The sequence below is a fragment of the Lepisosteus platostomus genome, chromosome 13 (genome assembly GCF_059453375.1).
Source record: "Lepisosteus platostomus isolate fLepPlt1 chromosome 13, fLepPlt1.hap1, whole genome shotgun sequence".
Taxonomy (NCBI): domain Eukaryota; kingdom Metazoa; phylum Chordata; class Actinopteri; order Semionotiformes; family Lepisosteidae; genus Lepisosteus; species Lepisosteus platostomus.
The window spans coordinates 7,667,747-7,798,467 of NC_142623.1; the positions used below are offsets into that span (position 1 = coordinate 7,667,747).

The window sequence follows — 130,721 nt, forward strand, 5'->3', positions numbered from 1 at the left end:
TCTGTACCATTATCTGAGTTTCAGTGCTGCCTCATTGAGATGAATTGCCTGAAACGCAACCAACTGGCCGTCTGCAGAAGGACAAAGAGCTCATTGTCAGCAGTGTCTTTACCACTTGCATCTGTTTACTATCAGAGGATCAGCTAGTCAGAATTAATAGCAAGCAAGTTGAGGACAGGCTGTGTAAAGTTGTGTGTACAGTTTATTGGAAACGGTACCCTTGAAGCTGGATAGTTCTGACACACAGGACGGACCAAAGAAACAATTAAACGTCTAAAGATGCAAGCAGATCAAATAAGTATTACATTAGCAGTGGAAATTTGAAACAAACAGTATTCCTCTAGGAACAGGCTGGACTGGGAATCACTAAGAAAGAGACACAGTGTTCCTCCAGGACCAGGGCTGGGAATCACTGGGATGGAGACACAGTGTTCCTCCAGGACCAGGGCTGGGAATCACTGGGATGGAGACACAGTGATCCTCCAGGACCAGGGCTGGGACTCACAGGGATAGAGACACAGTGTGTCACAAGTGGTATTGCCAGCTCAGGTACATCCTGTGCTGAAGCAGGCTCCAGTACTGGCCAGGATGAGTGAAGACGAGCACAAGCTCTTTCTAGGTCAGGGCACATCTCCTTGGCAGGAACATCTCACTACAGAGCCCGATGCTCTTCGGCCGCTCTTCAGGGGATGATTGAAACAATAGGTCATTGATGAAAAAAAAAAAGCAGTACCTAGAAGCCACTTAGTTATATACCTGGCAGTTAAATGGTGTTAATAAAATCAAATAGTGTGTCCTTATGTATCTGGATGGAGGAAACATTGTAAAAAGAGCTGCCCATTGGGTTTCTAGTAGCTTTATTGATCAGAGGCTATCATCCAGCTATTTCTTGAAATTTACTAGCGCATTCGTTACCCACTGACCCAGACAGTCATGACCATTGGATTAAATGAAGAGCTTCCCATCCTTATTCCCAAATTCCCCCTTCCTCCTAATTTCCATCTTGCACAGAGAGGAAGCAGTGTTGTGTTACCGTGTCATCATTGTTGGGAAAGCTGGAATGTCTCTTGATGAGTCATGGACTGAGCACGCTCGAGCCAGGCTTGACGGTGGTGATGTCATACGGAGGGGCTGCGTGGTCAGTTCACCGCTGAGCCCATCTGCTTCACACGGGTTATTGCCCCCGTGTTCAGTGGGCAGTCGTGTGAAGCGTTCTTTATTGGGCCAGGTAAGTTAAGCTGTACTTGCGCCGTGATGTGAGTAACAGATGTTTACGAGCTATGGCCAGTGGTTTCACCTGCATCCCCCTATGCCCTAGGGGACAGCTCTAGCCAGCCTCTCCTGCTGAAGTCATTTTTCAGTGCTGTAATTGATAGGCTTCTCAAACACTCCCAAGTCTGCAGCGCTTCCTAAACTGTTTTCTTTTCAAGAAAGAGCTCGACGAGACTTGCTTTTCACGAGTTAGTCATCCTAAACCCAGTGGGCGATTCTGGGGGCAATGCACATCTTCCATTTGTCTGGTCTCGCCATATGATGACATTCAGACAGGCACAAAACGAAATACTGCCTTGTGACACGGTGGACTGAGACTTTGCATTGATGAAAGTGAGTGCTTTTCTATCAGTGCCTAAGGGCGGGAAAGAGTTTTTCATCTGGATATAAGAACAATATGTCTGCCACGAGAAAGGCCCATGTACACAAACTGCACATGAGCATGAATGTATGGTGATGCTGTATGAAGTGAATGTCTGTATTGATGCTTGATAACAAATCATTCACTCCATGGTTTTATACATTTGATGAGCTCTCTCAAAAAAGTGACAGGTAATGTTACAGGATTCAAGCTGTCAAAAGTCAATTTTCCCGTCACTGATAACTGGCGCTGAAAATTGTCCTCTTGCAACTCCATTACTCCAGATCCTGTTGCCATGCGCACCCAAGTCAAACTCCAGCTCAAAGTTTTGGCCCTGTATCCCCTCTCTTTCTCTTTCTCTTCTGCGGGATCCCCTTTCTGTTTTCCTTCTCCCAGGGTCCGGTCATTCTCCATCCTTGTCCCTCAGTGATTGAGTGAATTTACCACAGAAATCAGAGCTGCTCAATCCTTGACTGCTTTTTGGCACCAGCTCAAGATTAATCTGTCAAGACAGCACCTGTCATGTCTCAGCTCATACCCTACATCTGTCAATGACTCCTACACTATATTGCACTAGAGTTTCTAAATCTCTAACTGGTAATAGAACTTGCTATTGGCACTTACTCACTGCTAATGTGGAATACTTACCTACAGGGTGTTTGCATTACTTGTCTGGTCCACATAATTTGTATTGCTCAGCAGATAATTAATAGTACCAATAACGAGTCTGTCACGGGAGCCGGTTTTGACTCCCATGAAGTGCGTTGTTAAAGACCCTATGCAGGACGGTAGTATCCGGGAGTGACTGGAGGAGGACATCAGGGAAGATACGGCGAGGAATGGACGGAATAACGGACAGGGGGGCGGTGAAGACTGTGATCATGGAGGGGGAGCACAGGCGAACGAGTCCAAAAGGAAGTCCAATGGGGGAAATCAGGGCGCAGTCCAGGGTTCAGGTGCCATGAGATCCATCAGAGACGAAGACGATTAAAAACAGGAACAGGGAACGGGGACCAGGAACACGAAGGGTTTAACCCAAAACGGGACAAGGTGGTCCGAGCCCTGGACTCAGTAGGTCAGGGCGTCTGGGGAAAAGGCCTTGCCCTTGGACTACTCCTGAGTCCGGTGGATAGGCGGGCCTTCAGACATCCGTCTTCCAAAGCTAAGCCCTGAACTACGGAGACGCCGGGCTTAAATAGGGAAACAGGAATAGGTGGGATAAATAAGGCTGGGGAACACAATGAAAAAGGAGCGCCCTCTAGAGGAGGGATGACACTCGCGACAGAGTCTCATTAGAATTAGGTGTTGACCAAATTACTTTGAGTCAGCATTTTCTTAGATCTGTGGTCTCCAAAAGAAGATGTGCTACTGGCCCATTGTTGGAGGTTACATCTCCTGAAGCCAAAAAGCACTGAAACCAACAGGGCACTCTGTCCAAGAGAGAACGCCTTGGAGCACAAACGAGAGACATGGGGGGAAGCCAACCACATATGTGCTGATGGGGCATCTTGTGACGTCTGCCTCCCAAGTCATTTCCAAAGGCAGGGGCTGACAGGGCAAGCTGTCAAACCTCAAGAGACACCACCCACGGGTGGCACAGCCTGGACACCTATTGAACAGCGTGACAACAGAGGGCAGCTCTGGCGGGAGAGCAGCATACCAGTGCAAATCTTCCTGCTGCCCTTGCGGACCAGCAGAGGGCAGCATTGCTGATGATGAAGGTTTCATTTTAAATTAATCACACCCTCACAGATGACTTTCATTTAGACCCATGTGAAGATGTTGCCTGGTGTGGTTTTGTCTGGGTTGTGTATCACTCCCTTAAATTGTCCTGTTAAGGAGGTTAAGGTTACCTTTCATGTCTTTTAGCTTGTAACACTGTCCTGTAGATGTGATCTGCATAGTTCCTTGTTGATCCTTCCTACGTTCGGTGCTATGACACGCTCACTGGAGGTTCAAGAAAGCACTGCTTGTGGAAGAACTGAAGTTGTGTGGAAGCATGTAGGAAGCTCCCAACACTTGGCAGCCATTAACAAATTGTGCACTGCGGACACACACTCTGACCCTTTCTTTTATCTCACTGGGCTCCACAAAGCTGTCGTTTCCCAGAACTGTCGGTGATCACATCAAATAAAAATGCTAACACTCGTGGAAACTATTCCTTATTGTCTGCTGTTGCACTTGTAAAAATATTTAACTTAGTGGATTCTGAGATTTGTGAAATAAAGCCCTCTACTAGTCTCTGTATATCTAACAATACATCTGGCAAAAGGGTTTTAAACAAGCTGGTGTTTCTCCAGCAGACTGGGCTGGAATTGTCCCCATATTTACTGGAAATTGTGGTCTGGGAAACAGAGTAAAGAAAATGGATGTTTTTTTGTGTGTTTTTTTAAAGCTGGATTGTTTGAAAGTTGAGAGGTGTTTTGTGGGTCACCCCATGGTTAAATATAGACAAGTGTTTATATGAAGGTCAGAGGGCCAGCACGGGCCATGGGTTTTGGTTGGGAACCTTCGATAAAAAACATTTTGAAGGCAGGGGTTTCCACTCAGTACAGAGCCTCTTTCTTTGGGCCACCTGGTGGGAGGGAAGCTGTTTCACAGGTGTGGAAGCTGAAAGAATGGAGAGGTGGGGGGGGGGGGAGTCGACCACCATTGTGAGAAACATCTGGACAGCAGATCACAGGCTTCACAGACCCCCCCGTCTGTCTGTCTGTCTGGGGGCAGTGACAGCATCCTCCAGGGAGCAGGCCCATGTCCCTGGTGGAGCAGACTCCATGCAGGCAGTCTATTTCCTCTCATAAAGGTGGATGTGGAGAGGTGCCCCTCTGTATTGGGCTAATAGACCGTTTTAATGGACTTCACACAGCTCCCAGTACGAACTCCGCGGGTCGCCACCAGAAAAATAATTGATGGCACTCCAAATATGAAACAGAAGCTGGCCTAATTAGGCCACAGCATTGCTACTCGCGTCTTTTTCTGTGCTCTTCTGTTTCACTGAGCATAAAAACCCAAAGACGTTACAGAGACTTTGCTTGCTGGACCAGAAATGTAAAGATTTTTATATCCATAATGCACAGAATATAAAAAAGGAACCTAAAGTATTTCAAATATAGAAGTATGACGCAAATAATATAAAAAATATTATAGCCTTATTCCTTATTTCTTGCCATTTCACCTTTCTAGGTCTAGTACCATTCTGTAGGGGAGGCTTGAAATGGATTTCTATTTATGAATAATTTATCCATTTTCTATCTGCTTTATTCAATTTGCAGTTACAGGGGAGCCTCAGCCTATCCCAGCAAGCAATGGGCGCTAAGCAGGGTACACCCTGGATGGGATGCCAGTCCATCCCAGGGCACACACACACACAGACACACACACTCACACCAGAGACAATTTTTCCAGAAGCCAATTAACCTGCCAGCATGTCTTTGGACTGTGGCAGGAAACCGGAGCACCCGGAGGAAACCCACACAAACACAGGGAGAACATGCAAGCTCCACACAGAGAGTACCTACGATTTGAACACAAGGCCCCAGCACTGTGAGGCAGCAGTGCTAACCACAATGCCACCCTGCCACCCATTTTAAAAAAATATACTCTTTAAGAAAAAACAAAAAAGAAATCCAAAATTGAGTTGTTCACTGTCTAGGGTACGGCTAAGATGTCTGGAAGTGAAGCTCACTGATGCCAAATGCTCCAGGTCAAGACCAGAGTCAGCCTGCTTGATTTTCAAGGGGAATAAGCAGACCTCATCGCAGCTGCCCAAGCGTGGTGAAGAATGTGCCCTTTAACCCGAGCACAACCTGGGGAACACAGAGACAGAATAAACTGACCAGGAGTCGGACTCTATTTTTAGCTCTGCTTTTCACCTCATTAAAAGGATGTTTCTGCAGCCACAGCAGGCTGTCAGCAGGCAATCAACCAGTGCCAGAAAAACACAGACGAAGGAAAAAATGTCTTTAAAACCCATCTTCATTCCAGCACAGTGGTTTTCCAGCCTATTATACAAATTATGTAATAAAGCCTGAATTTTTGCTCTCAACAGTAAGTGCCTTCTTTTTTTACAGTCAGGAATTTCACTGGTGCACTTTGAGCATCTTCCTGGGCAGTCAGCATCAAACAGTTTATAGATTTTACAGTTAACATAGCTCACATAGCTACATAGCAGGCATTTTATGTGCCTATGCCGTCTTTGAGTAAGTGCTCAGGGCAAGACCAACAACAAAGTAAAGGAAAAATACAAGTATGCACAAACAGGATTTTGAGTGTTGGAACATATTTTGACTTTATTGCATCCTCCCTTTTATATTAGTCAGGAGCCTGTTAAGTTGTCTACTGTCTAATTCCAAAATTCATTCAAATATTAAGCAGTTACACATTACATATTAGTATAGCTGTATTTTTTCTAGGGGTTTTCTTGTTGTGGCTACCTAAGATTGAATCAGATTCATCGTTAGTTGAGGATGAATAGAATAATATCTCAAAAGTCACATACTAGAAGTTGGTAAATAGCTTTATTACTTGACTACTCCATCATAGCTGAGGAACGCATGCTGGTTCAGTTGTATGGACATTGATAGATATTTGAACTGACAATGTTGGATCCCTGTTATTTGTCTAAGAATAACACAGTGAGTGCTGTGATGTTTTTGTAAGCTGTGTACTGTATTTATTGTGTGCAAATGCCACTTGATTTATTTCCGAAACCATTGTTGGCTTCGACTTACATATGAAATATGTCACTGAAAATGTGCCTTACCATCATCTTTCTCATTGTCAAAGGCTTGAAGGTATTTTTGCTCCTCCATGAGATAAAACATGGAGTGATTCAGTGATATGTTTATTCAGCTCTGCACGTATCCTCCAGTTATTACTGAGCAAGTGGATCTGATGAGGAAAACCCCAGAAAATCCATCCCCAGAAATCAAACCTTCCAAAAAAATGGGAAGAACTTGATTTACAAAATGTATGAAGAACGTGTTGTTCTTGCTTTTGGCCCTTGACACTCTGGGGGCAGGTTCATAGTCAGGTACAGGTAGGTACATAGACACATAGTCAGGTACAGGTAGTTACATAGACACATAGACAGGTACAGGTAGGCACATACTGTACACAGGTGCAGTACATAGACACCTTCCTGAAACTCTATGAGAAGGGATGAAGGAGCTAAGGAAAGCTTGCATCAGGGATCAAAAACAGCCCCTGATCCTGGGTTGAATTCAACCTTCTGTCCCAGTGTGGGATAACGAGACAGGATCTGTGGCTTGGCACAGGTGTGGAGAATTAGAACTCCATCATTTATCTGGTTGTAATGGAATGTGCGTGTGCATGGCGGATTTTTATATAACTGAGATCTTGCTTGTACACTGAACATCGCAGAAGCACATACAGTACAGAGATCTTTTTGGCAACATTTTCTCAGACCTGCCTACAGTTAATCTGCCTTTTGTCGTCTTGGCTGGAGGAGGGGGAGGCAGGAGCAGGGGGGCTATGCAGTGTTTTTTAATACTGCATCCCATCATGAATGTACTGGCTACCTTGGCCCACAGCACTGGTAGCTGTGTTGAAAAGATTCTGTTTCGGTCTGGTATTAAACCATTTTCATGACCTTTTTTCATGTTAAACATAAAGTAATGTCAGGCCAGTACCCGTCTTGCTTGATGGCCAGAATACCATGTGGTGACATGCCAGTGGAGATCTGGTTACCTGTACGTCAGCATGAACTTAGACACTGCTCCAGTGAGGCATTTATTTTGAACTCTTCACATTGCCAGTGGTCTGCTATTAATGTGGATATTCCTTTTAAATGAGGCAAACCAATCTCTATAATCGAGTACATATGTGCTGAGAACTTAAAAGCAAACTTGCCATTAGACAGGATTTGATGAAATACTATTTGACACCACCTCTGGACGTTGGGCCTGAGAGGTGGAAAAGGTAGGGGAGATTTTCCACTGCTTGTTCTTGCTGGTGGCATGGGGGAGACAGCAGTTATTATTAATATTAACATATTGATAAGATCTTGGCAGGACGGAGGCACAGAGGTTAACATTACTGCCTTGCAGTGCTGGGGCTCTGGGTTCAATTCCAGACCTGGTGTCCTATCGGCGCACAGCTTGTATGTTCTACCCATGTTCGTGTGGGTCACCTCTGGGTGCTCTAGTTTCCTCCAACAGTCCAAAGACAGGGTGGGCTGCTGGGAAAGCTGGCTCTGATGTGTTTGTGTCTGTGTTTGCCCAGCGATGGACTGCTGTCCCATCCAGGGTGTACCCTGCCTTGTGCCTGTTGCTTGCTGGGATAGACTCCTGCTCCCCTATGACCCAGGAATTGGAAGAAGCACTTAGAAAATGGATGGATATTAATCAAACCCAAAGTGACTTGCATTTGCATCCTTTAATATGGAGGGGCATTTTGCATGAGTATGGCTGTGCCCCTTCCAGGATCTGAACCCGTGCAACCCTTCTAGTTTCAAGTCCTGAGCCCTGGTGGCTCCTCTGTGCTGAGATCTCACTTGGCTGGCAGGTTGTCAGACAGTCACAGAGTGCTTGCAAGACAAGGTGCTGGAACGCTGGCTTCCTGTTATGCAAGTCATGGCCCACCACAGGCATCTGCTGCAGATTCTCATGGTGACGCAGGGAACATCGGAATGGCAGCACACTGGAGGAGCGCGAGCTTGGTGTGGTTTCTTGTTCAAACAAACCGCAGCAGGCCGAGCTCCTGGGAGAACAGTACGCAGTGGAGTGTCCTTTCACAGCTCCAAGCGGGCTCGACTCCAGACTCCTCTCAGCCTCAACGGGCCATATTTCAAAACATCGGGAGGGTAAAGGCAGGTGGGTACACAGCGTCTCAGTGTGCTTTGCCTTGCAAGATTTTCCATGCTCCCCCTTGACAAGAAGTGTCAGCTCCCATTATGGTTCATTATGCTGCCTGTACTGTGTAGCTCTGCATTGCATTAAAATGTTTTGAAGATTTTTTCCCGACCCTCACTATGCAATGCCTGCAAGAACTAGCCTCTTTAGATGGGCAGATGGTCAGGCAGGCAGACAGATAGTTGGCCAGGTAGAAACAAATGAATGTTTAATAATGTCAACCTTGTCTACAGACGGAAAACCAGTTTTTTTCTTCATCTGACAGATGGAAAGGTAGCAGGTTCCTCTTAACAAAATGATGTCATCACACGCCTGCATCTAAGAAACAAGTTTAGAAGACAACCACGAAGAACGTGCTGTCTAGTCCATTTTTTTAAGACAGCATCCATATACTGCCATAAATGATGAAATATGCAAACTCGCGTAACATGATCTGGGCCTCAGAAACAGAGAAAAGTCTACACCTCATACCCTCTGTACTTTTTTATTGTTTTTGGCGAATCAGCATTTAACTTTGAAACAGTCCACAAAGACAGCACGAAGGTGGCGACTCCCCTAGACCTTTGATGTGCCAGCGTGTTGGGTCAACAGTGCAGTAATGTGAGAAGGACCAGGAGTCTGAGGGAAAGGAACTGCGTGAGAACAGGGACTTATTCACAAGGCAGAGAAGAGGGCCTTGCCCAGCCGGAAAGCCTTCACAATAATAAATATGGGGATAGACGGTGAGATTAACGTGTAAAACAATGTCTGGAAAGAGAGAGGACAGGTTTGCCTGTCTATCAGGTCACTGGAACTCAAACCCCCTTCGGAGATTTGGCTTTCTTTTTCTGTAGTTGTCTGTGAGGACCTGAATCTGCTGCCTGTACACTTCATAGACACTTACCCCAGTATTGACAAGAACCTGGAGTGCTGCTCCAGAGACCTGCGCGGGACCCAAAGCTGACTGTTCACACCCCTGGAATCTGGCTCTTCCCCCCGCCAGCGACAGGAGTGGGCCACAAGCGGCAGGCGTAGTTTGTTTGGCTCATGTTCCCCAGGGGGAGGCGGTTCTGCAGGGTAAGGTGAGAAAGGATGGCTAGATTTGCTTGGTAATGATGAAGTGAAGAAGAAGAAGAACGAAAGCTTAGACTTGGTGTGTATACAGTACGTAGAGGGTTCAACGAAATTAGTGCTATCAATCAGGCCTGTACAGTATATCAGCCATGTTGTATCACCTTGATTTTCAGTCTTTTGCTGCCATTCGCCTCAGGTTTATGAGACTGGGGATCAGCTCCATCACCCAGCCCAGAGCTGACTGTCACTGCCACTCTGAAGTCTCAGAGCTGACTCCAGCAGTAGACTCCTAACGCAGCTACATCTTCATCAGCACTGTTCGACGTTCACATCATTGTTTTAGCAGCGGCATTGAAGCCTGACTTCGGTGTTAGTCTGTGAACTCTGAACTTTCAGCAGTTGTACTTGTAAATTTATTACATGGAACTTTTTTATGATGCTTTGAGACATTTGTATCTGCCTACAAATTAAACAGGGCTCAGTTAAGCACGAGGGCCAATGCTTTGTGATTGTGGTCCTGTGTTTGCACTGTTGTACGAAGGAGCTGAAACTGCAGAAAGACCTTCCGTCTTCCTGTCTCTTCCCCAACCGCGCTGGGAGAGCTCAGAACCACTGGACTGCTGAGCACCGTGGGAATCCACAGTCCAGTCCGGTCCCAAAGTCTGGGGGGCTACTTCAGTCTGGAAGGAAGGGCGAAGATAAAAGAGCGCTCTCAGCTGACACAAGGTATAAAACCTGCTGATCTAATCTCTCGCCAGTCCCCTCAGCCTCTCCTCCCCAGCACTTTCAACAAAAAAGAAATTCCGCCAGCAAATTTCCCCAGCCGTTTGCGTCAATATTTGTTCAGTATTTTAATTTGCTTCTTTTTTTGTTCTTTGTTTGTTCGGCTGGGCCTCACAAAGACCCAAATCCTGAAAAGAAAAGAATTCGGCCCTGTCTAATGCGATTAAGAAACGGCCTACCTAGCTACCCACGCTGCCGTGCGCTCCCAGTGAAAACACTGACTCATGGTCAGTTAGCTGGTGCCAGGTGTCCAGGTGCTGACCTTGCAAAGCAAATGGACTGGAATTACCCACCCCCCCAACATCTCCAGTTAACAATTAGCATCTTACCTAATTATCCACCATAGCAACTGCAGCGCAGGGCAAGGAATGATACATTTCAGCCTGAGGGTTCAAAGGAGTGATAGGTGGAAAGCTAATGAACAGTCATTGCTTCTCATTCAGAGACCTTACCAGTGCAAATACTTGGTACTGAAGTGAAAATCAGGAGCATTTCTTTGTAGCAAGTGCAGGATTTGTTTTCTGTCACTTTGCCTGCTAGTTCTTTTCCTGTTGATGTTGTTCTTCGTTGGAGGAGCTGTCTGTAGCAGACAGGGAATATAACAGTGAGGTTCACAGGGAGCTCTCAGTTGTGTCTTTTAATTGTGCCACAGTGCCTATTGAATGTAAGAAGATGTCCTATGCATGCTAACAAGGACCTACAGGTTCATTACTGCAATGTGTACATCATATTCTTTATCTTTAGTCTTTTCTCCAAAGCCATTCAAGGCCTAAATGTTTTGGAGGTGAGCATGAAATGTGAATTAGCTCAAATGCAGAGTGTGCAGGTAGCAGAGCTCAAGACACCTATATAAAGTCAGGTTTCTCTGCCCAGTCTAGTCTTGTGCTGGAAGGCTTGGCATTCCTCTCTAACCTGCTGTGCAATAAATCCTGCAATTCTAACAAGTCATTCTGAGAAACACTGTACCATTGCCAGGACATATTGGTCAAGACAAATCTTCCCACAGAAGATTGTTGCCGATTTCCACTCTTAGATCAATTTAAGATTCACAGAGATGAAAGACAGACAGAGCGGAGTAATTAGAGTCCTTTTGAAGAGACTCTGAAATGAACTGTTGTTCGGTACTGTAATTCCAGAACCTCTAAAATGTGAGTTGTCATATATTAATCATCCCTTTACTGTATGTCTTACTGTCTGTTTCTTTTACCTATAGGCCTAGCAGTGGTGAAAAAGAACGTGTGTGTTATATATAACCTAACAATGAAAACATAAGGGCAGTTATACAACAGCCTTTGACGTTGATGGCAGAGGTTTATGGGCAGGACAGACCAGAGGAGCTGTGGGAAGGAGTCTGGGAGGGACACTGACCCTTGTGGACACTGTTCACCTTCCCCACCCTCTGCTGTTTAGCTAATCTGCACCTATGGGAAACAGGTCATGGGACATGCAGTGTGGAGCGCCCCTGTGTTTATCCCCACCCCTTCCTCCACGGCTGCAGGTCCCGCTGCCCTCTCTGCGCTCCAGGATACACACGTCTCCCTGCTGTCGGCGCCTGCACCTCCGCCACAGCGGAGCCTCGGCAGCCTGCCGGCTCGGACCCTGTCTCCGCGCGAGCACAGTCCCGAGCTGAGCGCCAAGAGGAGGCTGGGCGTGCAGCAGCCCCGTCCAGCGCCCAGTGTGGGCATCCCCAGAGGGCAGAGGGGGTTTCTCCCACAAGCAGGAGGGTCTCCACCCCCCCGCCATCTCTGCCAAAGTGTGTGCTTTCCAGGATGGGGGACGCCAGGGAATTCAGGTGTGTACTGTATGTGGGTTCTGTACTGTGCATGGCACGGCTCCTATTCCACTGCTGTCTGTTACAGTATCGTGTGTTCAACATCCCTCATCAGGTGATCTGTCACACACTCTTCTCTGGGGCAGTTGCACCCTCTCTCCCCAGCCCCTGCAGACACTAACCCCTTAACCCTGTGCTGGGAGATGTCAGGTTATCAGTGGCAAATGTTCCCCCCTCTGTCAGCTTTGGAATAATCTCCATGCTGGGAGCAGTGCAAGGCACAGGGGCCACCTGTTTGTAAAGCCCTAAACAACCATACAATGAGACTGAAAGAGATAGGATGTTTTTCTGGCCTTTCGTTTTCATTGTTGACATCTCTCTCACAACAGCCATCCACCCACTCATTCTCTAACCACCTCTTCCAGATCAGGGTCCCAGGGAGCTGGAGCCTATCCATCAGACAGGACCCCAATCTAGCACGGCACATGCAGACACAGACACACACACACTCACACTAGGACCACTTTTCCCAGAAGCCAAGTAACCTACCAGTCTGCCCCGGAGCTGCAAGACTTCAATGCTTACCGCTGTGCCACCCTCTTCCACAACACGCAGAATGCAGAGATTGTTGAGGCCGGTGGAATGGAACATCATCCCATCCTAATGTTCTGTTACAATAGGAAAGGAGGAACAGTGGTCAGTGTTCTGGACCAGCAGCTGGAAGACTGGATGGACTGTCTTCCAGAAGTAATTGAAGGCTGAGGAAGAGGTGTCATTCATTTGTAAATCACTTTATAAGTAAAACTGAGAAAAACAAGCAGCTCTCTGTCCTGCTGGGGATTTTGAAGAAAAGTAGTGCAGGCAGACAGGAATTACTGTTAGACCTCTGGTGGCATAATTTGGTACTGCAGTCTGCGGAAAACTGGATCTGGCAAGTACTTTACAATACTGTGTCCATGATACTAACGAGCCATATAACTCCACCACAGAGGAAATGAGTATTAGGGATAATTATTCTTTGAATGAAGAGCAATGTATGTATCAGAGTGGGATTGAGTATTTAAATATAACAGTTCTACAACTCAATGTGATTCTGATACTACAAACGTCAGAAGAGAAGCAATTATCCTACACACGGGCAAGGCGCAAAAAGTAAAGGATTTGATTGGTTCTTGAACCCATTATGATGATGTATTTCCCAAGCAGTATTCCCCTGTGACAGGTGGCACAGCCTTTTAGCATAGGGGAATTCAACCCCCCCTGATGAAGCGCTATGTGGCTCAGGGGCTGGGAGGTGACTGAAAGACACGTGTCAGCAGGGATGAGTGACGCAGGCATGCCGTGATCTGAGTCTGCACCTGCACCTGAGACCCGTACAGCTCACTTATCCAGCGCAGGTGTTGCTGAGCATGTAAAGTGCCTAATCCTCACGAGCACGCCACCACATGTGTCATATAGAGGGGTCAGCCGGCCATGACAGTGACACATTCATTAAAGCAGTTAGAGAAGCATATGAAAAAACACTGAAATGCTACATCTTGCTGTTTTTTGCAAAGATGACCCAGAGATAAGGCAGATACGGTCTCACAGCTGGCAGTCTTGAGTTTGAAAGGAATAGGGAATGTGTACTGCACCAGGCACTCACAGGACAAATCAGATTGGTCTTGGTGTTGACTTTTCAATAGACACTTCCCCACCTGTGGGGGTGTGGTGGAAGAGATTAGCAGGCACTGAAAAGGGCTTCTATCACAGATAACCAGCAATTCTTGAGGCATTTTGTGTCTATTGTTTTTGGGAGGGGGGGCTTTTTTGGTAGCAATTTCTGAAAGGAGGATATGTAGCTCAGAAACTGATACAAAACTGTCGTTTCATTGCTTTTGCCACATTTGCACAAGAAATGACAAAACATTTTCTCCATTCTACTAAAACAGAGCCGCAACTCTGATAGGCTGCTGGCTGCTCTTGCTCCACTGTGTGCTTTGCAGTTAAGACTTATTTGCGTTGAAGCTGTGCCCCTTTAGATGTAACACCTTGGTTTCACAAGGATCTCTGTATTCATTATGCTGTATTCATGAGCCCTGGCCAGCACGCGTTTCAAAGGTGTCTGGAACAGGGAGAACGTGCAAACTCCACACAAACGGTGCTCCAGTCTGGTAACGGATGTAGGACCCAGGAGCTGTGGCACAGATGCGTTAATACCCACCCTACCTGTGCTCTAGCTGTCTCATACCGCATTTAAAAACATGATGCGATGTTATATCGAGTGGCAGACAAGGAGAACTGATTTCCAACCACACGATTTCCCCCAAAACGAGAAAAGTTTAACCGTGACTGAAACGTATCTGAAATCGGCATTACGTCATATAATTACACTACATGTATTCACATGGAATGACATACATTTCTAGAAAACTATACCTTAGAGAAACACTGAACCCCCCTGTACTCGAATCTGATTATTTCACTACTACACTTTTTTCCGTTTTCCACGTTTGAACACGAGGACGTTTGAATCTCAGTGCTGTTTCATTCGAAACGAAAAACAAATATCACAGTCTAGCGAAAAAATAGACACATAGCACATCCGTTTTTCCTGTCGTTTTCTCTTTAGTGGTTGCGCTGAAGCCACCGGTGAGTCGCAGCGCAAACATTTGAACAGTAAGCTGGTGATCAGAGAAATATTTGAGATTCTTTCGCTTCCCATCCAGTCTGGACATTTACAGAAATACAACCCCCCTCAAAAAAAGAAGGGAAAGAAAACAAGCCGGCGGTCGGGGGTTCTGTTTCTAAAAGGAGGACTTGAACCAGTTCCAGATTGGACACGCAGCTTCGACAAACCGCTCGCCTCTCGGGAATTGGAAAAGCCGTCTGGAATTTGAATATTTTCGCCCCTTTAGGTCACTTGGCATGCCACTGATTTCCTGGGCAACACCCCTTCGCAGCGTATTTAAACGGAGGGAACTTTCTCTGTTTCCAATCCAAGCTCCAGTCCTAACGACAAATCAGGAGTGACCACGAAAGAGCGCAGCGAACCGAACCGAACCGAACCGAACCGCACCGCTACTGCAACAGCAACAACAACAGCAAACAGCAGCTCCTAGCTCCAGCTCCAGCCCGCTGACTGAGTAAATCTCTTGGAATCGTCAACTCGCAGACACTGTGAAGATGTTTGGGAAAGCTACTGCGAAGGGGTTTCTTCTTCTGCTGGTTGTCTACACGGTAAGGTGCCTCAGAGCTCAGGAAAGGGCTCTGCTTGATCTCCTTGGTTATCTGCTGTTATCTGCTTGGTTAAGGTGTTTGGTACTCACCCACAACCTCGAGTCCTGCAAATGTGGCACACTTGTTTTAAAATGCTGTTTAATTTACGTCAAGTAGACACTCTGGTCTCCTGTATCAAAAGACGACTAGTCTTGCGTGTATGTTGTGTAGGACTGAAGCTTTCACGGCAACCAAGTTATTGTGTGTGTGGTCAGCGATTAATTCGTTTTCTCCGGAGCGTCGCTGAACATCTCCAGCAGGTTTTTGAAGTTCGCTGTTTCCAGTAAATCCGTACAATTGTTTTCTGCACAGTAGCTGGAGTTGCGGTGTAGCTTTATAGCATAGCCGTGTAACCAAACTCATCGCATTACAAGTAGAATGAATCTGGTCAACAACTCGCGCTTTGAGAATGAGAAAATAATCCTGTTTTTTGAGGTTTCGCGTTCACGTTCACTTAAAGTAAAAATAAAAAAAACGTATTTGGGTCTTGCAAAGGTCCCAGTTACGTTTCTTGCAGCAGTAGACAATTTAACTTATACTGTACGTACAGTCTACATAACCTGTACCAATGAACAACAGGGATGTTTATCATAATGCATGTTTTTTTTTAAAAAAAAACGTATTATGCAAAAGGGAGAACTCTTATGACGAGAATTGCAGGTAATATGAAGTTAACGCTGGAGTGCCTTAACTCCAGGTGTTTGTTAAACACGTCCTGTGTTCCTGTAAATAACGTATCCAGGGAAACCGGCCACTATCTGTCACTCTTAACCTCTCACCTACTGAACCTTTGGAAACAAAGTTGAAGTCCGTGTTTTATCGTTTCCTAATCGTAAGAGTATTGCTAAGTAACGAAACTGAAAGATGCATGGGTGTACCCCCTGTTGCTATCCCTTAGGTATTTCTTGAGCTGGAATCATCAGCCTTCCTAGGTGTTCAAATGGTTGCTTGTGAAACGCGGTGCTTCCACCTGGCGGGTGTAAATTGACACTACAACCGACAAGGGAAGTTGTACTGCATTCGTTGCATCTAAGATAATGTGATAAACGACTACTGTTAGACGATAATATCCTTTGTGAAACTGAAACTTTTCATTGCTAAAAAAAAAAGTATTGCAACGTAGGCTCAGACTTCGAAGTCTTGTATTTTTTTAATGTTTGTCTACTGGTAGTATTTGCATGTGTTTTGTCTGGAACCTAAGCTGTCGCTTGAGAAATAGCGTTGACCGGTAAAGACCCTCTTTAGCGCCGCCTTCTACAACCCAGACTACATGATCCGTAGAAATAAAAGCTTGTAGCAATAGTTCTTCAGGAAAGCGCAGCGGTCATGATTGTGGCTGTTTCACGGTGTCCGCGCCTCTCGTCCCCCTGCAGACCCGAGGACAGGAGTGCTCCTCGCCCTGCGCCTGCCCGCCAGATCCCGCTCCTTGCCCGATCGGCACCAGTCTGGTTCTGGACGGCTGCGCGTGCTGTAAGGTGTGCGCCCGGCAGGCCGGCGAGCCCTGCTCGCTCCTGGAGCCCTGTGACCACCACAAGGAGCTGTACTGCGACTACTCCATCCTGAGCGACACCGACACTGGCGTCTGCATCGGTGAGTCAGGCTTGGCGCTCACGACTGCTGGTGAACAGAAAGAGCCGATTGTTTTTTTTAAAGGAGCGAGCAATCACGAGCTTAAAAAAATACGCACCTTTGGATTTTTCTGGTTCACAATCGCAGAATTGTGGTTCGACTCCTGGTTTAAATGCAGTGCTTTAGAGTACGTCATCACTAATTTTGTATGAGTCAAGGCTGTACAGGGTGAGCTTTGTGCAATCCCTCTGTCCATGGCCTTAGAGTGTTTCATAGAGTTGATTTTGATGAGCTCTCATGTTCAATTATAACATTTCTGCCTGAGACGTTCAGTGCTCATTAACGATGAGAAAAGGCTGGTTTCTTCAGTAAAGCTGGTCTGGAGCCTGTTGGCTGACTGTTCCTAATGTGTAACCATGACACAATGTGAGACACTGAAGACTGAATTTTGGAGGTTGTGCTGTAAAATAATTAGTATTTACCCAGACATGCTTCAAACATGTGGGGGAAGACCTGGACCGTCTTTGAAGAATTATACTCCACTTGTTTTGTGCAAAAAAAAAAATGAATCCATGGACAGATGTAATGCAAAGAGCTTTCAATTAAATTTCCTGAGGGAAGACAGCAGCCAAATTATATTTCATCTCAGCTTCCCTAACGTGTGATCTTCCCTCCCATATTTTCAGGACAGCTAGAAATCCCCTGTTTAAGGCTCTGTTCCTCTAGATCCCCTGTGGCGTATTCACCCGTGTCTCTGTGCAGGAGACACTGACACAAGCTTGTAGAATATGGGGGATAGGCGTTCCTGGGTTTAGAAACCGCTTTCCCTGCCTCAACGCACAACATCTTCCTTCGCCCCATCTCCACCCCTGCATCTACCTTCGGGGGGACTCTGCACGTCGGGGGTCCTGGCCTAATTGACCTGGGGCAGGGGGTGGGGTGACCCTCAGCCAAGTGGGTAGAAGCCAAATTGTCTCCTGTCCCCCGTTCCTGGTCCTGTCCCCATTCTCCCATTCCCTGCAACACGTCCTGACCGCAGTGACCCCTTGGGGTGTTGCTCCTGCTTGAGACGTGTCCTCCTGACCGGCTGTTTCTCTCCCTCCCCAGCCCGCGAAGGCATGACCTGTGACCTCGGCGGGGTGATCTACCGCAGTGGGGAGAGCTTCCAGCCCAGCTGCGGGCACCAGTGCCTCTGTGTGAATGGCGAGATCGGCTGCGTGCCCACCTGCGCCAACGACGTGCGCCTGCCCTCGCCCGACTGCCCCTACCCGCGCCGGATCCAGATCCCTGGCCAGTGCTGCGAGGAGTGGGTGTGCGACCAGACCCCCCAGGACAGCCTCTTCCAGTCCGTCATGGCCGGTACGTATAATAATGTATAATGTTTCTTTATTAGCCCTATACAATTTCTTGCATTAGGAATTCGTCTTTTCGCATACCCCAGCTTTTCTCCAAGGAGACACAGACAGGGAGAGAAGCTTGGGGTCAGAGCGCAGTGTCAGCCATTGTACGGCACCCCTGGAGCAGTTAGGGTTAAGGGCCTTGCTCAGGGGCCCAACGGAGTAGGATTCCTCTGCCAGCCCCGGGATTTGAACCGGCAACCTTCCAATCACAGACGCAGATCTTTAGCCACAGAGCCACCGTCAGCAGCCAGGCGTCAGCAGACAGCACCCAGGCTGGGGCAGCACAGCTGGGGCAGGGCCCTGCAATGTCTTGTGGGCATCCAGAGCTCATAGATTTCCAGGGCTGCCAGTAGAAACCTTTCCTCAGGGACGCAAGAAAGACCACAGAGGGGAGCAGGCAGTTCGGGCCCATCTAGCCTGTTAGATAGCTCGTAGAGAACTGATCCAGGAGTATCGCCCAGCTGTGTCTTGAGAGAAGCCAGGGGAGGGGATCAGCTTCAGCAACATGGCTGGGCACCTTGTTCCGCACCCCCACCCACCCACTGTGTGAAGAAGGGCCTCCTGCTCTCCGTTTGAAACGCACTTCAAGCCGTGTCTGGCTGGTCATTCTGATGGCCTCCGCTGGGCTGACCTTGGCTGAGCAAGTCGTTGTGCAAGGCAGTGACAGCGTGAATCGCGTGCACGCAGTTGGATGTTGGGATTAACATTGCACTGTAGTTTGAAAGTCTCGGCCGTGGTTCCTGCTCTCAAACACTCTCTGTTGCCTCGCTCTGACCCTCAGTCCCTCCCCGTCTGTACCCCTCAGTGTACCGGGAGGTGCCCGCGTACGGCCCGGAGCCCGAGAGCCCGCGGGACAACTGCATCGTCCAGACCACGGAGTGGAGCGAGTGCTCCCAGACCTGCGGCATGGGCATCTCCACCCGCGTCACCAACGACAACGAGCAGTGCCAGCTGGAGAAGCAGAGCCGGGTGTGCATGATCCGGCCCTGCGACGTGGCCCAGGAGGAGGGCATCAAGGTGGGTGCCAGGGCAGACCGGTTTGGATGCTGGGCATTATGGGATGCTTGTGTGTAGTGAGAGGCCAGTGCGTCTGTCCAGCCACTCCCTTGTGTCCTGCAGGAAGCTGGTAAAGAGGAAAGCTGTAAGGGGTATAGCTACCTGACCTTTAATGGTGTTGATACTGGAAGTGCTGGAGGGATGACAACAGCCAAGTTCAATCAGATGCCACTGTCTGTAATTTGCAATCACCGCTGATGTCATTTCCTCTCCTAAAACTTTATAAATACTCTACTTGATCCCCTTCTCTCCCTCACATCCCTCTTGGTCACTCCTCACTGTGCATGGGGGTCCCAGCCAAGGGGGTTAAGCTATATTTTGACTTGAACTCTCCATAATCCTTTCAGTTTACCTAATTCCTGGGTGGTGTTATTCCTAGTGAAATACCATATGCTGTAGTTTGTGGGGAGGCACGGTGCCACAGTGGTTATAGCATCGCTGCCTCGTAGTGCTGGAGCCCTGGGTTTAACTTTTGTTGTGCTATCTGGGTTCAATTGCAGACCTGGGATGCTCACTGTGTGGAGTCTGCATGTTCTCCCTGTGTTTGTGTGGGTTTCCTCCCACAGTTTAAAGACATGGTGGTCAGTTAATTGGCTTCTGGGAAGACTGGCCCTGGTGTGAGTGTGTCTGTCCTGCGATGGAGTGGCATCCCACCCAGGGTGTATCCTGCCTTGTGCCTGTTGCTTGCTGGGATAGGCTCCGGCTCCTCTGTAACCCTGAATCGGATGAGGCGGTTAGAAAATGAATGGATGTTGTCGTTTGTGCTTGGGATGGGTCATATCACCTTTTAGAAGCATCAGAGGCTGTAACTGTAATTGGGATGCACAGAACCTCTGTGTTCGGCCGGCGGCGCCGTATCACAGTCTCGGGATTTGCGGCATGTTGCATCCCGCGCTGACGCGCCTCTCCCCTGCGTCTCCCATCACAGAAGGGGAAGAAGTGCATCCGGACGCCCAAGACCCCAAAGCCCATGCGCTTCGAGCTCTCCGGCTGCACCAGCACCCGGGCCTACAGGCCCAAGTTCTGCGGGGTGTGCACGGACGGGCGCTGCTGCACCCCACACACCACCACCACGGCCGAGGTGGAGTTCCGCTGCCCCGAGGGGGACAGCTTCCGCAAGAAGATGATGTTCGTCAAGACCTGCTCCTGCCACCACGACTGCCCGCGCGACAACGACATCTTCCTCAGCACGCACCGCCGCAGGATGATCGGGGACTACGACATCTGAGCCCCCCTTCCCCCCCCGTACACACACGCAGACACGCGCATGCAGAGACCCGGAGAGACGCCAGCCCCGCGGCATCTCTCTCTGCCGCCTAAAGAGGAGTGCACTGAACAGAGATACCCGTTTGCATGCTGTTTTGTTTTCTTTCTCTTTCACAGAGGAGTGATGGCCCCTCTTCCTCAGTCCCCCTTTACTTTACAATCACACAGTATTTGACATGAAGGAAAGTGGCCTTTTTCGGCTTTCGGCTCTCGGAGATGGTATGTTGTTGGAGTTTCTGTGGTTGGCCTTGTCGCAGATCTCGTGCTCCATTTGGACACCTTCCACTTAGGGGGGAAAACGCCTATCTTCTGTTCACCAGTACTGCGGGGTACAGGGCATGTCCTAGATGACAAGTCGTTTTTAGGTATTTAATGCCCCAGTGAAAAGCACTGTGTTTTCTCTGCTTCCACAGACTAGTCTTTCGATCAGTATGTTCAGTCCTGCCTCAGTGTGCAGCTAGTACAAGACTGGAATCTCTTATTTGCTATAGTGCTCTTTGGAACATTTTGCCACAGAGCGTTTGTCAGAAATATGCAGCCGGGATGTCTTCCTGCCATCCTGGGTCTGTCATCAGAGTTATCCGACTGAGGTAGCTGAGGTTTCCTGGATCTAGTAGTCCAGGATCTGATGTCACGGGCCATCAGGACATGTGTGCTTGGCGTCAGAATGCAGTGCTGGGATCCAGGCAGTGGGGAACATTTAAAAGGAGGGGAAAGGGTGTCTCAGTGACCCGGCAGTAATCAGTCCAATGCTGGAAGAGCACAACATATCCTGAATCCTTTGCTTGTGCCAAAAGTTTATCACCACGGTTGGTTGAATGACTGATCAGATTGTATCTGTGGGGGATGTCAGTCATCACAGTAAACTTTCAGGTCCACTAGAGCTAGTGGCCACTGCGAACACGACAGACCTACAGACCATAACACCAGCCCAATTAGATCCGTGCCACAGCCCCACCTCTCCATAGAACTTACTTGCAGTCACTCTGATGTAGCACTCTGATGAAGTGACTGCGAAATGCTGTATGTCTGAATAGACGAATGCCCTGAGAGCATTCCCCAGAGTCGGCTCCCTGTCCTGAGAAGAGGGGGGGGATTTGTCTCTTGGTGACGCAGTGAGGGACCTGACACGACCTCCTGAAATGCTTGTAGAGGGAGGAAAAAACCTATAAAAGAAAAAAAAAACAACACATTGAAAGTGTGGCTTTTTAAAAAGAATTACTGTTAATGACATTGCTTACTGTATATTTAAATAAGAAATGCGACTCTTGAGAAATGTGCCTTTGTGTAAATAATGTAAATAGACTGTGTACAGTTTTGTACTATAATTTATGTTATTAACTCCAGGCATAGATGTATTGTACTGTATCCTTTATGTTTCACTGCAACTGCTTGTGTTCTTCCAAGACACAAGTGAGTAAATATTTGTTGCACTTTAGTCGGTTTCCAATAAAAGTGTTATATTTTTTGTATATCCTGGTCTGTTTCATCCCTGAATGTGTTTTTTTTGTGTTGGGGGTGTGGGCAGAAGTTATTTCTATACACAGGAGTAAAAAAGTGAGGCTGGCTTGGTCGTTTTTTGGCTTTTTTCATTTCTCACAAGGGAGTTCTGTGCTTTCTGGAGGCAGATGGCCCTGAGAGTTGTTTCACTCGCCAGCTCAGGAAAAACCAGGCCTACAATTTTTCCTACCCCTGTCAGGATGCGATGCTTCCCTGGGCTTCCCGATAGATTTTGGAAACATCTTGGTATGCCTCTCGTTACGAAATGGAGGGGATTGGGAAAGAACGTGAAGTTGATGTTGAGGTGCCCTGGAGGTGGTTGTTTCCCTCTCAGGAATGTTAGTTTGGTGTTAGCTTTACGGGGGAAATGTGGTAAGGGCACCTAGCGAACTATGTCGGGGCGGACTGTGAGGTCTCAACTGAACAAGAGGCGGACTCCGCACCGAAAGAGAAAAACGCGGTTTAGCTGCGAAGCCTCTTCCGTGTGTGGGGAGAGCGGGAATGCGAGGAGTGGATCTGGGAGAACTGAAGAAAGAATTTGCGAGAAAAGTGTCAAGAGGTGGAAAACGTACTAAAAAATGGGCGAGGAATTCCCCCGGGAAGTCTGGAAGGTTGCAATCTGTAAGGGAACAGAGAGAAAAAATAGTCGATCTTGGGAGTGCGAATCCTGATTAACGTTAATTTTGGCTTCTGTAGTCTTTCTGGTGTGGGGGTCTTTGAATCTCTGTGAAAAGATGCAGATAGAAAGGGTGGTGTAAAAATACTGTTGATCTCCTTTCATTTTACTTCTTGGCACGGAATTAACCTCTTTGACTTCCCCTCCGTGACAAACAGGCAAGCGCTTTCCTGAAGCTTGTGTCTTGAATTGCTTTCTGCCAATCTCCCAACACGCGGATAAAACGAGGCGGGAGATAAAGCTCAGCGGAATGCACTCTTCTTCTGCTGTCCTACATAGATTATAGAGCCGTGAGCATCGTTGAGTGCCACATAGATCGAGCCACAGCCGTCGATTAGATGGACCTGTAGTGTGTGTTGTCAGCTGTGTGCAGAGATAAATCAGGCAGGCAGGAGGGTTGTTAGAGTGCCCTCTGCTGGCGAGAGTTGGTGATGCAGAAGTGCTCAATACTAGTTCATACAGAATTTAATGTGAGGATTGGGTATCCATGGGAAGCGGTTAAGTGCTTCAGGTGATTTTGCTTTCATAAATAACATCACTGTCTCCGTAGCCATTGCGCAGGATCCTGCAGAGAACAAGACTCAATGCACTATAACTAGCAGTGACTCTAAAATACTGTCCTGTTTTTTCCTTTCATGTCAACTTCATGAATAGCCACGCATCATGTAAAATGTAACTTCAAAAGATCTATGCAATCCATAGCAGTATGTTTAGATGAGGAGGAGTTAAAACCTGTAAAAAAATTACTTTTAGAAACACATTCCAGAATCTTAAAAATTAACGGGAGCTAGGGCATCACTTATTTAGTCTATTTAATCTTATTCCTGCATCGGGGAACAAAACAAGTTGCATGTGAGTTAAAAATTGAAAAGAAAAAACACATATTCTGTCTGCTGCTAAGCTGGGGGCTGGCTGGGTGCAGGCTGAGCGCTGTAATTTCTCTTATCTGCACTTGGCAGCTCAATGCAGCAGGCAGTTCTGGGAAGCTAATCTTCACTGGGTGTATCTCTCTGGTACAAGTGCTGGTCCAGCAGGCACAGGAACCTCGCCAGTTCTTGGGGAGTGCCTGTCAGTGTTGCACTCCGCACTGCAGTGCTGGCTCACAGCCTTTTCACACAGAAGACACAGGCCTGCGCCAGGAGAGCAGCTCAACATCTGTAAGGATCCAGGCTCTTTATTAGACATTTCAGACTGGGCTGTGCTGCAGAATGAATGATGTTTGTTCAACACAACTTGTTTTTGCTACAGGCCTCCCCACTCCCTCTAACAGCTGTACACACATCTCAATCCCCCAGCTGAAAGCCTGAAATCTCATTGATTTCGTACTGGGCTTTTCTCAACCAAACCTGTGCAATTCAGAACCACTGGACAAAATTCATACTGCCAGGGGTTTGGTCTGAGACCTGGCAGATTCCTTTCCTGTAGGGCCTGGTTTCTGTTGGTTATTGATGCAAGCCGAGTAATCAGTTCAACAATTAACCAGAGGCAAGAGAGCATGTACTATACTAGATGTTGCTTCACTTTGTTTCAGGTTTGTCCCAGCAGAAAAGAGACTCAACAGTGTGACTCGGCTACCGTAGTGAAAACCAGTTTCCAATAGAATATTCTTTGCTGTTGTGTGTCAACACTCTGGGGAACGGACAATGTGGCTGAGCCATAAAATACTGTAACGCAACAGGGGCTCAGGCGGGCGCCCTTACCGCATTAGGTCGGCCCCCCACCGTCGGGGGCTCGAACCCGGGACTCCCGCGTCTCTCTGCAGCGACCTAGCCCTGTGAGCTAAAGAGAGATCTCTCTACAGCCCAGTAGCTGTAGTCCTGCTATCACAGGGAAGGGCGGTGACATCACCTGCTCTGGTACGCCGGCTCTTACACAGTGCCCGTCGGCCGTAAGCGTTACAATACAGTGCTGTTCTTAAATCACTTCCATTCATCCCTTATCCAATACAGAGTCACAGGGGGGGCAGAGCCTATCCCAGCAAGCAATGGGTGCAAGGCAGGGTACACCCTGGATGGGACACCAGTCCATCACAGGGCACACACAGACAGGCACACGCTCACACCTACCAGTATGTCTTTGGACTGTGGGAGGAAACTTGAGGTCCCGTAGGAAGCGTGCGACATACAGAAGGCAGATCCAGAGCTGAACCCAGGCTCTTTGAGGCAGCGGTGATGATTTTTTTTTATTGTTAACGAGCATGTTGCTTGAGCAATCGCCTCCACAGAAAGCCATGCGAGCAGGCTGCGCCCTCCCTCTCGCGCCAAGCAGCACTGCAGGGGGTCCGTTCCGCTGCTCGGCTCCTGCCCCGCACCCGTCCTTGAAACCGTTCCCACAGGCACCCTGGGAAGGAGCAGCGCCCTCTGTGTCTGCAGGTCTTAAGACACAGAGCAATAACTCTGGCGCAGGCTCCCGTTAAGGCAGGTCCGAACTATCTCCACCGGCTGTCTGTAGACAGTGCGGCGTGTGTGGGTGTAAAACAGCAGTAAAAATAAACCTACCAGAAAAAAAAAACAGAAGAACATAGAGGCTGTTAAGAAAGCAGAGAGGCTGGTAATCTTTGGGATGGGGGGGATCTGTTTTGATTTTCTCTCCAGTGTAATACCATACCAACCCGGGGACTCTCTTCCAGCAGGCGGGGCGAGGTGTATGGGCATCGCGGGGGACAGACACTGGGACTGGCACACAGGCCTCCTCCTCTCTCTTTCCCAAGCGCCCCAGCAGCTTGGACGCCGGGTTCACTGACAGGCCAGCTCCTATGGCTGCTTCTCCTAAAAGCGGGAGGCAGATGTGAGCCTGTCCTCTCCCTCTCCTCGCGTCGGTCTCGCGTTCTGGGATGAGCTGCCGATCAGCTGGCGTGGGTGTGCGATCATCCGTCCGTAACGCGCAAGGGCACAGATGTGTGTACACATCCACGGCATGTGCTTTCATGCCTCCCTAAACACCGGGGGTAATATGCTGCCCTGCTGCTGCGATTGATTTTTAAATATGTGTTTGATTGTGCTTTATTTCCCCGTGGTTATTTACTGTTCATTTTGAACAGATGTCCACTGCTACAATCTTAGGTCACAGGTAAGCAGGCGCTGCAGAAGATGTAAATGTGAAAGAGTCTAATGTGTTCTTATCAAGAATTTCTAAATACTTTACTGAGGAGGAAAGTGCCGTTTGTTTGCCTTGAATTCTGGACAACGTCTCTTTTCCTTACTTCATCGGCATGATCATTGTAGTTTTAAGATTAAGAAGGTGAAGTTTCAGGAGGAAGCACATTTAGTTGTATTCTGGGTCCGACTTAATCTGGTTTGAGTTCTTTCGTAGGAGGCAACAGGAACACTCATTTTGCCGCAGGACTCCTATGACCTTTCCGTGGGTTGGGCATATAAAATATGATTAACATTATTACAGACGGCGTTTATAGAGCCAGAGCTATGGTTTTCGTTGGGTGACCCACTTGTGAGTTCGTGCGTTTCAGCGGGACAGACACACACCTGCAGATCAAAGACAGCCCTCATTTCTAACCTGCCGAAAGGACGCCGCGCTGTCTCTCAACCAACCTTGACACCTGACTCGCCACCCCACCTCTCCTACACCTGCGTTACAGAGCCTTCCTCCAATCTGCTCGGTATGTGGGCGGGGTTTATCGTTCTTCCCGGTGATAGGCCGAGAGCGACACCCCACCACCGCCCCCCCCCCTTCTTCCGTGACGTCATTCGAGAGAAGGAGGCAGTATCTGTGAGAGAGCCGCAGAAGTAAGGCCCCCCAACTCTTAAAGGGGTAAATAACATTAAAAATATTACCAAGCGGGAATTGGGGACTGCACTCTCACAGCTGTCAGGTAAACAAGTTTGTGCAGCGTCAACGTCCAGTTTTCGCCTTTGCTTTCGGTGTGCTTTAGCTTTTTGAGGACTGTCACTGATTTTTAATCTGCACGGGAATTTGTAACTATGCTGCAATGGCTATAAGGTTTAAACATTTGTGTTTCGGCTTTCGCTTAATTTGACATGTTGCCTTGTCTAGCAGCCGGAAAGCGGCTATCTTGTAAGTTAAGGTGTAGGTCTTTCTGTATTTTGGGGGGCTTTTTCTGGGATAGGTAGGTAGCGAATTCCTGGTTGGGGGCTTTTCCAGGTAAAACAACTTGTGTCCCGGGAGGTGTGTATTTAGGGGTGGGGGGTATTCCAGGTGATTGGCCGTGGTTAATGAGTCATTTCAGGGCTGTGGTGGCCGGAGCAGGCTGAACATTATGGGCATCTGCGATGACAGCGCGATATTGAATTTCCGGCTTTAATATCGATACAGTTGCCTTGCGTATCACCTGCAGCGGGCGCGGATCAAGCAGTCCCGGTCCAGAAAGATTTCAGTTAAGCCAGTGCTCGTGTAACTAGCTGCGTGCTTGATGTCCTCGGAGCATCCTTCCTTTTTTATTATCGGCCGAGTGTAATAGATGCCGTAGTGTAATATGCGCCTATTATATAATTCCTTGCGTAGCGCTGAGCGCACTGCCCGGTAACAGCTGCTGCAGCGGCTGTTGGTTCCGCGCTCAGAGGAAAACCCCTCCTCTCGCCTCTGTAGCTGTGCCTGTGCAGATCCTCGCCTCGGCTCCGGGGGAGAAGCAGCGCCGCAGTTCTGTGCCAGGGGCAGCACTGCGGATAGTAACTTCCCTTTTTACCGATCTCCTCGCCGTCTTACTTTCAAGTAGGCAGAGGATGTTGCGTGTGTGTATGGATGGTGGTGGGTGGAGGGGGTCCATGTTCATCCTCAATACCTGTTCAGAGCAAGGCTCTCTCTAGGTACTGTGGCCTGTTTCGGTCACCCCCCCCCCCCCCCAGTTTTCATTGCCTTCACGGCTGATGTGAAAGTTTGAAAGTTTTTTTTTTGACACCTCCTTCTCGCCGATACATCGAAAGCAGGCGGCGCCCGGCGTTGACGAATCGCCGAAGCGTCTTGTAACGCTACATCCCGGTGAAGCCAGCTTTCCTACTGCTCAAACAACAAGCTGCCTTTCCCAGGTTTTGTGAAACCAGATGTAAATCATTTATGACAGTTTCCGTGTTTTAGGAGTGAGCTGCTGTTTGGTTTCTTGTCAAATTGTTTATAACGTTTGATTTTTTTTTAAACCGACATTTCCCAATTTTACCTGCAAGCGGTTGAAGGCTGTGTATCTAGTAAGGAAAACCCCAGAAAAGTGAACATTTTACAGTGTTTGCTCGCCTGCTGAACACAGTAGTGTGGCAGTGGGGGACAGTACAAACACTGGGATGCAGAAATCAGCCTTCGAGAAGGAAGGTCTGGGAATTCAGTTATTTAAAGCTGAAGATGTCATTTAAACCGAGTTTAGGATGGAAGGGAGGTGAAGGACAGTCCTTCTCCACACCCATGTCCATATGAATATGGGAATACAAGCTCGTTTTCCCAAGATCCAGTGTCCTGAGGTGTTCATCCCTCACAAAACAGGTTAGTCCATAGCTGTGTATCGGGACGGTCCCTTGTTCGTACTGAGACAAGGCCGCAGTTCAGCAGAGTTCAGAAAGGGGGTGTTTTGCTTCCAAAAAGTGTTTTTTTTACTTCGCCGTGTTCTAGAGGTTGGAAGTCGGGGGTAGTGGTGGCGTGTGCTGGAGATGAGCACAGCCCAGAGAGCAGCTGAAGAGGACGCAGGGCTGAGGGGCTTGGGGCGCTGGCCGAGCCGAGGGCTGGCCAGGTGCCTCAGGAGTGGCGCTCACCTGAAAGGCAGGTAGGGCCCAAGATGCCACCATGCACCCATACCTGGGGTTACCTTGGCGGTGCCCGGCCACCTGTGCCAAGGTAGGCTTCAGCTGGTGGTGCAGGGGACCCTGGCGCTGGCCGGGCGCCTTTACCAGCCATGTTGTTGAGAAGCTTCACTCTTCCAGGTGGCGCTCACTCTCCCATAAGGCACCGCGGGAGCACCTTGAGAAGTCAGCAGGCTCAGGGGGTCGTGACCCGCGGTTGGAACGGAGCCACAGCTCACAATTCCAACCCAACAAAAAGAAAATCCAGGGACCGCACCCCCCCTCACTTGTATCTCCCCCCGTCCCGTTGGCACATCGAGGTCTGGGTCTCGATGTGCAGTGTAGGGCTCGTCTTCTGTTCCTCATGTCCGATTTGTGGCCGGGTGGCTGTATCGTGAGAGACGTGTTAGGGAAATGGAGTCACACACACACACGGGAATTAATTAAAAAATCTAAAAAAAGGCTAGAATACCTTCAACTGGCCTCCTAGATATCTCCTAGCAGCAATCTGTAGTTTCATTCTGCTGAAATTGAATAACTCCAGGTTGGGCTTTGAGTGGGTGTTGGTGGGGGAAGTATATTAGTGTTGCACAAACCATTGGCCTCTCCTAATGGTGCGATGCTAATGTGAGTCCCCTTTGTCAAGGAGGCATCCTCAGATGGTTTGCTCCAGAGCCATTTATATTGCTGGCTAATAAAACCAATAGGAATGTAATATTTAGAACATAATGCAAATCATGAGACCTGAAACCCTATAACAATGCAGACAAAATAATACCCTGCTGCATTAGATTTCTTTATGTAATCCTAAACCTCACTGTAGGCAAAGTCATTTTCTAATTCTTCTAGAGCCTATGGACAGATTGTAAGGATAGTCTTTTTCTGAGTGCATTTTAATGTGGAGAGCACAATTATTTCTTTGGGGATCCCAGGATGTTTCGGCAAACTTGCAGTTATGAGAAGGAGGGAAATTCAGTGCAGTCCCAGCCCTGTTTCATTTATTTGTGTTCGTGCCTGTTTTGTGTCCATGCTTGTTGGCAGCAGGATCGAATCTAAAATGATCAGTCCTTCGTTTATGACCTCACCAAGAGGTGAGAGCTCTTCCAGAATGAATGGAGCAATCCGAAATCGGGGAAACAAAACTGAATGGGCGTCTGCTGGGCGGGTCTGTGAGCGTGTGTCAGGGCTGCCACAGTTCTGTAGCACACTGCATCATGTTTTCTGTGGCCAGCTGGAAACAACCCCAATGTATCTGTGTGCTGTGAAGGCACTAGGTGAGCCTCTTGCAGTCCTCCTGGCCACTTTGATGTTAGCTGTCCAGATCTGGACGGAGATAAAGGGGGAGACAAGTGAAATGAGGCAGTGTGCTGGCATTGGGCACTAGGAAATAGACTTGGCTGCGCGTCAGGCCATCGCTTAGTTCCCGTGTTTGGAGTTGCCTTCTGAATAAAATATCAATTAGGAGTTCAATCCACAGGGGGGTTTAGAACAGCAAGGAGCTGCAATCCGCTTTCTTTCCCATGCCTGCCCTGCAGTCTCTTTTATACAGCTCACAACAGCCCTGACCACTCTCACTGCGTCTCCCTGGCTGTGGAGTCAGGATCTGAAGAGTCGGTAAATTCAGAAAGGATTTCAGTAGCTCTTTGGAGAGTTATTTAAAGTTGACAAACTGTTCTTTTCTCTTGTACGGTAATGTTTCAAAGGTCATCTCTGAAGGGTGATCATGCTTTTCCCCTGGAGTTTCCCCTCCTGTTGTACAGCAGGAGAAAAAACATCCTTTCTTTACAGGGACAGAGGCTCTCCTACAAGATGAATTTAAAATAATTAAATTGGGCTTGGAAATCCAAGTGATGCAGAAGAGGTGCATCATAGAGATTTGTGAAATCAATTTTTATTCATCGGAAATCTTGGTGATCCTGTAAGGAATCCAGATCGGAATGCTTATTAGCGTGAGATGGGCGAGTGGTGGCGCTCGTCGTAATTGTGCTCTTTTTCTTTGCTGGTCTTTGTGGGAAGCACCATGTATCCGATAACGCGGTCTGTGCTGTCTTGTGCTCCTGTGTTTCGCTGACCTCTCTGCCTGCTCTTCTCCCCCTGTGTCCTGGCCTGGCCTGCCCCCGGATGGTCCGGTGTCCGTGTCTGCCAATGGACTGGAATGGTGTTCCTCTCTCCTGGTGAGTGTCTACTATTTCACTCTTCGATATTCTCATACAAGAGCTGTTTACGGGGGGGAAGGCTCCGCAGAGTCTGCTGTCCTGGCGGCTGGGCTGCCATTAGGTTTGGGAGTGGTGCCCGCCATGCTCGGCTGTGAGAGACCTGATGCCCCCTTCCCTTCCGCTCTGCGGGATGTGCCGCTCGCTTATATCTGCCCTCTCCTCGGGTGGGGTGCAGTGTTTTGGGGCGCTTGTGATCAGACCCATCAGTTGAGGTGTGGGTGCTTAGGGAGCCCCTGTGAACGCAGGTGGGTGCTAGTGGCCCTGAGGACAGGTGCCCATCAAGTCTGTTACGGTGTGCTTTATGACTGCAAGGACCTGTCCGGTTCTGTAGGCATTGTACAGGTCATTGACTAGTGCCACAGTGTGCTTAAATTCCACCAGCTGGCATTTAAACTTGAACTGCCGGAAACTGCTTCATGCTTCTGTTACAAAAGCACAAATAATTGAATAGTTTCAGCCTTGACCTTTAGGATCAGAAAGTCTTTTCCTTTCTGTCTGTTCTCATCCTTGTTAAGATGATCCTTATGCCCAGAATGCAACCTGACTGCTCACGTATAGGGAAAAAAAAATCTGATTCAGCTCTGATTGGTGTGGGTGTTGCATGTTCTTGAAGAAACTGTGTCGTCTGAAATGTGAGCTGTCAATCACAACAACATAGCCTTGCAAACTATTGCTGGCTTCGATGTTGCTCAGATGAAATACTATATTTTGCTTGTATCGATACCCCTTTATTCCAAACTCTCATGCAGAGGTGTCCAGTCACATGGCAGGAGTCTGAGTTGCAAGGGTTGGGATTTTATTTTCCTCAGATTTACAACTATAGACCTAAACTAGTATAGATCCTTTTGTTGTGCATCTTTTTGTCTGTCCATTAGGCTTTTATAGTTCATTGGGCTTTACTGTGCATGCTTATAGTTTTCCCATTAACCTTTAAAACCTAGATTACCAGTAAGTGATGTACTTTTAAATGCGATTGTGTGACATTTCAGAAAGTACTTCTGATGGATTGTGGCATTTCTTGGCTAAATGTTAGAGCTGGGGAAAAAAAGACTGCATTCTGTGTCTCTTGAAAGCAAATGGACACTCCTGTTATTGATGATTAAAGCAGAAACAAAATCCGCAGTTCCAGAAATTACCCTCTGTTAGCATGGTGGAATACGCATTGTACACCCTAATCTTAATTTGAGTTGTAGCTGAGACTGGCAACATGCTCTACATTTGCTCATTCCATTGACTGTGTGGGTCTTTCTGCAAGTATGCACTTATACTGTACATAGTGGAAAAAGCTTCTGTTGCTTGTTTTATCAAGTGCTCCCAGGTGCATGTCTCTGAGCAAATTGCCGGGTCTCATGGAAATTGACTTCAGCAGCCATGCTGAGCAGCTCGTTTCAGTCCTCGACCACTCTTTGCGTAAAGAAGTGCTTCCTGGTGTCAATTGTAAAAGCACACCCTTTTAGTTGTGGCTGATATCACATGGTGCTGAAAGCAGGCTCTCAGGATACATGCATGACCTTTTGAAGTAATGTTGCATCAGTGACTGTAGCTCTTACTTGTACCCAAGTGTCTCTGAGCAGGCAGGACCCATTGGGTTGTTGTTGTCTTTGTCCCTCTTGTGCACCTCCTCGTTTAACGGCTACCAGCTGGCTTTTGCAACTGACTGATTTGCATGTGTAGCTGCCCTGCAGGAGCACCAAGGGCATACGGGGAAGGGCTTGTTCAAGTTTCTTGTGCACTGAAGACAGCTTTTAAAAAAGTAGTTTGAACTCCCTTTCTTTTAGGCTGCATTAACAAATTGATATGCCTCACCTGCTTCAGGCTTTTCTCTTATTGGTGGTGTTTGATTTCTGTTTGTGGATTTACTTTACGCATGAGTTATTTTCCGGTCCCCTCTTCTAATTGAGACCCATCTCTGCAGGACTGAGCATATTGCTTTTTGTGTGTTGTAAATGCCCAGTCTGTATTGTAAAATAAGGTGGAGGTTCTTCTGATTCCTAATGTATTCCTACTGATACGCTTAGACATGAAGAGATTCCACAGAGGGTTGTGCTATGTGGATAGTGGTATTTAAGTGCAGAAACGTGCATGTTCGTCTTTTCCTTCATCGCAAGGGGAAAATCACATTTGTAAAACTTATTTTTGTCTAGAGTACAGGATAAACCCAATACCTGCAGATAAAACACAAGAATTCCAGATGCTTTAGGGCTTTTTAAAATATCTAATGTAGTGATGCTGAAGAAAGACACCATATTTTAGTTTTTTTGATTCCCTGTTAATCAGAAGCTCACTGTAGCATCATCATTCTATTCATTATTAAGGTTTTAGCTTGATGCAGATAAAGTTTGCTGTTGGGTTAAGTTAGTCTCAAGCAGTATCAGAGTGAGCTGAGCCCTCACCACTGCACGCTTCCTGGTCTGTGTCCTAGTGGTTTTGAAACCAGGCTTTAAAGATTTTTGGGGGGAGGGGGAAAAGACTGCAGAGGAGCCTACCTTTTCCTTTTCCAGAAGGAAAGAGCAGGTTCGACAAATTTAAAACCCTCTTGCTTCGATTTGACTAGGGCTGCTTTATTTTACATTTGCCCCTTTTTCTGAAGTTGAATATTTTGGCGGAGCAGTTTGGGGTGAAGCGGCGTCTCACCTGGGGTTTAAACCCATGAACCCTAACCCGTGCCCCGAGTGGGGATGTGGTTTGGGTCGAGCATTTTCCTGTCACCAGGTGAAACCCTGCAACACCGCATCGGTAATCCACCTGGAGGGGTTGAACAGAGGATCTGGCAGTCAAACTGAGTTCTGCAGAAGGCTGGCTGAATGGTGGGACATTTTCTTTTGTCAAAGAAGCAAGCGATGAGGGGAGTGCTGAATGACGTTTTGGGATGGCTGTGGACCGCTGGCGTTGACCCAGGTGCCCAGATAGTCTGTTTGCCGGCCAGGTGCCTCCACATAGCTGTCAGGTACTCAGAGTTAGCACTTCCTCTGGCTTTTACACCCCAGTCTCGTCTGATGCGTCTGGGGACCGCCGGCGGACCTCGCTCTTGACCTGGGTGCGACTTTCCGATCGGCTGGCGAGGTGCTTCGTCTTGGGTTCAAAGCAAAACGCTGTTCCGGTCGGCGTGTGCAGCCCCGGAGCAAACCAGTCTGGGGAGTCCGTTTACAAGGACGGACCCCGGGAGCTTAAGGAATCAATGTCTGTTGCAAACAGAAAGGCAGGCAGGCGGCGCTGGTTTGGAACTGGCTGCCAAAGGAGACCGGCCCTGTCTGCCCCTCTGCTGTCCTGACATGATCTGGCCCGGGTGAGTGAGACCGAGTTACAAGACAGGACCCCCTCCCAGGAGGGCTACTTTGGGCCAGGGTGGCAGACCAGACTGGACACCTGCTCCTCCTGCCACTGTGCAGGGCCTCCTGGGGCTCAGTTCAGTTTCTTTGTCTTGTAGTTCTTTTGCTCTCGATAGAATGGGGGAGTTCAGGAACGGTTAGGCCTTTGAGCCTGTCTCAGGACCTGCAGTGCAATCTGTGATTGCCAACATATATCTGATTATTTGGGCAATAGTCCCAAATAATACCCAGCTCATAGGGAATTATCGGAGATTAGGAGGACCGTTTAAAACTGGGTCAGAGATGGGGCTGGGGGGGCGGTTTAGGAGTCTGAAATTTGACCTCGCAGCAGTCCTCTGTAATTGCACATTCCGAAGTGCCCCGCAGTGTACGAAACAGCTGTTTTTCTTTGAGTTTTAGAAACTCGCCGAATAAAAGAGGGCATCCTGGGTCTGTCGGTGTTTGTTTACTCAGACCTACTGTATATTAACTAGGCACACCCCTGGCATGCCGATAACTGCTTTTTCACGAGAGGGCCGTCCACACGCACGGTGCTGACGCGTGGAGAGAGGACGCACCGTGAGAGGTTTACAAACGGTATATTGGGCAGTTTGAAAAGCCCTCGTTTTTTTTTTTTTTTGGGGGGGGGGGGGGGGGGACCGCGCCCGTGCGGAGAACAACCGAGCCCTCTCCCCAGCTCCTCTGGCGTGGGACGAGCGGCGGTCAGGGCGGATTGAGGGGGGTGCGACGGGGCGGCCAGCCAGCCAGCCAGCGCGCCCTTATCTCCCCGCAGCACGCGGCTCCCGCGGCGCATCGCCGGGCTGCAGCAGGGCGGGTCCCGCGCGGCATCCAGTCCCCGAGCTCTGCTCTTCCCGGGCGCGCGTCTTTCCTCAGGTTCGGACCCGAACAGGGTTTTCAAACCAGGGCTTCAATGAGAAAGTTGCATGAAAATATCTTTACATCACAGCTACGCTGAACACTTACCTTACTTACCTTTAAAGTGTTCTTTTGCCAACAGACAGCAAGCTATGGTTTAGATTCTGTTACGGGTCAGAGGCAGAGAATTTGCGAGTCAGCCCTTCGTGTAGCGCCTGACCGGGATGAGTTGTGTTAGAAATAGGGAGGGAGGGAGAACTGAAGAAAATGTAAGGGAGAGTTAAGGTTCAAATTTATAGCAAACCTTTTCAAGCCTTTTGTTCTAATTCTTTTAATTCAAGACCCTGGGATTATGTGCTGACCAGTTTTAATCACACAGTCATTCATTTCTTGCGGTGTTGTTTCAGCACACAAAATATTTCTTCGTGGCAGCTGTGTGGGGGGCAAATAGACATTGTTTTGTATTCACAGCACCTGTAGTACAAGCTGCCTTGCGATAAGACTATGGAATTTTTTTTTTTAAAAGACAGAAATAAGTACAGTGTGTCCCATCAATGACAAGATGTTTGAGCTTAAACTCAATCCTTGGAGCATGTGAATTAATGGAAGCATTTCTACACACGTGTTCTGAAGTGCTCTGCAGTTTGTTCTTGTCGGTTAAAAGTTTATTTTCCAGTTTCTTTGAAGTTGAGGGCGGCAGGATAACAGTTCACAAATTCACAGCAAGTGGGCGTACAGCCATCCCCACCCGTGAACTTTCCCCAGACAGGTTTCATTACGGATTGATGAAGCACACGAAGACACGTTTTGGTTTAGGTGTGTTTGGAGCTGCCCTTCCCTTTTATAATCCAATCCAGGAAGGAAAAGTGCAGTGCAATAGGAGTGATGGCTGTCTGAGGTTCGGAGTGTCGGTTTTGTGTTTGCCCAACAGAGGGCAGCAGAGAGCCAGGAACAGCTAGCGAGGGAACAGGTGAAACGCGGGATTAATGAGAAGCACAAAGCACATGGACATCTGTAAAGAATGTGCTCTAAAAGATGATCTGTTTATAGCAACACCGCTCCCAATATAAAGAGAGAAAAAGTTTTTTTTCCCCCTCAACAAAAGTATTCTGAATTAATTTATAAAAATTTGGAAGTGTGATTTATATTGTTGAAATGGAAATTTAAGCAGCTACGTGTTGTCTGCAGATTATACATCTTTTAGGGACTATATATACATCTATAGGAGCGCAAAGCGAATATGAGAGTTGTTACTGATAGGTTTTTAAAAATATTTTAAGTTTTGGCCTTTTGAAATACAGTGCAGTGTAAAACAGAAGGAGTTGATGTGCAAATGAAAAAACAGAAGAGAGCTCAGTGTTAACTCAGGATTGCAAGGGTACAGTTGCATGTATTATCTGGTCATAGGAGTTATTCAGGACCACTGCTCTAAGGAATCAGTTAAGAAACCGTTGTCTTTCTCTGATTTTCCCCAGCCAAGTTCTTGATCAAAAGCTAATTTTCTTTTTGAGGATTTAAAAAAAAAGCTTCAAATCAGTTTCATACTGATTTGAAGCTTTTTTTTTTAAATCCTCAAAACCCTGTGCTGATTAAGAACTGCTCTCATTGAGGCGTGGGAGCTGAAATATAAAAGTGATAACCAAGCAGAGTAAAAACACTGGATCACTGTGGGATAGATGTGTCTGGTGCAGGGATTTAGAAATAAGGAAACAATTTCTTAATTTCCAAATTTAAGGAGAAACTATATAAAGTTGTGTATACTGCAAGTGAAATAGTGTCCTGTAGTATGTATTTTAAACCAAGGACTGAGTGCAGGAAGAGTCTAAAACTTTCTCCTAACTGATCACTGATCTCCTAAGCAAGGAGATCAGTTCTAGACACCAATTTCTGTAGCATTAAGTGCCCATTTGGAACAAAAACCGGCAAATCCAGGCATAGGATTGAGACCCACTGTCCTGAGTGATTTAAGTTGCAATTCATTCCACCGAGCAATGAATCGGAAAAACATTATAGCCGATCGGAACGTGCTTTGAAGAGTGATTAGGCAGATACTGCTCAGGAAAGATGAACATTTCAGGGTAACTGTGGCTGTTGAAGAAGAGGTTTGGGTTGATGTCGTTTGCCTGCAGAGCTTGTTTGGAGCAGAGTGCACTGTGACCTTTGTCCCTTGTAACTCTTGTAGGCTGACCTCCTTGATGAGCCTGTGATTTATGGTTCTTTGTCACAGACGCTTTTCAGAGCACGTCTGGCAGAGACACAGGGTGGCTTCTGGAGCTCTGATCCCGGAGCAGTTCTTGGAATGCGCAGGAAACCGGTCCGACCACAGTGTTCCGTTTGCATGATTTCACGGCATATTAGCCCCTGGATAAGGATCTGAAAGTTATTGTCACTGGTGCAAAAACCAGAAGACCCAGGAGATACCCAAGACCAGGACGGAGAACAACTGTAAGGCCTGTGTGCAGAAATAAATCCTAGACGAGCAGATCAATTACTCGCAGCAGTTAACACGGGTGATTAAGGGTCCAGCTTAAACAAAAGCCAGCAGACACCGGAGTCCCCCAGGACCAGGACTGATGTAAACTCACGCGTCGTAGCTAGAGGACCCCTCCGAGGTGATCCCGTGTTCCCGCGCCGGCTGGCGGGCTGCCTGTCGCCCACCAGATGGGCACAGGCTGGGCAGGGGCGATGCGGCAGTGATTTGTGGAAGGCCCCTCACCGACTGTGGATTATTAGAGTTGACGTCCCTGGCCTGGCGCCAGAGTGGCATCGCTGTGTCCGCATCTGAGCTCCCACAACGCCGCTGTCCGTTCCGCCACGGGGAGTTCGGAAAAGGTTTTTTTTTATTTTTAAAGACTTCAATGCTGCTGTGGTTCTGGCCGCACTAAGGATTCAACGGGGAAAAACAAATGAACGCGGCAGTAAGGAGGACCAATCCCACATCATCAATCTCTCCCTGTGTTTCTTATGCTTAGTCTCTGTGATCTGCTTGGTCTTTCTCCTCTCTCATCTTCATCCCTCTCTCCCTCTCTCTCTGAATTTCCCTCTCTGCGTCTGTCCCTCTCTCCCCTTTCTGGTGTTTTTCACGATCTCGATCTCACTCCCTGTCTGTTGTGCCACAGCAGTAAACCTGATTCATCACTGCAGGTCTAGCAGAACCACAGCTGCCTAAGAAGACGCCAAAGCACAGTGATCAGAGCCAGGGTTAAAGACATCTGCCGTCCCTCATGAATGTCTCATGCCATATATACCAACCAGTATACACGGATGGGCCTGTCGGTTTCCATATGTTGTCACATAATCAACCCTGTGATATGATAAATAAATAAAAAAATCGAATGCATATTCTTAGATCCAATTTAAAAAAAAACAAACAAACATGATGCTTAGAAATACTAAACTCATTAACAGGATAGTGCAGTGCGGATGATTCCATTTTTAAAGTGGAGAACAGCCCCAATCCCTGCAATCTCCAATCTCCTGGGTACGCAGCTCTGAGGTGTGGTGGACAAGAGCTCAAACTCTTCCTGCTGTCCCCTTACTTTCAAATAACCCGACTGTCAGGATGACTTACACATGAGTCTTTTGTCAAAGAAACAAACGCACGTGTCAGTGCCAGATTGCCACTTTTCTTGGCTTGAAAATATATATATATTTTTTAGCTGTGTCCACCTCCTAGAATCTTTTCAAAAAGCTGTGCTGCTATAAAGCAGCCAAGCAGAAGTGTGCGAGAATGCCACATAGTAAGATAAAATATTTACATTCTCAACAGTTTGTTTAATGAATAATAGACTTTCAACGAAACCCTGTTCTAGAGTATAGTACTTTAAATGATGAAATATTTAGTGTCGTACTGCATTTGTAAGGACTTCAGTTCTGTTATTGCAGTGTGTGACATATCCTTGAAGATGCTTCTTTCTTATGCCCACAGATGTACATTTGTCAAAGACGATTTTATATGTTGCTTTTTAAAAATATACCTGTGTTTTATTTGTTCCTTCTTTGATGTGATACTCGCTGTGTAGTTAGACTAATGTAGAACCTTTGAATCTATTTTTTTGTGACCAGGCTCTCGCTAGTAAAGAGTTTGAAGCCACGTTCCCTCCTGTTTCGTATCAAAGGTGTTTGCTTTCTGGTATTTAGACCTCTGTCCCTAATTCGTGCAGCAAGACCAGCAAAACTGAACACACTGCTGACCGCCTGTTTTTCAAACTACTCACAGCACAGTGAAAGTTGTGGCTGACTTTCGTTCTCAGAGTTTCACATCTCGGGGAACTGTAGATGGAGGAAAAAGCTAGAATTTGTAAAAATATCCTAATGTTGATCCTAAAATGAGTAATTGTTTTTGACTGAACTTAACTTAGAGTAAAAGAAATAAATAAACTTGGTAATTCCAATTCAATATCTTTTTTTTGTATCGGGAAGATTTTTTTTATCAGTCGGTTTTTATGTAATGTACTGAGGTGTTTAACTAAGGCAGAGGACAATACCTGCTTTTGTTCTCTGTGCAAGTAAATGAGAAGAGATGATGAATCACTCCTCAACCACTGATGGGTTATTAATTGAGCTTTTCCAATTAACCAGCTTCATCCACTGGTGGAACAATATTTTGACTGTGTGGAAACAGTGGAATCAAGTTGTTTGCAATTTCACCTTCTGCAAGATTAAAACATTCCCTTCCAGATAAACCTAAATACACCAGATTTAGGCAGAAGCAAAAGATCATAAACAACTATGATATTCACAGTGGCATCTATGTCATTATATTATTGTTGCTGTTCTACAAAAGCAAGGCTTCCTACATTTGGTGCTGTGTTTAGGATGATGGTACAAATAGCCTCATTATATAAACCACAGATGGGTTTTCAAAATTGGTTCATTGTAAAACAAAGGAAAAACAATGACTGCTCATTCTGACATCAAGGACGGCGATTATGTCATCTTTAACAGGCCGTGAGAGGTTAGAGGCGAGACGCGGAGGGGAGAAATGAACAGCCATGTGCTCAGCTGGCCTGCAGCCCCTCGCTGAAACACAGGGCAGGACGGAGACAAAGTGAGGGGGTGGGGCTCCGTGTACCCCCCCCGGCCCTCTCGGGACTGTGTGTCTGCGAGGTGCGGCCGATTCATTTCACTGGGGGTCTGGCTGAACACCTGCTCCTTGCATTAGCGAGAGCCTCTGCAAACTGCTCCGCACAGCAGCCTGCTGGCCTCCAGAAGCAGGGGCACCAGCCACCACTCAGGCCAGGGTGAGGCCCAGACAGGCGTGCGACTGGCTGGCCGTCTTTGTCTTTTTTTTTATTCCTCCGCACGGTCACAAACGGTTTCTAAATAATGGGAAACTATCTTGTTGAGAGATTGCAGTCTTATTTCTTGTTCCCTGACTCCGGGTGCCTCAGTCGTGTGTTTGCTTGCAGGAACAATGCAAGAGACGGCCCTCCTGTGGTCTTTGATGGGACATTTTTCATGTCTTGCCTGCGGACAGTCCATATGATTGGACATGTGGATGTTTTTTCCTCCTCTCCTTTACCGTCTAGGCTTAAACAATGATCAAGAACAGGGTTCGGCAGCATTTCACGTTTTGCCGTGTATATATTTTTGGACCCCCAGACAAAATCTGGGGGGCGTATGAACAGTGCTTTTGATTATGTGGAAAGCACATTTCTGAATCCTTTTCGCAGGCAAAGTGTGATCGATCTAGTACTCTGTTCTAGTCTTCCTGGCACAACGTTCTAGCAAATATCCATCTGCAACTCCGTTTTTTCAATGTTACTTTAAACAGAATGTAAACCTCACATTATTAAAGACAACCAGGATTATTTCAAAAGTGAAAAGTGCAAAATTGGATAATTGCAGTTATCAGGATTGTAAAGGAGACTACATGATGTATAAAATCACAGTATTATGAACTGTAATGCTTTTTTTCTTCTTAGGTATAATTCACTGTGACTATCAAAGCAAAGTTCATAGAATATCACTGTAGTTTCAGACACTGTATTCTGTGTGTGTGTTTATGCAGAAACGGCAGAGAACACAGTTCCAGAGAACATTGATTTATGTCTGTTCATGCTTGTATATAATGTGTGCACAAGGTGCAGTGAATTGATCACAGAAGAGAGACTTTCAGTTTCCTCTGCCTCCTGTAAGTTGTTCAGCTGTTCAGCCTGTCTACATAAAGTGATCAGTAAGTCCAAAGACAAGATGTAGAAACGTATTTTTTTTTAAAACCAGGTGTGGATTGCAATCTAAGATTTCAACTTGGAAAAATCCCTGGACCATTTTCACAGTTTTGTATGTACCCCTAAAAAGCTTTGATTTGCTAATTCTGCACTCTTTGGGTAACATTAGCTGGTTTGCACTTTTTGTGAAGGATGATGTACTCCTAACGTTTCCTCTAGGAGACATACACTGTAAATGTGTGAAGGGAGCTGTGCTACTGGGCAGCATGCGGTACTTGCTATCTGTGCCTATTTCGGGGAAGGGATTGGGATTAGAAAAACCGAATCATGACATTATACTTCCAAATAGCCTCTCTCGGGGGGGACTGGTTAAAAGTAGCTTCAATGTGCCAATTACTAGCAGGCTCTGCCCCCAGAGAGCTCTGCCTCTTGGCTTTGCGGTCTTCCCAGCATTTCGCTTTGTTTCTTGTCACAAGCAGTCGCTCCACAAATTATTGATGGGTACGTCTCGCCGGGACAGCACGGGAGGGGAAAAGCTTTGTTGTGTTTTTAATTGGCATGTATTTATTTTTTTAGAAACCCCCACCCCTCCCCCAGCCACACACGCTCCCTCCATTAACTTTAAAAATGATATTTCAGACGACGGCGACCGACTGTTCTTTGATTTAGAAGTTTGGTCCAGGCTGCCAGCGTGTCCCCTCGGTCCTGCAGGGAGGTATTTATTATTTATAAGAGTTTGCCGATGGGAGGGGGGTGGGGCAGGGCGCTCACACATGGGGGGGGGGTTCTGCTGGAATGTGTTTTACGGACAGATCCCGGAGGTGACGCGTTTGTGGGGGAGTGCCAAGCCATTGTCTGCTCAGTAAGACCCTTCCCTCCGTCCCCGCGAGGAGTGACTTTGAAAACATGTGCTTTTTTATTGTCTCTGTGAACCCCCCCCACCTCCTCCACCACACCCAGGCCCCTCTGAGCCAGCGCTGTTTGTGGGGTGATTTATTTTGAAGGCTCCTAGTTTTCTCTCCTAGCTCCTGCTTGATCAGATAACTTCCACCTCAGTGGTTCTCAAGCTACACATCTTGGTCGAGCCAGTCTGTCTCCTTCTGTTGTGTGTTTTCCTCATAGGCATTTTTTAATTACCTTTACATGTATTTCTACGTATATACTGTATTTAAATACTATCCATGCTTTATTTTATAGGGACCATTTTTTTTTTAAGTGGTCTGTTCCATTCCGGTAGGCAGGTTGAAGAACTACTACATTTTCTTTTAATTTGAATGAAGGCCTTGACGTGGAGGAGAGGTGAATAGTTGACAAAAGGCCAGTTCCAGCCCTTCATTGAATGTTTTATGGGCTCGGGTTGAAACAGGGCCTTGAGTGGGATCTTCCATTCATTTTTAGCAAGAAGGTAGATTTAGTAGATTCCTTGGTGATCTAAGGCTCGGGGATATTTCGCTTTCCTGAAATTACTTTCTGAAAGTTTCAAGCAGCTTTGTGTGTGACCTACAAGTATTCAACTTGACCCCCGCTGTACACAATGTTTGTAATCCCTAGCAAGATGGCCCTGCTGTGCTGGGACGTGAGGGAAAACCCACACAACCATATTAGGAATTCAACGTTTTAGGGTTAATGTTGCAGAGGATGCTACCTCTTAATTTTCTATGCGTCGTCAGCCTCAAGAAGTGAAATACACAAATCTTCCTATTGCTGTTTGTGTAGTAAGAAAGGAATCTGTGGGAAGAACTTAGCACTGACGCAAATGCATATAACTCACTGAGAATTTCCAGAAGATCCGGTGTTTGGGATCCATTCATTCAGCAAGCTTCATTCCGAAAGCTAACGCTAACCATGTGCGTTATCATTTCACGACTCGTTCAAATGCACAGGGGAAAGTGACGTTCTGTTGTAAATAATATATATATCTTCTTCATCTTTTTCACAGCCTTAGTCCCAGACTGTCCTGGGGTCAGCTATGTAAATAATATATATATAACTATGAATAAATCCCTATTTTGTGCCAGCGGTTTGTGAATGTATTATTGCTCAGGCCCGGAGTGCGACATGGGATCAGGTCGCCTCAGAAGACCAGGTGTACTATACGACGTTTGCGGTTTTGTACACGTTAGCTCTTGGGCTGTAGCAGGAATGTTTCATAATATATTATAAAATACTGTATATCCACCTGCTCCTGCAACTCTTTTCCCGAGACCGAACAAACGGCGTTTTCTGCAGTTCAGGAAATTCTACTAATTCAGCGGTCGGGCAGGAAACAGTATTTCAGCGGCTAGGGTCCCAAGTCCGTGCAGGCAGCGGCGCTATGAAGTCCTTTACAAAGTAGCAGGATAACAAGAAAGAGGCTGCGATCTGGGCACAGCACCCTGTTGAGCGCTGCAGCTTCTGCCTTGGCGCTTTCAATGGTCCAGCGAAGCCCCGCGCCGCGATTGGGGGGATGGCGCAGCCTGCAGCGACAGCATTGGCTGCTTCCCTGGACAAAGTTCGCTCTTTGCATATGGAGCCCCACCTTTTTTACGCGAATCTTGAAACACCAGTGAAAAAAAAAATAGAGAGGAGGGGGGGGCAAAAAGGGAGAAAAAAAAACACACACACATGGGTTTGTAAGACCGTACCGTGCCGTTCATGAATGGACTATCGTTGGCCATCTGACACGTTTCCAGCTCGGGATTTATTTTTTCCACCGGCGATACAAAGAAACGAGAAGGTAAGACCAACGCTAATCTTTCACCTTATCGGTGAACGGTATTACGAGTTGTGATGTGGTGAGTGTGTGTGTGTGGAAGGGAATTTTTTTATTCTTTTTTTTTTACACACACGGCGCCATTTTCATCCACGAATCATTTAAAATACCTGCCTCAACACCACTACTACCCACCCCCCCCCCTTCCAGGATAAACAACCTTGGGAAGAACAAATATGAAATAATAACTGCGTAAAACCCGATGATCTAAATATAGACGAGTAAACGGGTTAATCCTGAGAGAGGCGGTCTGCTTGGTATTAACAGGCAACGCTACAACGCGCCGAATCTATCGCTTCCGCCGCTGAAACCTGAACGTTTAAATGCTACACGCGTCGTAGTACGATAAATACAGTGAGGTTATCAAAAGCCTGGTACAACGGAAGTCGTTTGAAATGCGTTTTAATTTGCATTACCTAAAGGGTGAGGTAGTGCGTTTCAGACGCATCATTCAAAACATGATGGTGCCCACCGTTCAAACACGCGTCGGTAAAACTTGCAACACCTACAACCTCATTTTCATTTATCGCCCCCCCACTCAGTACTCCAGGTTGGCTTTTGCAGATATTGAACAGTCGGTATTGATAATCTTTTTGGGGGCGGTTCGCGGGAATTGCGTTGTTTTTTTTAAGAGCGATGAAGCGCAGGCTTGGTGTCGCAGCTCACTGGTGTGGTGAAGCACAAGTTTTCCATGCACGGGGTTTGTAACCTCTTAGTCCGGAGAGACATTTCGCTTCTGCGAGATAAAAGAGGCACGGACCCCCCCGAGGCCGACGGGGAAGGGGAGAAGACTTCTCCGCCTGCCCCAGGTTGTAAACCTCATCCTTCCCAGTCGCGTTTGCGGCGCAAACCTGTACAAGAAGCCTTTCCTTTTGTGTTTGGAGCTGGTGTAGGGCTCGGAAGCGTTATGTTTGTGGGGTGTTCCTTTGTGTAAAGAAAATAAAAGTATAGACTTTTCATTCGGTTTAGTTATTGGAGATCGAAACGGGGACGTTTTTATGTAGAAAAAGTGGGCATCGCTTCCACCAACGTGAGATTTATCTCCCTTAAAGTGCTGGGTGCGAGTGACCTCGGTTTTTTTAAAATTTCTCCTCGATGGGGAAAACGCGTTTGATATAAAGGCAACTGAATGCAAGCACAGAGTTTAGGGTCTCCTTTCACTCTGTCTTCTGTCACTTACACGGGTTATCATCTTTGTTGTTGTTGAAATATAAACTCCGCTCTTCGGGTACAAATCAAAAAAACAATCACAAACATTGCCGGCCCTTCACAGAGGTGCGAAATTGGGCACTCTTTTATCCAATTTGAAAGCCCTCCTAATCTCATTTGTTGGTATTCATTTGGGATTGTGACATTTTGCGCTTCTGGTATCCAAAGTCGGAAGCTTGAATCGATAAAGTAAGACACTTTGTTTAATGGAGTTGGTCTGAGAATAAAGATTATGACAAGGGAATACAAATCTTGCGAGTCTTGTGAAAGATCAGACATGTTCTGATTGATTGAAATATTAATGACGTAGAAATGTATAAAAATGGCTCGTTTTCTGCTGAAGGTTTTTAATTTTTTTTTTGTTGCGATGCAGTTTAATTGTAGCAGATAACTCCCAGGAGAAGTTACAGGGTGTTAAAAAGCACAGCTGTATGTCGTTAGTTGTTGGCAATACAGTTAGTAACGCATTCAGTGCCTTTTCTGAGCACGGCACTTTCTCGCTAGCAAAACACGGTTTGTTCTTCCTTTGGTTTACCAGAAGGATGGTGAGGATTTTTTCGTGTGGTATCATTGCTTTTTTTTTACACGCCCGCAAAGTAATTTCGACGTGCAAAATAAACATTTCCTCACGCAAAGATTCCGAAGTCTTGTGAGCTTGTGAGACGTAATTGCCCTTAATCGCAGGAGCTCGGCCCTGTCTTTTGAAAGCGAGGGTTAGAATTTGCCCCTAACTCCTGCTCTACTTAGACTTGGCTGCACATTAACTTTCCCCGCTGCGCAAGCGAAACTAGAAATAACGATAAATTATGTTTTTGTGTATGTGTGTGTGTGGGGAAAGGGCTGCCGACCTTTGTAACACGTAAGACCTCCTGCCTTCAATCCTTCAGCCCTCGTCAGGAGCGCTCCCAGTGTCCTGTCTCCTGCATTGTGATGAGGTTAGGAGCTGGGTGTGGAAAAGGCTGAGGAGTGCAGTACATGTGTCCTAAACTGCCTGGATTGACACATTCTCAGATGAAACTGACGTGCAGAAGACCTAGAAGCTTCTGTTGCAAGGTCTAAAAGCCTTTTATCTTTGCTCCAGTTCTGTGCCTGATGTTATTGTCAACATCATAGTTATGTTAGCTAGTTTTTTTTCCCATAATGGTATGATCCGCCGAAGACGGAGCTCAGCGCAGTGGACGTCGGGATATTCCCGAAAATGAAAATGTCCCTGATGTAGACGAGAACTCCTGGGCTGGAGGTCGTTTTCCTGAAGGATGGCCTCCAGCTCGGAGTCGCAGGGCTGGGATTGTGTACTTCAGGGACAGCCGGGGTCTGATCCCTCGGTCTGGGGGAGGAGCGAGGCCGGAGCACGTCGGCTCGATGATGCCGAACGGAGGGGCGGCTCCAGGCAAACAAAAGGTGGAGGGGTATCCCCAGAGCCCTTAATGTGCTGCCGCCACGCTTCACAGAGCATCGTCAAAGACCTCCCCCCTCCCCGCGCGCACACCTACTCCCTCTTGGAGAAAATATCTGACGCGCTGTAGTGCATCTGGGGGTACTCGCCTGTTTCCTATCACCCCCTGTAGTAAAACAGTGGTGCATTAGAGAAGCTCTGAGGGAAATCTTCCAGTTCTGCAAACATTTCTCTGGTCTATTTAGGTGTTTAAAGACCAGATCTCCTGAGAATATCCTCTATTTACAGTATAAGTGTGTGGCCCGTTCGAAAGAATAGTCATTGTCATTGTCATTTTGATTATCGTGTCATGCCTGGTTGAGTTTGTGATCATGCCGTTAACTCTGACTGACTTGAGACAGTAAAGGACAATGGGAGATGGAGGGTACTGTTAGAGGAGCCTGCAGGATCAGGACTAGGGGACACACTAGGAGGGAACAGGACGCTGTTCTTTAAGCGTTTGTTTGGTACTCAGAATCCGTGGAACATACAGAGTGGTCACTTTGCGTGGCGTGTGGTGGGATGATCCTGAGAAACCAGGCTTACAGGACAAGAGCCAGGCCACTATGGGCCTGTGGTCACCACAGTGTGACGTCATTTTAAAAAAGCAAACATGAGGTCAGCTGTCCATTGTGATGTCACGTGCCGGCTTCAGAAAGATTCCACCACTGTGGTCAGAGACTTCAGATGCATCACTCACTGAAGTATGGCTCTTCTGCTCTGGCACTGTGAAGCAGTCTGTAGGTAATCAGAACTATCACCCCATACTTGCTTGATTATTGCCCCTTGGACAGCATGCGAGCTGTGAGGCAGGGGCAGCCGTCGTGATGCAACTTGAGCAGTTGGTCATAATTAATCTCCATTGTGCTGGAGCGTATGAAAGGCTAAAAAACTGCTGGCACAGCACATTTGCAGGCGTCCAGTTCCAGACTGCGATAGAGCACTGAAATCTCTTTATCGGACCACTGAATGGCCGTTGAATTTCTAAGCAAGAAGAAAACCTGCATTTTCACACCGTCTGCTGTCTTCTTTCCAAAATTTTAGATTAACTGTGTAACGCTGCATTCTTTAATGCTATATGCCTGATAAGAACAGCAGACCACAGTAAGGTCTATAAAATAAGACAAGAGAACGTTGGAAAACTACATTGATGACTGGGATAAATGACTGTCACTTCAGCATTGGAGATGGGGTACCATGCAGGGCAGGGAGAGATGGTGAAGGAGGTTTTTAGATCCGAAAAGTGTTCCCAGCCTGTGACTGGGTACTGCCTGGTTGTGATGACTCTGGAGAGCTGTGCTAAGTGGCGAATGTAAACAAACGTTCGGGATGTGTTAACTACTGTTCTCTGGGGCATGTAGGGTCCTGGTATCTTGTTCAAGTTTGTTTATTTGTCATTTCAGCCATATACAAGTATACAGTGGAGCGAAATATTGTTCCTCCTGGTCCACGGTGCAAATACAGGCAGGACACTGACATAGACATTGTAGACAGGATACACATAGTGCAAAGTGCAGATAGGTCAAATACATAATACAATATACACAACGCACTGGGGGGGGGGATTTAAGCCCTGTTTCTGGAATTGGGGCGGGTGCAAGTAGGTTCCAGGGTGTTGAGGAGCCAGAGTCTGGTGGAGCTGGCCCGTATACTGGGATATCTTTCCAGATGGTAAGAAGGCAAAGAGTTTGTGGGAGGGGTCATCTACTATACTGGAGGCCCTGTGTAAGCAGCGTTTGTGATGGGTGACAGAAATGGAAGGCAGGGAGGCTCCAGTAATCTTTTCAGCTGTGTCCACAATTCATTGCAGGGTCTTGAGGTCTGAAGCATTGCAGTTCCCAAACCAAACAGTGACACAGCTGGTCAAGATGCTCTCAAAGTGCTAAGACTGGGCAGAGGAAGGTTTGCCCTCCTCAGTCGCCACAGGAAATGGAGACGCTGCTGTGCTTCCTTGGCTAGGGAGGTGGTGTTGAGGGACCAAGTGAGGTCATCTGTAATGTGTACACCAAGAAACTTGGTGCTTCTTACTGTCTCCACAGGGGAACCGTTAGATGTACAGTGGGGAGTGATCAGCGTGGGCCCTCCTGAAGTCAATGATTATCTCTTTTGTTTTGTTTACATTCAGAGATGGGTTGTTGTTTGTACACCAGTCCACTAGTTGCTCCACCTCCTCTCTGTATGGTGACTCATCGTTGTTGCTAATGAGGTCCACCACTATCGTCATCGGCAAACTTGATGATGCAGTTTGAACTGTGCTTGGCAGTACAGTCATGAGTCATCAGTGTGAACAGCAGTGGGCTGTTCCAGTGCTCATGGTGCTACATGGTGATCGGTGTGTTATTACCGATCCGGACTGTCGGAGGTCTCTTGGTCAGAAAGTCCAGAATCTAGTTACAAAGGGAGGTGTTAAAGCTCAATTTTTCTGTCAGCTTCTGGTGGATGATTGTATTAAATGCTGAACTGAAGTGAATGAACAGCATTCTTACATAAGAGTCTTTCTTATCCAGGTGGGACAGGGCCAGGTGAAGGGCAAGGGATACAGCATCATCAGTAGACTGGTTTGGGCGGTACAAGTGATATCCTTCTATTGTAAGATCTGCTGAATAGAAAGTCCAGTTAGCAGTGGACTTTAGAAGATTCCAGAATGGAGATTCCCATCATCAAAGTGTATCACTGGGTTGCATTAAATTCCCAACATCTAGATCTTTTCTAGATGGTTTCTAGATTTTTTTCAAGAGCCCCAGTGTTTGGTGTTATCAGTGGCATTTAGATGGATATATAAATTTCTATATAATATCTCAGTCCAGATACCTGCTGTAATATTATCAGTTAACAGTAGTCTGTCTTGGGAACAAGGTGGAAAAACAGTTTGCTGTGTTTTCCTATGTTTAATCAAGCCCTTGAAACAAAAAGGAAAAAAGAGCAAAGAAATGCACCATAATCAAAAAATTCAGTTGGCTTCTTTCTACAGTCTATTTTTAGGATCTGGCATATCTGAACGTGTATTCCTTTGAAAAACATCTTCAATTTCCTTTTTATAAACATAAATCGGGTTTGTCACCAAAACAGGAATCTGTTCTTGGCAGGGTGACTGCAGTGTTAAGTCTTGCTCCTCGCAAGGCAAGTGTGAGGAGAGACTGCTGATAGTTATCCAGCACCTTTCTTCAGTGCCCCTTAGCACAACATTGCCAGGATAAAGATATATCAGAAAAAAATAATTAGTACAGTGGATTAAGGATACTAAATAGTACAAATTAAACAATCTTAGTTTCTGTGAAGGTAAAAAAGAGCATCTATTTGAGAGTTATGTTCTTCCACTGAAACAAAATTCAAACAGAAACCGCGTTCTCTGTGACGTAGTGTAGTTGGATGACTGTGTTCAGCGAGGAGTCGGAGCTAGAGGAACTTTATAAACATGGGTCTAAAAATAATTTTCCCTGGCTCTGCTAGAGCTACATTCACGTTGTTTCACCTGATTCCCTTTGGTCAGGAAAAACAATCAGGGTGAAGAGGGAGAGGATTTAGGCCACAGAGTGTATACAGTCCAGGATGTGGAGTTCACTGTGAGGACAGGTGGAAACCACCGCTGTTTTCACACTGACAGTGCTGTCTGTTGCAGACAGTGAGAGTTTCTTGCTTTAATTTTATTGTTTGGCCAAATTTTTGCATTTCATTTCCATTGCTGTCGGTGTGGAAGGTCCCATCACGAACCGCAAGGACTCAAGATTCCAGCTGGGCTCCGTCAGGGAGAGACCGGTGGTGTATTGGGCTCTGCAGAGATGTTTGACCAGTTTTTTAGTACACAGGAGTTGCACTAAGCGATTCAGTCAGATGATTGGGTCAAGCTCACATGGAGGTTAAAAATGATTGATTGAGGATGGTGCGTGCATTGGTTTACCAGCGTTTGAGTTCTCGTGCTTTTCCAATCACATAATCATGTCGAAGTATCACACTTTTAATGTCTGACAGATGTGCGGCTGATTGGAAGCTGCGATACAGCCCCAATGGCGTGGTTTGAGAAGCAGTTTTTCATTTCTTCTCGCCCAGTGCTGCTTAATTAATGCGGATGCTTGCAGCTCTTCATCAGCTGTGTGTGTGGCTTTCTGCAGGCACTGTCCGTCTGAGCCCCCAGACAAAAAATAATCTGCAGGATTATTTTTTCCTTGCAGCTGCAAGAAGGTAGCGCAGACAGGAGTGCGATCTCGAGTGGGTTTTAAGTAGGATTCCACGGAGGATCCTGAGAGACGCAGTGGGCCCCAGTGTTTACAGAAAGGCAGAGACTTCATTTCCAGCTCTTCCACCTTACTAAGTGTCTCGGTGCAGCTGGGAGAAAGTTTTGCACTTTAACTTTGCGCACGGAGGTGCGGAAGAAAATTTTCCCAACTTTTTTCCCCGCCTTGCACATCCTCACAGGGTCGCGTCAGAGATCTGTGAACAGTTTATTGCCTGCCTCATTTTCACCTTTTTTCATCCCCTCCTTCCTTTCTCAGACCGAGTGTTGCTTATTTCCCAACTTGCAAATATCCTGCTAGAAAAGAAAGATTTGATTCCCCTAGATTTGAAAAAAAAATGAGGCTTTTCCAGCTTTTTATAGATTTCCGTTTTGATGAGTGTTGAGTGCTCTTGTGTTTTACACTTAGACTATTTTTAAGTTGCTCTGTTTGATGTTTCTGTACCGATGCGTCAGCATGGTCTACAGCCATGACAGAGTTTTTCATCTTTGCGGATGTGCAGGTCTGTGATAAACTCTGAAGTCTGACGCTTGTTTGTCTACAAACCCAAAGTGTTTTGTGGAGGTAGCGAAGGCCAGATGGCTCTCGGGTCCTTTTCCGCACGCCTGGGCGGCGAGCTTACTCTGAAAAACAGACTCTACAAACACACAGTTGAGGGACTTTTGCGAGGGGTTTCTAACATTTCTGGTTTTGATGCCGTGGCAATTGGAAAAATGCACAAAGAACATCGAGGCCCTTTTTGCAATCGTTTTGATCCACGAAAAGGTTTTACTCAGTTACACACATCTATTTTTGCCATTTTCTTTTCACTTTCTAATAGAAACCCATATTCGCTGAGCAGAGGCTTATTATACAGCCGTGATGTTACAACCTGCACAGAAAATACAGAATTTCCCACAGCCTCTGTGTAAGGTAACCAGCTCCCATAGCTTCCATGCAGGGTAACTGGTTCCATTTACATTGGTTACACTTTGTGCAGCAAAATGTTTATGGAAAGCAGGGTTCTTTTTTTTTTTCTGTCATGCAAAAATGTTAATTAAACACATCATGCAGGTTTCTTTTGTGTTAAACAAAATATGCCTGTTTTACTTTTGTGATGCATTTACCGGTTTATTTGGAGTCTAATTTCGTGGTTGTCGTCATGAGAGAGGGGCGAGGTCTGTGCTCCAGGTGAAAGGGGTGTACGGTGAAGTCAGCTAGACATTGATCGACAAAATGTCTGAGGCACAAAATCTGTGTCATTAATATCTAATTAAACTCATCTCATTGTGTACATGTGCTACTCTGGGAGTTTTCCCTTGTGACATAGAAATCCCCTTTCATGAAGAGTTAATAGTCAATATCTTTCCAACCTTTAAATATGACATTTCTAGCAGCAGAGGCTAGATGAAGGCTATTGATTTCCCTAAGGTATCGGTTGCTAGACCAAACGGATTCTTCAAGTATTACAGCCGATGTATGTTAAATGGATTGAAGGGCTTGTGCTGCATAGATCAGGGATGGCCATCCTTGGCTGCTGGATTTCAGGCCATCTCAAGCCCTTGCTCCAGCTAATCCTTAATTATCGAAGTGACCTGCAGCATGTGGGCTAATTAAGCAATTAAGGATCAATTCAGTGCTTCTCTTATTGGAAGGCTCACAGTCTCTCAGTGGCATAGAGGATAAGGGTGAAGGTTGGACTCCAGAGGCATAGCCTTTACCTAGACATTACAGCTTAAATTCGGCTTCACACTTACTAGCGGAAACAACTGTTGTTTTCATAGATTGGTTGGGTTTTCTGTGCTTGACTGCCATTAGTGTACAACACTAGACTTTCAATGGAACTTAACATTTCACATCTGGTCAGTGTTTTATCAGCATATTCCACCTCTTCTTCTGTGTCAGTTATTGGCCATTTGAAGTGAACAAGTTTTGCAGGGCCTGTTTGAAGAATGTGGAATAATTGCATTCAAATTAGTGTGGAGCAGTAGTATGCAAATCCTTCCACTTCATGGTCTTTCCATGTAACCAGTTTGAATATTTTCAGTGTTTTTTTTGGGGTGGATTAGGTGAAAAACCATGAAAGCAACAAGGGAAACAAGCGCAGTAAGTAACAACACAAGACAAGGGTAAGGCAATAAAGCAGAGCACAGAGGAGAGTTGTGTGCTAAACATTCTCCGCATGGTTAGGCATGAATGCAAAACTGAGGGGATGCTGAGTTTCAGATTCAGATTGGTTTCAATTTCCAGTTAGATTTCAGCAAAAACATCCAGTGGCAGCACTCAAGCTCTTGGGTGGGACTTATGTGTAGACAGGCAGATGCTAAAAATCGAAATCTTATAGCCAGAAGCTATATCACCCAGCAACTCACATCTGGCGACACACTGGAGCATGCGCCTGGCCAGTACCTGGATGGGAGACTCCTGTAAAAGCCGAGTCTGCTGCTGGAAGAGGTGTTAGTGGGGCCAGTAGGGGGTGCTCACCCTGCGGTCTATATTGTGGGGCATTACGACCCACAGTGACGGGGACACTATACTGAAAAAGGTGCTGTCCTTTGGATGAGACATAAAACCGAGGTCCTGACTCTTTGTGGTCGTAAAACAATCCCAGGGTGATTACCTGGCCAAATTTCCCATTGGTCCTTTCCAGTCATGGCCTCTTAATAATCCCCATCTATGACCTTCATCACTGTTCTCCTCCCCACTGAGAGCTGGTGAGTGGTGAGAGTACTGGCGCACTATGGCTGCCGTCACGTCCTCCAGGTGGGGGCTTAGAGGGGAGGGGAGTCTCCATTGCCTGTAAAGCGCTTTGAGTGGAGTGTCCAGAAAAGTGCTATGTACGCGCGATGAACCGTCGTTAATAATAGAGGAGTTTGCTGAAAGCAGGTGCGCCCGAGAGCAGCCCTCTGTAAAAGACCAGGTGCAGGGGGCTCGTGACCCCGGCCTGACCTTGTGACGCAGGCGAGTGGGACAGAGAGCCGATCTCCATTGTTTCCTCTGTGCGTGTGGGCACAGAGCGGCTGGCAGGAGTAATCCTGGGCCCCGCTGAGCACCCGCCCAGCTGCCTCGTCCCGCACATCAGTGCGGATCGCTCTAATCCCGCGCTGGGGCTGATTAACTTTAAAGCCCCCTCTAATTCCTTAAGCTCACTTTCAGCGCCCCAGCTCCGAGCCAGCGTTCGAGCGGCATGTGTTGTCCTTCCTGCTTGGATTGTGGTGCTGGAGCTGCAGGGCCCTGCTGGCTGGGGAAGACAAGTTGAGAGCGGCGAGGTGTAAGAAGGCTGTGAGGACACACGCCTTGTGCAATTCTCCCTCCTGCGTTGCAACACGAGTGCGGTCGTGCAGGCTCACGGGCACTCTGTGACACAGCCAGGTTTTGGAGTTCACATCGGTTGTGTGCAAAGGCTGTTTGAGAAACAGACACAGAATTGATTCGTTTTTCACAGTTCAGGACCGCCTTGCATATTTATAGTAGAGAATATCTAAATAAGAACAGATCTTTAAACCGCAGCGGGTATTCCTTGCACACTAGGATTTATTTGAATTTATCAGCCTGTGTTTTGCTGAATTGTATTTTTCCTCCTGTTGCTTGGGTGCCTTGAGCCAGTTATTTTACAGCCAGATCCGTGTCTCCTGATAGACTTGTGCACACTACTTCCGCAGTCCCTCTCGGAGCTGGGATTTGGCGCTGGATAGGAGCTTGTTTGCTCTGCTCCCCTGTTTCCCGAGCTGACATTTGAGCTGTGGCCCACATACTGGGCCCTCGTTGGGAGTCGGTTATCGCTCTTGACCCGAGATGAAGGCTGCTCTGTCGGCCATGAGAAGTGGAAATGAGCTCTGATGACAACGAGGGCCCAGAGATGCTCCCTCTCGATGTCACGTGCCGGCCTCCGCCCACAAGAGTTCTTCCAGGAGGCTTGTTGCCTGAAGGTGAAGCTGAAAGGAGAGAGTTTTCAGGGGCATTTGTAGGAACTGTGCAGTCCCGAAGCTTTTCGAGAGATGCAAGCTCTCTGTCTGATCATTCATATGATGTTCGGTTTCCTGTTGCAAGGATTCTGACAAGCACCTCCGGCCTGTTTTTTACCCCCTTATTCAAGGGGTATGGCACCCTGATCCTGAAGAGCACCCGCCCCTCCAGGTTTTGAGAGAAGCCTTAAAAAGTCGATGAGCAGACAAGTCCGGGAAACGTCAACTTTTACAACTGAAACGGCCAGCAGGTTTGTTTAAAGCCAGCTCCATCCTATCTGGGAAGCAGCGGGGAGACAGCATGGTTTTTCAGGAACCTCCTTGCTGATCCTTGTTTTTTTAGTTGGAAAAGGGACAAAAGCAAGCCACAGACCTGCTGTCCACACTGTGGGTAGACCACTACACCTCATCTCGCACAAGGCAGCCATCTTGTTCACCTGCACTGGACTTCCTCTCTGCTCCAGTTGCCCCTTCGCACAGGAAGTCTGTTCCACTTCCTGCCCCCTGACCTTGCTCAGCACTCCTGCTTGACATTAGCTATCGCAGTGCTGCAACAAACCATATATCAGTGCCGGCCTCAGTCACACCTGATGGCCAGCCTTGGTTTTAATTCTTTTATGCACATTCTTCCTCCCCCTCACCGACGGGAACTCAGAGTCCCGTCTCTTCTGGTGTCTGAAGTTTTCTTAAGAGAGTGCTCTTAACTCACTCGGGGAATGTGATCGTAAACCGCATCTCCGCTCCGTCTGCTGATGGTGTGATTGCTGCCACACGTGACCAGTCCAGTAGGCTTCCAGGAGAACTTTTATTTCTCCGTGTGAAAGAGCAAGTATATTTTCTATTTCTGAATTCTAGCTGTGATTTCTTGTCCATCCATTTTCTAACCACTTCTTCCCATTCAGAGTTGCAGGGGAGCCGGAACCTATCCCAGCATGCAACAGGTGCAAGGCAGGGTACTCCCTGGATGGGACATCTGTCCATCACAGGACAGGCACACTCACACCAGGGCTAGTCTTCCCAGAAGCCAGTTATCCTCCTAGTATGTCTTTGGACTGTGGGAAGAAACCCACACAAACACAAGGAGAAACACTAGGCAGAGAGCACCCCAGGTCCTGAATTGAACCCAGGGCCCCAGCGTTGTGAGGCAGCAGTGCTAGCCACTGCGCCAATTTCTTGTCCACGTTGTATTAAAAGAAACAAGAACTTATAGAAAGCTGTGCTGCAAGCACCAATTAATTTGTCTCATGCTGTTATTTTTCTAGCTGCTTTGAAATTGGAATTCACCTGTGATGATAACACAGTAATGTGTGACCTTTGGTTTCCCTCGGATCAGCCTCAACGGACAAGTTACATTTTCTAGGGATTATCCAGTTCAGCTTGGCCTGAGCCGCGCCAGGCTTTGACCGAAAACACTGCACAAGGCTCTATATGCTGTCTTTGCGTTTGGATATCGCAGTCAGCAGCGTCTCTTGACAGGAGAGTCTCCAGCCCTGTGCCCTTTACTTTCAGCCATTCTTTTTCTCATCAGAGCAGCAAGACCGCTTACTGCTGAGCAAACATCCCCGTTTCGTGAGCAGTCATGTTTCCGTTCGTTCCATGTGCTTTGAAAAGCTGCAAAACGAATGACCTGAGATAAATCGGTCCTCCAATATGTGATGCTGTGAAAGAGGCGTAAATATTTGGTGACTCATTGTAACTGGAGAACCGTTGCCAAAATTATGTTGCTGCAAGAAAAACCCTGTTTCACAGTACGGCTGAACTAGAGAAGGGATGGACTAGAGGTGAGGCTCTGTACAGGTGTAGAACAGAGGTGGGAAATCGCAGCCTCTTGCTTAAATTCCATGGGCGATGCCACTGAAATACATCGTGTCAGATGCAAGAACTGCAAGATATTCTAGTCGTCACTACATGAAAGGATTTCCAGGCCTTTGCCATAACTCTGATGGATGGGTAATTGAAACTAACAAAGTGCTTGAGTTCCCGATTTTAAAAACTAGTTTTACTGAATTGATTTGGAATCGATAATGAATATTAAACCAATAATTATAGATTAGGACATGTTTTATCTGAAGGGTGGACTGCTGTCTCGACCTGGTTGCAGTCCTGTCTTGCACCCTGTGTTGCCAGGTTGCCATGCCCTTGGTCAGGTAAACAGCTTTCACGTGATGGATTAGCTGGCCTGGAGGGTTCTGGGTTCAATTTCCAGGTCTGTCACAGGTTCTCCTCTGGCTCTGTCTCCTCAGGGATCAGTCTCGGTCTGGTCCCCAAGAGAAAGGGAGCTGGGCACCTCACTCACATTAGTGTGTCCAGCTCCACCCCGGTGCTTCTCCGTACCGTATACACACAGAATAGGGAGCAAGATTATCCAAAGCACTGCTGCTGAGTCACTTACTGCAGGACCTTGATTATCGTGTGTCAATGAGTCAGTCGCTCACTGTTACACTTGGTCAGTTTGCTGGCAGGCCTGGGGACTGAGCCAGTGAACACCTGATATGGCTTGTGCTGCCATTGCACAGCTAGTCAAATGACAGACCAGACAGGAGCAATGAATAAGAATCACTCAGGCCAGACCAGAGCTTGTCCTAGTTTCTGCAGAGGTAAGCAGACTTGAGAACATGCGAGTCCCCCCACTGGATGAGGCAACAGTCCATCACAGGGATCATCCCCTAGCAATACGGGTCCCCATTGCACAGCTGGGTGGGCTGAAGCAACTGGGATCAGCAGTGTGTGTAGATGGGACTGTCAGTTCTGTGTCCACACGCTTACCCACTGTCCCCGCACATCTGCTGGAATGCACAAAAGATATACAGTGACTGAGAGGGGACATGCTGCAGATGTGCATGTTTTTCAAAGGCTGAGCATGTGCTGAGGACTGCAGAGTCCAGCTGTGCACATCAGTACAGGTTTCCTCTCTGCTGGTGATGATTGTTTTAACCTGGGCAAGCTCGAGGGTTGGGAAGGAGTGATCACACTAAAAATATCCCCTCTGTGTTTATTTTGGATTTGCCCTCCTGCCCGAGAGATGGGACTCTAGCTCAGGGAGGAAGTGATACTCTGCAGTGTGTGATAAAGAGCGCATTTCCCCTCGCTGCTGTGGTTACGAAACCAGCGTGAAAGGAACGCCTTTGTTTGTTTATTTCAGTCTCAATCATATCTTGTGTACTATTTGTAACTGAACTGTCTGTTTTGAAATTGAGATTCCACAGCAATACATTTTGGCAAAAGGAGGAGGGCTTTCTCCAGCAGCCTTTTAAACCAGAAGAGATGTCCTTTGAGCTTGGAAACGAATGATTGAGAATGTGGCGTGTTTTGCAGCACGCCAGAGTAGTAAAAGAACTACTAGGTGGTGGGTGGTGTATTGTCTGTGCCACTGTGAGCATCAGGGCTGCTGAGTGGAACAGTAGCTTAGCCCCAGACCTGGTGTTGGGGCTCAGCAGCGCCAGGGACAGAGCGCCGTCTGTGCCAGCGCGTTTCCTTTGTGCCAGGGTGCGTTCTGGGACTGGCAGGTGCACCGGGCTGCTCTCGGAGGAGCCCTGTGTTGCGCCACTCCCGCCGCGTGCTCAGCGAAGACCAGCCACGCGCTGAGCGCAGGTGCTGGCAGGGTGGGGGTTTTGATTTGTGAAGCGTGCACGGGCACAGCCCTGATCAATGATCGTGATCGCCCCTGGGCGTGCTTCCCAGTTCCCCTACCACAGCTCTGCTGTGCGCTGCCGTCTTTTGGAGATCAGCATGCAGCTGTGCGTTGGGTGTCAAGCAGAGGGGATTTGCATGGTAACAGAATGTCATTCAATTCAGTTCAGTTTATTTTTGTATAGCGCCTTTCACAACAAGGTTGCCCCAAGGCATTTAACAAAGCTGTGTGACAGTACGTGACATTACAACACAGAAGGAGAAGAAGTCAGAAGACAAGTCATGTGACGCGAACAGAGGAGCTGTGGGTTTGGAAACCGTAACGGTCCAGTGTTTTTTATTTTGGGGGTTACCTGCTAAGAAGATGAAACTATCAAACCATTTGCCTAGTGTCTTTTTGTAAAACATGCCATTATGGAATACGGATTATGGAATTATGGAGATCCACAATGTTTTTTTTTTGTTAAAAATTAGATTTACTGTATCTCTGAGGTATTTTGATGTGGTTTGATTATAGCCTGCCAAAGGCGTACAACGGGATTTGTGAGTACTGTTTTGCATTTTTTATTTTAGGTGGAAGAATTCTGTCCTGGTAAAAAAGAAAAAAGTCGCTAATTATGGGCACTGTAGTGGATTGATGTCATGCAGCTGTGCTGAAAACAGTCCAAGTAAATTGTCTAAAAATGATCTGTTCTGAATCCTTAGAAATAAAAAAGGCAGATCTTGCCCGCTTCAGTTAAATCAAGAGCTATTGACACCCGTGATCTCACAGTGCTCTTGCACAGAAGAGAGTAGTCCCGTCGTGTGCTGGTACCCGGACAGACAGACGGGCTGTGCATCGGCGGAAGTGGGGCCAGAGCAGATCTGCCTCCTTCCCCTCTTGCACAGGCTTGCCAGGCCTCTCCCCCTGTTGTCCCACGCTACTCTGAGCTGGTGCTCCTGCCACAGCCTGGCACTCCATCACAGCGATGGCCCATCTGCCCCCGTGCGAAGCTGCGAATCCATGCACGCCGTTTCTGGTTCTCCCAAGCCGGCCCCCTGGTGAAATCGACTGCCTCAGACTGCAGGGGAGGACCTTTCCACCTGGGTCACCCGCTTCTTCAGAACACCAGGAGTGCGTAGAGTCTGGACCCAGCGTGTGTGTGGATGTGTCAAGGTGGCTTGAAGAACTCTTTTTGGACAAAGGGGTTCAGGTCTGTGTTTTCCACTTTGAGATCTGGACCTGCTTGGCACTTTTTCAGAGCCTGTTGGTTAAGGGCAGCTCAGCTCCTGGGGTTTTCAGCCCTGTTTTTAATAAGTTAATTGAGTTAAACCCGGTCGTCGCACCTGGGGTGCTATCCCCATCTCCACATCTTCATGTGGGTTCCCTCTTAAGGGCTCCCGTTTGCTCCCACAGCCCAAAGACACACTGGTAGGTCAGTTTGCTTAAGGGAGTGTGTTTGTGTCTCTGTTTATGTCTTTCTGTCTGCCCTGCGATGGACAGGTGTCCTGCCCAGGCTGTGTCCTGCCCCGTGCTCGTTGCTTGCCAGGGCAGGCTCCGGCTCTCCCGCCACCCTGAATTGGTAGAAGCAGCTGGAAGTTAGAAATGGATGGATGTAAACCCAGCTCTGCTGCCCGAAGCTGGAGGGTCTTAAAGAGCCATGTAATAAAAACATGACGGCGCTGCGGATGGCTCACATTGCCGGGATGGATTTGCTGGCGGAGATTAGGAGAGATCTCCTACCCCCTCCCCCTCCGTGGTGGATTGTACTCTTGGCTCGAGCTCACCACGGCAACAGAAACTGACGCAACACTGAGCGCCCTAAATAGATTGCACAAGTGGATCGAAATGACAAAAGCCCATAAACGACCTCCTTGCGTGTCAAACCGTTGCCATCAGATTGCGCTTCGAGGCACAGATGAAGCTGATAGTGACGATCTGTAGATGCGCGGAGTTGGCGCTGTGGCCGGTGGCTCACACAGGTTCCACTTTTTTTAAGGAGGCATCACCTCTTCCTTGGTTTTTAAGTGCTTCAGTGAGGGCTAACACATTATCTGACAGTAAGCTCTCTAGCCATACAGCAAGGGACCCTAGTTCAGATGGAGGGATACAGTAATGGAGGTTGTATTTCAGACAGCCTCTGTCTAGGTTTTTTGGTAGCTCTTTAGGAGGTGGCATTGCTGGGCAGCTGGACAGCTGACAGGCACGCCATCACCACGCCATCACCACAGCTTTCAGAGACAATAGATTTAGAAGGCGCGACTCAACCGAAGATGCACCCAAGGGCCTCCTCCCTCACCGTGCCGGTCACTCCTGTTCTGGTGTTTTTGTAAACGCAAGGATCCTCTTCCGTTTGTAGCAGTCAGCTGGGGGCGGTTGATTTTGGCGTTGATGTCAAAAGAGCTGAGTGTGGCGATTGTCAGCTAGGTGATTGGGGTTCTGATCACTGTGATCGATACTGGAGTTAGATGTTGAAGAGCTGAGTGTGCTGGTTGGTAGCGGTGTGACCAGGGTCTGATCGCCATGAGCCTGTAGGGCTGTTGACAGCAGAGGTCTGTCTAGGGGTGCTACACGAGTGAGCAGGGTCTCTGGAAAGCCATCGGAAAAGCAGGGCAAGCCTTAAGGTGGTATCTGTTTAATTGCAAGAGGAAATCCTTTCAAACTGCGAAGAGTGCCTGCCCTGCGCGGCAGAAGGGCGCTGCCGAATGGCTTCGTAATCTTCTTAGCTTCCCGGGTTTACTGCAGCGCCGTGAGCTGCGCGGAAGGCCGAGTGCTGCTCCAGGGCCACGTGCGGCCGGCGGGGAGAGCTCACGACAGGCGGGCCTGTCGGCGGCCATTTTTAAGCCCCAGCAGGCCGACGGCCGTGCTGACAGGGCGCGGGAAACTGAGGCCCTCGTTAATCTCAGATCAGTTTATGCGTCAAGTCACGCACAAGTGCAGTGACGTGCTGATTTGCATGTCAGCTCCGATAGGAGGAGATTGAGGAAACACCGAAAACCTAGACGCAGCGCAGCAGCAGCCACGAGAACACGTTAAATAACATCCAACTTCGACAAGTCAGACAGAGCAGCGTGAGAAGAGGGAAAAAAAACCCCATCGGCGTGAGCCAGTGGTAGGGGTAGAGTTCAGGAATCTGACTTCCTGTGGGAAGAAACGGTCTCTGAATCTGGAAGTTTGTGCCTTTGTGCTCCTATAACACTTTCCAGAGGGAAGGAGAGAGGAAACTGAGAAACCAGGATGACTGGTATCCTTGGCAACCTTCCCGAGACCGCGAGACACTTGTAAAAATGCCCACGGTAGAGGGGAGCTGTACCCCGCTAATGGACTGGGCTGACCCGATCACTCCCTGTAACGCCTTCCAGTCAAACCGCGAGCTGCTGCCAAATCACACTGTAATTATCTGAGGGCCCTAACGAGCGCCCGATTGCGCTGCCTGGGTCTGGCACGGCTGCAGAGAGAGAGGGACAAGGGGGACATTGTGTGTACGGGCCTCTGTCCTCGGATGGCATGGAATCCAGGTTAGGTGTGCTGATGAGAGAGAGAGAGCGAGCACAGAGTACCTGACCATGTGGGGTGGGAGCTTTCAGCCTCAGGATGCAGTTAGGAGTGCATCAACGTGTAAATCGTTCAGAAATGTTTCTTGGTGTACATTTCTGTTTGCATATTAGTATTCTATTAATGCATTTCTCTTACTCTTATCTCTGGTTTGTTTGGGTCCTCTTAAAGCAGCTGCAGTTTTTCTTTTAAAAAGCAGAAACTGTAGCTTCAGGCCATCGAAGGGTTTGCAAAAACAAAGGTTTGAATGACAAATGTAGTTTTTAAGGTGTGTGATGTAATTTACATCGCATGCTGTTTGGGATACCAACGCTTCGTTAAGTCAAGTGCTTGCTCCTACAAAGACCTCAACAACAAAAAAAACATTGCATTTATAAACTCTGCAACTTTGCTTCATCTCAGTGTTAATTTAAGCTGCTTAAATGTTACACAACATGACTGATAATTGCTTAAACACACACAGGCCTGAGGACAAAGCGAAATAATGTGGCCTAACCTTGAATTCACCCCCAGAGCTGTATGGAGACTTCTGCAGTGTCCTGTTGTGCTAATGGCTGGTTTCCAACATATAAACACAGTCCTGATAAGTGAGCTAATACCACTGTTCACTCTCAGTTTAGGAGCTGACTGTCACCATGAACAGACCCCACAGGGATATAAACCAGCCACAAATATACTTCAGTCCCTGACCGATCTAGGCCTGCCCTGCCTAATTACAGCAGTAGTGGCTCTTGACATAACGTGTTAGGTTACTAAAGCAGAATGTCAAGAAATCCGCTTCTGTTTAAGAATTCCTTCTTGGATTCCTGGGAAGAATCCATTAAGACAGCCCATGTTGGCATCTGTTTTGTGGTCAGATGGAGACCCCGCTTGTCTGTGGTATCTGTACCCTGTTAAACAACCCCACCTCCTTCAGAGAGGCAGAAGGCTTTGAGTTCAGGCATTGATTGGATTGCATTGCAAATTGTTTTGAGAATGTCCCAGGTCGTGATCCCATTCCGTGCTAAGAGAAAGCAATTGAATCAGTTCCATCACCATAACAATGCGCAGGGGCGCTGTTAGCCAGTGGCCGTGCAGCTCTCTAAACAGGATTAATCACCCAGTCAGAATGAGTTTGCCAGAATGCACTGGGAAAGAATATTTGTGTGCTAAATGAAGAAGTGCTTTAGTAGAAAAATTCTAATTAAATTGCTGAGAAAAGACATTCCCTTTGGAGCATGAGGTTCAGAACCTATTTCGGCACAAAGATGTCTTATGATGTTGCTCTCGATACCCTAATACCCAAGATGTGTTCCTTCACTGCCTGTAGGCTTTTGTCTTTGGAAGTGCGTCGGTCATCTTTGGGGTTTCAGTACTGCCCTGCCAGCATGACACAGGGACATTGCTATGAGGATGGTAGTTTTGGTGTCTTTACTCAAACATGTTCCAGTCAGCTCGGCTTTCACTGTAGCAGGAACATTGTAAAACAAGGTTGGGAAAGCATTACAAAAAAATCCCAACAGTGCCTCCCTATAGATAGTGAAGAGGTAGTATTTTTCCCGGACTTTTCCTGCAGCTTATATATTTCCTTTGAAGGCTTGAAAGTCTAAAATTGAAGTGATGGGTCATTCAGGGGAGAGTTGACTTTTTGTGGCTGTTACAGTGTAGGCATACTGCTGGAGGATGTTTTTTCTTTCTTCCATTTTGCATAAATAATTGGCTTTGCTAAAAGATGAAAGTGTCTGTATTGTAGATTTATACTGTACCCGATGTCCTTGAAATAGTCTCCTTAAAATTCTACAGAAAAGTTGTTTTTTCACCTTGTTTTTGTTCAAGACAAAATGTGGGCTGATCCTTCTGCTGCAGTTCGTTGGGGGGAAAGTATCTGTTGTCGTAGTCATAGTCGTCTAGTTCAGAGCCTCGTCATAGTCTTCTAGTTCAGAACCTCTTGTCATATTCCTCCAGTTCAGACCTGTTTCCAGCAGTGGGTTTTGGTTTTTAACAGCCCATGAAATCCTCAGAATCCTTGCCAGTTTCACGGGCGACGAGCTGGGGTGGTACATGGGAAGGGGAGAGAGGAGGAACGGGGGCGCTGGGTCTGACGGTTGTTGCTCTGTTTCCTGTGGCTGCAGCCCGCGCCATGACGACAGAAGCCAGCGTGGTCGGCGAGGCGGAGAGCCAGCAGCAGCCCCAGGAGCCCGTGGCCGCGCAGGACCCCGGCCCCTCGGAGTCCCAGAACCCCCCCCAGGAGGAGCCCCCCAGCTCGCCCCCGGAGGAGCAGCTGAAGCCCCGCAGCCGGTCGTCGGCGGGCCGCGGGCTCTCGCGCCTCTTCTCCTCCTTCCTGAAGCGCCGCTCGCAGTGCTCGGAGGGAGACGGCCCCGAGGCCGAGAAGGGGGACAAGGAGAAGAAAGAGAAGGAGCGGGAGCAGGAGGCCCAGCCGGCGGGGCCCGAAGAGGAGGTGTTCCTCAAGGCTCCCATCGCGGCCCCTGAGCCCGAGCTAAGGGCTGAGGGAGACCCAGCCCTCGACCTGCACTCGCTCAGCAGCGCAGAGACTCAGGTGAGGACTGCCTGGCATCACTCCCTCACTCCATATCAGACATGCATCTACACACACGTTTACACTCGCACACCCATGTGCACTTGCACACGCACACCAGGGGTCTTCAGCCTCGGGAGTTTGTTTTTCTCTGTGGGACATCTGACCGCGGCGTTCATGAAAGGCAGTTGTGAGGGGTACTAAGGCCTCCTCTTTCAATGCCCCGGGAGATGCTTGCAGCTCTGAGACAGTCCCAAAAGTTTTTTTGTTAGTTTTACGCTCTAGTTTCTTAAACGTCCAATCCTGGCCAGCTCGGCCAGCTGAAGCGCTCCTAGTACAAGCGTGGTGGGAAGTCCAATTACAAGCAGGAGTGATTACTGCGAGAGAGCCGGATTTCTGTGTAGTTAAGTGGGACTGATTGTGCTGTGTGCTGGAACGGGAGGAATGCAGTTAGCTTCACTCAGGGACACAAACACAATGGGATCTGGCTGAGTCATCAGGGCGCTTTATTCAGATGTGACTCATTTTCTAGAAGCCCCTGCTTGTACCTTACACAGCGGAAGCGCTGTCATTATTTTTGCAGCCTCCTGTGTTTGTGCCCAGTTTGGCCCAGACCGAGGAGAAGTAAATGCGTGTGCGTGCCCGTATGTCTGCCTGCACTTGACACGCACTGTGTGAGGTTATTGTTTGGTTTCGCTTTATGAAGCTTATTGCATTTGTGACAGTCACTTGGAATGCGTTTTTCAGATCCTAAACACAGCTGGGAAGTAAATTACATAAAAACACGTTAGCGAAGGAATGGGCAGAAAACAGGCCGTGGAGCATTGATTGAATTTAAGCAGCCATGACCAGATTGGCCTCTCTAACTCGTAACGCTTTGTATGCTCTCCTGTCCCTGTTGAGTTGTGGCAGTGTTGGACGGGTATTTTCAGCAGCACTTTACCTGCCAGTGCACATTCCTGTGTTTAGAGTGCAATTGCACATTCATTACATTCTTAATGTTTCTGCCTCACTTGAAGTGCCAAAAAAACGTCTTTGCCCCAGGTAACTGCTATCACTCGTGCATTACAAGTGCGTCACGGGTTTTCCTGGTATGGGCAGTGTTGTCCTTCTGCCTGCTACAGTAGTAATAATACAGTCCATTACAGTTTAGTGTAGCCTTTGGCAGTGTTCGCTACAGACATGCTAAGCTTTGCCTTTGTACTTTCAGAACTAATCAGCTATATACTCGCTGGCCAAAACTTTAGAATCCCCCCCCCCCCCCCGCTAAATGACTTCTGCCCATTGCTTGCTGGGATAACCCCGGCTCCCCTAGGACCCTGAATTAGAAAAAACAGTTAGAAAATGGCTGGATGGATGTTGTTGCATCTCGGTTCAAGCTGTTTTGTTGATTTCATCCCCCAAGAGTCCGCTTTGTTAGAGGTTGTTTGCATTTTTTTCCCCATTTTCAGTAGGTTTATTTTGGTGGACTTAGCACTGCCCTGGCATTTTACTATTGCTGTAAAAGCACAAAGTAATTAATTCACTGCCTGGGACTTTCTTAACAGCGCCTTGTCTTGCGCTCTCCAGGACTGAAGTGTGTCTGTGTAGCAGACGACCTATGTCTGTGCTACGAGCCTCTTTAGGGAGATGCTGTATTGCTTTTCAGTCTGCAGTTGTTAGTCCTGACAGAAGCTTTCCATCAGGAGTTTCTAGTCCTGCTCCTGGGAGCTTAATTACTTAATTGAAGCCTTAATTTACCTAATTAGCTAATTGATTGGAATATTTGAAAGTTTTCTTCTGCTCTAAAATTTGGAATCTTATTTTACCTGGGAAAAGCAGCTATTGAAAGACAATACCCAAGATGTTTAAGAGGCCAAAGCTGGCCACCTTGGTGCAGGAGGGAAGGTGAAACAGCATCCACTGAGCTGCAGCTGTGTGTGTGTGTGCTGTTCCAGCCTGCCCAGGAGGACCAGGAGAACAAGGAGGACCCGGACACAGAGAAGGACTCGGAGGAGGAGGAAGGAGGCGCCGAGGAGGAGGAAGAGGAGGAGGAGGAGGAGGGAGCGGAACAGGCTGAGGAAGGGAAGGCGGGGGGTGAGGCGGAGATCAAGGCGCCGGAGGAGCCCCGGGCCCCCAAAGCCCCACGCAAACCCAGAAGCATGCACTGCAGGGTCACGCTGCTGGACGACACTCTGTACGAGTGTGAGCTGGAGGTGAGGCAACGCCAGCATCTGAGCATCCAGCTCTCTGCTCCTCTGTCAGTGGGAGAGGAGTTCTATGCCAACTCTGTGCTCCTCTATCACTGGGAGAGGGGTGCCATACCTGCTCTGTGCTACACTGTCAGTGGGAGTGGAGTGCCATGCCTGCTCTGTGCTCCACTGTCAGTGGGAGAGGGGTGCCATACCAGCTCTGTGCTCTACTGTCAGTGGGAGTGGAGTGCCATGCCAGCTCTGTGCTCTACTGTCAGTGGGAGAGGGGTGCCATGCCTGCTCTGTGCTCCACTGTCAGTGGGAGAGGGGTGCCATGCCTGCTCTGTGCTCCACTGTCAGTGGGAGTGGGGTGCCATGCCTGCTCTGTGCTCCACTGTCAGTGGGAGAGGGGTGCCATGCCTGCTCTGTGCTCCACTGTCAGTGGGAGTGGAGTGCCATGCCAGCTCTGTGCTCCACTGTCAGTGGGAGAGGGGTGCCATGCCAGCTCTGTGCTCTACTGTCAGTGGGAGAGGGGTGCCATGCCTGCTCTGTGCTCCACTGTCAGTGGGAGAGGGGTGCCATGCCAGCTCTGTGCTCCACTGTCAGTGGGAGAGGGGTGCCATGCCTGCTCTGTGCTCCACTGTCAGTGGGAGAGGGGTGCCATGCCAGCTCTGTGCTCCACTGTCAGTGGGAGAGGGGTGCCATGCCTGCTCTGTGCTCCACTGTCAGTGGGAGAGGGGTGCAATGCCTGCTCTGTGCTCCACTGTCAGTGGGAGTGGAGTGCCATGCCAGCTCTGTGCTCCACTGTCAGTGGGAGAGGGGTGCCATGCCAGCTCTGTGCTCTACTGTCAGTGGGAGAGGGGTGCCATGCCTGCTCTGTGCTCCACTGTCAGTGGGAGAGGGGTGCCATGCCAGCTCTGTGCTCCACTGTCAGTGGGAGAGGGGTGCCATGCCTGCTCTGTGCTCCACTGTCAGTGGGAGAGGGGTGCAATGCCTGCTCTGTGCTCCACTGTCAGTGGGAGTGGAGTGCCATGCCAGCTCTGTGCTCCACTGTCAGTGGGAGAGGGGTGCCATACCAGCTCTGTGCTCTACTGTCAGTGGGAGAGGGGTGCCATGCCAGCTCTGTGCTCTACTGTCAGTGGGAGAGGGGTGCCATGCCTGCTCTGTGCTCCACTGTCAGTGGGAGAGGGGTGCCATGCCTGCTCTGTGCTCCACTGTCAGTGGGAGAGGGGTGCCATGCCTGCTCTGTGCTCCACTGTCAGTGGGAGTGGGGTGCCATGCCTGCTCTGTGCTCCACTGTCAGTGGGAGAGGGGTGCCATGCCTGCTCTGTGCTCCACTGTCAGTGGGAGAGGGGTGCCATACCAGCTCTGTGCTCCACTGTCAGTGGGAGTGTAGTGCCATGCCAGCTCTGTGCTCCACTGTCAGTGGGAGAGGGGTGCCATGCCTGCTCTGTGCTCCACTGTCAGTGGGAGAGGGGTCCCATGCCTGCTCTGTGCTCCACTGTCAGTGGGAGAGGGGTGCCATGCCTGCTCTGTGCTCCACTGTCAGTGGGAGAGGGGTCCCATGCCTGCTCTGTGCTCCACTGGGAGATGCAGGAAGTAGCATCTTGTGGTTCTAATATACAGGTAGCTGTTGATATGCCCAGCTTTGAGGGTAGCCCTGTTACAGAGCACTGAGAAAGGCAGTGCCTTCTCCTGACCTATTAAATTAACTCTCACTGCAGCTCAGTGTTGCACCTCCTCTATTCCCTGCAAAACAAATGAGCAGGCTTAAGACCTTTGGCATCTGTTTTCTTTGCTTATAGTTAAGTAATCAGCCATTGATGAATAGCATATTAAATTAATCTTAATTACATGTTATACACAGTACTTTTCATTTATACACAGGGATAAGTTAGGAGACTTCATCCTGTTTCAGAGAAATTCCTTGTCCACTGTAATAGGAGAGTAGATGAAATATTAAGTACTCTCTGCTTTATTCAGGCTAACACAGTTGTGCTCCAGCAGCTGAGAGTCTGACAGGTTTCTGTCTTGGCTTTCAGAAACATGCCAAGGGCCAGGAGCTTTTCAACAAGGTGTGTGACCACCTCAACCTCCTGGAGAAGGACTACTATGGACTGGCCATCTGGGAGACTCCCACACAGAAGGTAGGAAGGGCTGAGAGACACAGCTCGAGCCTAATCCAGGATAAACTCACAGCCTCACTCTCAGAAATCAACTACTGGACAGCTTATCTGGAGCATATGCAAGTTGTTTTTGTACTCAGAATTCTGGATTATTATCCAACCTGAAAGTTAAAATGCAACCTCCAGCATGTTAAAGAGCTGAAAACAGTTAAAATAGACAGTTAAAATTAATCTTATTATTAAGTCAGTCAAGTGTTCAGCATGTGAATGGGCCACAGGTCCAGGATAGGATCCCCTGACTTACACACTTGCATAAGTGTCAGTAGACAGTTTTATTAGTAAAATAAACGCTAATTATTTTTGGCATAATTGAAACACTCACTTGGAGTCATTTGTCTTTAACACTGTGTGCAAAGGTGTTCTGAGACTCACTAGTTCATACTTGCAACACCTTGGCTCACAGAGGCCAGTGTTTTTCTGGGAGGCAGGATTGCAGACCACGCAACACATTAACAATACGTCTGCTGTGTCACTCTAGCTCTATCTGCAGGGATTAATGGGTTTTTAAAATGTTTGGACAAACAAATCAAACATGAAGGAATTGACTCCTAAAGGCTCTCATTCAAAGCCTGCAATGGCTCCAGCTCTTTCAGTGAATACACATAAATCTAAACGGAGCTTAGTCAGTACGCTGATTCTGTCTCAGGGACACAGCTGTTCATACCGACTGGCTCTGAAGTGCCTTTAAATGTATTCGAAATGTAAAGTTATGCAGTTAAAAATTACTACACTGAGCTTTTCCAGATATCAGGAATTGCCGGTAATGAAACATATGGAAAGAAGCTTAAATTTAAGAACAATGTAAGAAACTATCACACTGTTATTAAAAGTGAAAAGGCACCCATGGATAATTTCTGTGTTAAACCTTTTTGAACAGAGACCCAACGGCCCTGTACTGGATACGGTTTTAAATGCAGTTTCGTTCTCTATAGACTTATTGGCTCCAAATAACTAATGAGGAGGTGTTCTTTTGAAATCAGGTGAATCTGACTTGGCTCTAAAATATAATTCAGGCCATTGAGTTTAGTGTGCAGATGGCACTTCATTTGTTGTAATAAAACAGCCAGATGTAAGGCACCAAATGTGAAGGCTTTGCTTAATGTTAGGAACAAGATTGCGAAATAACCCCGTCAGAATAATGAAACACTTTATAACTCTTCTTCTTCTTAAAAAGGTCTGAAAAAGCCTGTTAAACAACTGACAATCTGGATTATTCGTAATATATTTTTTTAAATATTTAGAAAGGATCTTTACACGTATGTTTTTTTTATGTGAGGCTGGCTGTAGAAAGGAGAGGCAGTGCCTTGTGTCATCAACTGTAGCGTTGTAAATATGTGGAGCATGCAGGTCTGTGCTCTGCCTTGTGTCTTAAATCCTACTTTTCTTCTCTGGTGCTCATAGACCTGGATGGATGTTACCAAGGAGATCAGGAAGCAGGTGCAGGGTGAGTCTTTCACTCAAACACTCGTATTTCTGTGCTTGTTCTGTTTTTACACACTGTTCTCTCCTCCACCAACGTGAAACCCGACATGGGATGTACACCTGAAACGTAGTTTACCTACTGGAGAATGTTTAAAGATTATACCCTTTCAGTTTATATAAAAAAGTATTTTGCTTCTGATGACTTTATTAGGAGTTACTTGATTTTTTTGAGGACATTTTCTCAAATTTGGTCCTTGCATGTTGTAATGTGCACACATTAATGCTCTTTGGATACAAAAAGTGTTTCAAAAAGTGCTATATGTCAGTCTGCAGCCTGGGAGACTCTTAGCCTGGGAGAACTTAACTGTTCCTCACTTAAGTTAGCAGCTTTTATCAGCAAGGAACATGGTTTACAGTGTTTTTCAGTCAGTTAACAACTATATAGAGGTATTTTCCTGGATCTCTGGCCTGTTAAGCCTTTAGCTGTGAAGAGATTCTTGAAAAAGTCTGGATGAAAGGTTCAGGTGGAAGAGCAGGGTGCATCTCAGTACAGTTTGTAAACGTTTCACTTGTACTTAAGAAGCATGAATTTCCTGTTGCATTATGATCAGTTTGATTTTATCTGTGAATGTGCACTTATTATGTCTAATGCGTTGTGCTTCTTTTGTGTATTTTAATTAATTGTATTACCTGTATTGGGAGAAACCTAAGACAAATTTCCACATTTAGTGGACAACAAAGTTAATCTAATCTAGTCATAAGATTTCTCTTGGTTCTAGGTTGCGAAAAACCTTGAGGCTTTAAGTGCAGTTACTGTGGCATGTTTTTGCCTTCAGGTGCGTAGGCATTAGGATTGTGAACAATACGATTGTGCAGTGCAGATTTCACACGCTTGATCAGTGTCTGAAGTCATGAACAGTCTTCACCTGTGGGTCCTAGTTTTCAGGTGTATTGAAATTGCATTCATGCACGGCTGGAAAGATTGTAATCTGTTGCTCTAGCTTGGAAGTGTTGATCAAGTAATACAACTTGCTGGGATACCTTTTCCATGCCAAATCCATTTTGACAAAACATGTCTCTGTGGGTCTGTGCCTTTACCCTTTAGCAGTAAGTGCTTGCTTGTGGTTTGAGGGCTTTGTGCAGAAATAAGAGGGCTGCTGTTCACAGTGGAAGTAAGGTTCTGTGGTTTTCCAGGTACTTCCTATGACTTCACTTTCAATGTCAAGTTCTACCCCCCTGACCCGGCCCAGCTGACTGAAGACATCACCAGGTAAAAAGACTCCTTTCTCCTTCTCCTGCGGCAGTTCCTCTTGCTGTCTCCTTCTTTAGGCATGAGAGAAGATTCTGATCTGATGCAACCAAAAATACTGGTTTGTCCAAACACTCAGTGATCAAACCTTGCTTTGTTTGCCCTGATATCCAGAATCTGGGCAGACTGGCCCTTTGCTTTTTCAATGGCCAAGCCTACGTAGTCCACACAGAGCTGTTGTGATCTCCGTATTGCACCGCTGAGCAGAAACGTGCCCTCAAGCCTGAAAGGAGAGTCCCATTCTCCTTCCCCGACTGGGGACAGGGTGTGTGGCAGGTGTCTGACGTCTGTCAGTTTGTTTAAGAGGCACAGAGCTGTGCCTTGGATGAACCTCTGACTGCCACTGGTTCTGCGCCCGTGCTTGTGTTTTGGAAAAAAAAAACAATCCGGGACGAGAGCTCGAGGGGAGCTTTACTCGGCCCTCTCTCGCCTTGCAGGTACTACCTGTGCCTGCAGCTCCGGAAGGACATCCTGAGCGGCACGCTGCCCTGCTCCTTCGTCACCCTGGCGCTGCTGGGCTCCTACACCGTGCAGTCGGAGCTGGGCGAGTACGACCCCGAGCTGCACGGCGCCGACTACGTCAGCGAGGTGCGCCTCGCCCCCAACCAGACCAAGGAGCTGGAGGAGAAGGTGATGGAGCTTCACCGCACATACAGGTAACTGGGACGCTGCCAGACCACGAACACACACCTGTAACCCTCCTTCTGGTACACGGAGGAAGTCTATGGAATGTGTTGCTGTTCTGAGTTGCCTGTGCTACTGTCTGCTTAATTGACATGCTCCATAAATCTAATTTTGAAGGGATGGGGCAAAAATGCTTATTTGCAGTTCTGGTCATGCAAAAGGATACAGCCTTAGAAGGAAAACATTTGTCCTCAACTGTACTGCATTTTCTGCTTGGTACTAGCCAAGACGTTAGCTGGAGATTTGAAGCGTTAACCCTGAGGAGCAGCTCGTAACGTTTTTGCCAGAAACGTCTTGGAGACGCGCGTTTTCATCTCTGGGTAAGAGTGAAATCATTGCAGTCTAAGGCTGAGAGCTGTAGCTGCCCTGAGAGTTCTCCAGGGATTCAAAAGATCACGTCCCGGCTGAGAATGTGCTTTGTGCCTATAAAAAAAAGAAAAGAAAAGAATTTTGATTTAAAATGATGAGTTTTTCCATATTTATACAATTTATTCTCCACAATCTTTAAAGATGAACCTATCCACCTCCATGTGCCCCTGCCCAGGCAGGTATGACATAATGACATAAAGGCAGGTATGAAATGAGCTGTTGTTGTATTTCAGAGCCAGTGTTAATGAGGTTGTAGATCCGTGACCAAGCTTAACTGGGGAGAACCAACTGCTGAGAGTATCAGCCTAGAGTTCAGATATTTATATGTGTCTTTAACCGCTTCACATCTCCTTTCAGGCAATGTAAGTAGATTAAGGGGAAAAGTTCACAAGAGCCTCTTCCAGGCACCACTGGTAATTGATGTAAAGTTAATTAGGGCCATCAGTACGCAGTGTACCCAAGCTGCATGCCTGGAAGAGCTTAATACTGTGCTGCAGCTATTTATAACAAACCAGAGGACCCCTCTCTGTGTTAACTGGTCTTCCCCTCCCTCCTATGCTATGTAGTGGACGAATGATGGACCACCTTTTTTTTTTAGGTAATCAATTAGACTGCAGCTCATGGGTTGTTGTGGCAGCAGTGGTGCATCCTCTTAATAAAGGCCGTTTTGTGCTCTTTACTCTTTCTGTTTTTGCACATACCTTCTTCGTGGAGGATGTGCGTCACTGCTGATGTTTCTGCCTGCGTTGTTTGCCATGGTGACTTACAGTACTTGTTGGTTCATTTTCAAGCTTCTGAAAGACCTGCCCAAATCAAACCAAATCCCTTTCGCATTGTGCCGCTTTTTTGCTTGTTGAGCAAAGCACGGTGGTGTTACACTGATGCACTTCCCCCGGGTCACTTCCTCTCCCTCAGGAAGTTCTCGCGGGAACTGTTCAGCCTCCAATTGTCCTGAAGCCAATCAAGTAGCCATCTTAGCAGGAATGACAGCAAAAAAAAAACATTTGAACACATGTGAGAGGATGTGCAAGAAGAAAGCACTTGGAACAAAAGGAATATGCGGATCGGGTGGGCATGGTGCTGTTTCTGCCTCTGTTAAGAATTTTGCCTGCTGGTCAGTCCCACCTGTTGTTCTTGGCCCCGATCACCGACAGCACTGTTTCTGTCTACCTGCAGGTCCATGAGTCCTGCCCAGGCAGACATGATGTTCCTGGAGAATGCCAAAAAGCTGTCCATGTATGGTGTGGACCTGCACCAGGCCAAGGTGAGATGAGGAGAGGGGGGGTGTTTTATGAAAAGTGGCAGACTACACCTGTTAAAAACCTGGGCAAGAAGGCAGGCAGGTAGGCAGCGTGACCACAGCACTAACATTTTCATTTAGCCTGCAGATCGTCTGCTTCGGTAATAGTAATAATAATTGCTTACACTTATATAGCGATTTTCTGGACACTCCACTCAATGCACTCTACAGGTAATGGGGACTCCCCTCCACCACCACCAATGTGTGCAGCATCCACCTGGATGATGCGACGGCAGCCATAGTGCGCCAGAATGCTCACCACACATCAGCTATCAGTGGGGAGGAGAACAGAGTAATGAAGCCAGTTCATAGGTGAGGATTATTAGGAGGCCACAGTTTTACCAATTGTGGCCTCCTAATAATCCTCACCTATGAACTGGCTTCATTGGCCAATGGGAAATTTGGCGAGGACCCACATAGACTGCAGTGTGAGCGCCCCCTACTGGCCCCACTAACATCTCTTCCAGTAGCAACCTTAGTTTTCCTAGGAGTCTCCCATCCAGGTACTGACCAGGCTCATACCTGCTGAGCTTCAGTGGGTTGCCAATTGTGAGTTGCAGGAAACCCTTTTCTGTCCACTAAGGAAACAGAACTTGATTCAGCATGTCACAGGAAACAAACACTGGATGGGGCAAGAGATTGTAAAACACTGAGATGTAAGCAGGTCAGGAACATTTATGACAAACTCAGCATGGTAAATATTTCAAGGGCCAGAAGGAGATTTTTCCTTGCAGACATTGCCACAAAGCTAAGACTTTAAGCCTTTCAGGACCTGCCTTGTAGCTCTGATGTGTGTCATCACAGGGATTTCCATATCACTGTCGAAGATAAGTGACAGGATAATGGATGGTTATTTTCACCCTTTATGAAGCATGCCCTCATTGATCACTTGAGCTACTTGTATAAAGAGTACTGTTTACAACCGGTTCGGTGTCATAAGCCTTGGAGCTATACGTCTTCGATTGTGAATTCATTTTTAAAGCAGATTTGTTTAGAAGTAACCAATTGTAATCAAGCAGTGTTTGACAGTTCCATGAGTAATACAACATCAAGGCTTGTGTTCTATCCCTTCGTTAGAAAAACATACATAGATACAGGTAGATAAATCTTAATTAAAGTGTAACTCTGAGTTCTAGAGAAAAGCTTTTAGATCCTGTTCTGTATAGGCAGAATCTGTTTTTTTTCCCCTGAAACAGAACAATTATGTTCTTGTAACTCCAGAAAAAAGTCCTGAAGGACATAGATCTAATACACAAAATTAGGTCAATTGGTTTGTATCAGGCCTAGGATTAGACAAAAGGTTGGCAGAAGGTGCCACCTAGTGGCGATCCTTTGAAACTACAGGTATGGCAGGCGACAGGCTTCCCTGCATTCTCTGATTGACCTGTTAGGTTTTCTCAGTTTACTTTTTAAATAACGTGATGCAATAAAATGATAATTGAGGAAAATGAAAGTTTGCTGCTGCTGGCACAGAATGACATCCTCCTCATATCAAGGGCTTTAGGATTCTCCTGTAGGTATATATATCTATATTGGACTATAAGTCCAAACTGGACATGTGCTCACGTCTTTCTAAAAGAGATGCCCTCAAATTGAAACGTGTGAAAAAACAGTGAGAGCTGTGTAAAGACATGGTGGAGCAAATTAGAATGCAGAGCTGTTGCATCTTGACTGCGGTCACTTTTCAAAAGACATTATCTGTACGTCTTATTTAAAAAGAAGAAGATGCAGGCAGATGTGTACAAAATGGCAGATTTGCCATCAAACTGCAGGTCCTGCGCTTCTGTGTTAATTCATCGCTAATTCATTTGGCTGAGGCTTCTGTCCAAAGCGACTGACGTTTGCACCCATGTATGCAGCTGAGTGTGTTACCGGAGTTGTTCAGGTGAAGCACCTTGTTCTGTGTACAGCAGCTGGTGGAGTTTGGACTCGCAGCCCTCTGGTTACAAGTCCAGAAGCCTAACCAGTTCTCCACACCGCTGTCCTGTGTGCTTGTGTTCAGGATCTGGAGGGTGTGGACATCACGCTGGGGGTGTGCTCCAGTGGCCTGCTGGTCTACAAGGACAAGCTGCGGATCAACAGGTTCCCCTGGCCCAAGGTCCTCAAGATCTCCTACAAGCGCAGCAGCTTCTTCATCAAGATCCGCCCCTCAGAGGTATGAACCCGTCGGGCGTCTGCTGGCACACCTGCTGCCTGCGTCTTTCTGCTCCAGCCCAGGCCTTGTTCCAGCACCGGAACTGCTTGGTGCCAGAGGGGCTTATTTGTTTCTTGTTCTGACCTGTGACCATCACTGTATTCCACATTTCATTCCCAGGCGCGAGCAGGTAATCTGTGCCTTAATCAAAACATGTTCTTGTGCTCCAGCTGTAGTTTTTGTCATTATTATTTCCACTTGGAATAGAATTGAATTATGTTTCCCGTGGCCCTTAAACAAGTACAAATGTTAGCATGGTCGAGATACGTGTCCTTTTATGGTTGACAATGAAGAAGCAGGCAACTCCTGTTGTGTGTTCTTTCCATCTGTGTCTTGTGTCGCAGCAAGAGCAGTACGAGAGCACCATTGGATTCAAGCTGCCAAACTACAGAGCTGCCAAGAAGCTGTGGAAGGTCTGTGTGGAGCACCACACCTTCTTCAGGTGAGACCTGACACATTGCAGTCACTAGAGGGCAGTGGCTGTCTCCTGTGTTGTCCGGGGGCAGGAGCTGGGCGTTCTTGCCTTTGTAGAGCTATGATACACCAAAAGTATTCCAGTAGTAATTAACCGTCAAATGCTTTAATGACTTTGCTGTTGAAAAAAATATTGGCACGTGAAAGAAATTTAAAAGCCAAATATGCCCAAATAAACATGGACCAGGGATGGGCATCTTTGGCTCTTCCATTTCAAAGTAATGTGGGGAAAAAGCATGAAAACAGATGGTTAATGCCAAGCACTTACAGTAGAGGTGATTACTGCTCACAAGATTGGCATTGGAAAATGAAAGGGCTTGATTGACGTGCTGTCTGTGGTTCACAGGCTCACCTCCACAGAAGCCACCACTCCACGGAGATTCCTGGCCCTGGGCTCCAAGTTCCGCTACAGTGGGCGGACGCAGGCCCAGACGCGCCAGGCCAGCTCCATGATCGACAGACCGGCCCCGCAGTTCCAGCGCACGGCCAGCAAGCGGGCGTCTCGGAGCCTGGACGGAGGTGGGTGCGGACTGACGGGCTGGCGTGACCCGCCCTCCTGGCTCCCTGAGGGAGAGGATGCTGGAGCATCAGCGTTCTTAAGTGCTGATGCCCTGTCTCACAAGGCCGCAACATAACATCTCCTCTGCCTCTAGTGCCAAGACAGCTCGAGACGTTACTGAAAGGGTTTTGGTCTGCGTTAAGAGAGGAGATTATAATACATACTAGAAAATGCATAAACCGAACTTCAAGAAAGCGAGGTTAGCAGTGAATGGCTCAACCAGGTTTGGTGATAGAGTGATAGATGTATATATGTCATTATTTTCGCCATTTTCAAGCAGAGGTTTGATTGCGCATCTGCCTTGTTTATTTTTGCCTGTGTGTTCTCACTTCCAACTCCCTTGTTTACCTCTGCATCCCACACAAAAGCCACGAGATGTTAGGAGCATTTCGAGGGGCCCACTAGGGCTCCACATCCACTTTATCGAAGCAGTGGAAGAAAGTCAGTGACCTGTATATGTGTGTGTGAAGCATGATGGATCTGCTTGGAGCTGTGAGCTCTTGGTTTCTAACAGAGATGCCCGTAGAACATGCACAGAGAAGCCTTTTCAGCAAGATCCATCTCTGAGAGGTACAAAACCGCGGTCTGACTCGTAACCCAAAACAGCCTGCAGTCACCAGTTCATCTTGTGCCGCATCCCGGATCCTTGATGTCCACCCTAAATTCCCAAATATTTGTTGGCTTCCTGGAGTTGGACAGACAATCTAGGAGCAGTGCATTCTGTGTCTCATTGGTAAGCCTGTTACGACCACACCTCCCATTGTGCCTCCTATGCTAATGTGTTCCCATCTCTCCAGCTGGAGGTAAGTCTCCTCATGCGGAGCTGAATCCAGTAGAAGAGCGGAAGGAGGAAGATGATTGGTTTGTTCTGATGGATCCTAACCAATCACAGCTCAATCCCGAGCCCTCAGGTACTCTCTCCTGCTTTGCAGAGTACAGACTGTCCCTCCCACTCCTCCTCCCGCTTCCTCTCGCTTGTGTTGCAATCCCACCACTGGCCACTGCACAGCTATCCACAGCCCCTCTCCTCAACTCCCACCTGGCCGGGTGTGGCCAGCACTGTCTCCTACGCTTGCCATTCTGCTGCTGGCACCAGTCTGAGTTAAACCACTTCTGTAATGCTCACAGGCGTCTTGACAGCTGTAACTGAAAAGGATTTTGTTAATTTCCTTGCCTACAGCTTTGCTTCTCTATCCTCCCTGAAAAACCGAAGGGCATGTTGCACCAGAGCCATGTATTTTGCCGTTGAATAAGTTCTCGTCAGAGGTAATGACTAGTGTTGAGAGCTCTCGTGAAACCAGTGCTGTTGTGGTGCTGCTCAGCTGTGGTAGATGTAACTCCCAGCTCCACGTTGGTTTGTAAGCTCATTTATCACTGCCACCTCTCTCACTAAAGATTTTTTCATCTGAGCTCCGGATGGTGTGTGCAGTGTGCAGCACTCTGAGCTCCTGGCTGGTCTAAGGTGGTGTCGGGGAGCTGGGCTGAGTTCCTCTGTGCCATGCCAGATGTGTCTGTGTGCTATGTGGTACACAGAAGGTCAGGTACACAGAAGGGCTCCTGAGGCTCAGAATAATTGCTTCATTTGTTAGGCTCAAATCCTCACGAGCGTGTTGGGTAAGAGCTACAGGGAGGCTCAGCAGAAGAGCAGAGTTCTTAGCAGAATGTGTGCAAAAGCTTTTGAAATGCCTACAGTGTGCTTGTCAGCTTTTGGAACTTAATGAGTGCGGCTTCCAATGGTATTGTTTCCTTGAAGTTGAGGCTGAAAATGTGTTGCAGCCCAGTGAGATGTCTGTTGAGCTGGATGGCTGAACACACCTGAGGCTATCCCGTTGCCGACCTGAACTGACCACTTGTCCAGCTCCTTTCTCCCCTCTGCACTCTGCTGACTGACGGATCTGCCGCAGGCTCTGGATGGGGTTATGTGAAATGTAAAATGTGCTCTCTCTGGCCAAGAAATAGATGAGGAAGCAAATCTGCTTTTATACAGTCTAATAAAGAACAGACCCCAGATGACCGAGATGTATTCTACTCCTAGGTCTGGAGTGTTCAGAAAGGAGAATTTTAGTAGATGGATCTCTTATGCAAAAAGAGGCTTTTATAATTGTCGTAAGTGGCAAGCATAATGAAAACTTCTATCGTTAGCATTACTATGGCATTCATCTGGCACTTTCTGAGGAAAGGTGTGGTTTTCGTTGCCCTTTGAGAGTTGAGAGTGTGCTTTATCTTTGGCTTCCTTTCCCATCTGAGATGGAGCACTCTCTGCAGAGGGGACCCCCAGTTTGTCTTGGGGGGGACCGGCAGTAGGCTCGATGGTAAAAGAGTCCATTGCAGGTTGTGTGATGCTCTCCCAGTCCCCCACACCCAGCCCAGCTCTGTCCTGCTCCTGCCTGACCGCTCCCACAGGCCTCGTGGTCAGCGTCACTGCGCTTTCTGTGGAGCTGGTGATCACAGCTCGGCTCCGTTCTCTCTCGCTCGCCTGTCTGCGTCACCACGTTTGTCTTCGTTTAAAGCCGGACTCGAGGCTGGGTTCCTGACGTAGCACTGTTCACCATGTGACTGCTGCAGATGGCTTGGGTTTGGGGGGGGGCCTTTAAGGCACTTCCAGCATGAACATACTCCTTGTCATAAACTCCCTGGCCAGAATATTAGAAACCCCAACTGGATAGTGTGTTTGGGCCTCTGGAAGCAGAAAGAACAGCGTGAAAGGGAGTAAGGCTTTTCTGACATGGGTTTTTAAATACTTGTCTCCCATTTCTCTCGCATTTGGCGTCGTGAGGCTGTGTGAGATTGCACAGCGTCTGCTATGGGTCTTCAGTAGGGAGCTCGTGCTTCACAGCCCTGCGATGTAGCCGGATTGTGCTACATCAATATCAGCAGTGTTGCTGAAGAGGGTAAAAGACAAGTTGCATTAGCTATACTGTGCATTTACTGTACCTCGCAAGACGTTCTCTCCTTCAAGCTGCTGTAGTGCGGTGAGTACAGGGAGTAGCCTGTACACAACCCTCCTAGCCATCAGCCTGCTGTTGTAACGTGTCCCCCATCTCCGCCGCGGCCAGGAGACGGCGCTGAAGCCAACAGCACAGCGAGGGCAGGAGGATTGGCTAGCATCTCCTCTCCACACCTCCTGCCCTCTCGCACAGAACACCCAGCCTGCCACTCAAACAAGAAGAAGCCCAGTTTGTCCTAAAACGCCTCTCGAAAGGTCCTGCGTTTCATCCAGCTCTTGCGTTTCGAGAAGAGCGTGCAACAATGCCACAGACGCTAAGAAACTTCTTAACCAACTCTGCTGGAATAATAATGTTTTCAAAGAATGTGTTTTCTTGGGTAGGATGCCAGAAATATAACACAGGTTAATGGAAAAAGTGAAAGTTGAGCTTTTTTGGGGCTTCCTCGTTGTCCGCCACACACAGCATAGAATCACAGACTGGCTGTGCTGCCACCTGCTGGACACTGCCATAGTGACAGCAGGACAGGTGCAGGCCGAGACGGACGCACTGGGGTTTGAGAGCGTGAACAAGAGTCTCGGAGGATCCAGGCTGAAGCGCGCGCTGCTTTAACGTGTCCCCGTCTCTCCAGCCGCCGGAGAAGCTACCCCAGCACCGCCGAAGCCAGCGGTGGATCAGGAGGAGAAGGAAGACGACTGGTTTGTGTTGCTGGACCGCGCAGCTTCCCAGCACACGCCTGAGCCCCCAGGTACCCCCTGCTCCTGCAGCTTCGCAGAGCACAGCCATCCCAGCGCGCACTGGGGCCGCAGTTCCAAACCGCTTCTGCTTTTGAGACCGAACTCGGCATTCCTTTTTAACAAAAACCTTCCACATGCTGTGCGGCGGCTTCCACCTGCTTTTTAAAGACGGTATCGGCGGTGTCGCCGAACAAGACAGAAGACAAGTTCCATTAGCTTTGCTGTGCGTTTACCTCTCGAGACGTTTGCTCCTTCGAGCTTGTGGACTCTTGCAGCCTGGAGGCCGCTTCTGCATCTCCGCTGGTGCCCGTTTGTTTCTGCAGAAGAGCTGCGTTAGCTACGACCCCAGCCTGTGCAGGCAGGTGTAGAAGTGCTGGCATGTGGCCTGTGCCCAAGGACTGTTTGCTGCTTAAAGAGAGCAAAGTGTCGTCTCTCACGAGACGCGAGCTGCCCTCCTCTCCAGCCCAGCAGCCGTGACCTGGTGGGTCACTCGTTCTGACGTGTTCCCACTCTCTCCAGCGGGGGGCAGTGTTGCCCAGCCTCGTCCCACGGCCGCATCAGAGCGAGAGTGGCAGGATGACTGGTTTGTGCTGCTGGACACCACCCCCAGTTCCCCAGGTACCCCCTCCCACACACACACACCCACCCACCCAGCGCCGCCCGTGTGGTGCTGCCACCTGCTGCCCATCAACTCCTGTTGCACCACAGCTCCCTTCGCTGCAACCCGTCAGAACGTGCTTTTGGACTCCTCTGTGCTCCGCTCGCCTAGAGGGTGGTGCGGTGTCTGTCTTCTGTCTCTTTCTGTGTGTGCTGCACACCCGTATCGGTGCAATCTTCATTTTTGTTGTTGGTATCATTGCTCGTTAACGCTCTTAACCACAGTAGATGTCGATTTGTCGCTTGGATGCCAGTAGGTTTGTTTTCTTCTTTCCGGAGTTTATAATTAACCCTCTGTTGTATGCATTCCGCCAATATGGTGGAGAAGAAAAAACAATTTTTCTGAATTTCTTAAAAGGATCTGTGTTGCACAAAAAAAAACATTGTTGGGGTTATTCATGTTGTCCATGTACTGACCATATATTTTACAGTGTGCGATACAGGGTTAAAACAGCTATGTGTGTGATGGGTGTTATACAGTGAAAGGCCTGTAGACTGCACAGAAAAAGATGCCATGTTAATCAATGAGCAAATTAAAACAATTTCAAAATGTTCGCCCCTCATTGTTGACTACATATAATATGGTGGTGCTGTATGATGCTTGAGTTAGACGGGCGCAAAGCGTTGTCGAATTTTGTTTTAAAGGAGCAGCTTTGACCTAAAGGTAATGTGTACAGGAGATAACACTGAGCATAGAACGGAGCAGACACCAACACAGCAGCAGCCCAGGCCTGAGCCAAGCTGCCTCACAGGGCTGCTGTGGTATTTCTGACATGGATTAGAAGTGTTGTGGTAAAGCTGGTTGATCCTTTTTTTTTTGGACTGTTGGTTTTAATGTGGCAGGACTTTGTGCGTCAGGCAGAGTGGCTCAAAACAGGGACACGGGGTTCCGGCTCGGAGGGTAATCTCTCTTGTTGCCCTGTTAGTACAGTTGGGCAGTTTTAATCTCTGGTCCCCCCCCCCCTCCCCCTCCTTTCTCCCCCAACAGCGGTGGTGCCAACCCCTGATAAGAGCACGCGCCCGGTCAGTGCCCCGGTCATCTCCCCTGTGCACCGGGGAGGGGAGCCCAGCCTGCCGGCTCCTGCCTCGGCCGCCCCCCCAGCTGACCAGCGGGAGCTTCCCCCTGCCGCGCCCCAGCCTCCCAAGGAGGAGCAGAGGACGGCGGAGGTGAAGTCCGAGGCCCCGGCCTCCGAGCCCTCCAGACCGGAGCCCACACAGGAAGTCAAGGTACAGCTCTGATCGGCCATGGAGGGACAGGGAATGTCAGATTACAGCACACCGCCATCCATACCGTGCAGAGTACTCCCTTTGAAAGTGCTGTCTAATGCAGTGGAATACAGCGTAGCCACAGGTACTGCAGTGCCATAATGGTAGTTCATTGAACAGCAGTGCAGTAATAATGGTACCATGCATTACAGTGAATTACAGTGGAAGACAAGCTGTTGTGCATTTCACAGTATCGCATTTTATAGTAGAGGTAATCTGTTACAGTGTAATAGCTAATCAACAAGGCGGTTGCTAGATTTCTTTGCAGCGATGCACAGTGCCTACGTTTGTTAGCCCAGTTACCATGTGTGGAGATGGGTGGGTTGGGGGAATTAGGTGGGGAAAGGCTTTAGGATGCAATTTCTGAAGTACGAATCTGAGCGAGTTCAACCGAATTCAAGTAGAAGGGCTTGTTCTGTTTCCTTTCCCATTCCATTAGTGGACAATGATGTGCAGTAGATGATGTGATGCGTGCTGGAAGGATGTTGAAAGATTGATGCAATCGAATTTGCATGTAGAATCAAACAATAGATTATAGAACTGAACAGCCTTAGAACCTGGTAGAATCAAAGGTATGAGCAACGTTTGCATCTTTCTGCGTTGCTTGTAAAGGGTTAAATTCACTTTGCTGTTCCAGTATTTCTGATACTGATTCCGATTTACATTCTAGATTTTTCATTCAAGACTGTACTGATTGGAAATCCAATAAATGCATATGCATATCGCTCTAAACAAGCCCCGTTATGTAATGTGAGTGTGTGTCAGAAATGAACCTGTTCGATTTATTTTTTTGATCCAAAATTATAGAAAAGCAGTTAAATGTGAAGGAGTACGTATGTTCCTTGATTGAGTTATCTGTCATTGCAAGTATATCTTTGAAAGGATGTTCTGAAGTCTCTAAAGTGGGTCCTACGGAGTGACGTTTACTCCGTTTTAAGGTTTGTTAATGAGTGATTAGAAATGCTTCTCCTGGAGTAGGGTCTGTTGTCCATGTAGAGCTGCGCGATGGCTGTTTCACTGCTGCCGCGCCCATGCAGTGCCCACCAGGTAAGTCACGCTGCGGTAGCTGGAGCAGCAATAGGCCCCACCTCCCCCGAGCGTCTGACCTGTTTCTGTGCTGATACAGGTGGGGAGGGAGAGGAGAGAAGGCCCAGCAGTCACCGCCAGTAATGGCGAGAAAGCTCAGGTTTGTGTCCAGAGCCCGAGAAAAGAGATTAAAAGCCAATCGACATTTCTATACACCCGTTAAAGAGAGCAGAGCGGTACTAACCTACCTGCCTTTCTTTCCCTCTGCGGGGAAACAGCGCCCTCCGGTGGCGGACGAGGAGCTGGTGCGAATGCGGAAGGTTAGATCACAACCATTCTCCCAAACCTCCACCCCCCCCCCCCACGCATCCCCCTAGCGGTAGTCTTCACCCCCAACCCTGCCTCCCTACCCCCCCATCGTTTTGCTTAAAAGAGACTGTGAGCTGCTTTTCATTAGACCTCTGAGAAAATGCTCCTGTTCCCTGGGCCATGAGCTTCTGTCAGCAGGATGTACAGAGACAGCAGAGAACTGACCTGTTCTGTGCTGCCCTGTCTGTCAGACTCCAGGCTCAGGGCAGAGAAACTCACCAGACCAGGATGGTCTTGTGTGCTGAGTGTTCAGTGTGTTATGTGCTGCATGGGTCATTTCGAACCTGCTTGCTTTGTGGTTTTGCAGGTTGTGTTTGGGATCTTTCGGCGCGTACGTGCACCCGCAGAAAGAGAGTCAGCCTCTCGGTCTGCTAGGAGGCGTGACTGCGAGTGAAATAAGGAACTGGGTCAATTTGTTGACTGCATGCAGACAGCGTCAACTTCAAACTCCCCCAATCCTTTCAGACATTACAGAGGTGATTGATGGTGGAAGCAAGAGACAGATGAGAGAGTTTTATCAGCATATTGATTTTTCATTTAAAAAATCATCCCAAACGTCACTTCAACTAGTTTGACCCAGTGAAAAAGGCACGGACAAGAGTGACTAGTTGCAACCGAAAGGACTTGTCCTTGCAGAAAGAGGGTTGCCCTACCTTCTGGCTAGCCACAGGGGTTTCCTTTTGACACTCCCCCAAGATAGTTCTCCATCTGGGAGTTCTGAAACCTGCTGAGCACAAGGAAGACCAGCTGTGTATCTCTGTGCTGCCTGAAATAGTTTGTGAATGCCGTGCCCGGTCCACTTCTCGTTTTCAAGGCGCTTTTGCCCTTTTTACAATTATTAGACACACGCGGGGCCCTTAGTAGTTTTTCCCGTTTGTACTCTTTGCCCTCCTCCTGCATTATTCAAAATATGAGTTCAAATATCAGGCTGAATTTTTCAGCTGAATGTAAAGAGACAAAACAGCCTAGTGTAGCGAAATGGTTTCTGGGTCTCGGACATGTGGTCATTCGTGGATGTGCTCCTCAAGAAGCATTCAGCCTGTGTCCGTTGGCAAGTCCGTGCCTCCCCTACCGACCTGAACCCGGCTGTGTTTTCATCCGGGCGGATTCCTACATCAGCTGCAGGACTAAGAGATGAATGAAGGGACTTTGAAACCTCAAGACGCAAAGCTGCCATGTTTTTGTTTAAAAACAGCAGTGTTAACTGTTTGAATTGGTCATGTAAATTGAGGTGGCACAGTGATTAGCATTGCTGCCTCGCAGTGCTGGGGCCCTGAGTTTTGTTCCAGGCCCAGGGTGGTGTCGGCGTGGATTTTCTCTGTGTTTGCATGGGCTTCCTTCAGGTGCTCTGGCTTCCTCCCACAGTCCAAAGACTTACTAGTAGATAATTGGCTTCTCGGAAAATTGGCTCTTGGTTGTCTGTGCGCCCTGCAATGGACAGGCGTCCCTGCTAGGGTGAATCCTGCCTTGTGCCCATTGCTTGCTGGGATAGGCTCCGGCTCCCCCACAGCCCTGCATTGGATAAAGTGGTTATTGAATGGAAGGAATATAAATGATCCCAACGTGATCATTAACAGATGAAGAGACCTTTTCAATAACCGCAGAATATATTTCTGTGCTCTACCACTGTTTCTACTACAGAGTATCCCTTCATTTGGGATTTGTCTTTTGAGTGCTAGAAGTAAGTGCGTTCAGATCTGTCCTCAGCTTTAAGACAAAAACACACATTTCTTCAATTTAGTTTGCAAAAATCAGATCTTCGTCCTGAAATGGACTGAGACATTAAAGCACATTTGATTATAGATGCACTTTTGTGAAAACACCCTTAAGAGAGTTTTGCTTTGCTGCATTTGTCGTTTACTCTGCAGGCTAGACAACGACAGATTTTTCCAAGAGCTCTGTCATGTCTGTGGAAACAACAGCGTGCTGTCTCTTTTAACTTGGGCCATTCCACTCCTCACTGCTCGTGATCACCAGTCTTGCCAAACCCTGTCTACCCCCTGACCCCTGACCCCTGACCCCGAAACACCTCCACCAGCCCCTCACGAGAGCGACCGCGGCTCTCGGCATGTGACCTTGCGGATGCGCGGTCTGCTCTCACACACCTCCCATGGCTCCGCTGAAGTCGCATTTGGTTTTGTTTTGTTGCTGTTGCCATCGTTATTCTGGTCATTGTTATGGCATTAACTGCCATTTCAGTTGCAGCCTTTTTATCAGTGCCACAAGAACAACATTCAAAAACAAATGTGCTTTTTTTTTTCTTTTCTTTCCCCCTTTTTTCTTCATTTTTCACAGAAAAGAGCAAAGAAAATTGAGGGTGAAACTATATATATCAGACATAGCAATTTAATGTTGGAGGTTGGTATGAACTCTGAAGCTGCTTGTCACAAGAAGTTTTTGTTTGTTTTTGCTCCGCGGCTGGTTTTTGCTGTTGCATGCACTGCATGACCTGATGTTCAACAGGCTTTTTTTCACAAACATTGCTTTTCAGCATTTTTTTTTTATTTCATGCGCACATTTTAGCTTTGCATTACCCTTTTAAGCTTTCGCCTTTTTCATTTTTCTTCTTCATTTTAAATTCTAGCCTTGAAGTCCCGTTAGATTCGCCTAGTTCACTTTTAACTGCTTGTTGCAAAATATATGATTGGGGTCTTAGCGCCTTGTAAAAGCACCTCTACAGTGAAATGTGGGATTGGGCAAAAAGGTTTTCCCCTAACCTGGATTCAAGAGCACTGACTTGAATTTGATCCAAAGGCTTTTGAGAATTAGCTGCTGCATCTTATATTTTTATGTAAAAAAAAAGTTGTTTTCAATTCAACCTGCATTATCTGGCACTGGCTTGCACTCAGTCATTTCTTAAATGGAACTGAACCAATTACTGATTTTTCTAAATCACTTGACAACAGCTTTCACACCGCCCCCCCCCCAAAAAAAAACTTCCCTACCTTCACCTTCTCTTCCAGAACTGTGTCCCCTTGGACTCCTTTCCTTACTGTTTCTGTCTTGTCCGAAGATTAATGGAACTGCCTGTCATCAGCGATGACAACAATGACAAACTGTTGCTCTGTGTACTGATTTTGAACCAAGGTGCAGAAACAGATTGGATCCTGCTCCGAACTGGACCTTTTAGCATGCTTTGCATGGCTCTGTTTGTTCAGAGGACAGCGTGAACCCTCAGGTTTGATGGTCTCGGCCTTCTTGGCAAACAGTTGGCCTCCAATTCACTTAGGAAACTTGAACGTGAGCCAAATTGGTTTGATTGCAAAGAAGAAGTTTTTAATGTAATTACACTTGGGGGAAAAAAAAACATTCTTGGCATCACAACCCATGCATTACACAGCGATACCCAGGGGAATGAAACGGGCCAGGGAGGAGACAGAGGAGGTTTCAGACATACAGTAGGGTCAGATAGCAAAATCCAGGTGGCGCTTTGATAAAACGAGATTCTTCCCCTCAGAGGCTTCAAGAGAAAAAGCACTTCGACAGGGTAGCTCTCTTAAGGACGCTGTTGTGCTAAAGCGATTCTCCCAGTCATATATTTCTGCATCGGCTCATGAATTGTCCAGTGCTGACGATACAGCTGCTGCAGCCATCACAGAGCCTCGGCCCACTCCCATCACATGACCGTTGGCCACCAATCAGAGCCTCTCCATCACATCACGTCACATCCGTCGACCGCCGACTTAGAAAACTACCTGCTTGCTCTCTTGTTACTATGTCTTTTCCTTCTTAAGTCACTGTTGCGCGTGCCAGCGCTTTTGCTAGATTAGAACCCAAGACTCCTGTTGCACAGAAGGTTTGAGGTCTCCATCGGTGAGATAAGTGCAATGTCAAATTCCCAGCTATGGGGCTACTTTATATTGGTGTTACAAGCCACGGTAGCCATTAGAAATGTATGGCTGTTGCTGGTGAGCAATATCTCTCTAATGCAGGCCCACATGTATCCAGTATCCAAGCTCCTCCTAAAGACCTCACATCAACTATACAGGAGAGTTTCTGTTTTCTGCTTCAATGCACAGCTGGTGAAACACTAATAAAATGGTCCCAACTGTTAAAAAAAACCTACTGATGATAGCTGAAGGTATGTAGGACAGTGAGTCAGTGTCCAGGTTAAGCCTGTGATGCCACAAAGCCATTAGATCCTAAAAGACAACTGGGGATGTGCAGGGAAATTTCTGTCATAGGCAAGAGAGCATCAGCTCCACATTGCCCATGTGATTGTGGACACAGTAATGGCCACTATCAGTCGGATAACCTGTACAGATAACTTGAGAGCAAGAGCTTGATCGTGACCCATGAAAACAATTATTTGTATGTCAGTGTGGATTAGATTGCAGGTTATCACAGACTGAGAATGGCAGGAGCTCAGTCTCAGTCCTCAGCTTTCTGATTCACATGGTGCATTTCCCATGCAGAGTTATTGGGACAGAAGTCACCTTTACAGGATGGCGCACATGGTCTGGAATCCCTGCAGCTTTGATAGAATATCCATTTTTAATCCATTTCTGTCAGTGCTGTCTTTTTTTTTAGTCATAATGTTCACACCAGATATAAGTCGAGATCTGCTGTGCGTTCACAGTGATCAGTTGGATTTTCATCTCTCTTTTTTAAAGAAGTGTTAGCACTAGCGGTACCAACTAATGGGAGTACTTTCACAGGCTGTTGTGAATCTTGTATTTCACTCCAGATTAAGAAACCTGTCAGACTTGACATTGCAAGACAGAATCTCAAGAATATTCAGTAATATTTCAAATGTTAAGAACTCTGATTCTGTATGTAAATTAATTAAAAAAGAGATAAAAGGTGACCATTTTACTAGTGTTAGTATGCAATATAAGTCCTGCTTTGTTTACAAGAGTTATGTTTGTTGAAATATCCCTTTTTATTCAAAAATGTTTATGGTTACATTTAATTTCCTCTGAGAATCCCAGCTCAAGTATAATCAAGACTGTTATTTATTTTAAATGTTATGCTACAGAATTCTCTTAAAAAACTGAAGAGAATCTTAAAGCTATGTGTAAACACCTTGTTTAAGTGAAATTCCTAAAATTCATAAATTCCTGTCACGTTAATCAAATCCTAATGATAATTGTGCAGGCAGATAGTCTAGGAGATGAAAAATGTGTTTTCTAGCAGCAGAATCCACAGTAAAAGGTTGAAAGTGGAAGAGCATTGAAACATGTTTAGTGATGTGCATAATCTTTTAAAGTGCCTTGAGCCATCCTTGGTCTAAAAAAGTTAATGTAGTTTTAAAGGAGCATGGGATTTAAGCCAAGACCCTTTAGATCTCGTGCCGCACATTTTGATGTTGTTTTGAAAGGTCAGTCTCATCATTTGTTTTAGCCTTAAGACTGTTGCACACAGTCCTCATCGGTTTTGAAGGGAAAGGGAATTCAAGGTTGCTGCAGTGCTGCCCAGTGTATGTATTACAGTGTCTTATGGCCTGTGGCATTAAACTTCCTTGTCATTTTTTCTCTTTGTTTGTCACAACTCCTCCCCTTCCTCTCTCTGTCCTGACATCTGTGAAACCTGCCTCTGCCATTCTGTTCCATCTTTTTTCTCTTTTCCTGAACCTGTCCAACTTGTCCCGATGTTTCGTCCTCTTCCCCACCTGTCTCCCCTTCTTCTCTTCTCTCTGTCCTGTTCTCCTTTCCTGAATCTGTCCTGCCTTGTCCTGTCCTCCTCTCCTCCTTCTCTCTCTGTCCTGTCCTCTTCCCCTCCTGTCTCTTCTCCTTCTCTCTTTGTCCTGTCCTGTCCTCCTCTCCTCCTGTCTCTCCTCCTTCTCTCTCTGTCCTGTCCTCTTCCCCTCCTGTCTCTTCTCCTTCTCTCTCTGTCCTGTCCTGTCCTCTTCCCCTCCTGTCTCTTCTCCTTCTCTCTCTGTCCTGTCCTGTCCTCCTCCCCTCCTGTCCCTCCTTCTTCTCTTCTCTCTGACCTGTCCTGTCCCGAACTGTGCCCCCGGCCCCGGCCCGCCCTGCCCCTCGGCAGGACCTGGACAAGACGCAGGACGAGATCATGCGTCACCACGCCAGCATCAGCGAGCTGAAGCGGAACTTCATGGAGTCCGTGCCCGAGCCGCGGCCCAGCGAGTGGGAGAAGAGGCTGTCCACACACTCGCCCTTCCGCGCGCTCGGCGTCAACGGGCAGGCACAGCCGGGCTCCGACGGGGTGAGTCCTGCGTCTCGCGCCTCCGCCGGGAACGTTGCTACAGGCAGGCAAATAAACGTGATCACATCGTCACACGTCTCATTTAAAACTGCTGTATAGAGAGAAGAATTTGAAATATGCTGTGTCAAGTGTATTATGACATCCTCTGCCTTGTGTTTTGCACCAATGATAGGAACAGTTTGAAAATCCTTTTGCAGTCTACAGTGTCATTGGGAATACACAAATAGGTTTTGATCTGGAGCGAAGAACCCTAAAGCTCATTAAAGTGATCACCAAAGTGCTCTTGACATGTCTGGACCATCAGTCCTGATTGATCATTAGTAGGCCTCAGTGTTTATCTCCTGTTGCATGTATGAAGTAATTAGAGCTTGTGTCATTGTTTTGGTACAAAACACCCACGTTGATAGGCAACTCTGTTTGGTTCACCTGCTGTTGGAGTGCACCTGTTTGAGTGGCCCACGATATGCTTCAAAAAAGTGTTAAATCACTGCCAGCCAGTGTTAATCTCAGTTTTGTAGTAAATCTTCCTTGCAAGATTTTTCTCTTGTCCTTACCAGAAATGTTTCACTGCTGTTAGACCATGGGTCGGTAACAGAACACGTTCTTCTTTTTAAAATTTTGGAATCTCCCCATCGTTTTTGATTATACGCACACGCACTTTGGAATCATCGCTTGCTTTAAGATGATGAGATTGCTTTAAGACTCCCATGGGAATAATTGTAACCCGCAGAAATGCTTTTCCTGTGCATCCATCTGCAAAGTCGTTTATCTCCACTCTTCCAGTTGGAGGGTTGGTGAATCTCTCACCTGCTGGCACCCAGCGAGTTGTGTCCCAGCTTCACGTTGGCCATCCTCAGCCAATTGACCAGCGCGGTCAGTCAGTGACGTGACCAAGACCGGCGCCGGGGCGGTCGGTCGGTGACGTGGCCAAGGCAGAGTCTGGCAACATCTGAGTCTCAGAGCTGTACTGTACCTGCAGTCCAAGCAAGAGCCTTTTCTCCTTAAAACTCTAGGCTAGAGTCCAACATAAGTAAAAACTACCACAGAAAAATGAGCACTCTTACCCCTTTCGAACATGTGCAGTGTTTTGGGAGGACATTTAGGGGAGGTGCAGGAGAATAACAGTTAACCAAGCTTAACAGAGTCTCATGAAGCACAATGCCATACGGTTCTTAGGGTTAGTTGAAAACGGGCTTACATCTTTTGTTATCCGTCACATGCGCAAAATATTTTACAGCTGGTAAACAACTGACACTCTTGGGATTGAGTCTCTCACTCAGCAGTGAGTGAAACAGATAAAGATTTTTTTTTCTTTAATGCGTAGGTGGCACGGTCACCTTTATTTGCATGGCAAGCCACTTGAAATACATGTGTGCTAGAAGACTAGCGAGAAATCCACAGAACTATCCCTGTTCCTTTACTGTGCAAGCGTACAGTGAACCAGTCTGGCCACTGAGTGGCGTCAGAGGCTGAGGTTCAGAAACTGCCCAGCGAAGCAGAGGTCTTCATGTGCTGCACCTGTGCAATGCTGCATCCTCCACTAGACTGTGTTAAAGTTACAGGCTGTTCTTTAGTTGTGCGTTAGGAAACCTTGGGATTACTTCAGTTCACTTACTTCTACTTCAGTTTTTACCTGATCAAGTGATGAATTGGGCTATTTTGAAAAAAAACACAGGAAGTTATGGCTGATAAGACTCAAGCAGTTTGTCACAACCTCAAGATGCATAGAATAAGTAAGATTATATTATGCAAATGTAGTCTTAGCTCCCTTATGGACGATCACACAGCTGCTCTGCCAAACTGCTCTAATGGTTATGTCATAAGAAAAGGCGTTCATACTATATACAGTATATACACACCTTTTTAATGTGTAAGTATGCCATTAGGTAATCAAATGATGAATAGTGCATGGAGGCACTGGTGCAGACTGCCCAGCCCTACCACCGCCAGCGAGCCATTTTCAGGGCTGCGTCTGTGCTTGTGACCCAGACACGCCTCTGCTCGCCTCTGGTGCTGCGCGAGGGGAGGGAACACGCCGAGATGAGTGGCCGGGGTTCTGATCCAACCTGCCAGCACCGGGTGCCCCTGTCCGTCCTCCATGCAGGCCCGGGGTCAGCTCAGTTGTTTCGATGTGGAGGGAACATAAGAGCACAGGAAGACCCTTCGTGCTGGTTCGCTGAAGACTAGTCAGATCAGTCCCTCACACGGCCTGCAGGGATAATTGTGGGCAGGCTCTGGCTCTGTGGGGTGAACCACAGCCAGGATCATACAGCTAGAAGAGGGATTTTAGGATGAAGAAGGTTTCGGGCTGTTTCAGTTTGGGATGTTAATTTGCACTGTGGTCTGTACATGTTTAACATGCATACATGCAACATGAGACCTGCAGACTGTTTGATTAACCTGTAATTTAAGGCCATTTTTTATTGGTTTGATTATAGCATGTGACAAATGCCTTGAGCAGTGCAGGAAAACAGCAGTGACCTCTGCATTTAACTCATCCCTCACTGTCTGTCCTTCTCTGGCAGTTCTAGTCTTTACACTTTGGAGACTTCTTTTTTCCCTATGCTCTGAACTTGATCTGCTGCCTCTTGTGTCTGTCTCATGTGTTTTTCTCTATCTGTCGCTCTACTTAAAATGTGTGTGCGTGTGTGTGTGCGCGTGCACAGGTGAAGGCACCCCCTTGCCCACCCACTGAGAGAACGGTTGGTGGCGACTCTGAGGTAAAGTTACTCTGACTTGGCGCTTTTAATGCAGAACTGCAAAAAATAGGCTTAAAAAAAAACCCGATATGACACAGGCGCTATGGCTATGGCCCAAACAGCTAATGGCCCATTGAACGCTGAGTTGCACCCTGCTGGCGTCATCAATGTCCTGATTCACAAGGCCTCCCCTTCTGCCTTTCCCCATTCTCTTCTCCTTCCTTTGCTTTTCCTCCTCTCCCACCACCCAAGAATGGCTCCTTCTCTGCTTGGGACACTCGCTTGTACGCATGGCTGTGTATGGAGCAAAGCTGCATGACTCTGTATAACCACTCCTTTATTTATGCAAGGAAAAAAAGAAAGAAAACAGCAGACAACGGCGAACACAGTCCAAGGAATAACTGACCCCTCTTCTTCTCCATGTCGTTGTGTCTTCTCCCCTCCACATTTTCCCTTCTCATTATCCTCCTCTTCATTGACCGGTTTGATATTCCCTCCTCTTCTCTTCCCTTCTTCTTTCCAAGTCCTATTCCAGTGCTCAGTGTCCCAACACCCCTCCCCCTTCGTCTTCATCCCCCACTTCAGGGGTGTGCAAAGACGCCACCTCGCGGCATCACAGCGACCCGAATCACTTCATCCGCCTGAACCAGCTGCGCACCCAGTTCTTCCTGTCCTAGCGCGGAAGGTCTGATGACCGTGGCCAGGCCCGAACTCTAGAGTTAGGATCAGCAGTGTGACTAGGAGAAGTCAAACCATTCAGAGCAGGGTTGTCTTCCCCCTGCACAGCTCTAGGGATTGATGCATTCTCCCGCTGATCTTAAATGATTCTGCAGAATCCAGAGACTGAGGAAGTCTGTACTGTAGGGCTCACATTGCTCCCCTACCTCAACCTGCAGCTCCACTGCTCTTGGAGAGCACAGGGTAGTACGTCCTGCATGAGCACATGTTATTCTTATTTCTTGGCTAAATCTGGAAGCTAAAAGATCAAACATCTGGAAATGTCTTCATACTATACATCTTAACGTCGGTAAAGTTTAAAAAAAAATATTTCTCCGCTTGAAAAATCCTTAAAAAATGTTGTCCAACTGCCTTGATTAAGGTATAGCCTGATTGGAAAGCTCTTCGATTGAAAATGTTTACATGGGCCTGCTTTGCTAGCGTGGATCCAAATGATCACAACGCCTGCTGTCTTGCCTGACTGTACTTAATCTTCTGCCTGAAACCCTCAGCCCGAAGCTGGAGGGAGAGCTCCACTTCCACAGCTTCGCTGCATGAATGGTAGCACTCTAAAGAACTGCACAGCCCACACCCGAGCAAAGAGGCTTGAGCATTCCCTTGGAAGAGCCTGCATAGTTCCACACCAAGACTGCTGAGTATAAGGACACAACCAGGCAAGATATCAGCGTATCGGTGATTCCTGATTGTGGAAATCTGGTGCACAAACAGTGGGTTGGCTGAGTCAGACTGGTAGGTTTTACAAGTCTTACAGGTGCTGTAAAGGTCCTGGGCCATTCACTACTAGTGAAGTGAAAGCAATTTCAGTAAAAGCATTCCTTTCAGTCGGATGACTAAAAACTCAATCACTGATCGGGTGCCAGCGTTTTCTGTAGTTTGGCTTTGCTGTGCCAATGTGTGTTGGTCAGCTTGAATTCACAGACTGCGGACCAGGACTAAGCCAGGATACCCTTCTCACCATGCATCCCACTGCCATAGCAGGCCAGGGGGATGGATGTCCATTGCATTCGTAGGGATTCGTAGGGTTTTGTAGGGATCTGTAGGGATTAGATGCGAGCCAGCCCATACACCACCCTTCCCAAACCTCGTGACAGCAACGTTGTCACGTTGACCTTTTCCATAATTTCCCTCTCCGCTGCCTTCGCCAGACCCGGCTCTCCGTGTCGCTCTCTGTCCGGAATGATTTCCCAGTGGGGTCTCCCTGCTGCCAGCAGCACAGTGCAGACCTAGTGTGTGCCCCCCTACACAGTTCTGGACACTTAAAGTATTATTGCTGGACTTGTTCAGTGGGATCCAACTTAACAGAAAACTGATGAAACGGTGTAAAATCTACAACAAGTAAGACATTTGCTGATACTGCGAGAACAATTTCCTTTAAAATGATGATTGACCTGGGATATGTGAAATTATGTGGGCGTAAGATCCACTAGGACGTGGAAAATTGTATGATTTTCAAATGGTTTCATAGATTACACAAAACCCCAAGAGGAAGGGTACTCCTCGTTTGGTTTTAGATGTTTGATGGGGGAGGAGAAGCTGCTTTGAAACAAGAGGGAGAGTTTGAATTAGAGAAGCTGCCCCAGTTCACCCCAGAATCGTGCCCCCTCGTCTCCTTTGCACACCCCACCTCCCTGACCTCCTCCCCTCTCCCCTCTCATTCCTGGTGTATCACTCTTGGCATTCCACCTCTCCCACACGTTCATCACTCTCTGTCTTTCTTGGTCTTCTGTCACGCCATACAGCCGAAGGGACGTCCTCTGTTAGTACAGGAAGAAGAGGAGATCGGGGTGGAGGGGGCGCCTCCGCCGGGGCCTCAGCGCGCCGGGGAGCCGTCCCGAAAGGTTTCGATCGCCATCCCCGAGGAGGCCAAGCGCGCCAAGCCCTGCCAGCTCTACCCCGCCCTGGCCCTCCAGAACCGCCGGCTCCCCTTCGTGGTGTCCTGCCTGGTGGTCCTGGCGCTAACCCTGTGGTGGCTCGTCTTCATATGAGGGGCAGCGGCCCCCTCCCCACCCCCTCCCCCCCCACCAAAACCAAAAAGACAAGCCCCACTCCTCTCGCCACCCGTCCCAGCAGACTGGGTTCATTCTGAATCTTCCAGCCAGCCTGCCTGACCAAAGCCTCCCTCGGAGACGAGGAGCCGCTGAGTGAGCGAACGCGCGTGTGTGTTCGTGTGATCTCTCTGTGTTTCTTCCACGTCTCCTTCTCCTCCATCTGCGCTCTGCTGCGGAAATGGACCTTCACTTCCTGTCTCCTCTCCTCTCTTAGCCCCACCCTCCCGCCTGTCTGCCTTTCGCCAAGATTAAGCGGCGTTTCGCCTCGGAACGTTTCTGTCGACTGGTTGACAAAAGAGGGAAAAACAAAAACAATTGGGGGTTGAGTTCTGCTGGGAACCTGTCCCAGATTTAATCTCGAGTACTGTCGACAAAAGCTCTTTCCACCCGGCTTCAAACCAGGCCGAAAACAAGGTTTTCAACTCATTAAAGACTTGCGATTTGTTGCTTTGTTTTTATGTTTGTGGATATGAACAAAATGTTAATGACTTTCAGCTGTCGCCTTCTGCCCAGGGGCCTTAAATTCACAGTCCAGTGCTTTTCCTATTTAGTGTCTTTTTTTTCCATTGCACAGCAAATGTTGCCGCGGAGTCTGAGGGCAATGTTCATCAAGTGCATTGGGCCCTGCGCTGATTTTTTTCGGTCCTGGAGAATGGTAGAAAACGCCCAGAACCAAAAAACAGAATCATAACATAACTGCTTTTGGGAACTGTTCAGAAAAATGTACATGCCCTTTTATACTTTGACTGTGTCGTTTTCTTTCCGGGAGAATCTGGTCTCCACGCTGGGGGAGGAAATGTTTGATTTTGTTATTTGTGGTGTTAAGAAGCTGATTTTTCCGTTTCGGGCTCGTGGGATAGGAGTGTGGTGCTGCTTTATCGCACACATCAGACTGAAGGCTGTGGGCATTGGCGGATCAGTAATGTTGGAAATGGTGGTGCGTTGCCAGTCAAAACCTGGGTTATGTTTAAAAAGCCAGGTGTGGGCCAGGGCATTTTTTTGTTTCAGCTTGCGTGTGGTACACGGGAGAGGCCGCTGCCATTTTGTTACAATCAGAGCCCCTTGGAGACTCCCACAGTTGTGACAGGCAGCACTGCAAAGAGCTGTCAGATCAAGGGTGGCTTCTCCGCCACTTTCCTAGATAGAAGTCTGAGTGAACTGCTGGCTTTTCCATGTTGGAGTCGGCCAGGAATGCAAGAGCCCTGGTTCCTGGGTTGTAGTTGGGTGGCACCGTATGAGCACAAGGGAGTATGTGTTCATTCATGAGCGCCAGACACTGGGACTAGAGCAGCAGAATAGAGCAGCAGCTTTCGGGGGTCCCCTTACTCAGTTTTCCCCCCTCAGCAATGATGAGTGTTGCTGAGGGGGTGGGGGGTGTCGTGGTGGAAAAGTGTCAGGGGGCTGATAGGATACTTGATAGATTAAGTGAAATAAGTGGGACCCAGTTGCTGCTGCATCTTCCCTGTGGGAGTCTGGCTAAGGTGGCAGCTGTTTTGCCATAGCAGTAGAGGGGCTTAAAACTGCACTCAGGCCAGAGCAGTTCAGCTGGAGCTGAGTGGTGCTGGGGGGCAGTAGTGGCCTTAATTGATTTAAGGTGGTTAATTAATTTGTTAATTCCCTCATTAAAACTCATGGTGCAAGTTATCAGTGTTTGACCACAACCTTCCGGTCTGATGAGAAACATTTGGAGATGCTTAGGGGGGCTTTGTAGCGTGAAAAACTAGGGGGGTGCCTACTCCCACTCATGATCATGCACTAGTACAGCACAGGGGTCCCATTTTCCCAAGAGCCCCCACTCTTCACATAGGTTTCTGCAGCAGTGGCTGCATCGTTATCATCATCATCATCATCATCGTCAGTGTTATAGCCTTAATCTGCATCCTGTTCCAGAACAGGAGCAGAACGTTTTCCACTCTGCAGTTCTCTACAGCAGTTATTATTCCCATTTCACTTTCATAGGTTCTATTAATCAAATCTGCTCCATCCAAGGTGGGGAGGCCTGTGCAAATGTCTCCTCTGGAACTGTCCTGCAGATTCGCACATTAAAAGAAGAATCTCTCTCTCTCTGCACATATGAGGTGAGAGGGGGAAGTTAGTCAAAATGTGCCGGCTTTTTAAAGGCCTGTGGCCTTGAGTGAAGCAAAAAAAACTATTTGAAATCTCTTTTTCTGGTAAACCTCAGCATTTCAGGGACTGGTTTGAGAAGACAGATCAAAAGCCTTTTCCTTACAGGTTACAAAGGATTGTCATTAGTTTAGCAGAGGAGTGGCCAGGTCTTCGAGCCTGAAACACCAGGTTGTTCATTGTGCTTTCATTACATCAGATCATTCCAAGTGTATCTGATGAAACCGTTATACTGTTGTGCAGCTGGCCGGTAGTTTTAACAATTCACGTTTGCCTTTGACCACTGCGAGGTGCACTTCAGTGAATCAGTGCGAATGTATGGACTTTCAAAAACGACCTGTTCGCAGCAGCCTGTCAGAGCTGTGGCTTTGTTGCTGGCAAATGGCAGCCTTACCTAGATGAGCGCAGTTCGTCAGGCACTCACCACAGAGTTTTGTCCTCTGAAATCCAGTCCTTTTCAGCAGGATTAAGGAGCTCTTCCATTTCTCTGGCGCATATGTGGGCTCGTGCTTCCCTCATACACTGACAGACTGTGACAGCAGTTCACTCGTGTGTAACTTGAAAAGCAAAGTGCATGTACAGAAAACTGCCTCCTAGTACTGTACCACGCCACCTGTTGTAAGAGACCATCGCATACTGTTTACTGCAGGAAGCTGTATACAGACACTGATAAATTGTGGAAAATAAATCTATGTGTAGCGCTGATATTTTTAACGTGCTTCAAGTTTGTTTTGTATCAATGATTTGTATGCTGGGCGGCTCGGTGGTACAGTCACAGCACTGGGGCCCAGGATTAATTTCTGGAGCTGTGACTTCCACCTGTCTGTGTGGAGTTTGCATGTTCTCCCTATGTTCCTGTCTGGGTTGCCTGTGTGTGTGTTGTTTTTTACATGATCGCTAAATACTCGTTTAGTACCCACATGCAGAGAAGCCAGATGTATTCTAATGTTACAGGGTGGAGAATTGATAGTTGCATACAGTAGCTGAATAAAATAGTGATTCCCAATGTATATGCTAGACTGAGGAACAGATATTGTTTTCTGCTTGAGCTACAAGCCAGTTGCAGGCCTATATTCATACCCCAACTAGTTTTGCAGGTCTCCTGCTCGTCACCCTGGGTACTCGACATTGTGCTCTTATTTGTTCCCATGACATTTCAATAAGAGTTAGGTGTGTTAACCCTTAAATTCCATAATCATGTATAACTACTGTAAACGTGCTCTGCTGTAGACGTTTAAAAAAAAAAAAGGCTGAAGCTATGAAAGTAAAGGGAAAACTTGTCGCTTGGCTAGTAGATGTGGAAATGGAGTTGGCAGAAAGGGATTTGACAGATGTCATCGTAAGTTACAAACGAGAGGAGGTTATTCAGCTTGTCTAGCCCATGGGGCCAATAGTCGCTAACTGATGCAAGGATTTCCTCTTCAACCACATGGCTGGAGAGCTTGCTTCTGCGTTCCGACATCGTTCGAGTAAAGGAGTGCCTGCTGTTCTCGGTTTTAAATGCCCTTCCACGTTCTTCACACTTTAACCCTCTTATTCGTGTTTGATTGATAATGCTGAGAAGAAAAAGACACTATTTTAAGTCTTTTTCCAGAAAAGGGTCTGCATTTTAGGGACTGTTTGAAAGGTTGGGGGGCTGGACTGAAGAAGTCCACTGGGTTGACTGTCGATGCCAAGACCTTGGGCATCACGCCTTTAATCAGCCTAACTCTAGTTGAAATACAGTAGTGGGGCATAACCTCCGGGAGTGTCCCAGATAGTTTAGATTCCAAACTATGAAAATGAATTCATGAATGCATTTGTTAACATGATTTACGTATGGGAACAAGTAAGAGGTTTATTCCATGCTAAAGAGAGAAGAAAGAAAGCACAACATTTTGGCTGTGGAGCCGTCTTCGGGTGTCTTCCAAAAAGCCAAAAAGTTGTTTTCTTTCTTCTCTTTTCAGCATGGAAAAAACCTATTACTTGTTCCTTTGCAGCCTACGCATGCTGACACAGCCCCCCACCTGAATGATTTTCGTATGTGTGTTCTGCAGTCCAGATGAGTTCACATGAATCCTGCAGCTCAGTTGAAAACCTCGCACCTCCTGGAATCGTCCTTAGCCAGGCAGCTGAGAGGTGCACACAAGGACGAACTACCTGTTAACAGGCGTGGCTAATGTGTGGCTACAAGGCCCTTCTGCGAGGTGTCCTGATGTGGCCTTTCTCTTGCGATTGCAAAGTGTTCTGGCTTGATGGCCTGCCACGCCTGTTATTATAGCTGATTGGAACTTCTCCTGCCCTTTGTTTCAGTTTTGTTTTGCTTTTTTCTGTCGAGAATTTGCCAAGTTACCAATTACAACAGCTGTCCGGGCTTCTTGCTTCAGAGAGGAGCTGCCTGATGGGTGAACTCTGATTTATTTACAGAGGAACCCATTTATTTACAGAGGAACCCATTACCTGTGCCCATTGTCATGAAATGTGATTCCCTGTGAAAAATCCTCACAATCTGATAAAAAAAGCCAGGGGTTTCAGATGTTATTCTAGTTGCTATTATTCTAACATTTAGTACAGTGGGTGACACTAAACTAATAAGGCATTTTGACATTGATATTAGTGGAGATTCCTTTTTTTAGAAGTTACTGAAAAAGAAAACAGACTTAGTCTTGAGTATTGAGTATTGTGTAATTATTTATGAAACCTGTGCATGAGTTTTTGAAGTAACAGTTGACAGTAGGGAAAATTATCAACCTTTTTGAGTATATACAGAATCTGATTGATTTGCGTACCTCCATATTGACACATTGTTGGGTTTTTTTATAATAACCGTTCCTACACATTATAATCAGCCCTTACGTGACTTTTTTTTTAGAAAACAAACCATATTTTTCTTTTGGGGTTTGTCCTGTGTTTTGTCTCTGTAGAATTTATGTGGTATTCCTGACAATGAGCCTTTAGACATTGTGGCTCTGAGGGAGGACAATGGCCCAGACATCACCCAGGAGGGCGGGGCCCTGCTGAGCTGCTCCTCCTCTGGGGGCGGGGCTTCTTGTGCGGTCGATGAAGGGGTGGAGTCATGTCACGAGGAGGAGGAGCTTGGTGGGGAAGGGTTCCTTGAGCAGGCGGAGCCAGAAGTCATACCCGAGGAACAGGCTGCACAAACCATCCAATCAACTGAGCCCCATGACCTGAGAAAGTGTGGCACCCCCTGTGTGTGTAGTGGAAGTGAGGAGGACCCTGCAGCAGAAGCATCACAGCCTTTTGAGGTTGAAGGAGCTTCCCTTGCCTCCTATTATGTATGCGAGAATCGTCCTTTCCTCATTCGCTGCTTTCAGGTAGTATTTGCCTCCTCCAGTCCTGGGCCACACTGTCCTTCCCATCTCTGTCTTGTGTGTGATTGGGGAAGGTGAAGGGAAAAACACTCAACACACTGCAGCAGGCTTCCCTGCAGCTCTGCACTCGCACAGCCCGAGTCAGATGTCCAGCTTGCCAGATCCCCCAACCATCTGGCAAGGATATCGGAAACAGAGTGTCCACATACTAAGTGTGCATAGGAATAAGGAAGGTTTTTATGTGGAGGGGTTTGCCTGTGATGGTAGCCTTAGTATGCAAAAACTGTTCCAAAATGAAAAAAAATTCTCATCATTATAGAAGCACGTTTCCGTCTGATCTACAGCACTGTTTGACTATTCCACATGCTGTGTGTAAAAAAAAACAACACACCACCATCCTTGCCATTTGGTGGTGGTGATGGAGAATATACAGTAGGCCATCTCATGATAAGGTTCTGGTGTGCTTAAACGTGGTTTGCCGAGTTAAGCAAGTCACCCATGTCCTCTTTCTGAAATGTGTCTGCAACGTTGAAACATTGTCTCTTATTCCTGGGCTTCTCATTCTGATCGGGTCAGCTCGTTCCTCGATCGCGCAGCAGTTTGTAGTTCTCGTGTGTGAAGACCACCCTTTATGTTGCCATAGCATGGAGAAAGATGATCGCTGTCCCGTGACCTTTGACCGGGCAGTACTGGGGGAGGCTTCCTGACCGGTCTGTGGTCATGTGTGCATGTGTACTGGTGCCACAGCAGGCCGCACTGGCATCGAGCCGTTCTCCAACACTGAAAGGAGCCATGGAGCTCTGGGCTGCAGACAGCCTCCCTTTTAATTTGGGTTTTTCTGCATTTTTCGTGCTTTGCAAGCTGGGTCATTTGCACTTCGGCAAAAGCAACACAACGCTTACAACAAAGAAAACAGTTTCATGGTCTGATGTGCTTGAAACATTATAATTAATGAAAATGGACAGTTTCTTTGTCATCACCCCTAAATGAATTCTGCAGTTCTGACTAAGGGTGGCCTACCTCCCAGCACTAGGAAAGTAGTATTAACAGCCTCGGCAGAGGGCCAGACTGCGCAGTATTACTGTGGCTTTTATTGATTAAAAGTGATTCTTGTAAAGCTATGGTCTCAGATGAAAAGGCTGCTGGGTCATTCTAGTTCACCATCGTTATTGATCCAACTTTGAAAAGAAGGCTTTGATTTCAGTTATCAAAAACCACACCTGCCTCTAAAGCAGTGGATCGTTTGGTAATAGTAGATTTAACACCGTAATTAGGAGGTGATACCACACCTCTTTTCAAGTTTTACGAAGTGCTTATAACCTAGAGCTCTGGGAATTAAGCATACAGCTGCCATGCAGTGTGAGGAGTGCGTCACATGCTTGCCTCTCGAAATTGTTTTCCTGTGACGACAACTCTAACGTCACTTGTTTGGCCTGTTATCGTGAACATAAATCTAAAACACAAGTCTCTTTTTTTTTTTCTCCAAAATCTGAAATGCTACAAGTGGGCCAGTAGTTATACGGACATTAAAAAGTCTGGAATGGGATTTGAATCTGAGTGCACCAGCCTGCTGCAGTGGTTTTGAGTCAGTGGCCAATGAGAACGGTGGATCTGTAATCGTACCACTATGTAAGAAATGGGAATCTCTCACTGAAGCATTCTGGGAGCATGCGTATGGCACAAAGTCTTTTTCGTTCTTCCTGTCTGTTGGTCTCTGATCAGGTGATGGGCTCTGTCAATTCTTTCTCCTGGTTTGAGCGTTGTTTATCAGAAATTCTTCTTTCTCTAACTGATCGCATTGACTTTGCATGCACGATGGCTCTTCAGATCATTGCCAGAGAGCTTAAGCCGAGCAGATTCATGAGTTTTGCTCCTGATAATTCACTTCCTGTACTTGAGCAGAGCCAGTTTTTCACCTGTTATATTCTTGCATTAAAGCTATTTAAAGGATTGTCAGCATATTTTCTCAGTATTTAATGCCTCTATTGCAAACCTACAGTTGATACACTCACTTTAGAGTGAGCCAAGGATGAATAGGACAGGCTGTGAAGATCATAGGGCCATCAGCAGAACAACAGGGCAGAGTTTTGTCCAATTATATAATATATAATTATACAGTCGGAGTGGCTTTTTCCAATGATGGATTTTGGTTTCAGATGTGACTAGTTGAGAGAATGTCTTTTTCAGGTTGCCGTGCATGAGCAGGTGTCCTTAAGCTGGATCTCGTGCCTGCCCCTCTTATAATAAGTCAGAAATAGCCAATATTCATTCCCGGACTTGGGGGGGGGCTACAGGGTCTTTGGTTCTTATCCCAGCTAGGTTTTGTAGAAGGTGATTTAAGTAATTTGTCTAGATTACCGCTGTTAAGAGCAGTTTCAGTTGCCTATAAAGACGTAGCAATGTGACGGGGTGAGGAGAGCAGGAGAGAGGAACGCAGAGGGGGCCCTAGCAGTCAGGGAAAGACGGAGTGGTCCGCGGTCCCCCTCTCTCACCAGCTCCTCATTTTCTTTGCCCCTCTCCCCCTCCCCTGCAGCCGCCCCTGGTGAAGACGCAGACGGTCACCATCTCGGACGTCTCGAACTCCGTCAGGAGCGACTTCAGCACCAAGGAAGTTCCCATTGTCCACACCGAGACCAAGACCATCACCTACGAGGCAGCCCAGGTCAGCGGCCCATCCTTCTTCACCCTTCTGCATGGCCATGTCACGCTTCTTCACCGCGGCGTCCAGAACGCCTTACATGATGGCCGTGTCGTGTTTGTCTTCTGCAGCTGGAAGGAAGTCCGGCAGACAGAGACCCCGGCGTCCTTCTGAGCGCCCAGACCATCACCTCCGAAACCATCGGCACCACCACGACCACTCAGATCACCAAGGTCAGTGCCCCAAAGGAGCTCGACCACGGGGTTCCCTTCCTCCCTCACTGGCACGCCCACTCCCTCTCTCTCTCTCTGTCGCTCGCCTGCACGGTCTCTCCTTCGCCAAGTTACTGCCTCTCCCGCCTGCGTGGGTGGTGGCGTCTGTGCAGGATCGTTACGTATGATCCTGGAGGTGTAAGTCTTCTTGTTGTGTGTCCCTCTGACTCTTCCTCCCCTTGTTCCTCTTCCAGACGGTGAAGGGAGGAATCTCTGAGACGCGCATTGAGAAGAGAATTGTCATCACTGGAGATGCTGACATTGATCATGACCAGGTACACCTCATCGGTCCATTGATGTAGCGCTCCGATGTCCTAGAGCTCAGTGTTACACCACAAAGGACTTGGTAGCTTATATCACAACACATCTTTTGGTCAAATAGAACATGTGGATCATGATTTGAAGACCGTATACAGACCGAAAGGCTGAATCTCTGAAATATTCTATGCATACATAGTACCAGTCTGTAAATTCATTTTGTTCAGTAGTGTTCAATAGAGCAGAGCAGAACTAGTTGGACAATACCTCTCGACCTTGTAATATTTTTATCAAACTTGCCGCAGTATCCTGCGTCATGTCACAGTGATGTTGCTCTGGAACCAAAATCTGAAACTGTTAACCAAGAAGTGATGTGTGTTGTGTTCTTTTAAGATTACAAGGGGTTGAGCACTGAGTTAAGGTGCTTTATCTGACAGGAAAGAATCTCCAGCTTCCTGAGACCATTGAAGAGTTCCGTGGGAAAATCCCATTATTGTAAAAGTGCTGTGCGTTCTACAAGTGTGTTTTACTTACATTACTGACACGGCAGGCTTCTTGACTGAATTCTTTCATTCTGAAACTGTTTATAGATCTACATTCCGAAACTGTTTATAGAGTAAAAGCTGAGGGTTCCCATTTAAAAGAACCCATTGTTTTATAGTTTTGAGTAATTTGGGTAGTGAAAATTTTATGTCCAACCTTAACATCGTTTTATTCTACATAAAGGAATGGGAGCCTATTGGACGCTTATCTGTATTCTGATCTTTCATTGTGGCTTTTCAAATTGATCTTAAAATAACTATCTGAAAATGTGCTTCTCTAGTTCTCTTTTAATGTACTTGTGTGTGGTGATTCTCCGTTGATCTGTCTAAGAACAGACAGAGGACTGTCAATTAAAACGCTGCTCTCGGAGACCTGCGATTCCGGCTGAAGTAGGTACAGGGAGAGTGTCCATACATTGACCTCTTTCATCCTCCTCACATAGGCTCTGGCCCAGGCCATAAAAGAGGCCAAGGAGCAGCACCCTGACATGTCTGTCACCAAGGTGGTGGTGCACCAGGAGACGGAGATCACTCCAGAGTGACCATTGCAGCCATGGGTGAGCGTAACCTCCCACGCACTGCACTATGGGTAATAACACACCACAGGCTGCCAGGCGAGAACATCGTTCCCATTGAAAAGCTGCACTGTTAAGCCACATTTTTTGAAATTCTGTGACTCTTTCCAATGAGTAAGTATTTTTTATGTAATGAAGCAATGAAAAAGTTCCTACATAATATATTCAGGGGCTTCCCCTCTTCATCAGGAGTTGGTCTTGAGCTGGTTATTGCTGTTACGTCTTAGCAAAACTGAACTGGATATTTTTTAAAAGCCTTAAAAGCTCACAACTTACATGCTTGGTTATTGCATGAACGGGTAAGTTTTTTGTTTTCTGTTTTTTCATGCATGTTGAAACACTTCCGAATATACAGACACTCCAGCGAATAAAGTGTTGTGGACAGGGCACTTGGGTTTGAAATGCTTGGAGCCCAATCCCTTCACGGTCTGGGCTGCCGCTGTGGTTGTGATGAGGACTGGGAACTGAAGTGCCCTTTCCTTTGGTTCAAACATCATTCGGTAGGATTCAGGATTGTTGTAGTCAGAGATGGCAATGGTCGTCTGTCTCGCATAATCAAGCAAACCTCCTTCAGGGTTCTCCAGCAGTGGCCACTTCTATTACAGTTAGACACATCTCAAACCTTCACTGGACTGTGCTGTGACTCCTTGCATCCCTACATTCATAGGTTACTTCTTGGGCTTCTGGCTTGTGGAAGAACCTCCAGGCTGGGCAGTGAAGGAGCTTTCTCTCAGTGTCTCGGCAGTGGACTCGGTGACAGGCAGCCTAGCTTGTATGGCTTCCTTTAGGTCCTCAGACCTGGCACGGAGGCCTCTTTACTGCTAATTGCCGCTGTTGCTGCAGATTTTGAGCAGGCTTGTCTGGTCTGTGCATGGTGCCACTTAGCGTGGAGGCCAGAATCCCTGAGCTGCACATGTGCCTGTTTCCGAGCGGCCCTGTGTGTTTACTCGCGGCTGCCAGCCTGGCTTATTTCATCGCTTCAGGGCTTCTTGCTGGATCGCAGTCGAGGGCGCCGGCCGAGGCGCGTGCCTTTTATCTGCGTGGCAACGGGAAAACAAATCCCAGCTTGGGACTGCGGCCAAAAGCACCAGACCGGGACTGGCAGCAATTACAGAGCAGTTTTCAGCAGTGAGCTCGGAAACCTGACTGTGGGGCCGCTGCAGACTGGATGAATGGGCGCTGGCTCTGGGGTGGCCTTTTCCTAAAATCAATCATCTTCCCGTCTTTGGTTTTCTCACTGAACTGCATTCCACCGGCTGCATTGGCTCCCTTTGCAAGCAGGGGGGAGTGCATGCTGTCCAGACTATGGCGCTGTGTGTGCTCAGGTTCTCCACTCCTACAGGCTCGTTAGTTTTGCTTACAGACCAGCCCAAGTCTGTGACGGGGTCATGCTGATCTCTGTCCTGCAGCCTGGCCCTTCATTTCAGAGGCAGAGGATCACACAAAAACAAGGCATCTTTTGTCAACGCCCAGCGTGTCTGGAGTTCTGTGCAGTGATTAACAAAGGCATTTCCAGGCTGTAGCAGGAAAGGTGCATTGTGGTTTAGGGTGAGCTTTTTCCCCCCCAAAGTGAAATAGAAAGGTGCAGAGTTACAGAACTACCGGCTCAGTTCAGAAATAACAGTAGATGGGTAGCAACTCAATTGAGCAGACTTAATCAATTTATACAGCGGTCACCTCTGCCCAAAATGCATCTACAGATATACAGGATTTTAGCACTTGCATATCAGTTTAATCATATGAAATTTGTTTTCAGTATCATTGCAGTTTCAAATTTAATGAAGCAAAATTGATCATCCCTGCTACTGTATGACCTATTCTTTATTCTCTGCAGAAGGTTGAGTACTTTGCTCAGTGACTGTATGGAATAATAAATGTGTGATACAGCATGAAAACTCGGACGCCTTTACCAAGACCCTCCTCTTTTCTCTTGTGCAGGTGAGCAACGAGGCAGCGATCAGGAGAGTGACCGAACAAACGCCCCCCCCCACTCTACACCAGCCCTTCCCTGCTCCTGAGTGCAGCTTCATCACATCACAGCTCCAACCTGCCTGGTCGGTGATGGCAGAACTACCCCAGCAAGTCACCCCGACGCCCCCCCTGCCTTTTCTCTACACCTCCAGTCCAGGTCCCTTCCAGGGTGACACTCCTCAGAACGTTTGCTGGGCCTCACTGTCTGGGATGCACCACCCTTCGATCAGGAATCTATCAGGGACTCTGTGCAACTTCTCCCACCCTCACTATTCCTCCCTTTCTCTCCCCACACGTGTGCTTTTATCACAGAGGTCTGGCCTGCTCCTGCTGGTCACTCAGGATTGAGACCCACAACCTCTTCTTTTTTTTACTGGACTTTGGGATTTTTCATGTTTCTTTCTGCTTTTTCTTTGTCGTTGTGGCTATTGTTAGATCGCCGTAGACAGTGGGTCCTTTGTATATCTTAGAGAATTTAGCTGAAAGAGACGAGTAAAGAAAGAAATGGCAGTCCAACGCTTTTGTCCTATCTGGGAGCAGGAAGTGGAGCCGACGGACGCCTGTGGCATATTATCCATACTGGGGCCATGTTTATTTTCAAGAATGTGTTGTCTTTTGTGCTTGATCTACAGTACCAGCCCTTAAATGGAGCCAGATATTTTAAATAATTTCTCAAATGAATTGTGTGGCCGATCAAAAGAGGCGACAACTCTGCAACCTGCCTCCAAATATGAAAATCCCGTTCAACCGCCAATACTTTTCATTTTGTTCCTATAGCATTACAAATCTGCCATGCATTCCTCACACTTTGCACCACGCGAACTGCGGATGAGTAGTCCGCCAGGTGTTTTTTGCTGTTAATGTGTATTTTTTCATGGGGAGGAGGTACAGGGGGATATGATGCTAGGTTTTTAGCTCTCTTTCTTGTGTGTACGTGTGCAGAATTCTAGACAACGAGGCTTTTAATATATAGTTGGGTTTTTATTACACAAACCAGTGACAAATCCAGTGATAATGCACCACTGCGGTAGCTTTAGGTCTTTTATACTGTGAATTGAGGAGGCAGCTTTTCTGTCTCGCAATCCCATTGTGCATTTCTATTTTTTCAGCCAAGGGGACAGTATATATATATTCAGAGGGGAAAAACAGGAACAAGTTGAGAAAAGAGCAACACTTCAATTGATGCAGACCCTTAAAAATTCCCTGTTATCTTTCCAATGTTCCTGTTGGTGTGCTATTAGTGTTACGGCTGAAGAACATGGTTATAACATAGAGTTTGATCCTGGCAGTTTTTTTATTCGGTTTTAGAGCGGTGAGACTTTCAGGGCCAGTGCGTGGTGTCCAGTGTCCAGTGCCGCACATTCTCTTGTTGGTCCTGAGCATGAGAAGCCGATCTGTCATCCACCCAGGCCCGGCACTGCGGAGCCTGGATCTGCGTGTGGGTGTGGAAAAGGAGCCCGTCTGCCCTTCGTCATCCTGTCCGGGCAGCACAGGGGTCGCTTCCTGTGAGCCAAGACAGAATGCAAACAGCTGGCAGGTCCAGATAGAAAAAGTGCAAAACATCCATCAGGAAAAAGCCTGCAAAAAAAACAACAAACAAGCAAAAATCGGCCAAAATTCTGTTCTCTGATTGTGTTTTATATACTGTCCCTTGAAGTAACTCATTCTCAAAGGAGGGGAACAATCTATTTTTAAATGTTTGATCTATTTTAGACTTTATGCTTTTATAGTATTCTGTACAAAAAAAAAGTGTTTGTTCTTTTTACATGTTGTCTTTTTAACTGTGACATTTCCTTTAAATGGGCAGCATCAGAAGGAGCAGTTCTTGAAGAGCGTAAAGTTTTGCCAGTGCTGCTCTCTCTGCATCTACTGATGTTCCTTTGTACAAAGAGAAGCTGACTGAGTGCTGAATAAACTGCAGAGACACCTGTTTCCACACACATTTGCTGCAGAATGTGCCGTCTTGTCTTTTTATATTTTATTAATAGAGCTGGCTCATTCAGAACTACTGTTTTGTCAGTTGTTCTTCAAGTTTAAGATAAATCAGCTTAAGACAGGAAGGGCATGCTTGTCCTTTTAAAGAACAGTTTACATTTTCTAAAAGTAACCCTGTATCGGTGTCATCATTTAACAGTTGTGCTGAAAGGAGAGTTTATTTTTATGATTATAGTTACAATCTAAACGCATATATATATTTTTACGATTAATTAACTGATGTAACTCTATTACAGGGATTATTCATTTAACAAGGTTGGATTTGTAAATGCATAGGCCAATTTAAATTTACACCAGCAAAGTGCTAGGGTTCTGTATAACTTTTAGTTTTAATACAAAAGACTTCTGTGTTTCTCATCTCGACACGAGAGTTTTTATATAAGCATTTTGATATGCATTTTCTTAACTGACAGAACCGAATAAAAAATTTGCATCCAACATGGAAGAGAACCCTCAAACCATTTCTGCGGACCCTCAAAATGGTCTTATTTACAGAGGCAAGATACTGTAGCTGGCTTTTTGTCTTGTAATAAACATTGTGAGATTTTTCTAAAAGTCCACAAAGCTTTCTGTAAAAAGAGCATATATATAAATACACACTGTACAGATCTGTAGTGTCATATTTTCAACACCACACCACAACCCTTATTTTTCCTTTTGTTGGGGCCCTCATGGGTTCCCTTCCTGAAGAAAATGCAATTTTTTACATCGCAGAAATAAATTGACATTTTCAATTTCTTTACAATGACGCATGCCTCTAGTCTGTCATATCTACTGCATAATTAAACTGATTTACAGTAGAGCAGTAAACCATGACACCACAAATAATAAACAGTGAAGGTTTTTTCCACAAGTATGCGAAGGCATTTGGGGGAAAACAAATTGAGCACGTGTTTGACTGCAGTGTCCCGTGACGTTTCCCTGAAAGTGAAAGATGCACACGGACTTGGAGGCCCTCCAGTAACTCTGCGGGGAAGGGCAGCTGTGACTGACCTGCAGGCTGTGTGTCATCTACTGACCGCTGACTGGCAAGTCACGCCATGCGATCCCTTCCCAGTCCAGTATTTGTCTCTCGTCTTTGGAAATTGCCATTGAATCTAAAGTCTCCGCGGTCACTAAAACAGTGCGGTCTTTATGGAAGCTGGAGTGCTTCCACAAATGATGTAAATCTGTTTTGACAGGCGTAATGCATTTCTGACTGATGTGCATGTGATGGGCAGCTGCCTTTAGCCTACATGACTGTTGCATTTCTCAGCCTTCCAGCTGTATTTTGCTGTTTCCCTTTCTGGGATCCTGTAACAGGAGCTGTGCTGTCTGCATTGACCCCTTACACCTTGCCATGTGCTTTGTCTAGACTCCGCCCCCATCAGCATTCTGCTGGCGTCTCGTTGGCTGCCCGTGTAGGTGGCGTATCATTCGGAAACAGCTGGCTGTGCTGCTTCCAAAAAGGCCACGCAGGGGCATTTGAGAAAAGTCGGTGAGAAGCTACAGCATCAGCAGCACGGCACATCCGAGTGACCGAGATGTGAAAAGGACTCGAAGATTAGTGGCTGATGTCAGTGCTATTTCTTTTTCTCTTCAAAATCAGCCCAGAAGTCACCAGTGGCCAGTCAGGATATTGAAATACCTGCAGCTTAGGAAAGAATACGTGTCAAGGGCGTGTATTGACTAACATTTTGGCCCATTTCCTTGTCTCGAAATTTATATGAAAAGAAGACTTGGGAAATGAACTTTATTCTGGGGGAGTTTGCACATACATGTTGGCCTTCGTAAGTTGAATGTTATCACCTTGGGGAAAAAATAACATTACAAAACGGGAGAAAACTGGCCAGAGTTGAAGATGTCAAGACTGCAGAGAATGAGTTGGGTCCTTTCCTTTTCATTTATTCTATATACTTTTCAGTCAGTTCATGAGAGAAGGAGAAAAAGTCTAGTCTTTTCAAATGAAGCATGATGGCTGTTCAAACCATGGGGATAGGCTGGTCCCAGTGACTGGCCTTGGCTCAGTTTGTCATGTTCTGAGCTACAGGTGATGTCAGCAGTTGATAAGCTGCGTTTTGAGGAAAAACTATCAGGTTGGGTCTTTGTAGGGTATATTTTACTTTCCTTTCATTGTTTGTATCTTTTTGTAAGTGTGCTAATTTATTTTTGTACGTTTTATAATGAACGCTTGGTCTGTGTTGTGTAGTTGTCACTGAACAAGCTGGTGTTCATCGGTACTCTGAGCGTGTTGTATCTTCCGTCTTGAAATCAGTCTTTCTGGTTGGCAACACAGGAACCCGCTCTCGGAGAAGGATCGTTTATTTTCTCAAGCGTTTGGAATAATGAGACTGTAGAGAATAGACGTGCACTTTTCCTGGTCATTTTTACTTTTTTGCTTTGGGAAAGAGACGACGAATATGCAGGATAAAAAGGATGCCAGAAACAATTTCTTTGTGTCTTTCTGGCAGACATCTGAAGAGCAGCTAACAAGAACAGGGGAAAATTCAGGGCGAGGAGTTTGTAAAGTCCCCTGGACTTGTCTCTTGGTATGCTGCAATTATAGTGACATAGACATAGCTGTGTTGAGAATTCGATTCATGTATCTGTTTTCCTTCTCTGTTTTATTCTAAAAAAATGCTGGAAAATAAAAATGAAGTGTCTCAACTGTCAACCCTTCTTGATAATCTGTGTTCTAAACCATTTGCCAGTTTCTATTTGTACTCTTCAGTTTGGAGCCATGAATTAGTTTTCCCAGCTCACTGCCCGAGCCTAATGAAAACCTTGGGGGTCACTGATGCGCATCAAGCTGAGGCTGTGCTGCTCTGCTGCACCCCAACAAACTCCCTGGCTTGGCTAGTTGGACATCACCACTTGGGGAACCCCAGTCACAGTGATGTGGTCAGTGATGTGACCCGAGTTTAAATATGAACGTCTAGATCATGAGAGCTCAATCAGTACTATACTTGTACAGTATATATACAGCATCAGAACCTTTTTGATCTCAGGGTTGTAAGTGACTGCACACAGTGGTCAAATTTATTAACCCCCAACAAGACCCAACATTTCTGAAACGCTTCACAGTGGTCAGCGTTGGTGCCTCATAGCGCTGGCGCCCTGGGTTCAATTCCTGTGGCGTCACCTGTGTGAAATTCGTATGTTCTCCCTGTGTTTGTGGGAGTTTCTTTCAGGTGCTCTGGTTTCCTCCCACATTCCAAAGGCATGCTGGTAGGTTAATTGGCTTTTGGGAAAATTGGCCTGGTGTGTGTGTGTCTACGTCCAGGGGGTATCCTGCCTTGTGCCTGTTGCTTGCTGGGCTAGCTCCAGCTCCCCCTTGACCCTTGAATTGGATAAAGTGGTGTGAAGATGGATGAAACTTACCTGTCTTTTCTCCCCATGGTAACTTCTTTTTAGCTGTGTTATAAACCAGCCTGCCCTCCTTAAACCTGCTCAACTCAGCAAGGAGTTGCTGGCAGTGACAGTGTTTGGGACAGTATCACGCTGCCCATGTGGAGATCTTCTCTTTTTTTAGATTTCTTGGTGGTTTAAAGTATGGGCACCTGTACTCACTGCTGCCTGCTGTTGGTGTGATTCTCTACTCTTCATCAAGGACACTCTGAGTGGCAGACAGGTGAGGTTGCCCACCTGTTAACGTACCCGTTCTCACCAGAGGTGTAAACATTTGTGTGTTAGTGGTCTCCTCTGGCCTTAGTGGCCGCAGTTTAGAAAAATGCCGTTGGGTTTCTCGAATACTTTGTCAAAAGCAGCCTTCGCAAATTTTGGAATTATTTAATATGCAGTGTTCCCATGTGGCCACCAGAGAGAGGTAGTGTGCCTGATTTCAGTTCACCGACTTCTCGTTGTCAAAATGGAAGAAGAGGCTTTAGGGAGAATCACAGCTGCTGGTAGCTGCAACAGAGGCAGTAAATTGTCACATGGTGAATTATTTTAAAGACCACACAGAGGCCAGTTCTGGCCATCTTAACTGCCCACCTCTGGTTCTTGGGTAGAAATAAGTTTTTCATTATATAGGCCTCTAGTTCAGTTGAATGGAACTCGTGCTCCAGTTTCCTGAAGCATCAAATCTCCTTGTGCCTGTGCGGTTTAGTGACTATCCCAGTGATTTAAGAGAGAGCTTGTTCAGAATAGCTATCAGTGAAACCTCTCTGGCCCTTATCTGTTTTATTATTAATTTATCAAACACTTCCATACAGCCAGGCAATTTACTATGAAGTATCTCAGGGGTGGAATAGAGCCTCGCGCTGGATTGGACTGTACAACCCTCCAGCTTCCCACACATTTTTCTCCAGCCTCTTAACAGCCACAGACTTCAGTGATACAGTTTGTCCCTTTCCCCACTTATCACTGCTCCAGGCCACCTGCTAAGAAGACTCTGCGATGGAGAGGGACAGTGGCCTACATGTTGTGTCTGCGGTGCCTAGTGATGAGAGGGGCTAGACAAGCATCTGCAGAGCTGTGTCCACTTCACAGCACCAGCTCGCTCCCTCAGTGTTGCTCTCTGCTCAGGTGCACAGGGACAGTGTATCTATTACCGATGTCTTTGTGCACCTTTTAATCTCTTGTGTTACATCAACGGAATGGTTAGGAACGCAATGTGACAGGGAGCTGATGGAGAGAAACCTTTCAGGTAAGCTGTTTATCCAGTTCCTGATAAATCCTAGTGCTGCGTGAACTAGACTAGTAACCCTAGTAACAGCTTAGTGCTGTTTTGTTTTTCATATAGAGGAATCTATGTGAGGAACGAGCCCTGTTCTCTTATATTGCAAACTGCTCCCATCGGCATCACCACCGGCAAAACTAATTCCTTTCATGACTGGAGCTTCACTGCCGTCTCTGCTTGCAGTCAGTGCAAAAACCGCACAGCGAACGGGAATTCGTCCGATATCTCCTTTTGCAGTGGACTTGGGCAGCATGTGGCTCTTGCCCTTTCGACAGATTTCGCATTCTGCCATCCTTCCCTTCCTTAAATGGAAGTGCATTAAAAACCAAGAACAGGAGGCGCTTCTTTACCCAGAGGGTTGTGGGAGTGTGGAACAAGCTAAGCCATGTGGTTGAAGCCCATACACTGGCTACTTCTTTCAAGAAATGGATCTATTAACTACTAACTAGCAAACAGTCTAGAGTAGGGGTTCCCAACCTTTTTTGTCAGCTGAACCCCTTCAACCTAAATTATTTGCCTCACGTACCCCCTTGAGATTTTAACTAAATCAAACCTTTCAATAAATGTAGATAAATGCTACAGCACATGCTCTTCACATGCTTCTTTTCACTTTGTAAAATAATCATGTTACTACTGTTGTTTTTCTTATTCTTATTATGACATTGTTATTTATGAACGGGGCTATTTAATTTGGCATTGATGTTTCCATCACAATCTCACGAACCCCCTGCAGTACCGTCACGAACCCCTAGGGGTTCGCGAACCCCCGGTCTTGAGAAGCCTAATGGCCTCCTCTAATTCAGAACTGTTCTTGTGTTCTTACTCCCACACCCTTCTGCCGGCCTGCTTCTGCTCAGGATGAGCCCACTGCGTGGTGTCATCACAGACCCCCTGTCTCGGACAGAGCAAGGCCATGCTACAGCACATCTGTAGCTCGTCAGTCCCTAAACACCTAGGCGAACATGGCAGCTAGTGGACTGCTGATGAAGGCCTGCTTCCAAAAGAGCCTTCTGAATGCTGGCCCTCGCATGTTTTTAATGACCTAAAGGTGCTGCTTTTAACCGAACCAGCTCAACACTTTTCCCTGAAGCTGGAAATGACTTTTTTTTTCCCCCCAAGAGATGTTTTGGACTAAACCCCTTGGAGACTGGAATGGGAAATTCCAGGATCAGGGGATGAGAGAACAAGCGGAGGTGTTGGAGAGTGAGCTGTACCTTGCCGGTGTTGCTCCAGCTGTTCCAGACTCGTGCCTGTGACATCTTTCCTAGTGTTCTCCTCCTGCCAAAGGTTTCATGTTATAAAGGCATTATCGTTCAGCGCAGCAGGGCGTGTTCTCAGGGAACCCATCCATTGCATGTCACTCTCAGCTGCCGGAGAAAAGGCCTTTTGCCAAAATCTGATGCGTTGGAAGTCTGGGCAGCTGGCTTTTCACCAGCAGTCGTGAGTGATGTCAGACAAACCACAGCTTTAAAAACATACCCCTGCTGGGTAAACTCAAACAGACACATAAATAAGTCGAAGCTTGGCTGTATACCATGCGGTGTTTTGAACAGTAGTTTGGAAACGGAAAAGAACCATGTTATATAATGCTGCATTTTTCTTCAGCTTTAAGGCTGTTAGGGGCTGTAAAGAAGGCTGTCCACTTCTCCACTGTGGTTTAGGTATCGACAGGGAGCCTCTGTATTGCGCGTTTGCTGCCTCACAAGTCACATCTCCGCCTCTTCAGCGGCACAGCAGGCATTAATCCTGCAGTCCCCTCCTGGGATTCGGCGGCTGGGGTTGGGGCGAGGAGACAGTGCAGTTCTGACGCCTGTCCCCTTGCAGGGAGCAGTGCGAGTGAATTAGGAACACAGGCCCTCTGGATTAAAGGAGCTGATTCATGCTCTTGCATAATGTTCCAGGCCCCTCGTGAAGACGGGCAGAGACGCCGGGCTGGGTAGAGATCAGATGGAGAGGGACATGGGGGTGTCCGGCAATCGGTCAGCACAGGGGGACAAACCCCCATCTTTCGGGGGGCAGAGGTCTTTTCACTTCCTTCACCTCAACCCAGAGTTTCTCACTCGTAAATCATCATGTGTCATACCTGCTCACATTCGTGATCATATACGGAATAGAATCCCAGCGCTTATCATCAGCTGTGGTAAGGTTTTGGGCTGGCAAAAAGACCGTTTCTAACTAGTATTAGTAGTGTCATTGCCCACTATTGAACACATCTAGTCTTGCCCTTGCTGGCACAGTCTAGGCTAGCTAGGGTTACTCGTGTAAAGCCAGGAGAATGAACAGTGTATTAAAACTGGACATTTTCAAACTCACCTTCTCCAACCCAAAATGGAATTCTGTGCAGTGGGCTGGACCCCAGCCATGGTGAGGGGCAGTGGTGTTGTCTTTGAATATGTTCCAGATGTGTTTTTGGAGCACTTCCAAATATGGGATCTTTTATTTCTCCAGTGTTATTTTAACTCAAAATCAGTGAAGTTGGAAAATATACAAGGACAGAACTTTTTGTTTTGGTTTATTCACGTAATGAGCTTATAATGCTGGCACAAGTATCCTTGAGTACTGATAAAACAGAACCACTAAGGCCTAGTGTTAATCCGTACTCCAGTGCTTTTTTTAAAATTCCCTTTCCTTCATTATGCTAGTACGAAGTTGTCAGACTTCACAGATGTAGTATGCTTATTCCTTTTTTTGTCTTTTTTTATTTTTTTTAGCTTACTTGCTCTATTTTTGCCACATCATATAAATTCTAATTAAAATTTGTTCATAAAAGCATCCTCTGTTTACTGTTACTTTCCTGTGGCAGAGCTTGGGAATCCTGGGTTGACTGGGCAAATAACTGGGCAATAGGAGTCGAGATTTATGAATCTACTTTCATATTAAGACTGTTGATTAAAAATCCTTAATGAGCTAGAGGTTTCCCTGGCTGCAATGTGGCTCCATGCTGAAGTGTGGGGTCCTGGGTTTGGTTCCAGCCTTGTATGCCTGTCTGTGTGGAGTTCACATGTTCTCTTTGAGTTTACCTGGGATTTGGGCAGCTGCTCCAGTTTCTTCTCACTTACACTGGGTTACACTTGGCTTACTAGTCTTTCTGGAGGGGGTTGTTCCCAGTATGGCCAGTAACTCGGACCAGTCAGCCTGGTGGTCTGAACGTTTTCATCTCATTTGAGGTCAATCCCACTTTCTTGGCCCTGTCCAAGATGAATAATTAGGCTCCTGGACTGATTATGTAGTGTCTCCTCCCAGCTGAAGGCAGTGAGCCAGCCATAAAATGTTGCGTCCAGCTGCCTTCACCAACAGGAACTGTGCACCTCAAACACACAGTCCTGGAAGGCTTTCTGCCACATGGAGTTCGTTAACGTCACAAGGAGGGGCTGCTGACATCTGAAATCAGACGCTCACGCAGAGTGATTAAGCAGAGTCTTGCTGAGCTGATGGAAGCGTGAGAATTGATACTGAGGGGGACAAGTTTACCTGACAGACCCTCAAGGCCTGCAGGAGGTGCTTACTCCTTGTCTCTTTCTCTCTCAATTGAGCAGATTTCTCAGGTCGGCACATTTACAAGAATGCTTTGAAAGCATTTTGCTCTACCACTACATTTGCTGCTCGGGCAATAGTGTTGCCTGCTCAAGCTGGTAGTTGCGCGGGAGGTTTTTAGGGGAATGTATGAATGTTTGGCTGGGAGCAGGGGCGACATTCCTTCCCAGATTTATTCCTCCTGATTGGGATCGCCTGTGTCCAGGAGACTCCAGGACAATCAGGGACAGCTGACAGCCTTGTCTGCCTGCTGAACACCCACCTCTTTTGACGTTCTGATTTTCTTTTGTCTGGATTCCAAAGGAAAAATGTCTGTCTCGCACTTTTTCCTGTTCTGTTTCCCAGAGCTATTGCCAATCCTGGGAAGTGAAGATGACTGATTTTTTTTCTCAAATTTCTTGGACTGTTGGACTGACTGTATCCACCATCTGCTCACTGAAAAGCAGTCTAGTGCCCCCCTCTGTCTCTGAACTCTGACTGTGCAGTGCGTGTAACACGTGCAGTAAAGTAGGTGCCCTTAGCTCTACTGATGTAAAAAATGCACACACAAAAAAGTTATTTTTTTTCCTGCACAGGAAAGAGAATTTGAGCAGCATCCTGCAGATTGCCCAGCAGATTGGGGGTGAGGGCAGAGGTTAATGAGGAATGTCTTCTGCAGTCTGGGAATGTAAAGCAGAGAATGGGGAGGGGACAGAGCTGCAGACTCCAGAGTTTCAGGAGAGAAATGCTAAAGACAAGACAAGAGGCTGCTTATGGCAGGCTTACTCAGACATTCTCCTTTCTGCTCCAAATGTGTTGCTCGTCAGTTTGTTTTTTAATTTCTTAACTAGAGCATAATTACACGTTTGCAGCACTCGCACTCGTGGAAGTTTGAGGTTTCCTAGACTTGCTTCATATTTTATTCCATGGATGGCTCTCTGAAACACACTCAGTAGGTTATAAATTAACGATGCACAGACACAGGCTGGGATCACACGGTTTCAGATGCAAGCCCTTTTTAATTGGTGAAATTCCAAAATCATAGACGCTGACACAGCATCCCTTGGTGAGGGAGACTCTGCATCCCAGCACTTGCCAAAGAGATAATGTTGCTTTCTAAACCCTCGAAACGTGCTTAGCAGCTCAAGACATTTGGAAGATGTCCAATTAAGGGAAAACAGTTCAGTGAAGGCTCACACTCGGCAAGAGCTTACCTGGAGGGAGAGCAGGATGCAACCTGGGCTCCCCAGCGCCCCCACGCCTGCAGAGCCCAGGGTGAACAGGAGGGAAGCTAAGATCCGATTTCCAGGGCAGCTTGTGTTCCTTCACAGTGGGACGGCATGTGGGACGCCCCCACCCCCTCCTCCCTAACGATTCAAAGAGAGGAGGAGGAAGAGGACAAAGCAAGAGAACACTCTGCCCCATAAATCCTCAACTGTCCTCTCCTGCTCACCCGTTTCCCACTTCACAGACACGACGTCATGCGAATAAGGCGTTCCTTACCCGGAGCAGTCAGGAGAACTCACAGGGCTCTTGTTCCTTCAGGGCAGATTTGTGTAATAGTTCTATGTGTGTGGGTCCGGAGGAGGAGTATCGGAAAGCGTTCACTGTCCCTTCGGACTCATTTTGAGGATCTACAGTCCCCCTCTGTCTTCAGCCCTGCAATCTTTCTCCCTCTGCCCATCTCTGCCACTGCTTTCCTTCATGTGCTCCTCGTCTTCCTGCTCTCTGCCTGTCCCCTGGGCTCTACAGCACAAAGGTCCTGTCCCGCTGTCTGTCTTTTCCAGGGAATATATTTTTAACAGCATCGTTCACCTTGAGAAAGAGCATACAATGCAGCATACCTGCTCCGGCACCAAGTGAGAACAGGGGCTTGAGACTTCCAGCACACATAAAATATAAAAAATTCCCAGGTTTCATCATAGGAGCTGATATAGGAACACGAGAGTCTTTATTGGCCTGCTGCTGGATCACAGTTTAAACCAAGGTTAGAGTAGTTTGCAGAGGTTACAGTAACCCAGTTACAATGACTTGTGTGTCTGTGAGACTTAAACCTGACGGTTTTTTATGGTGTACGCCATTTCTAATCCAGAAACTGGACAAAGCTGGATAAACCCGTCTCATCTGTCTCGGTTAAGAGGACGAATGAACTGCCCATACTGTACTTCAACATATTGAAATGAGAGCCGTTTGGAAGTGTGCTCACCACCATCTTTTGTACGTTTTTGAAGGCGAAATTCTTAAGCTTTTCAGTTACAGCCACTGTGCCGAGTTTCTGTCTAAAAGTGAAAACCAAAGCAACAGTCCCTCGGACTATCTGTAGCCTGTTAGAGAAATTTGTATTGCAGACCACAGTGCTCAGCATGATGTCACCGCAGCTCGCTGCAGAAGATGCTGACTCAAAACTCAGAATTTGCTGTCTGTATGGCGGGAGCAATAGATCAGCCAGAATTTCATCATAAACTCCTGAAGCTTTAGATGATAATAAATGATTGAACTTATGTTTTAAGGAAGCTTTTTTTGTGCTCCCTGATTTAAACATACTGTACCTAAGTTTGTTAGTCTGTCATTGTTTCAATACCTGGACGTTTGCCTTTTTTCAATCACATTCATCCTTCTGTTCTTATAACACTTATAAAGAGCAGGGCAGTTCCCATAGAACATCAAAGCTTTTTTCCACATTTATAAATGTTATGTAAGGTAACTAAAACTTTTATCTTTAACATTAACATTTATGATTTAATTTCCATTTCAAACATCTTCAAAGTGATTTTCAAAGTTACTTAACTTTTCATGAAATCTTTAAATATCAGTCATGCATGGATTTTACGCCTGTCTAACAAGTGGGTTGCTTGCTGACATTGTACAAAAGACTGACTACTTGATGTTTCTATTTGTATTACAGGCAGAATATTTATGAGGCCTTTTAAATAATTACACGCTACTCTTGAAAATTCTGATTTATGTTCCCCCTACCTAAAAATGAAGCATACATAAAATTATTCATTCAGACAAAACGTTTGTACTATTGTAACAGGAGACAAACTGCTTGTGTAACCTGATTGTTTCTGAGCATATCATGTGTATCAGATGTTCCTTTCATACAATGGTTTCATACACTTGATCTATTGCATATCAGTCAAATTAAGGACTTCACATAAACATCTTCATGAATGCATGGTGGCATGTTAAGTTCATTTCGTGCACTTTTCAAGTCTTTCTGTGAAATTGACAGATGTTGACTACCAAAAAAGAGAATTCAGTAAACTAAATCTTTCTGTAATTATCATTATGCTTGGAATGAATTTGAGGATAACTTAATAAATGGATAACTTATTAAATTAGAGCAGTGATTAGGACTCTAAATGTGTAAGTGAAAGGTTGAGGGTTCAGATCCTAAGTGTGGCACAGCTGGTGTACTCTTGAGTAAGGTAGAGTACTTCCACCCAAATTGCTCCTTTAAACTACCCTGCTGCTTGAATGGCTCTAGTTGGTAGTGGATTTGATTTAAAGCTTCAGCTAAAACATTAATCAAAGACTACTGACTGGTATGTATTGCCCTGAACAGCTAGCAGGTACAGAGTGTGTGAGCAGTTGGGGACTTCAGGATACTTCAGACTCCTGGTATCTTCTGGCCCTTCAGTATGGCAGTTCCCAGTGACTGCTTTGGAAACACCCCTTTGATGGGATTTTTATTGGAGCTCTTGGAATAACAAGTGAAGGCTGGGACAGTAGGAAACTTTCTCTGACCCCTCTGAGACCCCGCTGAGCCTCACTATAAATAGAAAACCTGGAGCAGAAGGCGAGTTTGTGCTTCTAGAAGCTCAGAAGGCACGGAGAAAGCAGAGGCAAGAGGAAAGACTCAGACTGGCACGAGTTTATCACAGCCCAGACTCTCTGGCAAAAATACAGAAGATGAAAAAGACTCTGGGGCCAGTGTTTTGTTTTCAGCATGTGTTGTCTGTAGTTGTATGTTCTGTCAGGGCAAAAGCAAATCTGAAAACCTTTGGTAATTGCATGTAAGTGGTGCCTTAAAGTCTCCACTCTGAGATTGATGACTTTTCTTCGAGAGCCCACAAAACGAGAGGCAGCCATTTGGCCCATGTGACTCTGTGGTCGTTTAGTAAGCAAGAGAATAAAACTCCTTCCAGCTATAACTTTAAGGAACCCAGATTTGGGTTATCAACAACATTTGCTGGGGAACCTGTTGCATACACACACAACTCTTTGTGTAAATGATTCTAAATCTCCACCTAAATAAACTATCAGGTTTTGTATAAAATATTTAGTTTTGTACTGTTGCTGTGGTGTGTGAAGAAGCTCCCCTGGATTGACTGAGTCTATATCCTCATAATCTCCTTTCGATCTAAATTGAAATGCTATATCTCCTTTAATCTGTTTGTATGCTTTGCTCTTGTTTTTTTTTGTGATATAGTGACCAGAACTTAACACAATATCCTCTTTGAGGATTTCTGCACAATACTTTAAATCTACTCTTTTTCCTAATACTGAAGTTGGCCTTTTTTGCTTCCCTTTGTTGTCTTATTGAGGACATAGAAGAATCCACATGATCTACACTACTGTTTTGTTCAGTTGTGGTGTGAAATACCATCTGTCCAGCTAGCCAGTCTTGTGTTAAGCAATGACCCTGTCCCAGTTATTGTCCTCTAGCAGGGTGGGCTCCTGTGGCTGTCAGACACTGTCTTCAAGAGATCCGTGCCCCATTTCAAGTCGGGCTCGCTCCTGTACGAATCCTTTGGGTGCTTGTCTTGACATAGATGAATGAGCTAATTTCACAGAGGCTCTTATTCGTCCAAGGCTGAGCCAGACTCGAATTGTACTGTTTCTGACCCCTCGTCTTCACCAAGGTGAGCCACTCGTCAGGTGACACACATGCAAATCTTTGGCTATAAAAGGATTTGGTCCCTTTGGTTTTGAAAACAGGGCTGAGTGTGATGTCTTACAGGCCACATGCAAGTAGGCTATGTACTGGCTAGGCTGTCTCAAGTTGTATAGCATCAAGGCATGCCTGCTGATAGGTGTCTTCAGCACTCATTAAAAATGGGACGACAAAATGAAGAGCAGATACAAATCACTGTAAGCCCAGCTTTCCTGAAAACAGAAACTAACTTCCACTTGAGCTGTGACCTACTGTAGAGCATGCTAACTGCAGCACCGGTTACAGTCAATCTTTGCTCAAGACTGCAAACTTGTGGCATTTCCCTCGTCCTAGCTCTATAGAGCTCATGACCCAGGGGCATGTGACTACCAAATCTCTGCAGCATCAGAAAAAGAGGGTGTTACTGGGATTGCCAAATAAGTCTGCAGTACATCTCTCTATATTGATACAGCTGGCCCAAGATTCTGTGTGGAGGGAAGTGATTTCATTCATCTTAATAAGCAGCGGCTTAAAAGATTAGGCGTGGTGGCATATCGTCAGACTTAAATTGACAATTTTTTGCAGGCAGAATTTTTTTTTTTACTTCCCTTTGATCACGTTATCTGAAGTTCTTTGACTTGTATCATCTTTAAGTTAAGAACAGCATGTCCCTTTTGTTTTTTTATGTGCTAACTCGGACAGGAGACCTCATCCTCACAAGCATGGATCGGCTGATTGGTTTATACACTCTGGCAGCTTTTCCTTTCCTATTTTAATCAAGTCCAGCTCGTGTTTCTCCGCTGACCTCCTTTCTGTCTTGAAATGACCAGCAGTTTACTGCTCTTTTCTAAGTCTTGGCTTGCGTCTTCAATGCCCCTCTCTACAGAGCCATTACAGTTTTTTTCTGTAAAATATTACACACCAGCAGTTTACAACCATAACATTTTAATAAACACATGGATTTACAAACAATCAATATTACAGTAACAGGCAAAGCAAAATTTGACTTTTGCTCTTACAGTGGTTGGCTTCAGTTGTGTGTTTGAGGCTGTATCCGTGTCTAATTTAAAACTAGTGTCAGCTTAATTTTACAGAGTTCATTCCAGCTTCACAACAAGCATTAAATAAACACATTTTACTGAGAGCAGCACTGATGGAGATGTTTTGAATACTGATGGGACCCACATAATGTAAATCATACATACAGAATAAAATATCTAGCAGTTAACACAAACCAGGTGCTTTTTCACTGCTGATTTTTGGGTTGTTGTATTTTTTTTTAAAAAAAAGGAATACATTTTGTGGCAAAACATAAACTTGCAAATTCCAAAAAGAATTCAAAGACTTGGTTGGATTGTGTAGTCACTGGGGATTTGAATTAGAAGTTGTTGAAAATGTTCTTTTGGGCTTCAGGCCAGTAGGCACTCATTTCAAGTACAACTGATATAAACATATGAGCTTTGTATGAATTGTGGCGACTGAAAGCTGTTTGGATCCCACATTAGCATTTGAGAAGGCATGCTTTCTGCTGGTGATTGTGAAGACTGTGTGAGTGTTATCTGGATAACCCAATGTTTTCTGATAGCAGTGCACTCCATTGGGATTGATCTTGACTTAAAAACGACACAAGAAAAGACGAACAAGCTAAACCAAAGGTGGAAAGTGTAGAATAGTGAAGTTGATGCTTAGAGCAAGCATGTCAAAATTGTGGCAAGACTGCAGCACTCTCCACAAAATTCACTGCATAAATCTTCATTAACACTCCTGTCATCCCTTCTGTAAAGGTTTTCACGTTCCTCGTTTCTTGCTGGGTCATAAGATGTAGCATTGTCATTGTTCGCTTTCTTATGAGTTAGTTTTGTCCAGGGGTTATGAGTTATTCGCCTTGATAGCACACTGACATTTTTAATAAGGTAGGTACAGTAAGTCGGCAGCAAAACCAAAAAAAATGGTACCTCAGAAATAACACATTCCTCAGCTGTTCTGTATAAAGTTGCCAGCCTGTCTGCTGAGGACACAGCACAAGAGCACAGCTGTAATCGTGATGCTAAGAACTCACCCAGCTGTGCTCTCCTAGGGTGTCCAACAGCAAGAGCACATCTGGGCTAGCCTCCAGTCTCTTCCCCTGCAGCCCAATACACAACAGCTGCTGGCTGTTCTAGCCTGTATGTGTGGTACATGATTTCCAAACCTTTCACCTAGGATGCTAAATTGTTTAAAACTCCAATTGCAAAAGAAGCCTTGTCAGCAATAACTCTGTCAAGGCAGCTTGTTCTTAGTTCCTGTCAAGGCCTCTCTCTGGACATCTGGGAGGTTTGAATGCAGGTGGATTTCCGCTTTAATCTCTCTTTAGAAGCTGGTGAAAAATCCTGCTGAGCTGTAATATATGTTCTCCCATCTGCCTTTCATTTCTGCGAAGTAGCAGCACAAAAATAAGAAAAACCATTACTGCTAGCAATGTTCAAACCCCAGATCACGCCACTTAATGGTTTAAAGTAAAAGTTCATCCGTGACGATATTAAATCTCTGCCCAGGACTGCCCTTCAGTCTCTCTGACTGCCATGTCACGGGAAGCATTAATAATTGTTTTAATAAGCCTCAGCATCAGCAGCTCAAGTGTGGTGCTCTGACCTGGCCTGATGAATGCAGCACATTTGTGATCAGCTTTTGGGAAAAACCATATCAAAAGAATTGACTGCTTTACAGAGGGGAAAAAAAAGTGGGATTAGGCGTACTAAGAGGAGTTAAAAAAGATTAAATTGCAAAACGTTCCAGCCGAACCCTTGCAGTGCTGATTTCAGTGTGAAATGCTAACTAAAAATATGTTGTTCAATGTAATTGTAATGGAGAGCAGTGTCTGAATCTTAGGGTCAGATACTGGGATCTATTGTCTGGAGTATGTTAAGTGAGTTCTTCCCCTCTCCTGTTGTTTGAGTCACAGCTCCACAAACACTGGATTTGTCGGATCTGTTCCTTTAGCTCCTTCTCCAGTGTGTTGCCTGCTTCAGGCAGGAACAAGACTTTTCTCCGGTTACCACAGAAGTACAAACGTATGTGTAGAAAACAAAGAAAGGACAACCTTTTTTTCATCTTCTATTTGATGTGCCATCCCCAGGGTCACCCGAAATCATATGCATTTATGATTGTAATATAAACGTATTCTGTACATAATGTAAAACATTGATCTGGTAAAGCTTTAAAGAAAGCACTCTAAGTTCTTGCCCTTGTCTTAAGTGATTCAGGAACTCTTTGATCCCTTGTTTTGTTTGTTTATTGCTAAGTTAAGCCTGCCGTCTTTAATAAAGCCAGTTGCACGTCATCAAAGCTCAGCGTGCAACTCGTAAAACTGGCCTGCATTCCTGCCCAAAACTTCAACCATCGTCCCTATCCCTCGTCCCTCGACCTTGTGATCCTGGTTTCCTCCCTTTTCTCAGTCAACCAAAACACGCCTTTCTCCACACTCCTGATTGCTCTCCTTCTTTCCCTCTTTTATCATTTTTAAAAAACTTTTCATCCCTCTATCTCTTCAATCTCTCTCTCTCTCCTTTCCTCCTTCTCGCCCTTCCCCTGTCTGGACTTAGGTGGCCTCTCTATCTAAGCGCACATCAAACACTCTCTCCCCGAGTCTGGAGAATCACCGCCCGTCTCTGGGCAGCACCTGGGGCTCATTTACTTCTGTCGCTCCTCCTCGCTTTTTGATGCTGTCATGAGAGGAAAAAAGGTTTTTAATTAGAGAGCGTTTTTCAATTTCTTAAAGACCTCCGGAGCACTTGAGCATGTTGAGTGAGTTCTTTGTTATCATTTAAATAACCCAGTGCATTTCAAGCGAAGTGGCTTCTGTTCCTTTTGTGTACGTTCTCGCTGGCGGCGTGCATTTTAAACACACGGAATTCTGACTTGGATAAGCTCTCGGCTCCTCGGAGCACGCCTCTGCCGCGTCCTCAATCGCACGCTTTGATTCTCACACGACGAATCGGGATCTGCGCGACTGTTTCAGGACGTTCAAAAAGAAGCTGACGCTCAGCTGCAACATTGTTTTTGGAAAATCCGGTTCCATGAAAGCATCTTTTCTTTTAAAAAGAGTTCACAGAAATCACAGAAACCCTCGAAAAAGTTTCCAACTGATGTCATAGTAATGTAAACAGATTTTAGGCTGGATTCCTCTAGGATTTGGGTCCAGTTCTATTTTGAAGAGGGAAAGGTTATCGTCGGCGCCTGGACTGGGGATTCATCAGAGCACGTAAAAACTCTTGTGACAGTTGCCATGCATTTACTAGAACTGGAAATTATTTTTATTTGTCACTGAAATGTCTTGAGTTGCAAATAGGCCAACATAAAATAGGCCCGACCTGAGGAAAGTTTGTACTTCATGGAGAAAAAAGAAGCAAATTGGATCCTTTAAATGATAAATTATTTAAAATTGTATTGCATATTGTTGGCATTATCTGTTCCTAGGCACTGGGTAGCTGGGTTAAGTCCAGCCCTCATAAAGCCATAAAAACCACTCTGGTACTCCTGGTGTTGAGAAAAAGGTCCACTTCCTGTTCTCTGACTGGAACCTCGATCCCTCAGTGTTATTTCTGAGCTGCCACCTGCTGCAGTGAACAATCTCTTCCTTCCGAAAGCAAACCTGCTCCTTTACTAGAAACTGTTGAGTTATTGCAGTAGACAAGAAAAGTGACTTGGAGTCACACAGAACAAAAAAAAAAGGATTTGAAATAGTTCAGAAAATAAAAAGGCTGCTGTTCAAAAATGTTGAGCATGACAGCTCATATAAGCAACCACATTTGTGTTTGTTTTGTTGTCTCCCTTGGTTATTTGGTGACTGTGATTTTGTTTTTCTGGAGACGAATTAGCTATTTTTTAGTGAATAAACCCTTCAGGAAAGATCAGTGCAGACGAAAGGAAAATAAAATTTTAGGGCATCTTATGTAAGTACATTGTAATTATATCATGATGACTGCATACTTCCTAAATATGTCACATTGATAGGAATAAGAAAGCTATTTTTGAAAATGCATTTAAATTATTTAGATTTAAGGTAAATGTACACTGATGTGTGTGTGTGTGTGTGTGTGTGTGTGAAAAATGCACTTTCCTTTGTCCCAGAAGGCTTGTCTGCAGGGCACCTCCAGTGTTTCTGGGTGTGTGGGTGCGAGTGTGCATGTGTGTGAGGAGGGGGTGAGTGCTCTTCAGCTCCTGGGCAGTGCGAGCTCTGTGCCGTCAGTCTCTGTTACAGACAGGCAGAGCACATGTTCTCCGAGAGCAGTGACTGCGTCACCAGCCGTACGAAGAGGGGATTGTCACCTCTCTCCACCAGGAGGACGTGCCTCTTGACTGCTGTCAGATAGCAGGCAAGGGCTCTTGCCTCTGATACGGTCTGACAACATATCCTATATACATATAGGCGACACAGGCAAAGATTTCACCAAAAGCAAAGACTGTCCTTTTCGAAACTCATGGACAGCTAAGTTTCACTCATTCATTTTTTAGTTCTGTAGTTGCATAATGCTAGCTTGTGGCAGAACTGACGTCACAGGTAGAAAGAATCCTTTGCTGTTTCTAAAGCCTAATCCTATAGTCATTACTAATTTAGTGTTATATTGTTGGATTTAGGTTGTTGCTCTAGGTGATTCATGCCAGTGTTTTAGTTTGAAACCAGTGGGTTTCAAATGTTCAGGTAGGAGCTACTTGATGCTGGCTTCTCAGTGCACCGATTTACATATAACCTCACAGTTGCCACCCAGACTGGACTCTGGAACAAAGGATAAGTGGGTGTGATTGGGGCTCAGGAATGGCTTCACCTGTCCTCAGTGAGGACTCGGGAAAGAAAAGTCAGTGCAGCACAGTGAGGTAAAATCAGCTTTATTTCCCTCAATGGCAGAGTCTAATTATGTCCCTGTGAGGTTGCTGTACATCGTAGACTGCTGGCCTGGGTCTGCTGGAGCGCATTCGTCATAAACAGCTTGCTCAGTGCACAAGGATGCCACTGAATGCCCTACTGCTGCGTGTTTTACCAAATGTTGAATTTGTTCTCCTGCTGCAGTGTAGAAAATAAACAAAAATAACCTTTTTAACGTGCAATAGATATTTAGTGTTGTCTGTGTCAGTTTGAACACAGTGTGCAAAAAGAAATTTACTGGCAGTAAACTTGCCTTATACTGTGTTTATAGACATCTTTTTAGCATTTTCATTTTATACATTCCAGCTTTGGAATCACCAATTTGGAATCAGCAATGACTCTTGTGCTGTGCCTTTTTGTTATCTGTATTGGATGTAGATCAATATGGTGAACCAACACACACAGATACAGTATTAATGGTATCTTGTGACTGAGTAAAGCCTGAGCTTAGATTTTACATCTGTGCCATAGCGATACATCACCTCTTATAGCTCAGGCCTTGGGACACACCGAGAGCACACATGAAACAGAGCTGCCTGCACACAAGAAGGGTTCCGACAGCCCATGAAGAAGAACAGGACATTGATTCCATTAACCTTTCCTGCCTGCTCTCATCCCCTTCCCCCCTCCTAGTGTGATGACAGTGCTGGGGTCTCCTTTCATATCCCTGTGCCCTTTCCAGAGTCCTTGCCCCCCACCAACCGGGAACGCAGACTGCAGGCCAGACTCAAAAACCCCTTGCTGATGTCCGATCAACATTTTGCCATGACACCTTCCTCTCACCTGTGAGGCCCTCAGAACCAACAAATGTTTGTTAGGAAGCCGGACAGAGGAGGAGGCAAATCCTCAAAGCTTGTGAAAAGTGAGAGAAGGGTTAAAGGCAGAGTAGTGGTTTAAAGAGCCTGATAAAAACAGGTCTCTGTCAGGGGCTTGGAGGAAGTAAAGGAGACAGAGGGAGAGAGACTTCAGGAACTTCTCTGGGACTCAGTGCCTCACAGGTCAGAATGCAGCCTTGCAGGATGACGTGACTTTGTTTAGCCCCCCAAAAACTATTTCTGCAGTCAAGCAAGCTATAGCTTTTTCAGACCTGCTAGAAAGAAAGGAAATGTAGAATTAAGAGGATTTTTCAGGATTGCTTTTTTTGTCATTTGTGAGTCATCTCTGCAGAGCCATGTGTGAGGTAATACAGTCCTACTTGACCATGTAGCTTTCAGCTGCAGTGTTCAGCTTTTTGTTGTTGAGAATTGTCAGAGATGGTTTTAAAAAGCCTTGGTTCTTGGTAGTCTCATAAAGGGCATTCCAGGGATATACTGTATGCAAGCGTTGTTGTAGAAATACAGTAGATGGCTATCTTAAAAATAGTTTAAAAGAGAAAGAAATGCCGTTCTTGTGACACTCAGAGGAAAGTGTGGTCTGCAGTGCTGCTTTCTCAGAAACTGACCTTACTTTTAAGGTCTCCAGCACTACACAGTACTGTCAGGAAAATGTATGTTTGTTGGTCTTACAAGTGGTAAATTCTGATGTGTCATGGTTCTAGGAAAACATGCTTCCTTTAAAGCTGCAGAAATGTTTTATCTTCATATTAGCCTCCTTTTTTAATGACTGGACAACAAACATTGTGTGCTGTTTGGAACAAATAAGAAAAAATGTGCTGGTCACTCACTTGCCCTCGCTTAACTAATGTTCTTTAATATATTTCTTCTTTCATGAGAATGTCACAGATGAGAAGAGGCTGCTCAACCCAACTAGCTGCTTGTCGGTGGTTCATCCAAGGATCTTGAACAGTAACCAGAGTCTCAGTTTCCATAATGTATCTTTATAGCCAATTCCAAACGTTTTATTTATCATTTTCACCTCCTGTTCTCAATCTCAAAGCAGATTTCTGCTTTGTTTCCATTTGTGCCCTCTGGTTCATCTTTCATTAGGTTATCAGTGTCGGGTCTCTTGATCACTCTGAACATTTGAATCAAATCCCCTGGTAGGCTTCTCTGTTTAAGACTAAGCATATTGATGACTGCTGAACAGAGGCCTTTGGCTCCACCAGACATCCCAAGCTGTCAGTGCAGAACATTAATTAAAGCCCAACAGTTATTCTTGGGGAAAAAAGTGAAGGATAAAAGAGAGAAGTTAGACCCTTTCTTGTTTGATCCTCTTGGCAGCCACCCGGAAAAATCACAATATCTCAGGAGCCTCAAAGAAGAAATAAATTAGTTGTCAGGAGTCCTGTTTGGGAAAGCATTTCCAAATTCCAAGGACACTAACTAACTTCTCATGCCCATGTGGCCCTCAGTACCCACCACCCACCTTGAGCTCTGCCCCTGTGGCTCAGTCAGAAATAATATGAGGGTGTACTGTATGTAGAG

At 46.8% G+C, this 130,721-nt stretch overlaps 2 protein-coding genes and 2 long non-coding RNA genes across 18 annotated transcripts; 3 read left to right on the top strand and 1 right to left on the bottom strand.

Annotated features, from left to right (window-relative positions):
- Positions 1–8,692: 8,692 nt before the first annotated feature.
- Positions 8,693–16,090, bottom strand: LOC148649781 (uncharacterized). Of its 2 annotated transcripts, none has more exons than XR_015925929.1 (6): positions 15,421–16,090; positions 12,662–12,780; positions 10,794–10,921; positions 10,121–10,238; positions 9,389–9,554; positions 8,693–9,123 (listed from the first exon to the last, which is right to left on the bottom strand). It is a non-coding gene; the product is annotated as an uncharacterized LOC148649781 (long non-coding RNA). The 2 variants fall into 2 exon arrangements; XR_015925928.1 differs by having other exon boundaries at positions 12,698–12,780; positions 15,421–16,087.
- ccn2b (cellular communication network factor 2b) lies at positions 14,786–22,133 on the top strand. 2 transcript variants are annotated; one of them, XM_088602914.1, is made up of 5 exons: positions 14,786–15,331; positions 16,744–16,960; positions 18,047–18,298; positions 19,121–19,356; positions 20,324–22,133. In XM_088602914.1, exons 1-5 carry the CDS (start codon positions 15,278–15,280, stop codon positions 20,621–20,623), a joined length of 1,059 nt encoding a protein of 352 aa, XP_088459040.1. In that variant the 5' UTR covers positions 14,786–15,277; the 3' UTR covers positions 20,624–22,133. The 2 variants fall into 2 exon arrangements, with proteins under 2 accessions (XP_088459040.1, XP_088459041.1); XM_088602915.1 differs by having other exon boundaries at positions 14,804–15,331; positions 19,145–19,356.
- A 4,426-nt stretch (positions 22,134–26,559) lies between these two features.
- On the top strand, positions 26,560–109,349 carry LOC148649783 (protein 4.1-like). Of its 13 annotated transcripts, none has more exons than XM_088602924.1 (25): positions 26,560–26,666; positions 63,997–64,421; positions 66,338–66,595; positions 68,614–68,718; positions 70,159–70,201; positions 71,374–71,449; positions 71,926–72,144; positions 73,718–73,805; positions 75,844–75,996; positions 76,380–76,477; positions 76,856–77,028; positions 77,866–77,979; positions 80,645–80,761; positions 81,270–81,368; positions 82,396–82,634; positions 83,800–83,859; positions 83,978–84,019; positions 86,364–86,426; positions 90,054–90,233; positions 100,746–101,156; positions 103,687–103,815; positions 103,923–104,024; positions 104,258–104,338; positions 105,307–105,420; positions 107,377–109,349. In XM_088602924.1, the coding sequence occupies exons 2-24, from the start codon at positions 64,005–64,007 to the stop codon at positions 105,403–105,405; spliced, it is 3,366 nt and encodes a 1,121-aa protein (XP_088459050.1). In that variant the 5' UTR covers positions 26,560–26,666; positions 63,997–64,004; the 3' UTR covers positions 105,406–105,420; positions 107,377–109,349. The 13 variants fall into 13 exon arrangements, with proteins under 13 accessions (XP_088459050.1, XP_088459046.1, XP_088459049.1 ...); XM_088602920.1 differs by lacking the exon at positions 26,560–26,666 and adding an exon at positions 28,388–30,749; XM_088602923.1 differs by lacking the exon at positions 26,560–26,666 and adding an exon at positions 43,705–43,864.
- Positions 90,240–98,547, top strand: LOC148649784 (uncharacterized). The gene is made up of 2 exons (XR_015925930.1): positions 90,240–92,953; positions 95,410–98,547. It is a non-coding gene; the product is annotated as an uncharacterized LOC148649784 (long non-coding RNA).
- Positions 109,350–130,721: the final 21,372 nt, after the last annotated feature.

Bases quoted from the DNA above. Each gene is read 5' to 3' on its own strand.
- ccn2b (XM_088602914.1), top strand. From the start codon at position 15,278: ATGTTTGGGAAAGCTACTGCGAAGGGGTTTCTTCTTCTGCTGGTTGTC. The intron at 16,961-18,046 runs GTGAGTCAGGCT...CTCCCTCCCCAG, and splicing joins CGACACTGGCGTCTGCATCG to CCCGCGAAGGCATGACCTGT. The intron at 19,357-20,323 runs GTGGGTGCCAGG...CTCCCATCACAG, and splicing joins CCCAGGAGGAGGGCATCAAG to AAGGGGAAGAAGTGCATCCG.
- LOC148649783 (XM_088602917.1), top strand. From the start codon at position 44,592: ATGCACGGGGTTTGTAACCTCTTAGTCCGGAGAGACATTTCGCTTCTG. The intron at 64,422-66,337 runs GTGAGGACTGCC...GTGCTGTTCCAG, and splicing joins TCAGCAGCGCAGAGACTCAG to CCTGCCCAGGAGGACCAGGA. The intron at 76,478-76,855 runs GTGAGACCTGAC...TGTGGTTCACAG, and splicing joins GAGCACCACACCTTCTTCAG to GCTCACCTCCACAGAAGCCA.